Source organism: Camponotus vicinus, unplaced genomic scaffold, assembly GCF_025532165.1.
Source record: "Camponotus vicinus isolate PSW18456_S1 unplaced genomic scaffold, iyCamVici1.0 SCAF_1, whole genome shotgun sequence".
Classification (NCBI taxonomy): Eukaryota; Metazoa; Arthropoda; class Insecta; order Hymenoptera; family Formicidae; genus Camponotus; species Camponotus vicinus.
This window is the reverse complement of record NW_028141945.1, coordinates 10,332,082-10,476,260: the sequence shown is the minus strand read 5'-3', so window position 1 is coordinate 10,476,260 and position 144,179 is coordinate 10,332,082. Positions and strand designations below refer to the sequence as shown.

The 144,179-nt window shown below is 31.7% G+C and overlaps 2 protein-coding genes, 2 long non-coding RNA genes and 1 pseudogene across 7 annotated transcripts in view; 3 read left to right on the top strand and 2 right to left on the bottom strand.

Moving 5' to 3' along the window:
* Positions 1 to 66,656, bottom strand: part of Oamb (Octopamine receptor in mushroom bodies) — a 117,382-nt gene extending 50,726 nt beyond the window's left edge. The window contains exons 1-2 of the mRNA XM_083103016.1: positions 65,365 to 66,656; positions 47,430 to 47,520 (exon numbers count right to left, since the gene is read on the bottom strand). The gene's annotated coding sequence lies outside the window, so the exon portion shown is untranslated. The remainder of the gene's footprint in view (positions 1 to 47,429; positions 47,521 to 65,364) is intronic.
* On the top strand, positions 51,979 to 53,071 carry LOC145959843 (uncharacterized). The gene is made up of 3 exons (XR_014435196.1): positions 51,979 to 52,160; positions 52,520 to 52,912; positions 53,000 to 53,071. It is a non-coding gene; the product is annotated as an uncharacterized LOC145959843 (long non-coding RNA).
* Positions 66,657 to 84,559: 17,903 nt separating the features above from the next.
* On the bottom strand, positions 84,560 to 118,421 carry Dsd (attractin-like protein dsd). 2 transcript variants are annotated; one of them, XM_083102987.1, is made up of 13 exons: positions 118,228 to 118,421; positions 117,494 to 118,150; positions 98,188 to 98,535; positions 96,670 to 96,845; positions 95,764 to 96,158; positions 94,929 to 95,524; positions 94,383 to 94,860; positions 93,726 to 94,146; positions 93,491 to 93,634; positions 93,227 to 93,376; positions 92,751 to 93,138; positions 92,313 to 92,550; positions 84,560 to 92,219 (listed from the first exon to the last, which is right to left on the bottom strand). In XM_083102987.1, exons 2-13 carry the CDS (start codon positions 117,883 to 117,885, stop codon positions 91,974 to 91,976), a joined length of 3,972 nt encoding a protein of 1,323 aa, XP_082959113.1. In that variant the 5' UTR covers positions 117,886 to 118,150; positions 118,228 to 118,421; the 3' UTR covers positions 84,560 to 91,973. The 2 variants fall into 2 exon arrangements, with proteins under 2 accessions (XP_082959113.1, XP_082959118.1); XM_083102992.1 differs by lacking the exon at positions 118,228 to 118,421 and having other exon boundaries at positions 92,313 to 92,529; positions 117,494 to 118,144.
* A 15,712-nt stretch (positions 118,422 to 134,133) lies between these two features.
* LOC145970227 (uncharacterized) lies at positions 134,134 to 136,753 on the top strand (annotated as a pseudogene). Its single transcript, XR_014438356.1, has 4 exons — positions 134,134 to 136,094; positions 136,206 to 136,298; positions 136,409 to 136,496; positions 136,626 to 136,753. The product of XR_014438356.1 is annotated as an uncharacterized LOC145970227 (transcript).
* Positions 136,754 to 138,557: 1,804 nt separating this feature from the next.
* On the top strand, positions 138,558 to 141,414 carry LOC145973497 (uncharacterized). Of its 2 annotated transcripts, none has more exons than XR_014439490.1 (5): positions 138,558 to 138,717; positions 139,561 to 139,608; positions 140,424 to 140,477; positions 140,948 to 140,987; positions 141,146 to 141,414. It is a non-coding gene; the product is annotated as an uncharacterized LOC145973497 (long non-coding RNA). The 2 variants fall into 2 exon arrangements; XR_014439492.1 differs by having other exon boundaries at positions 141,111 to 141,414.
* The last annotated feature ends 2,765 nt before the right edge of the window (positions 141,415 to 144,179 follow it).

Here is a 144,179-nt window from a genome sequence, read left to right as displayed (position 1 = left end):
ATTCGCGAAATAATATTAAATAATATCATATCATATAATAATAATATCATCAAGCAACATATGCACGATGATAAGAATATAATATATTTTATGATAACACTTTACTCGGATAGAAAATATTTCTTTAGCCGTCTGACAGCGTAATTCAATGCTTTCGGCAAGCACTTAAGCTCGATTTTAAAGTCAAAGCAAGATCGGATATTTCTCTACCGGAGGATTTTCATCTTGCGCGATCTTTTCATCCACGTCGTAAAATTTGCGTTTTTACATGTCAACGTCAGTACATAATATTGATATAATTAAAAATTAGATATACATTTTTCCTTCATTAAATTTTGATATTTTTTACAGTACAAAGTATTTAACACTAAGAATGTTTCTTCCATAATATTTGAGCTTTGCGTATTTTCTTATTCATTGCATCATTAGGATTTTATTTCAATAGCTTAAGTTTTAGCTAAAATTTATAAAAAATCTTTAAATTAACATGATTAAATAAAAAAGGAAAATAAATATTGGATAATAAAAAGAAGAAAATAATTAATATATAGACAAATAATAGACTTTTGAAGGTTGCCATAGATTGATCTATTTTAGGGATGAGAAATGTTCTCTAAAAATATTTCTCTAAAAATATCATATGCGTAATAATAATGAAAATATGAAAAACATATTTAAGAAAATATAATTATAGAAATTTAAAGCGCTGTTATTTATAAAATATAACTGTAATAAATATAATAAATAAAAAATCTATATACATAGATATTGAAAAATATTTGTAAATATTTGTATATATTTTTAAATATTTGTAAATATTTTTCAATATCTATGTATATAGATTTTTTATTTATTATATTTATTACAGTTATATTTTATAAATAACAGCGCTTTAAATTTCTATAATTATATTTTCTTAAATATGTTTTTCATATTTTCATTATTATCACGCATATGATATTTTTAGAGAAATATTTTTAGAGAAATATTTTTAGAGAAAATTTCTCATCCCTAAAATAGATCAATCTATGGCAACCTTTAAGTCTATTATTTGTCTATATATTAATTATTTTCTTCTTTTTATTATCCAATATTTATTTTCCTTTTTTATTTAATCATGTTAATTTAAAAATTTTTTATAAATTTTAGCTAAAACTTAAGCTATTGAAATAAAATTCTAATGATGCAATGAATAAAAAAATACGCAAAGCTCAAATATTATGGAAGAAACATTCTTAGTGTTAAATACTTTGTACTGTAAAAAATATCAAAATTTAATGAAGGAAAAATGTATATCTAATTTTTAATTATATCGATGATAAGCGCGTTTCTCCTCATATTTCTTACTCTCTTTTAATTTTTTAAACTAGCAACGGCGTAAAATAACAATACGTATATAACGTAAAACAAGAATAGAATATAAAACTTATGTTTTATTTATACAGAAAATTTATTTATATGCGTCCTCGTATGTCTAGTTTTCATAATGTATAAAAAGTATAATTTTATGCACCCTCATGCAATGTGTGTGTGCGTATGTGTGTATGTGTGCGTGTATCATAATACATACCTAAGGTTGAGTGTAAATAGGATATTCAGGAAGGTGGCAACGCGGAAGAATGCTGAAAGAGACGATTACGACCTGAGACAGTTTACAGAGGCGGTAGTGGCGGTAGAGGTAAAAGGCAATAATGAGATTTGCGGTAAGTCTCATCATCTGCGCATCAAACTTTCAGCAAATATTTGAAGGGTACATAAAATATACTTCCGTTATCCTCTAATATGGCGCTTGAGCCTCATTTTCCTCCATCTAACTTATTTACATTGCAATTTATTTTATTTACGACGTTTGAAGCATTCTGTAAGTAATGCACAATGAAAAATTTAGGAAAATTTATGCAGATATATATTCTTCAAAATTTTATTATATATTTATGTGAAGCATGAAAACAAGGCTTCTATAAAATTATGATAAATTATGCTAAATGTTGGATGCGCGTTCAATACCCTCGATATTTTAATACTCCAAATGTGCATATTTTAATTGATATGTGAGAATAGAAGGGACAGTTATAAATATATTTATCATAAATTTGTACACTTTTTTTCGCGTATAATTGAGTGCTACGAGACGCGAGGTACATTTTGAACGTGATAAATAATAAGGAAAATTTAAGAAAAAAGAAATAATAGATATCTCGACGACATACGCGCGTCGAGTATAAATTGAAACGCTCTTTCATTTCGAAATCGCATATTTGAATAGGTCGGAGAGCTATAATATATTCGTTTATCTTCATGAGAGCGATATGATGGCAGTTTCATGCTTGCCAGGTAAAAAAAATTATTCGTAAGTGGTGCGTAAAATTAATACTGATACGAAGCGCGAGATAATGATATTATTGCGCGATCGCAATTGATTGCAGCTGTATTGTTTTTTCGATTATTGAACAAGGTAAAAGCTAACTCTTGTTCAAGCGCAAACAACTTTCCAGCAAATCGAATCAAGCAATTTGCATTTATATCGCGCGAATGGCGTTTTATCTTGTAAAATAATTTTATTTAACACTTATAAAATAAGAGAAAAATATATGTAATGAGACATTTCTGATGAAAATCCCATGTAGCGTAAAACAAATTCTGCTGTAATCTAATATTATATTTGCAAATGCCAGAGATGTGTAAATACATCATCAAGGTTTATATCATTGGGAATATCGACAAATTATCGAAACTGTCAAAGACTTCGAGCAAACTAAGTTTCGCCCACGTTGAAGCAACGCGTGCGCGACTGTTCGATCTTCTTTCACGTCGGATTAACGGATGAAGAAGGTATATACGCGAAAGTATATCGTACTTTTTTGCAAGAAGAAAACAGAAACTCGAAGTAGCGGAAGGAAAAGTTATCATGGCAGCGTCATCGAGAATCAAAAATAACGAAAACTGCTATCCTTAATTCCCGAATGACACCCGCAGCGAAGATCCCGCGGGAATTAATGTTGTCTCTCGTGGTTGATCTTCGATTTATCCCATCAGAGACTACCATGCTGGACTATTTTGAATGATCACGTTGTGATCGATGGCTCATCCCCCTCCTCCTTCTTTGCCGTCCATGGAGCACGATTTAACGGTTGGTCGAGACGGGATGACATAAACGACTCTGGAGAGGATCGCGAGCTTATCCACCCGCACTAAACGCGAATCTATCCGCGAATGCTTCCCTCGACGACGTAGAAATCTTTCGCTTGGGAGTCTCCATCGATTATGAATTTATCCGGGTTCAGGTCATATTTTATACGCTGCGAATCGCAAATTAAACCTCCAATTATTTTATATTATCGCACACATGATCGGAAATTGTAACATGAATTTTACTATCGATCATCTATCAATCTTTAGGTCTCAAAATCCCAAATAATAGACTGATTAGCCAAATATTTAAATATAATAATTTAAATATATATGATATTAATAGATCTGTAAGTAAAATGCACGGATGATGTACACGTATGTTTGCAGAAAAATACAGAAAGGATGCTTTTCATATTCGGAACCAGCAATTATGATGCTTTTTTGCAATTACATTTTTAATGGAAAATATAATTTAAAAAAGAGAGAATCGTTTCGTACGCACAATTTCATAACCGGAGTAATGTCATTTTCGCCCGTCCTGCTGTCCCTTTTTCTATCATTCTTGCGTTCCAACAAGTCACGCTTTTTCTCGCTCTAACACACTCTTTGTTCTCCAACTTGTAAATCTCTGGGTAGACTGATTTAATTACCTTACACACGCGACACACGTCCCGGAGCAGGTGGAGGTGTGCGCGCGCGCGCATGCACACGCAAATTGCACAAAGGATCGGGATGATAGTGCATTTGCGAAGCGCCAGATGTAGTTTGGTCATTGACGCAAATATTGACATTCCACAGCGTCCGTCTGCGCAATCCGGTTATCTCGAGTGCAATCGGATGAATGAATCGAATTGCGCGATCTCTTCTCTCTCCCTCTCTATTTATTCGCGGTCGTTCGAAACGCGTCCCGCGCAATTCGTCAATTGTTACATGAACGACATGCACGCACGACAGCCGCTTAGGCCCGTCGTCGAGATTGAAAAGTGTCGATTCAATAGTGCCACTGATTGAAAAAAAAGAAAAGGAGAAAGAGGTTTGCACGCGCGAGTCGATAATACACGCATACGAGGGAGAGGCGCGAGCTCCATTTTAAATATACATTCCAGAAATGAAACGCACGTGTTGAAATTGCGTGCGGTGGACGAAAGTATCGCTCACGTTCCCACTTTAATTAATTAAATCGATTTTAACGGGAATCAATGTGCCGTTTTTGTGTCAAAATGTTGCATTAATTAAATACCGGTATGGCTTCAACGGAAATGCCACTGGGATAATCGTTTTCGAATTTAATATTAATAAAAATTTTATATATTATAATAGCACACATAAGATAATATTTAGTATTATCGATTAATCGTTATAGTATGAATACGGTATGGAAATAGATATATGAGAGGGAAAAGATAAATTAAAAAATATTATCGCATATAAAATTCCTTTCATTTATATCAAATATACTTTTCACAGGAAAGTTAATATTTTTTAACGTACTTAACTTTACGAAAAATTATGATATTTCTCATGGATGTTTTATGACTAGTTCAACATTCAGGATATTGCATTAATAAATTCAGACCACCAGTATTGTTCATAATAGAAGATGAGTGCAAGTGCATGGAAGCTGAAAAAATATTTATTTCGTTCCTTCAAAGTAAATGATTTCAAACGGCAAAAATAAAGACGCATAATAAAATTCCGAGAGAGACAATGCAACAAAAAATAAAAATAGCTCTAATATGATGAAAAAAAGGTTATTTTTATTTAAAGAAATCATTCGCGGACGCGCGATGATTGCTTAAATGCACTTGCTCGCGAGATCTGAAACCTCTTTCGGCAGTTGTGACGAGTCGATTATCTTACCTCTTAAAATCCGCTTTGCATCTCATTTTCACATAAAAGGCCAGGCGCGCGCGTACCGACCAAATCTCATTCGCATAATCATCTTACACCGAAATTACGAGTCTTCAAGCTAGTTTCGTGCGTAATATGTTTACCGTGGTCGCGTTAGTCTCATCACGTATTAATGTGGCGTTATTTGCACAGTGGAGTCTTCATCGCGAAGAAAGATCCAGCGCGATGTAACTTTAAGATCGTAATTGTTCATAATTAATCGCAATAAATCCTCCGATGCCCTCTCGATCGAAAAACGCTTTTCAAAGTACTCGTGCTGAATAAAGCGAGCGACAAGTGAAAGATTGAAAAAAATTTGATTCCATCCACGTCGACTGCTGGGAATATATTGCGAGCAAACGAGCTGACGGTTCTCATGAAAAATATGTATCAATAACTGATATGTCGTTGACTTGAAATTCGTATTCGTATGTATCGAATTCTCCTTTTCGATGTGCAGTACTTAAATAAAAATATCAAAATAAAAGTCATCTAAATGTTATATATATGTTATATATATAAATGTTATATATATATTATATATATGTTTTGTAAGAAATATTAGATATAAATTTAAATGGTGTAAAAATTGATAAACATGACGATTTATCATCAGATATTATTCAGTGATAGTATGACATTCCAAAAGCTTTTTTCTCTGATTGGAATACATATTTCGTAGAAAACACACACACAGACACACATACACGATCTGCAAGGATGCATTCATATTGCTGATCCATTCTCTCTTTCTACGTGCTATAGATGTGCTCGCGCGACCGACTCACGCAAAACTCAACACGAGCGGTCGGTGTTGACTCTAATAAGCCCCATTTATATTCAGTAGACGCGTGGCCGCTCTAACCCTGCCTCCTACGCCCTACAATCCTCTTTTTTGTTCGTTTCCATCGCGAGCGAGCAAGAAAATTCATCCTTTGAAGGTCTCTCGACCGACAATCGCTTCTGGTACAAACCGGCTTAATTGCGGACTGTTGCAACTCAGGGACAGGGACTACTACTACGTAACTCGTATAATCTATTTGCCGGCAAAAAGGGGTCATTAAATCGCGAATGGATGATGGATAATCTCCCTGGGCTTTCAAGCGAGATGCATCAATGAGTCTCGAGTGTATTTCAACTTTGTGGTCAAATTAATTCCACGGTCGCGTGTGTGTGTGACATTATTTGAAGTATTAGAATTATGATATATTGGAATTATGATATAAATCTCGAAAGACATATCTTTTTTATAATAAATAGAATATTCTTTTACAAAAAAAGAATTGTATGTAAGACTTGTAATTATTGCTGCAATATGACAATTCTATAAAAATGAAAGAAGGGAAAGAAAAAGAGAAGTTTTAATTTTAGGTATTGTTCAAGTAGTATAACGATTTCTTCGCAGATAGCATTGCAATGAGTAAAGTTAATTTAATGCTATTTGCTTGAATTATAGCGTATTTTCTTGTTGCGCTCCTCTGAGAAATGCACTCCTGCTGCTGCATGTATATATAATTCACGGCACGAAATTTATTACCTTAAAAAAGACGCAGTCCTCAAATTAATCACGTCGCTGGCTCGTTGAAATCTGATTTGGGTGTAAAATTGATCAACCAATTTTTAAAAAGAATAATTAACTAATATTTGGAAATTTAATATATATCATTTGTATTTTCAATTATACTCGATTACAGTAGCTCGCACTTTTAGACCGCTGTGATTACAAATACTTGCGCTAATAATATTCATTTAAATTTATTATCGTTAGTTAAAATAAAACTGATCTTTTACACAGTAAAAAATAAAGTGTTAATTTTAATATTTTTCACATGTCCCAGAAAGTCCACTCTAAATTTTAAGTTAAAATAACTCATTCGTCGTATGTTACTTATTGACAAACTAAAAATGTTAAATAATTGACACAATACTTTATATTTATTCTTGTTATTGTGACTTTAAGTGTAATGTAAAAATAACATACAAATTAATTAAAAATTACATGAAAAAATAGTTACAATAACTCGTAAGAAATGTTGAAGACATTAACATATAATAGTAATTATTTACTTCAATTATTTGTAATAGAAATATTTGATTTTAGTAAATTTGATTATTTTTGTATGTCAAAGTTCAAGATTATTTAAATATTCACTTTAAGTTTTCTTAGAATGTTAAACTGACTTTGAGACATGTTGATTTAAAATGATTATGTTAAATATACTCAAAATAATATTCCATTTCTAACAGACATATACAAAATGTTAAGTTATAAAATTGATATAAATGTAACACATGAAACCGTTATAAAAATAATAACATATAGGTTGTGTGTTAATTTTCCATTGAAGTACTAATCGAAACGTGGTAACAGAAGAAAATTTTAACATATGGACGCACAATTTTTTATTGTGTATGTTACGATATGCATAAAAAAGTCGATAATTAACTCTTTATCATGACTGCCGCTGAATATTAATTATGTATGCGTTGCATAGCATAATAAGCATTTACAAGTCTTCAAACAATTGATTGAAATTGCAAAGGCTAAGAACCATACGCTGGTGTAGAAGCACAAAAAGTATAGTATTATTATTTGCAAATCACATTAGAAATTTAAAAAGAGATATAAAAAAGACAATAAAATAAAATACATAAAAATCAATGTCATTTATTGATATTGATAAGGGCCTAAGCCTAGGTCCAGGCCCTTATCAATGTCAATATCATTTATTGACATTGATAAGGGCCTGGAGTAGGCTGAAACGTTCGTCCATTCTTTTTTTCGCATTTCACAAATTTTTATGTATTTTATTTTATTGTCTTTTTTATATCTCTTTGTAAATTTTTAATGTGATTTGCTAATAATAATACTATACTTTTTGCGCTTCTACACCGGCGTTTGGTTCTTAGCCTTTGTAATTTCAATTGATTTATATCATATGAACCTCTTTTCTTTAATTTCATATTATTTTCAAACAATTGCTTTCGAAAGCTTTTGATAGATCCGCATATCAATAATATGCAATTATCGAATGTGATCTGTATAATTTATTGTGATTTACATATTAATTCAACGATTCATAAAATTTATACGTTGCATGGTAATTTTATTACTATCGTACCCGTTGGACAAAAGCTGCTGACCGCAAAAAAATTATAGTATTTTGATCAGTGCCGAGTCACGTGTTAATCATCAGCTTTGTTTATTAATTGCGGCCGCGAACTTGCTTGTAAATTCAATAACGTTCGTATCAAATTGAAAATGCAAGGTGAATTGATATATTAGTTCGTCGTTCGACATGTAAATTATGTTATTAAAGATTCTATATTTGATCGCAAAAGAGCGTTATGTTAATTTTCCCAAGCGGATAACGATCATAATATATCGAGCACTTTGCTAATTACGCATTAGAGATATGCGGTCCAAGAGCTCGAGGCCAGTCGTTGAATGATAATTATCCCGATATCATTAAACAATAATGCTTCGGGCACAATGCGCGTGTTATGTTCGAATTTTCCGTGATGAAAGCGCTGTTTACTAGTACTAGCGCAAAAATCGCGTGTCCGTGATGAGAAATATCTAATAATCACGGCACAGTGATTGCACGCAGATTTTAACGAATTTTCGAAATCGACGCGCTCCTCTAGTGCCGACTAAATTCGACAGATAATTCGAGGATTAGACTGATCAATTTTTGTATGTTATCGACACTGACAACAATTTAATATCGAGATTAATGCAATGTATCGAATCAATTCTTCTGATTTTGTATTACTCTTATGAAAATAATATCAGTAATATGTGAGAAAATATAAAAATAGCATGTGTAAGAAATATATATAAATATCTAAATTTATTTTACACATGTAGATGTATGTATATAACATTAGGATTGTCAAAATATTGTTGAATATTTTGTCGAAAGCAATAATAAGCATCAAATTGCGTGTCTCTTCAAAGTAGCGTAATCAACTAGTTTAGAACTCTATTATAGAAAAGATCGATGTTTGAATCGATCAATTTCTCTATCTATAAACTACACGACATTATTATATATATATATATATATATATATATATATATATATATAAGCGAACTACATGACTCAAGTTGCTGTTGCCGAGTCATTTTGTAGTTAGCTAGATCGATTATGACATGCGTTCATTCACGACGCGGTTATTACATATAGATGCATGTAGTGCCTTAAAATAACATCTAATATAATTCCTATACATTAAAATAATACCCCATAATTAATACTTTATATATTAAAATAATAATACCTGATGTAAAGATACACGAAAGCAAAACAAATCATTTTTATGCTCAACATATATACAAGTATATGCAAGTATTTTGTAAATTACAAATACTAATTACAAATGCGTCAGCTGTGCGCATTTAATCTGTGTAGGAAATTACATGAGAAAGATAATGAAAATTAACAATGGAAAATATAAATTTCACATGCAATACTTTAGAAATTTATAGTATAATGTTACAGTGGTGGTGTACAAAATTGAATAGAAATGTTTTAATTATATATCGTCAGATAGCATTTATAGAAATGCACACTGTAGCGCAAGCAATAAACATCAGATTAATAATCGAAGCATTTGTTGCTTTAATATCCAAATCACTTTCCTGTATATTAGATTAAATGATTATGTAAAATCAAAGTAATTGATGCATCTCACATCTTTCCGACTATAAAATCCAATATTAATTATATTAAGAAACTCAATTATCCTCAAATTATCCTTATTAAAAAATTATATAAGTATGTTAAAAGCATCTCTAACAACTTTATATTCGAATACAACTACTTAATAATAAGATATTGCATTAGAAACCTTATTAAATTTTAAGAAAACCATAACATTCTTCTTTAAATTCGGAAAACTTGAATTTTTATATGAAAAAGTAAACTAAATAAAAAGCTTAAATGAAAAAATAAACTATAATGTAAAAGAGATCGAGTCTGTCACTGTCAGTTGATTATTTCAATTTTCTCCGATATTATGTGTAAAATCTAAAAATAGTCAAACCTTTGGCGCGACTTATATATAATTTTTCTTCCTTAAATATTTCGATATTTTGTCAATATTCACAATAGATACGCCCTTTTGTCTACTTGAAAATGCGTGGAGACATCAATTTGCGTGCCTGTCACGTCTGTAAAGTACACGTGCAAAGGAACGATCACAAATATCGTGTGCAGCATAAAGAATGATAAATGACTCAGTGAAAGATGAAAATTTTCACGTAAAACACAACTAAATGCGCGACAGTCGATGACGCAAATTCCGCGTTATCGTGACGTTCTTCCGGCAATTATGGTTGTATTGTCATGTAAATCGGATCACGTCGATTACTCGATTATAGATTAATGGCAGTAATGTCGCGTGCAACCACCGCATCACGCGATAATATCGACTTTCCGGCGAAACTTTCTCGCGACGTGACGTAATATGTAAGCCGTGATCTGAAAACAAATTTTTTAAAGTCGTATCTCTTCTGTAAATCGTTAAAACGAGATGACGTTAATGGCGTGGGCGTTACGGCCTTCGAGTCTGTACTCTACGACATTGTTAACTCTTTTTCGAAAAGCAGATAATCAATAATTCAAAAGAAAAATGATTCTCGGTTTAATATTAATATTATGGAAAGTAAGAAATTAAAAAAGAAAAGAAATATTGAAGTATCTTTTTAAAAAATATTTCTTTTTTAAAATGTATGACGGAAATAGAAAATAATAAATACGAAATACTTATCGAAGTTAAATTGACAAAGCACTGATTTTTTTCTAATGCTTTTGGTTACCGCGTTTGTACATTCTTTAGAATTGTATTGCATATTTATATTTTTTATATTTTATATTATATTTATTATATTTTTTTAAATTATAAGGATAAAAATATTAGAGAGATTTTAACAGTCATTGTTAGTCTTATTTTTGTATAAAAACTAGACACTTTATCGGTAACAGTCTGAATTAAGTAACATTCTGATTCATTTCTTATGAAATACGTAATATAGAAGTTCTGAGATCCAAGGAAGCTCCGAATGTCACTTTAATACATTCGTAATCTCCAGAACTCCGATATCTTTCGTGACACGTGCACACGTACTAACCTGCTAACCTTGATTTCAAAGTTAACTTTGATCACAAACTTATAATCGTCAAATACTTTATTGCGGAATATTAAAGTACTTTCTATTCTATAAATGAAATACGTCAAAACATGATATTATTGACATTGTAATCGTCACAATTATTTATCGATTATGTCTTTTTTATTATAACATTTTTTCATACATTATAAAATATTGTTATATTAAGCAACATATACGTGAATATTAACATATATTTATTTTGGTATATCTGTTTATACTAAAAGGAAGAATAATTTAAATTATAAATTCAATTTTTACATAGAAAATGCAAATTAAACTATGTGCTTTGACTAACAATAAAAAAATATTAATTTCAAAACGTAAATGTATTTTTAATAATTTACGAAAGGGTATAAAAAGTAACCGTTATAATAATTTGATAAGTTCATTTTTTATTCGCTATAAAACATTGAAGAGATTAAAGGCAAAGATTTTGAAACATGTAAGGATCTTAAGCAAGATGCTTAGTTTTGCAAATAAATTTTTCACTCACATTTTCGGATGTATTGATCTTTTAATAAACCGGTTCTTGTAATTTATTTGTGATCTTGATTTTTTTATTTTGACATTGATGGGAGAGTGATAAGTTACAGAGAAATACAAACAAATAAATAAGTTACAGAGAAATTTCGACAACTTACACGTTTGCTAAAAAGTTAAGATTCGCAATTAAGGGATGAGATTTACTGAGCGAGAGATCTTTCCAGAGTAGCTGGAATCCTTCAAAATCCATTATTATATTAAAAAATAGTTGTCTAAAAATTATCATAAATTATAATTATTTTTAGCGGCAATTATATTTAAAATTATTATTACTAAACACAAAGTTATTATTATCAAAACATTATAATATTAATTGTAAAATGAAAATCTCAACTATAATTTTTTTACTATATGTATGATTATAGTTGATCCTGTTTCTCACTGAAATACTTTAAAACAGTTTTCTTCCTCAGAATAACACTTCACAAATTTTATAATAAAACATTGCAATGCGTTATAAAAATAAGATATAATAATACCGTTTACAAGAATTTTGACAGCCGATTAGCGTCAGATGGATATATGAGATCGTCAGATAGATTTATGAGATTATGACAATGTGAATTATTAGAAAATATTTCATATATTCTGTAGAGGATAATAAGAGTGCAGAGTCCGTTTAAAGGATAAATATAAACGCAACGTGACTAGATTTCTAAGTGCAAAGATCGCCATGTTCTATTTTAGAATAGCCTATTATGGTAATATAAAGAATTTCGAATATATTCAGATATGATGGTATACAAAAATGTAACCTTTGTTTGAATATAGAAAAAGGGAACTAGAGTAAAACGTTAAAATATCTAGATCTTTAAATTGAACGATACAATAATGGTTTCTCTATATTTTTAGTCACTAAGATTACTTTTATTTAAATAATCTAGTCAAACTTTTGAACAAAAGATCAACAGATCATGTGACTCTCCAATATAAAAGAAGCACAAGTAAAAAAACTAAAGTAATAAAATATTAGCAAAAATATTTGTGTGATTTCATAAAATTTATTGTTCGAATAAATTAAATCATGATTCTATAATATATTCCAAGTTTCTATTGTCACTGTCGTAGATCTCGCGTATCAACTTTAACTACTCGTCAAAAAGCAACGCGAGGATTCCGTCCAGGAAACAATTGGCTTACTGATGTGTGAGTTCAAGGTACGCCCATCAGAATATCGATTTAATTTTATAATGTAGGTACTCCGGAATAATACCTCGATTCAATGATGATGAATCAAAGTTTGCTCTTGAAGGCAACGGTGTCTTTCGAAATTAGCGAACCTACGCAAATGCTCTAATCCGATTAAGCAACTAACTTATCTCTGCTCACCATTCTCGAAGTACTAATATGCGAATAATAGAGTGATTAGAAAGGAATTACAAATATTCGTTGTTCACGTTCATCATTCATTAATTTAAGTATCAAGAGATTTGAAATATTCGCATTTTAGTAAATTTCTTGATAGACATCGATTCTTCACATTCCTGCAAAATTAGCTTTAGAATCTCAAATACTTATATTCCCTCTATTATAATCACTTTATATACGCATCCGTGTGAGAAATCGCAGCGTATTAACTTCCTTTTTTATTTGCTAAAGTTCCCGGGATATAGTGCTTATGTTAGATGGAGATAAACTTGCTGTACGCCTTACATAGCGCGGATCGATGACTTTTACGTGAACTTGTTCCGTCAATATTTTAAGAAGTCATTTGGATATATCGCTTTTATTTGAAATCAATCTCTTTTCCATAAAATATGTACATAACAGCCAACCAAATTGAACAAAATTATACATATATCCCACAGTATAAAAAAGAAACATTATTTGAAGTGTTTTATGTCATCAAAAATAAATACTATATAATGCTATGTAATATTATATAATGTTATATAATAATATATTATACAAAACCTATACACATAATTAAAAAATATGACAAGTTTCCGATTTATGTGACACTTATTTTATATTTATATTGTTAAAAATGTTAGATTCGTTGTAAAGTATTAAAATATACGCGTCCAAGCGCATAAATCGGAGGATAAATATCATTTTATATACGTTGATGAAAATTGATGCTTTCAAAGTTATAATATACTGATATGTTTTATTGGAATGTACATGTATATCAAATACAACTGGCGATTGTATTTTAGGAATTTTATGTACCATTAATGGAATGCAAGTTAAACAAAATAACGCGAAAAATTATATTCATTTACCGCGATATTCGACGTATGACCTTTAATTTGATTTTTGTAATCGGAACGCTAGAGAAATTAAAAAATCGTGCGTGACATTAAACACGTGAAATATCAAAGATTCATGTATTTTCGTTTATTTTGGGCTAGATTTGACACGTGAGATAAAAATCGCACACATTTGCAATACGCAAATTAAATTTCGACGTCCGCATGAACTATTAACGAATTCATCCCGCTCGAGAACTTTTGTCTGTCAAATGCAAATTCCTTGTCACCATACCCGTCGGCCATTTAATTAACGCGACCGTCAATGTTACTTACGTTCGTGCACATTGTGGACTTAACACACCGCAGAATCGTAGCATTAATAATTAACCTAATGACTCTTGTCCCGTCCAAATCGTGGCGCAAACAGTCGGAGAATTCCTCCAGTCAATCCCATTGTTTCCGACAAATTATGGCATTTGATCTTCTACCACCCTTGTATCGTTATTCTGATTGTTCTACTATATGTATATTGAAGAATCTAAACAAGAATTTAATTATGGTATCTAGAATGCTCCGGGAAATGTATAATTTTAAACGAAATTTTGATGAATGCAGACTCGACCTTTATTTAGAGAAAAAAAATATTTTTCATTTTTTAACATTTCATATCTTTGTTATTAAAATTAAAAATAAAATTTTAAAAACTACCCAAAATTATAATTAAAGTTTTGTTATCCACTCAATTCATTGGAATGTGATTAATAGAAAAATTAAATAGATAAATAAATATTAATACGTCGAGTTTTTTTATCGATTCAATCTATTAAAACACATGATCCGCAAAAGATTATTGATGCCTCGAGATTTTCATCAAGAAAAAGTCAATATTAAAAATTGCACAAGCCATCTATTATATAACCCGATCCTGTATATTGCAGAAAATCCATATTCTATCATTGAAAGTCTAGTTTAATGCAAATTTCATTCGATTTCATCGGAATTATCAACAACGCTTCTCGCTTATGACATTTCCTGCATTTAATTCAAGAATAATATTATGTTTTCCTGATATTGACAGCAGAGACCCGTCATACGCAGTATGTCACGACGTAACAAGTACGATTTATAAATTGTAAAGCCCACGTTGCCGCGTTTAATGTCGCGAAAAATCTATTTCCCGGACGGAAACGTGAATTTCATTATTTGCGACACAATGCATGGTTCAAAATATGATAAATCGATCATGGGAAAATCATCAGGTAAAGGTCAAGGCTACGCTCAACGAGCGCTTATGCGGTAAAGGTTGATATTAGGGGACTCACCTTCGATGAGCTTCACCTTGACATATGTTATCAAGATCACTGTCTTGAGTAACATGCAGAAGATTTTAGCCGTCGCTCGTTGTTTATTAAAAAGTTATAAACAAAAGAAATTTTAGGAACTTCACATAATTTTCGGACACCATGTACAATAACAGACCTCTATATGTTATCAAGATCACCGTTCTGAGTAACATGCAAAAGATTTGTATCCCATTAACAATAATAATGCTGAATAAACCGGCAGGGTTGCGCGAGGGGGGGCCGAAGGCCTCCCTTGCACCCCCCGCGCGCGTGTGTGTGTGTACACATACATTTGTGATATTTTTTAATTGTATTAAATTGTATTAAATTCTATATAAATTTAAATTGTTTACCTTTTTTTTATTTATCTTTAATTTACCTTATTTTGCGTTTTTCTTTACGTTTATTCACGTTTATAACTTTCAACGCGACAAGAGGTCTGTTATTGTACATGGTGTCCGAAAATTATGTGAAATTCGTAAAACTTCTTTTGTTTATAACTTTTTAATAAACAACAAGCGACGGCTAAAATCTTTTGTATGTTACTTAAGACAGTGACCTTGATAACATATGTCAAGGTGAAGCTCATCGGAGGTGAGTCCCCTAATATCAACCTTTACCAATCATCACGAGCCAGTTAAAAAAAAATTTCCCTTACGCACGTATTTGATTGAAGCCAAATAAACACGAGCTAGATATCATTAATCTATCACAGGAATTTATCGCGATTGTTCTAATCGCGGATTAAATATTCGTTTGTCATTCCTGTCGGCGCATACGTAATGCATGGACATAATTCATAACGCGCTATTAGAACGTTATCCAGTGTATTAGAAGGGGAGGGAAAAAGGATAAGCGCAAGAGGTGGGAGAGGAGAGGGCGCCGTCGAATGTTCGAAATTATCTCTATATTATCTGAAATCAATCAAATTCGTGACCGATGGCGGACTCGAGGCGGAGAGACGCGAGAAAATTGGCTCTCCAGCATCATCGTAACGTAATATTTATCCGGGCTGTCAAATTTACCGAAAGCAAATTTCGCAAAGTGTCTATTACAAGTTTCGTCGGTAGAATAGATACAGAATCGCATTTTGTATCTATTAAACTAATTTCAGTCTCTTCTCCGGCAGAACGTGGGCTTGATGCGAATGCCAATCTACGCTATAATGTACCGATCAAATTTGCTGTCAAAATGCTCGCGTGCACTATTGACATTTTATTTGAATGGAAATATATATGCGCGACTCTCCGATAATTCAGAACGATTCTAAAATCTATCGAATAATATTTTACCCAACATATATTCGTTTATAGAATTAAACATTTGTATGAAACAGGCCGGGTATAACGTCATCTGGGAGTTAATTATACGAGAAAAAGTGACCAGGAACGTGAATAAATTTCGTTATAGCTCTTTATGAAGCCTAGTACACTGTTTGCGGACGTGTCACCAACAATAACCGGATATGAACGCGACGTATTTATCTAACCGCGTCAATTTATTCGCAGCGGAGGATTAAGCGCGTAATCTGCATATAACGCGATTCGCTCCATATTCGCGCAATTTATTCATCGTGTTTCGACCGAATCGCCCGGTTATAAACGAACACGACGCGCATAAATATTAATCGCCGCATGCGATACTCGATCTCGTCGAATCGGGACGAAGCGATCTACGCTGCCGATCACCGTTTATCGTTGGCCTGTGTGTCGCGGCAAATTAATTGCAGCTCTCAAAGCAGCATTCAATTACCTCGTTTGATACGCTCCGATCCACCCGCTTATCTTCAACAGGTTTCACTGCACCATTTCAATGAGCGTTTTTCGTGCGCGAATTTTTTCCCCCATCCATCCTGTCGCCCTCGTCGCGTTTTCGCAAAATTAAATAACCGTTCGCAGTCCCCCATCAGCAGCGTAGAATGTCGGGATTGATGGCACAAAGCAAAGCGGCATTGCCGACAAATATACTCGCGAAAATTCGCACGCAACTGCTCTCCGCGCGACCGAGTATAAATAACGAGGCATACGGAAATGCAAATAATGAAAAAACGCGGTGGAAACGTGCGGTCTAACTTTTCGTTTACAACACGGTTAGCGTTTTGTTGTGTACTTTTGATTGAAGATCACAATACTTGGGTTTATTAAATCATTCATTACGATTTGTCTTTATATAATTATATACATATAATAAAATGTATCTCTGTGATTATACATGTATAATTGTGCGCATAATTTAAGCTCGTATCCATTTATGTATCATCACTTATGGGTAATGGAGAACGATAAATCGTTTTTGGCACGAATTTATAAAACTTTCGCTATATCTTACCTCTAACTAAATTTTATCACAATGGAGCAAGTTATTTTTAGAACAAAAAGACAATAAGGTCATTTTTTTACATAAAAAATATAAATTATATAAATAATCTTATATTTCTTGAGTCCCTGAATATGATGAAAGTATCCATTTAAAATGATTAAAAAAATGATCAAGAGAGATTCTTGAAAATATCAAAATAAATTTATATATATAAATATATTTTATTGTATACATATATATATATATATATATATATATATATATATATATATATATATTTATGTGAAATAATTTATTATTTATTCTTATAATTATATTTTATTAAAATTTAAAAACACATTTCAAAATTAAATATTTCAGTAATATTAAATCTAACACAGGAGACAAAACCAATATGATAGATATAAAATTAAATGAATAAAATAAAATATAAAATAAAAAAATAGTCAATTTTTTTTATTGAAAGAATTTTAAGTTATCTTCATTTACTTAAAGTATTTATATATATTCTGATGACAATGAGAGAATTTACAAATATACTGTACGGTACTCGTATAATAAAAAATGAATATTATAAGACACTAGGGTAAAGTTTAAAAAACTTTAAAAAGCGTAACGTGCCATTAATAAAACTTCCAGTATGAAAAGTTCACTAGCTATTTTAACATTCTTATAACTAAACTATACATGCAAATGCACATTTTGCAGAAAAATTCTAGTTCTTTTAATAAAATTTATCTTTATCAATTTCTATTTGTCGTATTAGTTTTACCACTTTTGAAGTATTTAATATTGAGATATTTTATTAATTTCCAATACAAAAAATTACAAAAAAATAAACTATGAACAAACAAATAATTTAAACAAAATTAACCGTATTAAATAAACTTATCTTCACTCTTCTAAAATAAATTGCGACTATTTGTCCACTATTTTAAACAAATAAAAATGTTACCATTGTATTCAATAATTCAAAAAACATAAAATTATTTATATAACTTATATTACATTTTTCAAACAGAAATCGGTCCATCATTTTTACCCACCGTTCTTTACGGTACCGGTTTCCGAGATATCTACCAGAAAGTTTGTTATCAACTTTTACCGATAAATTTCTCATTATTAGAATATCTCCCCCTTTAAAGTTTCTTGTCTCTTTTGGGGTTAAACTCGAGGCGTCGAGCGTAAACTTCCGCGATGAGAACATCCGATTTGATATGGCGCGTTCTCTCGCGCGCATGCAACAACGGCGACTAGCATAATGCATTCCACACATGTTTTTATGGTGCAATCTCGACTCCCTAGAGACGAGATATTACCTGATTTATTTCTCGAGGGCACGTCTATACATATATATACATAGAAATAGATAGAGCGACGAGAAGAAGATCGCGTCTGCATTCTGGATTGCAGATACGTGTACAAGAAATTCCCGGGATTCACGCCCTCGGGGATGTCCCCTTTCGATCGATCCTTCATTTTCCTCGACTTACGTTTTTAACCCCAACTGATGCGACACTCCGCGGCGAATACATACATCTTGCGTTCGAAGGGGAGGTTTTCCTTTGGCGCAAAACACGCTTGCGATCGATCAATTCGTGGAACGAAATGTATTCGAGATCGCGAAAAGAAAGTCGACAAGTTGATAGTATCTAAATGGTTTATACGACGAATTTCTCGCAAAAATAAATACAGAGAGAGAAAGACATAGAGAAATTTTATATTATATGTTATATTATATATTATATTATATATTTTATATTATATATATTATATATATTATATATTATATGTTATATGTTATATAAAAGAAAAAAAATTCTTTATTATTTTAAAGAGATTTTTTATTATTTTAGGGAAATATTTTATATATGCGTGAGGTAATTCTCAATGACAATTATATTTATAATAGAATTATTTTGTACCAATTATTATGACAAATTGAAAGTATATATATTCTTTCTCAGTACAAAAAAAATTGATCTAAATTTTTTTTCTGAATTTTTTTACATTTATCATTCTTTATAGATTTTGATATATAAGAATTTCAAGCGCGTTTAACGATGTTTGTATGATAACAATAAGAGTGTGAGAAAAATATTTCTAGCAAGTGAAGGAAATTTGTAATCTAATCCTGAGATTAAATGGACTTAGAATTGATTTTCTTAATACCGTTCTTCTAGCTCTTTTTGCTGTGAGCTGCGACGTTGATTATCTCTGACTGATTTGCATTGCCGAGAGACTTATTCTAAAAGCTTTCGCTTAAAATAACATCCCCGGTATACAACGGTGTGGATAATCCTTCGCCAGTCAAGCGAATGTAAGTGCAATCGGCGATGTTTGATTTTCTCGTATTTATAAGGAACGGAAATGGATTAAGAAAAAGAAGCTTGAGAGGAAAAATTAACGCATTAGAAACTTCTATTACCTTTCGTTTGCAACAGTGCCATTGTTTCTATAAACTCCAAACTGACTTGCATTGAATTTGCCGTCGACAGGCAATTGATTGCTTCGTCGATGCTTCCTAATGCATCGCTACGTAATCACGAAGTTTCGAAAATCAAATTAAATTATAATTTATTTTACAAAAGATGATTTCGCATTTGATTGACACGAGCTCATTCGTCCTTGGCATTATTATGCATTAAAATCTTTTTCAAAATGTGTGTGCGCGTATACATATAACTCACTGTCTAAAAATTAAAAAAATTAATAAAGGATCTTCAAGTAAAAATCATACAAAGAGAGAAAACGAGCGTAAGTTAGGTGTATGTTTAAATGTTTATAATTGAGTTAATTCCCCCGTGTATATAGTACAAAAACAATAGTGACAAAAAGCATACGTTTCACAGTCTTAACTTTAATTAAATCTAAAGTTAATTACATATATTTCTTGTAGAATATCAAAGCAATAATAGCTTTTCTTTCAGTATTTTAAATGCATGAAAGAAAGAGCAAACCAAGTTTTTGAAATGCAATTAAAATCAAATACCGAAATCTCTCTTGTTCTTTACCTGAATTCAAATGGATTTTACTTCAAGTTAAATTTAAAAAATGCACTTCAATGAAAGTTTGAAATTAAGACTAAAAGTTTTAAAATGCAAGCTGATATAAATAAATCTCTATTAATTAAACTCAATTAAAATTCATTGATTATTCGCATTGAGTTACTGAGTATCCTTTCTTTTTTTTTGAACATATATATATATATACAGGGTGAGCCATTTTAATTAACGCACGCAATTATTTCGGAAACAAAGCATTTTAGAGAAAAATGTTTCAGACAAAAGTTTTATGGTTTCGAGGGGGCCATAAGACGGTATCATTGGTTTGACACTGAAGAGTCATTTGAAGGTCACGTGAAGGTCACCTCAATTTTTTTAAATGGAACACCCTATATATTTTTGCACACTCTTGTAGCTTATCTCGAGAACTTTCCAAAACACTATAATTAAGTACCTTTTCGTTAAGTACTTTTTGAGTTATGAGGCTTGAAATAATTTCTTAATTTTACATAAACCGTAAAATATCTTGTAAAATATTCATTTCTCGATTATCTTACCTTAATACTTTTACGTACAAAATAATGAGAGGAATCAATTGGTCTAAAGAAAACACATAGTTGTTTTGAAGAAAAAATATGTAATTTGCAATTAACAATTACATATTTTTTCTTCAAAACAACTATGTGTTTTCTTTAGACCAATTGATTCCTCTCATTATTTTGTACGTAAAAGTATTAAGGTAAGATAATCGAAAAATGAATATTTTACAAGATATTTTATGGTTTATGTAAAATTAAGAAATTATTTCAAGCCTCATAACTCAAAAAGTACTTAACGAAAAGGTACTTAATTATAGTGTTTTGGAGAGCTCTCGAGATAAGCTACAAGAGTGTGCAAAAATATATAGGGTGTTCCATTTAAAAAAATTGAAGTGACCTTCACGTGACCTTCAAATGACTCTTCAGTGTCAAACCAATGATACCATCTTATGGCCCCCTCGAAACCATAAAACTTTTGTCTAAAACATTTTTCTCTAAAATGCTTTGTTTCCGAAATAATTGCGTGCGTTAATTAAAATGGCTCACCCTGTATATATATATATATATATATTTGAACATATTTTAGATATTTTGACTCCCTCAAATAAAGGATAATCCTTCCGTATACAGTTTCTTAAAAAAGAATATTAATCGAATATTAATTGTAAAATAATCTTTGATAGTTTTGATTACTTTTGAATATGTGCTAAATATTATTAATTTTAATGTTTCTCTTTTATGATGTTACAAGTTTAGACACAGTAAATAAACCGATATTATTAAACACCGTAAAAATATATCGAAAAAATTTCATGCATTTCTTGCTTACTATAAAAATAATTAACCGCAATTTTTTAATAATAAAAGAGAAAGTGAAAAATAAAAATTAACACAAAATTTAAAAGAATAAAAGAAAAATAATTTTGTTATTATAGTATCATACAAGTTTATCTATATTATAATATTTGAAGATCAAACATCAAGGTAAACCAAAAGTAACGAAATATCTTATATAAAATTGAAAAATTATTCCTTAAGAATTATTTTTCTTTGTTTTAATGTAATTTGCGACATATATTGGAATAATCTTTTTGTCTTCGATCATACGTTATGAGTTACGAGTCGTAACGCCATTCATCGGGGAATAAATACGCAATAAAATTCTCGAGACTAATCATATAATCCTCGAAAAAGCTCTCAATATTTGCAACTAATAAACGTGGGAATAGAAACTTTATCGCTCACATAACTCCAGAATGCGTCGGCTTGATAGCCGGCGGGGGTGAGTCCACAAATATCATTCGCCTGAATACACAGTGTCAATCAAAACATGAACTGAGTTTTTATGGCATTAAATTGGCACCGTATCTCCCGTATCCTATAGTAATTCAGTCATTGTGCCTAACGTGTTAGAAAATAGTACCGAAGGAAAATAGAACGTGGAAAAATGTTATACATTATTTTTTACGATAAAAACCGGCATATAAAGCAAAAAAACTGTTTCGAAAGGAAAGATACAAAAGTTTCTATCTCATCGTACAGAGAATACTTGGCAGTTATAACGAGTTCACATTTAATAAAACTGTAATTACATCCTTTTCTGTTAAATGACTTACAAGATCAAATAAAAACTTCTTCAAAAGCAGTTTTCTTGCTTATGTTTCTTTCCCATCTCTCTCATCTCAATTAATTTAATATTCTAAATATTGATTTTTTAAATATCTAGAAGTAAGTAGATAAATAATGTTAATATCTTCTTTTAAAGTAAAAGTTTATAATATATCAATATCGCTATATTTTGAATAAATAAGAAACTTTATTGGTTTCAAATTGACAGTGAAGTAACGATATACTTATTAAACTACAACTAATAAGCTTTCTAATTAGGATGCGAATCTGCATAAAGAATTAATCATTTACTTAAAAAGAATGTTATTATTCTTAAAGATTAACGAATTGAAATGCCCGATTTAACATGAATGGTGAAACTATTATATGTATACAACATTACGCAATTGAGCATTTTAAAAAACGCGGAGACGTGTACCTCATCAAAATTGCATACTTATTAGCTCTAATGATACAACGTGGGCGAAAGCAGATTAAAGAATAATTCGAGAAACCGATAAATTTCCCATCTCAGTGAGACAAAGCCCCAATGGCGAGATAATTAATCTGATTAATCCAAAGTTAGAATTCGCTTAATGAGAAAAATTCGATAAAGGAAGAGCTGATAATCGCATTGCGTCAATTTTCACATGCGGTATTTCACGCACACGCGCGAAAATTTATTAGCTTTAGCGCAGAATAAAATTTAACGTTAACGTTTTATGTTAATAATTTTACGATGTACAAGAGTTATATGTAAAACTATATCGTATAAACCATTATTGCCTTGCGAAGCTCAATTATAAACGGTATAATCACGTCATGCCTAGTAATTCCTATTATCGTATTCCATGTGTGAAGCAACATTATGCGAAACAATGCGAATTTAGTTGGATACTATGCCCATGTTCCCATTTCCGATACGAGATATAACTTATCTCTGATAATTATAATAATAATTGGCATCTTTAAAATTGGCGTCAAACTATTATCTGCTAATTATGAAAGCTAATTTTTTAAATCTCGTTCTAAATAAAGTGCTGAGGGTTTAAATTTTTTTTTAGAATTTAGCTCGATTAGTCTACAATCAATTTAATTATGTGGCGGGATTTTCAACAACAATTAGAAAGCAACGCTAATCATGCATAACATGAGAAGATAATTTGACCGATTGCAGTGATGAACGCTAGGATTGCGTTTGTATTATTAATTATCGTACGATTTAGGTTTCATTGCTTACACATACATACACATATGCGTACAATACATATACACACGCATATATTTAATTATTTTTACTTATACATTTTTATAATTATATAATATTTAATTAAATTTAATTCATGATATATTTTTGTAATTATATACACATATATACAGGATGTCCCAAACGATTAGTTCTATACTTTGAAAGCGTACTGAGGGGTTCTAAAACTCTGTAATAAGAACCTATATCCGCAAACATAAAACAGAGAGAGGCACACACTAGGGGGCATTTAAAAATCATGTCATTTAAACTTCCCCAAACTTGACACCCCTAGACTATTTCTTCTGGGACCATATTAAAAGCCTGATTTATGATACGCCTGTGGATAATTCCAGCAGAACTATTAGCCTGAATACTTGCTGCGTCTGACATGGTTTGCGAGATACTTGGGATATTTGAAAGAATGCATCAAAGTTTCATTCGTCGCTAATGCATGCATTGACTAGAGGACGCCATCTCGAACATCTAATCTAAATGAGTTTGTCTTAAGAATATCTCATACTGTGAATAACTGTTAAAAATTATGTTACCAATTAAAACCTCATAATAAACTTTAAATAGTCCCTAGTGCCTCTGTTTCACGTCTGCAGACGTAGATTCCTGCTACAAAGTTTCTGTACTAAGTCCTCTCAATATGAAATATGGCACCAATCTTTTGGGACACTCTGTATATACATAAAGCATACGCAATGGTATAAAGCAAAGCCACAATGTTGCTGCCACAGTTTACAAATACCATTTACTAATGGTAGAGACGGAACACGAGTCGACTAATTCCGCAAGGTTTTCGCACAAACAAGTGTATGTTAGATACATGTATCTCCCTCTCGCCGATTGAAATGTTACATGGTAACTGAGCAAAGACACGCGCACTTTCCACATTCCGTTGAGAGTCTATTTTTCTTTAGCGCGAAAATGGGAAAACTCGTGCTTTCTTTAACTTTTCCTTTTTATTCGCGCGCTCTTTTCACACACACACTTCTTTTTTCCAGTCATAAACCTTTACTTGCATGACGTTGCCTAAACTGTTACAGCTTTTTCCCCAATCGACAGAGTGCATACCGCATACTTGATATTACAGAGTATGTTGGTTTATATTCTTTTTTTACATCCAGCTCTCTGTAAAGTCGACGTATATTATTTTTCTCAATTTCGCACTTCGAGAGATGTTTCATTCAACATATTTTCATTTCGCATGGAATGATCGTACGCAAAAATGCTCGTATGATATCTTAATATAATATAAATTGACAACCGTTTATTTAACTTTAGTTTTCTGCATATTCAAAGAAATGTAAGAAAATATGGAAACATATTCTAATATGGATGTTGATATTTAATACTTCGCAAAGAGCTTATAATTTTAATTTCAATTTTGTGTTTGAAAAATTCAACGCGGAAAAACGTGAGAAAAATCAGTTTGCAGAAATCTCAATGAATCTTTTCCCACTATCTGTAGAACATAACTCGTAATCCTTTCTCGCCTTCCTTTAGTACCTAAGGCGACGCGATCTCAACAGCTGGCGTCTTAAAATTTTCTCGAACGACAAAGCTCGCGACGATGTAACCGCCTTTCGAAAAATCTCGTTAAACTTACATTGCGCGATGACCCATATTCTTTTGACGTCAAGTGAAGAACGTGACGTATTGTTCTATCTGCCCCACGATATTTGTTACATGGGAAAATCCAGGCATTATTTCTCCTTTCTACGCTTAAGCTCAAATCAGACAACAGGCTTACAATTGAGAGATGGAGTTATTTGCGATCAAATTGCAGATCGAATCTTGCAATATTCGAATAACTTGAAACTGAACAGATGTGATGTATGAACAATCGATAAATCAAATACGTTCTTTTGACATATTAAAGAACATAATGAGAACATAATTTCCAAAAAATATAAGTGTAGAAGAATAATTGTTATTATTAATTTTTACTTTTGAATTTACCATCTATATTTTCTCCTCTCTCTCTTTTTCTCTGAAATTTTTATGTAATATATAATATATATAATTATCAGAAAGAGACTTATATATTTTTTATACTTTAATTACATTTAATTAAGTACAATTAATTAATTACATTAATTTAATTTTTATATATATATATATATATATATATAAATTAAATTATAATTAATTTATTATATTTAATTAAATATATATATATATATATATATATATATATATATATATTTAATTAAATATAATAAATTTCTTAATATACTATTATATTTTATGAAAATTTTAAAACGTTATTTTTATTAATAGTCAGTTTCAATTTCCATCGATTTCAACGACACTCTATTTCTTTCTAATGCTTTTTCTAGAATCGTGAATCACACAAGATACCACGGATCGTTAGTCAATCTCAATTAATTTCAGCAATCGCAATTAATTTTCTGTTAAAACACACACCGCGTCCTCTATTGTGTTATCTACAACACAGAACGAAACGAAGCCATAAATCGCTAAGAGAGAAATGAAGCTCCAACTAAAACTATCGAACTGCAATTTATTGCATCGAGCGATTGTGCAATCTTTATAACCGTCGAGATTTGGCGCTATAAAGTTTCTTCAATCGTTCGGTTTTCTTTAATCGACTGATTATCTGTTTTACATTTTTTCTGACATTTATACATAACATGACTTCTATAATTTCAGCAATAAATCATTCAAATGTTTCTTAAGGAAAAAATTATTTACTTATAATAACGTATGAAAAAACGTAATAGTAGATTTTTTAATTTAATTAACAACAAAAAGAACTATTTATATGTATAAATATTGATAACATTTATTTTTTGAATATTTCTACATATTTTTATTATAGAAAAAATGGCATGCTGGAAAGAAAACATCAGGTATATTAGTTAAATATATTTCGCGTAATTTTGAAAAGTAATTCATGCAATACATATTTTTCGAATTTTCTTATTTTTCAAAAACTTTAAAACTTTAGAAGTCCTATAGTTATCCATATTCTTCGCGTTTCATCGTTTCTATTTCGTTCTCGCGTTCTTTGAAGCAAACAGTTCAAAAGAGATAATCTCGAAACACTCCCGGAATTTCCGACAATTTATCTTGAGCTCCATTATCATAGATTCGTTCCCAGTTCCACTTTTCATTGCACAAAACGGTAAATTATATGGTGACAAAGCAAATGTCAATAAGTCGGCAAAATCATGGAGAAAAGTACAGAAAGAGAGAAACTGGCGCTGTGAAATTTACATTAAAACAAAAGAAAATAGAAGAGCATAAAATATGTTTCCAATGAAAAGTAGATGTTAAGAATTATATATATTAAATATATAACATATATAATACATTTGTAGAATATAAGCGTATGAAAAATTGGACATTTATGATAATGTGTCTGTTGATAGAAATCTGCAGATGAGATAGAAATGTCTAAAAGTTACGACATGAAACAGCAATTAAATCGTGTTATCTCATTATCGTGTTCTTGGCGCATTATATATGAATTTTATATTGCTCGTTGAATAATTCTGTCACATTGAATTTAAATTTAGATTCCACAGAAACTAAATATGATTAGTTTGTATATTGTTATGTAAGGTTATAAATAGCACGAATGATAAGTGTATTCGTAATTTTACGAATAAAATTATAATATTTATAACATTTGAAAAATTATTTATGTATAATGTTTATATTTTTACAAACTAAATAGCACGAATGATAAGTGTATTCGTAATTTTACGAATAAAATTATAATATTTATAACATTTGAAAAATTATTTATGTATAATGTTTATATTTTTACAAACTTATGTAATATATTTTGCAAAATATTTATTACTATAAAATTAAAAAAATTGTATTGATTGAAAATAAATTCCTTATATTAAAAAAATTGTGACAAACGTTGTATAATTATTGTTATATTACAAATGATTGAAAATTATAAAAATGCTAATTATTTAAAATATTTTAAAAAGTTAGTCTTCTGGAATATTTTAAAGAGTCTATTGTTTGTTTTCCTATTTCTCGTTTTAGTTTCATGCATGCCAATTCAAGAATTTAAGAAATTTATCGCATTCTTTAATTGTCAAAAAATTATTACTTTCAATTCTATAGCATCATGGAACATCGCGAAGTGATTGAACATCGCTTTTTTCTCGTATTTAATCACACAGTCCAGTTTCAGTGCGTAGTGAGCGAATTCGAGGAAAACGGGGAAGCTCTAAAAGAAAATGAAATGAGAACTTTTGCGACATCAACGCGCAAGAACAACGAGATTCCTGGTAACTTCGATTCATAACTAGACAGTCTTTTCTCAGTCTTTGAAGTCGGGTGCTCTGTTGCAGGCTATTTCCGATTCTCTTGCTTTTTATCATTAGTCTGCACATTATCTTACACGACTGCTTTTATCCGGTCACCCTAGACCCGACCCCAACCCTGTCACTAGAAGAGAATGTTTTTCTTTTCGATATTGTCTTTCTGTTAGCCAACTCGTAGGATATTTTTGTTAGCCAACTCGTAAGATATTTTTGCTGACCAATTCGCAAGATGTTATTGTATCAGAACGTTATATACATCGAAAGTAATTACGTAACACGGCACGATTCGGTGAGAAATAACACACACTTTCTGCTTCTGTATAAATTTATCATTGCGAATTGAATAATAGTGACGCTTTCTTAACTTCGAAAGAAATAAGACGAACGAATCGACAAAAACGAATCTCAAAACTTTTATCCTCAGATAATTTCTTGATTGATATGTGCTGAGAAAAATACATGTAAGCTCACAAAAGCATAGATCATTTATTGCTCCCTTCAAATAATATACTTTTTTATATTAAAACGGTAAGTTTATTTCTTAATTGATTCGAAAAACGATAAGAGAAAAAAATATACTATCAATATAATTTTTTAATTATTTTACTTATTTATATATCTATTATGCGTTAAATATCTTTATTAAGACTTCTCTTACCCACATGACAAATTATAAAAAATGTAATGTTTTACTCATTTCTAGAGAATCCAGAAAATATAACAATATAAGACTTTCTCGGGTGCTTTCGAGATCCTTTGAAGTTATGGTCCTTCTAACCCGGCATGCAACTGTCTTTATTTGCCATCAGCCACTTCATCTTATTTTTCTTTCTCTTCCTCTTATCTAGCTCATTAGCGCGTCCGTCCAAAAGAAGATTTACTTCGTTATATCTCGTCTCCTCGGAAATTACCCAGACCGTTACCTCCAACAACTACTATCATTATTTTTTTTTCGCACCTTTCTCTCTCTCTCTCTTTCTTCCTTTTACTTTCTTTTCGATTTTTCTCAGCAATTCGCTTCGAGTACCATACGTTTCTCGATCCTCTCCGACAACGATGTCAATCGCACCCATTTCTCGTTTTATTTCGATCTTGCGTTTCCTCGTCGTATTCGAGTTTCATCCGTAAATTATCGAAGACGATATATGGCATCTTAAACGTTGGGCTTCACGCACAGTCCCTTAATAGAACTTGGCTCGCATGAAACAAATTAAAGCATCCGAAAAAAAATAAATGATTTGCAAAAATAAATTTGTTCTCGACTCTGCGTACTAAAGATATTAAATAGCAATGCTACATCATCGTAAATTTTATGTCGGGTTCGAATTGATTGAGTGGAAATTTTCGAGCCGGATGCGCTGGTACACAATAAAACGCGACGGCAGCTGCTTCCGCATTTGCTCGATTTGTATTAGCGGATGCACCGGCAGTGTTGGTGGCAGGCAATTGTTTTCTGCGTTAATTAGTTTCCCCGAACTCTCCGGAGAAAATTCGCGCGGAGGTGGAAGAGGATTAATTTCCAGCATTATGGAGTTTAAATCGAAATTATAGCGACCTTTTATTCACAGATAATTATAGTAGCGCGTGACATACGTCCTGAATTTTGAAACTAAACATTGTTACGATTATTATCATAACGGCAATTGTATGCTGATACAACAGTTGATCTCCTATATTTGCATTTTCATGCAATTTTCAAAATCATAATATATAACGTTTTATATGTAACATTTATATGAAGAGTTAATGATATAATTATGACAAATAAATTTTTGTATGATATTTTATTACCATTGTTGATATTTTATTACCATTCAATTTAGAAGAAACAGCGACAAAATTATGATATTAAATAGTATGGAAATTATAGTATAGGATAAAACGATGTAATATGCCCTAACAAAATGGCCCATTCAATGTTCAGATATAATAATAAATGTTATTAAAACGGGAGTCAATAGCTGGCAATACACAATCAATCAGGAGACCGTACAAAACTTCTCTGAACAATTTCACATTTTAAAAAATCACGAAATTAATAATTTAAAAAAAAGGATTGTAAAATTTCTTAATAAATATTTCTTATAATTTTTTATTCCATAAAAGTAACTGTTAATATATTTACATATAGTCTCACTACATTTCTGGTAGTTTATTCGATAAATATAATTGATGATAGCCGTATACAAATGATTTTTTTATTTAATATGTATACAAGGACGTACTTGTTTTAAAAATGCAAAAATGTTCTACGTTAGGAGTAATATGTTCTAACTATAACTCTATAACTCTATAACTCTATAACTCTATTACGACATTATTTTATTATTCTTTTCTGACGAACTGTGAGCAAAACGTATAAAAGAGAAATTAGGGCGGAATAGAGCGAAGAGGCATTGCTAGAAGTAATGACAAAGGTCAAGGCACCATTAATATCTTTTTAGAAATAGAGAAAGATGTAATCTTTATAAATATTAAACCAATTTTTATTAAATATGAATTTTTATGTTTCGTCGAATTTTATAACTTAAAAAAAATTATTTTTATTGATTATATTTAAAACAGTTTTTACCGAAATCCGAGAGAAAACGCCCTTTTTTGTATTTTCAAAAAGTTAACTCCTAATTAGAATATTTCAATTAAAAATAATAATTGATGCACAATTATTAAATATAATATTAGTAAACTTTTTATAAATTTCTACTATCAATCAATCAAATTTATTCATCATAAATATATTTTATATTAATTTAAACAAATGTAAAACGTATGACACCGTTTTATTTTATATTAAATAATTAAATAATGAATAGTAATGACAATAGAAATACCGTCGGGCTGAGTTTACGTATCAACCTGATCATATAAATTAGATAGCAAAGTTTACGGTGGTTAGAGAAACAACCAGAGAACTACTGCTGCGAAAGCGTATACTGATTATATCAGCGCGGAAACACGCTTTCGCGATGCTGTCGATGCAGAATGCGAGAGAGAAAGAAGCATATTTCGACAAAGGAAAACCGTATATATCTAATATACGAAAAACAAAAGTAGTAAACCCCAATGCTGCGCGATCATATAACAAGTAATTTCTATTTTAAAAACTAAGATATAAAAAAACTAGATAAAAATCTATAGCACCTCTTTTTGAAAAAAAAAAAAATTAATAATAATATTTCACTCGAAATATTCTATATATAAAGTCTAATAAGTTAAATATAAGTGTAAAGTTAAATATATGTGTAAAATAAGAGAATATTTACTATATATAAAATTATGCTTTGAATATTCGTGTTTATAGATTAAAAGAGAAGGGAAAAAAAAGAGAAAAAGGGAGACAGAGAAATCACATATATTTAGCAATATTAAGAAAAATTTTTAATTATAATTGCTCAGCGTTTGTGAGGCCCTCGATGCACTAAATTATTAAAGAGAAAACAAATTGAAAATAATATTGATCAATATTTCTCTCTCGTATTCCATTAGGCGCACGAATGAACAGTGATATATAACGAGAAATAATTTTCGTCGCATTAATTGAATACACTAGCAATCTCCGAATACTCGACCGCATTTTTTATCATATTATTTCTCAGCGGAATACCCGTCCGTTCTTTACATCGCTCGATTGAACCAATATTTTTTTCAGCGCCTCGGTTATTTCATTACTTTCGCTCAAACAATATTTCAAGAAATAAAATATCCAAAAATAAATATCATGTTAGACAAGAGCATTCCTCTGTAACATAAAATTACATGTAACGAATTTATTTTTTATCTTAACAAAATATAATATGATTTTACGATAAAAAGACTTTTGGTTATTTTTTTAATATTTCAATTTAAAAAAATATAAATATACATATTATTAATATATATTATGAAGATATATTTAATATTTTGTCTTAAAAAAGTGAAAATATAAAAAAACTGTAAGAATGTGATACTTTCTTACAATTAGCGAATTATGAATACAAATCATTTTCACTTTCTAGCTACATCAAATGTATGCCTCTCTTCGAAGTTTTCGGGATCAAAATTGCGCGATTATTAACGGACTCATGCGAAGCGAAGGAGGCAGTCGCGAAACTTGGTTAATTGGAAAATTTATACGGCACTTGCGGCATCATTATCCGTATAAGAGGACTAAAGTAACAAGAGATATCACTTGAGAAGTTTGAAATTTTGACGGATCCCGCTCTTTCGACCCATCTTCTCTCTCGCCGTGAGCATCGTAATAACGAATATTTTCGGGCGAGGATTCGCCCAGGCGTGTCGAGGGCCTCCTAGATGGTTATAGCCGGTCGACATGTTCCAACGACGGTGGCGGTGGCGGAGTTACCGCGTTAGGATATTTTAAGCGGAAGGAACCAACCCAGGAATTCCGCCGCGTTCAGCCATGATAATTTCGAGCAACTACACCGTGCATAACTGTATCGCGAAATACTGTTGCCTGTTCCTCCTTCCTGTATTCAGAACAGTCGGAATTCCGCCGAGAAAGAAAGAGAGAAAAAGAAAGAGAGAGAGAGAGAGAGAGAGAGAGAGAGAGAGAGAGAGAGATCGACTTATCACGAATATACAGAGTGTTTCTTAATAAGTGCGAAAAATTTTAAGAGAGGATTCTTTGTCGAAAATTAAGGGGGGTTTTTCATATAAACATATACTCCTACATCCCTCTCTGTGGAGTCACACTCCTCCAAAAATGGGAGTAAAAATTAAGTTTTTATTTTTTTCTCAAATTTGGAACAAGTTAAAAAAATGAAATTAGGTGGATATTTTTTACTAGTAAAAAGGTTATTCATTAATATTTTTTTAAGCCTCCCGTATTGCTATAAGAGGATGAAACTAGCAGTCCCCAATCAATTTTTTATTAGAACTTTTTAATGGGCCGGAATATGATTATCTAAAAATATGTCTTAGAAAGTTTTGATTTATTAGATACTTTTTTATTTCTTTTATTTTCTTCATAAAATCAGTAGTTTTCAAGAAAAATAAAATAAAATACGTTATCGTGCACAGCGCGATGCTAAATAGGTTTCGAATTACGAGAAGTTAAATTTTAAAATAAAAATAAAATTAGAGTAAATGTTGAGTAAATTGGAACAAAAACAAAATTATAATAAAAACCTAAAAACCTAATTTTTACCCCCATTTTTGGAGGAGTGTAACTTCACAGGGAGGATGTAGGAGTATATGTTTATATGAAAAACCCCCCTTAATTTTCGACAAAGAATTATCTCCTAAAATTTTTCTCACTTATTAAGAAACACCCTGTATATATATAATCCTTAGCGAGTTTACGGGTATGAGAGCAAGAGTACAATCAATGGAAAACGGAACGCGCATTAACTTCATTCTCGCCTCGAACATAACTAACCGCTACTGTTATAGTTACTTGAACCGAATTCCGCCCTCTCTCGTCTTCCTCCTCCCCAACCACTTCCAAATCTGTTTATCTTACGGAGACCGGAGGATTACGTTAATCCCCGGGGTAGGCGCGCGAAGGTAGCGTGTCGTACTACGAGCGTTAAAGTGGAAATCACCTCCTTCCGGAACGACGCTTGGGGAGCGAGTGGAAAGTAGTCTTTCTCACTTACAACAAAAGTTCAAATTATGCCAGAAACTTTTCCTCCGAGGTTACACCCCGAATATTTAAGATTAATATGGTAGAAAAGAGAAAAGAAAAGAAGATGGTACAAATACATTATAGTTATGATTATACATTTATATTTTTGATAGATTATTTCAACAATAATACGCATCATAATAATTTGAGAAGAAGAGAAAAAAATTATATTAATTTCCTTTTTATTTTTATGAATAAATAACTTGTTACGTGTGACTGCACATATGGAATATTATGCACAATATATATTTTGCAACAAATATTCCGATGATTTATAAACGCGATATTTTTCCGTGAAATTTTAACGGTAACCATTTAAAAAACATTGTTATAAAGCTTGATGGCAAATAACAATCGTTACATTTATTGTACGCACGTGTACATAAAGCATAATAAGTATAATAGGAATAATTGCTTGGGATAATTTGATTCCATACTTTATTCTACGGGCATTTATGTCGACCATAAAGTGCGCCGTAAATGCGCTTTTCACAAGAGACTTGTAGAGTGGATGGAAGAAAATGAATCTCGTTCTCGCGGGCGAGAAGAAACGAAAGAAATAACGATAGATAAATGTTATACAACGCACGACATATATCGTCGAAGGAATCGCTATTACGAGATTAACTCGCGTTTAGTTCCTCAGAGGATATATTCTTCTGGTTTCCCAGTTTCTCTTACGATGTGAAATAACGGAGGGTAGTAGATTATGGGGTACGTTGAAAGCTCGCGCGCGCAGGTTGTATCATATAGCTTTTATCGTGCTTTTATCGCGCCGATACATTCATTCGTCATTGCGCCAGATGCAGTTTCCCGTGAAATTAAAAGGTCTCAATAAAGCGATAGTGGCTTGTACAACACGAGTGTAAATAATATAGAGTCGAAAAAATATTTATATTAAAGAAAATTAACTGCGCCTAATATTTATTCTACAAATTGTATGATTGTAAGAATGAAAAATATGATTGTAATTAATCTTTTTCATCCAAAAAATGCAATGTTTTAACGATATTGAGGATGTATCACGAACTTTTTGTAGCGTGACGATAGAGCAATATATACTCGATTCTCATTGAAAGGATCCATTAATCGCGCAGAGATAGAAAGGTTGATTTCGATAATGGAACGTGCTTTCATGCGCACGAATGCTTACATCGGAGGACACATTTTGTTAATGGAACAGCATTTAAACGCCGATTAATAAGCGATCTAAATTAACTGGAGACTAAAGCGATTTAATGTACATATTTATAAAGGTTGCATTTCTTATTTAGTCTACATAATTGTGAAAAATCAAAATCAGTTATTGTGTAACAAAAAACAGTTATTCTATATCGAATTTCTGATATAAATTAAAGTAAGAATATATAAGATTAAATTAAAATATAAAATTAGATTACTTGATTTTCTCTCTCATATTGTTTAATCAAACGATTCTATATTTTACTAATTTCTAACATGACAATCTCAAAGTCATAAATTAGGGCATATTGATACAAGCTAAATATGACGGAGAAATATGTATGTTGTTGCACATGCTTGCATGCACTTGTGCATGCGTAATAGAGTTTTCGATTTTATGAAGGGCAAAGTAGGCTATTCTCGTCTCTCCGCAAGAATCGAATCAGAATATTCGAAGGTAAACAATTTTTAATCGATTGTAATAATTTGATTTTATACTTGATTTTATATTTGATATTATATTTGATATTTTGTTTTATATTTGATTATATATATATAGCAAACTTGGCAATCGCATGAATTTATGGGAAAGTTAATGTGCATCTGGGAATAAGTGCGAATATCATATGATTTTGTTAATAAAATTTCTAATTACATTATGCATGTATATGAATGTTTTTCGATTGCGATCGTCGAGAAAGGATTATCAAACACCAAGATTTGCAAATGGATGCTTAAAATTTAAAGTATTATAGGATCACACAAGTTTCAATAAGGATATAATCGGATCAGTAATAGTATGCTGGAAATGAAGCAAAATGTCGTCGTATAATGAAAGCATAAAACAGAGGAGAGAACTTATCCGTTTCGATATGTTGACTTCGGAGCAGCGTGGCACAAAGTCCTAGCTTTAAATTACTTTATGTCGCGAACAAGTTGACGGAAGATCGCGATTATGGTAATATCTCTTTGTTTTACAGCAGCCGTCGTAATTCGTTTCGTCACTCTCGACGAAGGAAAAGACACTCGAAATGTTATTATTAAAAACAGCCCAAAACATCCACTTTCTCTCTCGCACTCTCGCCTTTATTATTTAAATTAATAAGCACTCTCTGTGTATTTCCAGTGCATCTTATAAAGCTAACTGCGATTTATTTTATAAATGCGATTTATAATATAAAACTACGTTCGCATTTTTTCGACGTAAAAATTAAACATGGAATGTGTAAAATATCGTATTTTGACATTCCGTGAAAAAAAAATCGAGGGATTATTCCAACGCAATTGCAAATATTAAGTGAATATTGGATCTCGACAGAACGTAAATCTTTCATAGATTGCAGATAAAAGATTTTATTGCAAATGCCAAAAAATTGCTTGCAGGTTAAATGAAAACGTTGCTATAAATGTTACACAAATTGCAAATAATATTTTGTCATATGAAATAGGATTGGAAATGGAAACAAAAACAATCGATGTAAACAAATTTCCGCTTCTGTGCGATATCAAATTGAAACGATTAAAACAGTCGGTTTCAACTGATATTTAAAGAACTGAAGTGAATATTTCATTACTACTACAGTGTTATTATTTGTAATAATCTGATGTAACGTAATATTGTGTTTACGTGACATTCAAAATATTGACATTTATTTATAATATAATTATAAGATATTTGTGTATTTATTAAATAATACTATTCATCTTACATATAAAATGCATATAATAAGTAATAAGATAATCAGATTTGTTTTTTATGATAAATACGGTCGATTAAATGACAATATTGACAAGATGTGAAAAAAATTGGAAGATTCTGCCTTCGTCATATTTAAATGCCTTTGATCGTGAATAAAAGAATGTTTAATTTGAAAACGATATATCATGTTATTTTAACACATTATTTTAGCGAAAAGGGAATATCCTCTTAAAAACATCCCGATATTCATCCGTAAATTTTATGAAGAAAGAGAATTATACCTCTTTAGAAATGCTGCAAATGAGAGGAGGTGAGTCAAATGCTAAGGAATTGCACGTTCCGATAGACTTAATGTCGTAATGAGAAATGACGCGAGCCGAGAAAAGCGATCTCATTTAACACGTCTTAATTCGACGATCTGTCATCGTTGAAATGATCTTTTTCGGGTGAATTTTTCGTCGAGCGTTTTCTTTTCTTTATTTTTTTTTTTTTTTACGGAGAGTACGATTTTTCACGCCTTATTTAATTTCTTAAAAAAGTTCTTTGACAATTTTTCACGTTACTCATTCCGACAAAATGATCGTTACGTATCTACCTCCGCAAAAAGTTTATTATTTATTTTGTTCATTTGTTCTCTAGCAAAGAGCTCTTTGAATGAAATTAAAAATTTCACTATCAAGATTATGCCGGGATTATAAATACAATTTCCTGTATTATATATGTTACTAAATATAAATTATAAATAAACTAAATATAAATTATAAATGATATGTGACGATTTAAGAGAATCGCATCGTAAAATTTCTCAAAAAAATCGCGAGCAAGATAATAATTAACTCATATTCAATTAAGAAAACGTTAGTACCGCGTAAATAAACGATGGACGTTATTTGTACGAAAAAAAAAGAACGCGGGAATATCCGATGACATCCGATAAATTCGAAATCCGTCGAAGCGAGGATTTAGTCCCGTAATGCGCGGCGCTTAAATCGAAACGCAATATACCTCGCAGAGAGCTTGGCTTGTACTAAAACTGTCTTCCATTTGCGATTTTCACAACTCGTTGCAAATTTCGCAAACAATCTGCATATGAATTCTTTGTTTGCTCCTCTTATCCCTTTTCGATCGGAAAAATATCAACAAACATCAAATATCAACAATATCGTCATAAATATGACAGTAATATCCGTTTTACCTCTCTACCGCTTTAGCTCTATGTAAGAGCCATTCTCCATCGAGAAATATGTAACCTTCTTGTCTTACTATCCCTACAACTCCTTCAAATCGATCGTATCGTATCGAACGCTCCAGATCCGCTCGAGTGTACATCGAGTGCGCGCTTCCACATCACCCCTTCACGGCATTATGTCAGATTTTTCGCTGAATCGGAATTTGTTCGTATCTCGAAACGTGCACGGATAAAAGACCGAGCGAACCATCGCGAATTTATCAAGTACCACCGCGTTGTGTATATCGATATTGCGCTTTGCGAAATTCTAGTAGCCATTCGCTGGATTGGACGGTGAAACAATATGAAACAAAATCGTTAATTCGCAACTCGTTGTTTCGACAAAAGTGGAATAACGCACGAAAAAACGTGAATCAAAAAATATTTTGTAAATACAATATGAATGATGCACAAGGCAATTCGAATAGATATAAGTTTCATTAAAAATATAGCACATATATATATATATATATATATATATATATATATATATATAAAGCTATTAAATAACTAAAGCAATTTATTATTAAAAATTTTCAAATTAACTAATTAAAATTTTAAATATATTTAAAATTAATTAATAATATTTCATGAATAATTTTTCGTTAATCTTTAATGTTGTTGTTTCTAATTTTATTGTTGTTGTTTTTAAGTTATTTCGACATAAAAACAAACATCCTTTACAAACAAAAATATAAATTTTATTATAAATTTTGTCTTATATTTATTAAGTAGAAGTAACGATGCTTGTTTGTGTTATTTTATTATGCATATGCATGTAAAAAAGCATCTATCTTGAGCGTTTGGAATCACATTATAAAATGTGTTTTACGATTATAGAGTGAAGCTTGACTAATTGACGTACTAATATATTTAAATATACTTGCCTTATTTTGAAGCAAAAAAGAATCACAATATCTTTACTTAATTTTTATAAATTTGTATGCATAATTAGATAGTGAAAAATATTAATTATATTTGATAATATTGATAATCTTAAAATAAAAGTAGAACTTTTGGATAAATATTTCTTTATAATAAACTTTTTCGAGTCATTTAGTGAAATTATTTTATTTTTAAGTTGTGAAAGTTTAAATTATGTATAATACGGTAAAAAAGTCAGCGAAAATTAGTCTCAGCTACAATATATAACAATAAAAAAGAATTTCTGAATAAAATCGCATCGAGCGATCTTATTAAAAAAAATTTTTCTTTATTCATTTATTTATTTATTTTTTTTTTTTTTTTAGAAGGATGTCGCACACAAATTATCAGTTAAGCTTAGCGATATATCAAGTACACCCTTTCATTATTCAAAGGCATGGAAAATGAGAACACGGACTTAACCTTACAAATCCGAGAACGTGTGAAGAGATTATCGCGTTACATCCTAACAGCGGGTGCGCGACGTGGTGAAGATTAATTTGCGACGACTCGAATTTCTCGAAAGTCTATTCCCGTGAGTTACAAGCCGAAACGCTAAGGGATTAAAATATCCCCTTAATGTATGTGGATATTAATTAAAATGAATAAATGATATAAAAGAGACATGTATATATTATTTCAATATAATATATAAATAACCCACAAAAAACGATCTATTTTATCAAAATGTCATAGGACTTAAAGTTTCGAGATCGATCATCTCTTACATTATCCCATCCAAGACAATTTAATATATTTTTCTAGAAAATTACAGAATTGGGTTCTTTGAGATGCAGATGCAATTCATGAAAAGCACTTTACTTATTGATTGTGGATTAAATATTTTAAAGAAAACGCAGTTAAATATTAATCAGTGCAAACGACAGTGACGAAATAATCTCGCGGATCTTCAGAATGGAATGAAAAAAAACACACGACAGATAAAATTTACCGGCGTTATTTGTGTCGTATAATATCGTGGTGCTTTTTTTTACGAGAAAGAAACGGGTGGAATGCGATACGCGCGGTAAGCAAAGAAAAACGAGCGGTAAAAGTAAGAAAAACTGAAGCTGCGAGATGTAATGAGACAGGTGGCAAATCCTTTTCAGTGAGTGTCGCGTGGCATTCGCGATTTGCAATTTTTGACGTACACACACGCACACACACGCACGTATAACACACACACACACACACACACACACACACACACACACACACACATAATGTCGCACATGAAAAACAGATCCATGTATCGTCATTCGAAAAATGTAAAACTATAAAAAATATAATAATCACAAATGCAAATAGCGAAGAGTCACGTGCTTTTAATAGATACTCATAATATATTACTATAAAATATATAATAATATTTCATCATAAAATAAAATATATCTATAATAATCATATATCATAATATTAAATGCGACAAAAAAATTTAATATGATACATATCGAAATAAAATAATGCTCTAAAATACATTTACCTTGTAATATATTACATAAAATTTTTAAATGTTAAATATATATAATGTTAAACGGAATATAAATATAAAGACAAGAGCACCTGTGAGAATTTGATATGAAAAATACACGAAAATAACGGACACAACACGGCGAAATTTCTGCTGGCATCATGGTAATTCCAATGCTGTGCTTTGCACTCAGAAAAGTTGAGTTTTTCATTGTAACATTAAAGAGAAAGCGGCATTAACCAAATCTCGACCCAAATTCCCTCTAAATGACCATCTATACATTCAACATAAAAATCCTCATACAACAGATAGCAGAGCATTTTTTCAAAATGTCCATATATCCCATACACCTTTTTCGTTGTCATAACCGTTTTTCGTTGTAAATCTGTATTCATCATTACTCTTTTCACAAAATTCAAGCACTGAAAATTATATAAATTTAAATTAGAAAAAATTTTACTTTTTTTCTATCTTTAAATAATTCGCAACACCATTTTGTAAAAATATGTTGAAAATAATTTGATTCTAAATTAATCGAGAAGCGCACTTGAAAAAAAATTTCGTAAAATCATGTTAATCAATTTCTATATCTTTATTATCATAATTCTTATATTATTTTTATATTATAATACTTTATTATAATACTTTAATACTTTAATACTTTAAAAACAATAACAAATAAGTGTTAACGGTCCGTATGATAATAACTCAAATTGATATAAGAAAAAGGCTTAAGACGTAGGGAAACTGTCTTAGAATTATTTTTTTAATTTGTCATTCCGTACTGTTACCCTACGCCACGATCCTAAGCTTTTTTTTATATCAATTTGATTTAATACTTTAATACTTAAAATACTTTAATACTTTAATTATTATAATACTTTATTATATTATAATTCTTGACAGATCGCAAACATGAGAATTTCGATGTGATTCATTTTCGGCTGAAAAATGCTGACTAGTGAATAAGATGATCGCGCAAATGAAATGCGAAAAAATCAAGCGTAGCGTATAAAGTGTATCAGGCCGAGTACGCATTTATTCAACTATGATTTTTTTTTCAATTTTGCTTTAGAGTGCAAAAATTTGGATAGCGTACACCATCTTGCAGAATTACTCAATATCGCAAATTTCGGTAAATACAACTTTAAAATAAAATTAAGCGCACTCGGATCAAGGAATTCTATATAGGTCATAGATGATGCTTCCGTTTGCGGCTCTTGAACTATTTCGTCATAACTTCCTCGGCGCGAGAAGGTTCCTTTAAGACACGGGGAACTGGAAACATCGGCTTATCTCCGTCCCGTCGCCTAAACAGATGAGGATATTGCAGCTCGCGAGCTGCACATTCATCCGATGCGAACTCACGGACGGGGGATGATCCCTCCCGGGTAGAGTTTCTTGGCGAAATTCGAATCGTGAGATGAAAGCACAAAGAATTTACTGCGTTCCCGCGATGCGAAGAGTCAGGGGGGTTCTTATCGCGGGCGAGAAACGCAACGAGAGAAACGCGCTCTAATCCCGTAACACCCATAAATACCCGTTACTACACTATAAGAAGAACGGCGAGGATTTATCGCACGCTTTACCATCAGCGAGAATGGAGATTCGACGAGGAAACGCAACGAAATTACGAGCGCATCGCGGTGAGCTGTCAAAAGGAGCAGAAAGCTCCAAGTTTCTTGTTTCGTCGTCACAATGCAACATCGAATGTTGGCTGGATAAAATTAATGCGCCTCGGGTCTCTGAATAGAGTGTTTCATCGAGCGAAAGAGATAAATGAAACGGTGCTATGTTAAATAAAAAAAAAAAAAAAAAAAAAGAGGAACAGTCGCGAAAATGTCGAAACGTCTCGGTGGGAAACTAGACATGAGCGAAACGGAGGATCTTTATTATATTCGCGTTGAATTCGCAGAGCATGGTATCTCCCTCTCGTGAAAAACTTTCTACGAGCGTAATTCGAGTGTGTACGTGTGTGAGTCTACAACTAGAATGAATATTAAGTCCACGTGAATATCGAGGCACATTTTAGATACACAATCCCATAATTGAAATAAACCTTACAAATTGCGAGCGCGTAATTCGCTCTAGCGCTAAATGTGATTTCATCCGCGATGATGGATTCACAACGAACATTTGTAATATCTCTTTCTCTGTTTCATCGCACGTTGTTTTCTTTTCTCTTCTAGCGATTCGCAAATTTTTTTACTTCGCTCGCGTGCGATCTTCATTCGCGAAAAGGCAAACGGGGCATGTTTATCCTGTCGTCAAGTATTCACGTCTTCGTGTGAAGTTCACGTGTGAAGAGTCGAAAGCCAAGGAACGCAGGAAATCACGTAACGCGGATTGTAGACGAGAAATCGAACAGAATGTCTCGAGTACTGTGGAACTTGTGGCATACGTTCCCAAGGTGCATCCCATGTATAGCTATCGCAGCTCGCACGTACTACGCGACAGGAATGTCAACATACCGGCGTGCGTGGGTAGATACTGAGTAGATGCAGCATCTAGTAGTACACGTGAGACTCGTATATTAAAGGCGATAACACGGAAGGATAATAACCTCGCATAAAATTTAATAACTTAGTTGTCCGCGAACACACCTTCCTATATGAATCAGAGATATAAACAAAACGAGAGACGAATAGAAGGATAGTACGTGTGGTGAAAGAATAATTTCTAAGATGAGAGAATGGAATTGTGCGATCAATAAAATTAAGGAAAAAAATAAAATCTACTTTAAAAACTAAATCTACTAAATCTACTTTGAGTTGTATAATTTATAATTTCAGAGAGGAAATGCATGTTGTGTATTTCGTCTTGTAAATGTGAAGTAAAAGGAAACAAATTACAGTAATAAATTAAAAATTGCGAACAGGAAGAAATTAAAAACAGGAAGAAAAATAAAGATGCTCCAAGCCTGTCAATACCAAGGAAATAATTTACGAAAATAGAACCATTGTTAATTTCTTCTTCCTCTGAACGTTAATAAATTAAAATAAGAGAGTGCAATTATTCTTTAGCTGATTAGCCAATCTTTGAATTATAAAACTCGCTTAAGAGAAAAAAGAATAAAGTTTATCGGTGAGAATCGGTAAGAATTTCTAATTTAAATGTTAACTTTTAACTTTTTAACTTGTTCTCCATTAAAAGAAGAATTACTGGTAATTCGCATCGTGAATCGAAACAAACGGCGATAAAAGCAAATGATTCTTTTGCATTATAACCGGCGGCATAATAATGGGAGAGAGAAAAAGCACGATGTAAAAAAGCAGTTTTGCTTTCTAGCACGCAAAGAACTTGCTCGTTATAAAATAATTGTACGATTCTTCTAAAGCTACGAGCGCGGATATTTTGAATCAGCCATTATGAGCGAACGTTAATGTGTAAAGAAATAAACGGAAAAAGTATGTAAAAAGTTTGCCGGAGAAAATTGCTGGGAAAAATGTTATTCGATCGATCAAACCTCATTTTAATGAGAGAATTGTTATGAGCGGGGCATTCTCATCGGACATTTTTGTGATATCAATAAATGCATGAAATGTAGATGTTTGAAAATGATTTGTAAATAAAAACCGTAATTATAAGAATGAAATAAAAACGGATATACCATGTACATACATCGCATTATACTATGTGCGTCAACCATGTATTGTACTGTGTGCATCGAGCAACCATCACGTCAGATCGATTCTCCTCAATCTTGTAAAATTCATGTTCTCGTTTTCAAAGATCGCGGCTATCTCACGTATCATAAATCTCGATAAATTCATGACCCGCCAAGAATAGTCGATTACTTGTCCATCGACGAATAAAGGCAAGTTGGGTGAAAAGTCCAAATTTGCGATCCAGTTATTATATTTTCGCGAAACTCTATACACAGTAAAAATAAAATGTTAATTGTAACATTTTTCACATGTCCCAGAAAGTCCACTCTAAATTTTAAGTTAAAATAACTCATTCGTCATATATTACTTATTGACAAACTAAAAATGTTAAATAATTGACACAATACTTTATATTTATTTTTGTTATTCTGACTTTAAGTGTAATGTAAAAATAACAAACAAATTAATTAAAAATTACTTGAAAAAATAGTTACAATAACTCGTAAGAAATGTTGAGGACATTAACATATAATAGTAATTATATTTTAACTTAATTTATTTGTAATAGAAACATTTGATTTTAGTAAATTTTTATTATTTTGTATGTTAAAGTTCAAGATTATTTAAAGATTCACTTTAACTTTTCTTAGAATGTTAAACTGACTTTGAGACATGTTGATTGTTTAAAATGATTATGTTAAAAATACTCAAAATAATATTCCATTTCTAAGAGACATATACAAAGTGTTAAGTTACAAAGTTGACATAAATGTAACACATGAAAACGTTATAAAAATAATAACATATAGGTTGTACGTTAATTTTACATTGAAGTACTAATCAAAACGCGCGTGGTAACACAAGAAAATTTTAACATATGGACGCACAATTTTTTACTGTGTACACAATCTATACAAGCATTGCAGAAGACTGCTCATTCTTCGTGCAATTCATCACGAATTTCCATGTTTTACAAGTGAGAATCGCGTAAAGTTCAGATAATTTAATCACTATTTCGGATATCACATCGAGATTTTAATGAATTGGATATTACTGTTTTTTCAGTAACGACGATTTTCATAAATCCATGCGAAATTTTTATTCCTCCTACGCGAAGCTAATCAATTCCCTACGTAAACACGACCAAAATACAAATCGTTTTCTGTGAAAGCTAGCGGTTTTGTACAAATATTATGACTTCTTTTACATGTTCCGGATCCATCATGATCTGGCACAGATCTGGCAATCTCGAAATTATCACGTACACATATCTGTGCGAGAGGACATTGCGGTACGCGTCCTGAATTCTCGGGATTTATGTTTTAATTGCGTTTCGCGATCAATAGAACGAGAATATTCTTTTCAAAGAAATACCATCGAGAGAAAAAAATGTAATTCGTGATCGCATCATTGATTCAACGATATATGAATGATGGGCAAAGAAAGTAATTTATCTCCCCCCACGAATAAACTCTCGAAAAGAACTGACTCTATCTTATAACTTGCTACTCGTGTCAAAGCTTCTCATCCTTCTTTCCGCCTAGTATCAGTTTAGATACACACACACATATATATATAAAATATCCCATTTTCGCCGCGTCAAAGTTTAATAATAGACTCTTCAATAAATTAGAAATGAATTTCTCTGTAATTGGATATTGTATCTGATTAAGAAGACAGTTAACGATGAGAATTGAGGTGCAATTTCAACTTTCAAATTGTACATAAATAATAGAGAAGTTACGGACTTTGAAATACGACCTAATGTTTGCGTTTATAAAAGTAATGGTAATAGTTAATTAATTTAACAAATCAATAAAATTATAAAGAAGCACTAGAAATGCTTCTCTTACATTTTTCGCACACTGTTGGGCAAATCAAATTAGTATTATATAGCTAAATCAAATAAATACTTGTAACACAATATATTGTGTATATACAGTTTGTTCGGAATGTAGCAAATTAAAATACTTTAGAATTCTTTCGCATAAAATACGTTCGTGCGCGTTATGCGATTAAAAAGGATGGTTGAAGAGTTTTATAAAATCGTTGCCAAGGAGAGAGAAAAATTCGAATAAACGTGAAGGAATTAGAATAGAATCTGGTATGTTGCGCGTGCGATACGTTTATGAAAAATTCTGTTAGAAAAAATTACACATTTCACGATTGTCACATTTTCGACCGCATCGTAAATTCTTCCATCAAAATTATAGTTATATAATTCCGCACATACATCACACGCACCAGAGGCTTCCTTAACGTCACATATATTTATGCACAAGGGCTATTATGTAAGTTGGAGAAAGTAACATACGCGAGAAATGCGCCACTTCAACGTCACGCTCTAAATCAAAATTTCAAAGGATCTAATAAGCATTCGCCACCGCAAACTATTCTGTTGCAACGGAACGGACGTGATGCAAACGTACAAAGAAAATCAGAGGGAATTGCAATAAATTACGAGCACCACCCAGACATCCAAGCAATTCATCCGAGCGCACCCTTTATGTTAGTCAGATAATATGCTTTACAGGTTGACTCGAAACTGCTAATTTTCCTTTGTGAGACTTGTAATTAATTTAGACCATCTCAACTTTTCCGTAATAAGACTACAATATGATAATATCGCGTAACATGATTTTACTCTGATTACAACTAAACCTCGTTGAACCGGTAGCATAAATACACAATATTGCATAAATTATAGCAGAAACTTGTGACTCTGTAAACAAAAAAATTTTGATCTTTATTTAATTTTAAATACTTTATTTGACAGAATTGTAATTTAAGACTTGCTTATCGAAACGATTTAATGCTAAAGAAGGAAAAGTGGTGACAGAGGAATGTTCCTTAGCAAATCTCTTAAGAAGGATTTATTGCAGATTTGTTCAAGAGTTGACATGCAAAGATTTGTGTGTGACAGAATTTAAAATTATTCAGTACTTTTAAAATCATCCTGTGTAAATAACACGAGGCGAAACATATTGATGGGGACATTAATATGCATTAAAGCTGGAAATTATCGGATTTAAACAGGACACGCAAAGCATTTATCAAAGCAATGATATATGTAACTGTTATATATATAAATATATATTATAATACTCGCCGGAGCGAAAGTAATTTACAAGTGCGAAAGTAGCAGCGGTGCGGAACCAATCAAATTCGATATTATTATCCACGCGTGTAAAACAAATTGACTACGAAAAACTAATTTGATGTTGCTGCAAGGAAATCAAAGGAAAACAATGGAATGAAAAATATGGAAAAGAAGGGAGCAAAATTGTAAGAATTGTAATAGGAAAAAAAGTATCTTGTCTGTAACAGTTAGTTCGACAACGCGTCTATTCCTTAGATAATTTACTCACGTGATTACGGCGACTCCTTTCTTTATCTCTCTGCCTCTTTTTCTCTTTGGATCTCCCTCGGATTTATGTCCCAGCGTATTTTTCGAGAACTCTACAAAAAGAAGAGTAAAATGTGAAAACGCTCTTTTATTTCATTTTGATCTTTCAGGATTGAATAAAAGCTCTGCACACATATAAATCACATATTTTGAAAAGTTACTATTTTCACAAATTTTCCTCTTCATGAGATGAAAAAATATATGGATTGACACAAAAACAAACTTTTCTCGATTATTATCTCGAATCCACTGACTGATAGCTCGATACGTAGATTTTCATTTTAAAATTTTACGCAGTCAAATACATTTTACATTAAAATTCAACAAAAACAGTGTTTGTTCTTAAATTTTAACACTTATTTAAATTTATTTTAAATTTATTCAGAGAGATTACATATGAAATTTTCGCTGACATACCAATAATTCGATAATATCAGTTCTAGGTGTAAATTCAATAATTCTCCGATAAAGAAGTAATTTGACTTTATTCTTTTATTATTCAATTTGCAACGAAAGATTTAATATTTGTTCTTTCCTCACCACCATACATATATAATATATATACAGGGTGTATCAGACCACCCGTGCCAGCCAAATATCTCGAAAACCAAGAACGACAGACAAAAATATTTCAGACAAAAGTTGTAGGGTTTCAAGTAACGTATTATATAGTAATATTGGTACGACCTTGAATAGTGTTGTCAAGGTCACGTGAAGGTCATCTTAAATTTCTTAAATGGAACCCCCTATTTTTCATTACATATTCTTGTAGCTTATCTCGAAGGCTTTTCAAAACACTATAATAAAGTATTTTTTCATTGAGTACTTTTCGAGTTATGAGGCTTGAAATCATTTCTTAATTTTACATAAACCGTAAAATATCTTGTAAAATGTTCATTTTTGGATTATCTTACCTTAATACTTTTATGTACAAAATAATGAGAGGAATCAATTGGTATAAAGAAAATACAAAATTGTTTCGAAAAAAAAAATGTAATTGTTAATTGCAAATTACATATTTTTTCTTAAAAACAACTATGTGTTTTCTTTACACCAATTGATTCCTCTCATTATTTTGTACATAAAAGTATTAAGGTAAGATAATCGAAAAATGAATATTTTACAAGATATTTTATGGTTTATGTAAAATTAAGATATTATTTCAAGCCTCATAACTCGAAAAGTACTCAATGAAAAAATACTTTATTATAGTGTTTTAAAAAGCCCTCGAGATAAGCTACAAGAATATGTAATGAAAAATAGGGGGTTCCGTTTAAGAAATTTAAGATGACCTTCACGTGACCTTGACAACACTATTCAAGGTAGTACCAATATTACTATATAATACGCTACTTGAAACCCTACAACTTTTGTCTGAAATATTTTTGTCTGTCGTTCTTGGTTTTCGAGATATTTGGCTGGCACGGATGGTCTGATACACCCTGTATATATACACACACACACACACACACACAGAAAAAAAGGATATTCTTGTTTTGAAAATATATTTAGTTTTAACATGGAAATCTTGAAATGAGATTTTATTGCGTTAATTAAAGAAAAATATAATTGCTTGAATAATTGCTTACTTGAATGAAGCCATTTTATATAGTTCAATCAAGAAAAATATATTCTTATGGTTTAAGATTTAATTTTCTTGAATGGGAAAGAAACAATGTTAGATAGAAAATAACATTTTTAAATCAAAGATTATAATTTTCTTAAAGTAGAATTAAATAATTATATATTCTTGAAGTAACAATTACAATATTAAAATAAGACTATAAAATTGTTGAAATTTAAAATTATTAAATTCTTCTAAGAAGATTATAAATTGTCGCGTATATACGAAACAATGAACGCGTTACTTTAAGTATATAAGTTTTGATTTGACACTTTTTTTTTTCTGTGCACACACATACAATCTACATCATTGACAAGTTGATCGAGTATATAACAAAAATGTCTCCATTAGAAGGCGATGACAGTTGAGGAATAGAAGGCAGGAGAGAAAGAGAGAGGGAGAGGGAGAGAGAGTTTGTCGGATTTCAGAGAGGGTGGTGCAATGAAATCGGCGCGCACCCGAAAGTGACATATCCGGCTGGTTGTGGTAGGTCAGGCACGTTCGTAACCAATATTCAGGGTGTTCATGTGGCATACCAAGGACTTTCTACTACTACTCAGTCAGCCAGGCAGCTGTGAGCTCTTGTCCCACGGGTCGTCGTGCGTACAACTCCTCAACATCCGGATTCGAGAAACCAGAATTTCGTGCTGGCATACCCGTCAGTCCACTCCCATATCCTGCGTTGACCATCGCGCGCTCAACCACCCTTCAACCTACGACCGACTTAACTAGCCAGACTAACCGACGAAGCAATGTCCACCGCCGCGGTATTTGAACTATTTAAGCCCGGCGCAGGTTTAAATAATGAACGTTTGCGTTGTTTCGCCGAGAAAATTAGCCAACTAACTTAACTGGATAATTTATCGTCTCTCGCGTTCCTTCTCTTTTATTTGTTACCCCCGTACATACCACACATACCGAGTGTATCATTATTTGCGGAGCTAACTGTGAGATTTTGGGGCCATTTTGTACAAAGTTAATGCAAATGCATCGTGAATTGCATTATTCAACCGTCGAGATTTTCTCCTTTAGTCCAGAACGCACGTTATTTTTGAATTTTTCATTCGTTTCGAAGAAATCATTGTAGCTAGGAAACTGATTTCTCAATTTAAGAAACTAGATAAAATTTTATTTGTAAGCTTTATTGTAAATAATGGCAGAATTCAAATTGACAAATTTCAATCTGCGCTGGCTTAATTATGAGAGACTTAAAGTATTGAATTTTTTCGTATTTTTTATACTAGAACGGAAAAAATAAATTACAAATAATATCTGATTTGAAAAATATAAAGATAAAAGATGTTTTTTATCCGCGCATGGACAGTAATAACGAACGCAATCAGCGTTAAGCTTCTTTCTTGTTCCAAGCTTCGCCCTACAGCGATATTGGTTCTTTCAATTTGTAACTCCGCAAAACGAAAGTGGGTTGCATTAGCTGGCGAAATTGACTATCCGCCTTCCGTCTTGAACAAGAAAGTTTTAATTGGATCTAGTGTCAAATGCGATCGTTCGACAAAACCGCTGTATCAGCGCGTAAATACAATTATTATAAATTAGCGATAAATGTGTAGAAAGAAGGAGGACAGAATAAAGAAGAACATTGAAATTCATTATCTTGAACTTGGAATTCATTCCTTAAAAAATACATGAAATACATTATTTATAAAAAAACACAACTTTGAAAACTCAGAAAAAATAAGATAATCGAAAAACGACATTGAAGAAAAAGCGAATTAAAATAAGAAGATGATAAGAAAATGATAAAAATATAAAATGACAAAGTATAAAAAAGAAAAAATGAATTTTAAATATTTAAAAAGAAGAATTAGAGTCACAAATATCAGTCGATGCAATCTGGCGATCAAAGAGACTGAAGGAAAAAGATCACGTCCCTAAAAAGTACAAGCTTCTATCGTGCTTTCCACTTTTCCACGCGCATCGATGAAAAATACGCAGTAACGAAACGAGACGTATGTGCAATGAAAGAAGATCGTCTGTATCCGCCCCACTGTCGTCGAGATGACCTATTCTTCGGAGAAGGATTAAAAGAATTCTTACGTCATCCTTGCTCGAACGGGCAAGGGCTGAAACTTCTCTTCTCTCGTTCAATGCGAACTCGCGCGTATGAGTAATCACGCTTGTGCACATATACAAAAGCTCGGCTGAGCTTTTGTTCTCTTTTTGCTTTTAAGTTCGCCGATGAAGTTCAAGAATACAGATGAAACCGAAGCTCCGCTAGCTATGTACGCGTGACATTTCGAGAAACGAGAGAGAGAAAGAAAAGGAATGAGAGAGAAAGACAGAGAAAGGAAGAGAAACATACTGAAAGAAGATGAATGCGCGGAGTCGCACGGTCGGGACAACCGAAAGAGAGAGGTAAGGAGTTGAAGAGCGGAAAGGCGAGCAGAAGGGAGGAAGAGAGAAATCGGAGCTGACGGAACGGACGGGGGCGGTCGTGCCATGAATGAAATGAGACTTGGACGACGAAAGCCGAGTGCATCCACTGTAGCCGAGCTGGCTCCGCAGACGATGTGGAGGAAAACCCCAGGACGTGCCTGTGGAAAGCATAAATCCCAGATGCTCGTATCAGCGATTTACATCGATCTCTAAAGAGATCGACAGTAATATCGTTACCTGTATCGATATCTTATATGGAGAAGAGCCAATGTAACTTAAAAATGATAGCAAAAAAAAGCGCGCATGTGCAATATTTAAATAATCTTCGTTATTTAAGCTCTGAGAATTATACACACGGAACGATATTAATTTTTAATTGCGTAATTACATAATACAGCAAAAAAAATTTTCAGATGTTCTCGTATAAATGCATCAAAGTAACGAAGTGTCAAAGTGTCAACGTTCACAATAAGTGAATGACGAGGTGAGCCGAGAGTGACATTTCGAATAATTGACGGCCTGAGCTTTAAATAAGCGGTTATGTATAGCTATTACGCAAAGACATGCCGAAAATAGTATCGTAATCGTGCTTGCGTAAAATATCAACGAAACTTTGCAACGACACGATATCGGAAATCGATGAAATAACCAATCATTAGATAAGCAGCATATGTAAGAGCAAATATGAATAGACTCGTAATCAATGTGTATTGATAATATCCGGAGTATCGTAATTATTTTATATTTTCGAATAAAACCATCTCTTCGAGAAAAGATAAATAATTTTAAAGGTGAAGAAAATGTGACCCGACGATAGTAATTAAAAGCGATATAGAACAGTAGCCATTATACGATTTTAATCGAATTGTATAATTTTTATCGTACTTTTTGTCGGAAACATCTGATAAAATTTCCACGAATAATTCAAAAATTAAACTTATCTAATTCGTCAAATCATCGTTCACCCCGATAAGAATCGGATCGGACATTTTCGTGCGAAAACTCAGACGCAAATTTTTTTTCAAGTATAGATCACGTGATTCGACGATAACAAAGTTCGCGGCGGCAAATTCAGATTATCAACATAATCTACCCTTCGTCCTTCACATTTTTAAAATAACGCCGAACTCGACCATCAACGACGCCGATCGTGTCGCTGGCTGTAGGCAAGCCGTTATTAAACAAGAGACTTTACTCCTGCGAGTGAATTGAGCGGTTGATTTCATGGTCGTGATATTATAGTCCTCGCGTGCATTTAAAAACACCTCGAGAACCGCCTTCAACACCCGCTGACAAAATAGATTTGCACGCATTCACCACGAAGAGATGCTCGATGGCACGAACATGTTTCATGTTTAATTACATGTTTCACCATGTAATTAAATTTTATTTTACGCCTGCTAGCACCTCGTGCTTTAAATTATGTAAGTTTAATCATTTTTGCACATGATATTCTAGAACTATTATTACTATATCTATCTATAACTATTATTATAATTATTATTATACAGGAGTATAATTTTATAGAATTTTTATTTCATGATACTATGAAAATTAAAGAGAGCAAAATTCTACATCAAGAATTACAATAATGAACAATTGTTAATAATAATAAATTAAATAAATTATTACAGAAATAAACAATTATTAAGAATTTATAAAGATATACGAAAGCTTTTATCTTGTTAGACTTTTTCTTGAGAGACGATAAAAATGACAACTATTAAAAACGTCAATTAGTCAAATATTTATTTTATACTTTGTCGTGCATAATATAGTTGTTAAATTGACTCCAAATGACTGATTATAAATTTATATGAGCGTGGAAAGATTAAATTCAGCTATATATCGATTTTTATTTGTAAACAGTCACATTCTTTACATAATAAATATTACACAGCTTTAATAATTAATGTGTATATAACTTGTAAAAAGTCAGCCATGGAAAGCTAGCGATATATTAATTAATAACGTATCTATTTTCTCGTATTGTATATAGATTACAAATCGATGATACGATTAATATATTATCTTTCTTTGTCCAACGTATCGCTTACATTCCAAAGTATATCTCTCAGCACATATAGTGAAGAAAAAAATTTGACATCTAACTTTTTATTAAATTAATATAATAGTTCTATCTTTCAATATTTCATTATTGGTAATTTATTTTAGTTATTTATTTAATCGGTTAATTAATCGATAAATCATATTTCCTTGCTTGGTTGAAAAATTTATCGTGCGGAAATAAGTAATATTGCTTATTAAATCGAACGAACCTGTCATATTATTTACTAAACCATAAGAGTTTATGTATTGACTTGCATATTTACGTTTGCGTATTTATTTCTATGACGGCAAATCATAAATAATATCATCGAAAATTATGAATATAAATGTCTGAAAAATTTTCGACATTGCTTTTCGTCGAAGCTCCAGAAGCCAAAAGTACCTTCAGAAATCACACACTCGGATATCGCGCGGCATCCCTTATCTGTACGGAAATTCTTGCTTTGCAATCATTTCCGCACGCTCGAGCAGACTCCCACGAATACCGCGATACGTTTCAGTATTCTTCGCGAGTTACGTTCGGCCTATCTTGGCAGCTTTCGCTTTGTTCTCCCGCGATAGTCATGCCGCAGTATCACGCGATTCAGTGGTTTTCGTGAGAGGTCGAGTCTGCTGCTGATCACAATCACGAGACATGCTCGGTGGCATTTTTCTCGCATTTTCGAATAAATTATTCCGCCATAAATTCATTCACGTTTAATAATCGCAGTTTTTTGCGCCAAATAACGAGCGAATCTCAATCTCTTATGATAAAATTGAATCAATAATGAATCGGAATATCACATAACAATATGATTATTAAAGAATTAATAAACGGGATAACGGAAAAGCGATTAAATTACCTGAAAGTTACGTTATGAGATGTTAAAACCAGTGAAAGAATTTGCAACAAAGAAAAGTACAGACAAGTGATTGAAGAATTAAGATTAAGTGATTGTCTAGGATTAAACGTAGAGTTCACGAAGTCGCGGACGAGGAAGAATTACACATTAAAACGCGCGATCGTTGCAGCGAATGCCAACGGCATACTCAATTAATGTTTCACGAACTAATTTAACGCGAGGAAAATATTCTTGCACGTCGGAAGACAAATCGAGACCTTTAAACTTTTGTTCCCGGCAATTTGCCGGTACTTACTTCTCTGTAAGAATTTCATTTTTCCGATGTGAGAGGAAAAAGTTTGAGATCTCAAGCGCCGTCGAGCGTAGGAGCGCAGCCGCAAAATTAAGGAAACGTTAGGAGCGAGTTTAAACTCCTGCTGCTCTTAACGATCCCTAAAGAATTAAATTTAACGAGGGTCGAATCGTTTAGCCATCGCGGATTCGTTCGGAGCGAGAGTTCGACGAAATATCATGAAATTTCAAGCGCGTTGTTCCAAATCGAATTGCGTCCTATGACAAATGCGAATTGAATTATTCATGGCAGAACTAACACAATATTTCTTCGCGCGATATTGGCTTTATAATTTAATACATCATTGATTCCCGACCAATTTATTAATTATATGTACTTTAACTTACAGATATTTTAATCGATTAAATTTAACGAGGAAAAGAATAATTGATTTGTCAATATTTGAATAATTTATCAGTGAGTACTTCCTTCGATGTAAAATTTTAACGTCAGACTTTTTCATCTTATGACAAAATATGCAAAAATTTATCGAGATAATTATTTCAAAAAACTCGTCACAAAAATCGCGGATTATTCTTGAGTCGTCTTAGAACAGATTCTTTTCGCGGGATGTCGCCGATGCCTGAAAATGACTGGCACGTGTACATACGCGGGGCCAAAAGCGATTCTATTGTTGGATTGAACGTTGGCGTGCTCTGCTCGAGGCAGATGCTTAAATCGAGATTAAATCCAATTAAGTTCGTCATCGGTGCCCGCGTAACTCTCGTCGTACGAGAGCGATTCCCGATCTCGTCCCGGCGATGAAAGAAAATCGATTACTCGCCTAGAGATGCTCCCCGATATCTATAGATTTTTTCTTCCATAACATCAGGGATAAATAAACAAAAAAATACTGTCACGACCAGATGATCGATTATCTGTGTTATTTTCTCAGTAAATTAGTTTACTCTCAAAGGTGATATTTCGCGTAATAATGTGTTTCAATTTATTTACCTAAATTAATATATCTCCCGGAATATTATTCTCTTGTTAAGTCTTCTTGTAAAAATTATAATATTTTATTTAAAAAAATTTTTTTTAATGTTTAAAAAAATATATAAAATTGAATTTCCTCTAAAAATCAGTTTTAAATTTGTTGCACATTCGATATAGAATATTTCATGATATATTTTTGTTACAAAATCGTCGATATAAATCGTCATTATAATCGTTTATAATCATTTTATAATTATCATTAAGTTTATAAAAAAGATCACGAAAAAGCCAATTTTAAGTTTAAAAAAAAATTTTTATTTACGGGGGGAGGACGATATTCAAAGACACGTATCGGTCGTAAACTTCATTCGCGATTTATCGTCCGGTGTAAATTCGCGAGAGTAAAATAGAACCGGTATATATACATGCGGTTGTTCGGAGATTAGCGTGGCACGTGTTCTTAGTGTTTTCATGTTCGTGTGAAAATGGATGTATGTAATCCACGGTAGTTGTTTGGATGCTATGGGCTAAAGCGGGAGAGAGCACCGAAAGAGCAAATAAAAGTAAGTGTGTAATTCTTTCTTTTTCTCGTTCCGTGTACATACAACATCCGAGAACAAAACGATCTACATCATATGCATAACCTGAAACTCAGAGGAAAGGTACAAACAAAAATTACAACAAAAGTTTAAATGTTGAAAGAAGCCAACTAAATGTTACTTTAAATTTAGAACGAAACTAAATAACTGTTAAATTATTTTGTTCATTATTTTTGTGTCTTATGCTTATCCTCTTTCTAGAAGATAATCTTGAACAAAATCACTCAACATTAAAGAATGTAATAAAAGCAACGGTTTTTTCTAGTAAGTTCAGGAATCCGCTTATTCGTAAATAAGAATAAATAATCTTTATATATATGTACATGTGGATTTTATATTTTAAAGCTGTAATTAGGAGTGGTTACAATTTAATTATAAAACTTACTTTATAGCTGTTACGTGACAAATTCATTAGAAGAGATCAAATAACATTGTCTTTTCATTAAATATTATTATTAATCGTATGCAATGTGCGGGTGTATTTGCATGTTGCTTAATTGGATCGTACTGTGATATATAACGACAAGCAAATTTTCTGTTGTTAGTTATTATAGAATGAAGTTGATTTTATTTTCAGTTATAATGAAGCACAAAGCAAAGAGCAATTATATTTGACGACAAAAATGTAGCATTCCTTTCTTTGTTCATGTGATCTAACAAAGTATTTCAGACATAAAAAGCACATAATACTGTAAATAATGGAAGTGATGACAAAGCCAATACAAGTCTTTGAACATTTATTGCACTGTAAGTATTTATATTGTATTTTTATTTTATTATACTTCTTTGTTAGGATGTCTCTTTTGTTCTTGATAAGCTACTTGACTAACGAAATATAATCCTTCTCCTCTTTTTAAATGAGAATCTTCTCTAAGATTTAAATTTGATTTTTAAGTTTAAAATATAAATTTCTATTTTAAACTTAAAATAACAATTAAACACACACGATTATTACGATGACGATTAAAAATTGATTGTTATGTGACTCATATCAGCTACATTATATACAAAATTTATTAAATGTGTAATTGATTTAAAACCGATTTTAAAAGAAAATACAATTTTATATTTTCTTTTAAATGCTTGCTATTAAATCCTAGTAATAAAAATATTTATTTTTATTCGACGAGAATCCGAATAAAGATCGAAACTAATATTTACTATGAGGATACACTATGATATATAAGTATATTGTATGCATGCCCAGAAGCTCGTATTGACCTCGTCATCATTAAATTTATTCTAAATTAATACGAGTCAAAGATTGCTTTTTGTATTTTTATTATTTTAATTAATAATTAATATGCATACATACATCATAGCAGTTCAGCTTTATCAATTTCGCGGTAAGACATATTATACCATAAGACTATCGAATTTTAGAACCCGCTCGAGTGACGTGTGTTGTTCTCAAAAGCTTCGTTCCACACCGATAATTAATGTGAGCAACGCTATCCTCAAATTTAATTAACTCCAAACTCTCGCAAAAGGGTTTATTTATGGTTATTTTCGCGACTGCGAACGCACGGAATAATACTTAATTTTGTGAAATTTTTTTGACAAAGAGAGCATCCAATTATGCGGTGCTTTCACATTATTGCTTCGATGCAAAAAGTGTAATTCTACAGTATGCACATGTTTAATCTAAATGAGCAGATAATTGTTTGAAATAGTAATATTTTTAATTCACTTTTTACATTTAAATGGAATTTAAATGTAGATAAAAAATTTTTTAACTTTATCAATTTTAATCCGTAGAATATTAATGTAAAATAATATAAATGTACTACGTATATATTTGCAAATATTCCGCACTGAAATCGCAATATAAATGTATGCGAATGTAAAATAACAATATAAAAAAAATATATAAAAAAATACACATAAAAAATATTTAAAAAATACACAAATTATTATCTATTTCAGTTGATATCTATTCATGTTTTATGTTGTTTTTTTCTATTTTCATTATCATTATTATTTTCTTGGAGTCTATTTTTAAAATAAACTTTTGCTTAATGAAATTAAGCTGATTAGAACATTAAAGTTGTATTATTCCCGATGCGCAACCATGGACGAAACATTATTCCCGATGCAATCTTAATCAAGCTAAATGCGACAAACTGAATACGAGATGCACGTTAATTGGAATTTATTTTTGCAAAGTCTATTTAAGAATTGTGTAGTAAGCGATACGTAAGCGGGCTTATCTCTTAACGACTGACCAGGTAAATCAATACTTCTGGCCTCTCTACAAAAAAACGCACCGCTACTGTATATCAGCGCGTTCCACTTGGTTGGATTACGCTAGTTATCTAGTGAATTGGCTGACGTGTCCATTGAATTCGGCCAAATTATGGTGCCTTTCGCTTACGTAACGTTTATCCTCCCCCTTTCTCTCCTTGATCGATACAATTCTAGAAAACTTTCTTGCAAGATGGAGCGATCACTCGACTTTTGCAAATAAACAGGAGAAACACGGCTTTCTTTCCTGTTGTGATATTTTAAATGACCAAAATAAGCGTGTTAGAAGAATTCCGCTAGAAAAATAAAGTTTTAATCTCACATGCTTATTTTGTAAGTATGTGAATCTAAAAAAATCGCAGTAAAGTTGTTTCTCCGAGAAAAAATACTTCTCGAAGCCCTATCTCATGAAAACGTTTTCTGTCTCGCATTTTAAAGACGAACGGTAAATGAGAGTCGGCTTGAAAGAAACCGTGAGTGTAATTCGGATTGCTACTACGTGCAGTAATTACACTCACATTCATTTTCACGAAAAGGAAACGACTGCATCAGATGATTAAAAATCACGAGACTTTGTAATGCAGCTTGCAAGTAATATGGGTCACTTCGTTATAAATTCCATGTTATCTTCTTTACGCATATTTCCTGTCTACAAAGCAGCAAAAATATGCTACAACATAATTAGTTAATAATTAATAGAACTTGCGGATCCAGTTTTAGTCCAGCGTAATTATCATTTATTCAACAATAACGAAGATATGCATGGGATATATATAGGATATTGCGAGTATCTTATTATTAGCAAGGCACTTTCTCCGATCAATTAATAAAATTAGTTTCATTTAGTAAAAGTTCCTTATTTCCATGATGTTTTAACATTTGCGTAATTTTAAATGTCTCGATAGATAATCGGCAATTTAAGATTCCATTTGAAAAATGTGTATTTACATACATATTCGAAATTAAATAAAGGATAAAATTTTATTTGATGAACGGTGATTCGCGCGCCATATCTAAATTTTAATAAATCTTCCACAAAATGTCAAACACTCGATTCATAAGTTATGCACTACGCATCTCCGATGTGTCTCGTATCTTTTTTTCCGCGAGCATGTAAGTTATCGACGTCGCACGTGCCATGATAAAAATAATCGACACGCTACATCCGTCATTCATGACAAGCGCATAGCCGTGGATTTCGCACGCAATAAAGCCTTCGCGTTCGCCTCGCCATCGTGACATGATTTATTGAGTAAAACCTCGAGTGCGTCTTTTCGTAAAACGAGCGAAATGTATCGTCCGCGAATAATTTATTGCGAGCACGTTTTTTCGCTTAAATTATCTTCATTCTCATACGCACTTTACCCAATAATTGCAATACTGCAATTTCATTGTTGGAACTACACTGTTGCAGCTACATTATTGGGCAGAGAGAAAAGGTATCGCAATGCGGATATTGGATTCTCGATATATTAATAGCGTTAATTATTAAATTGTACAAATTGTATGTCGAAAATTGACCAATTCAATATTATTACTATTGAACGGATTATCTTTGAAAAAAAAATGATAAGCTATTTATTACTACTTTACAACATAAATAATAAATAGTTTTGATACAAACTAATATTGCAAATTACTAGCAGAACCAACAGATAAATATCGAAAATGTTTGATGATCTGAATCTGTATATTTACAATTTGCAGGATATACAGACTCACGTAATTAAAAATGGCCTTAAATTTATGTTTTCAAAGTTAATAGATGCAATTAATAAATTGCATATTTAGTTATATTTTCACAATAATTCTTATTAAGAAATTAATTTAATCTTGATGTTAATTATCATTTAATCTTGATATTAATTATCTATATAAACTAAATTAGTTATATCTATAAGAAACTATTCTGAATTATGAGTCGTTGAAAAACATGACTTGAATACTTTTCACTCGTTCTCCTATTTGAAGATTCTTATTTTAAACTCACTTCTAATATGCTTTGTTTAATTATTAGTGAAGGAGATCAAATATCAGTGAAATATCGTGCAGGTAATATGAAGATATTCACGTATGCTTATGAAAGTAAAATCAAACTTCTTTTACATACATGATTTTACAAATGAATTTGTTAAAATGGCGAACATAAAACTATCAATGAAAAATATCTAAATTAATTAATCAAATTAATATCTCGTTTCTTGCAAATGGCTTCCAAAAATATCTTTTCAGGTTGATAGATATATATGCGAATATTTTACCATTGCGAAAATTTGCGGAGCATTGAAATTCTCGGTTAAAATTCTTGGTTAAAATATAAAAGAAGCGTGCAAAATGCACGTTTCCCAAAGAAATCCGCTATTATTTTTTTTTATTGCGAGCACAGAAAAATCCGCTTCGCTATTTAGTATAAAGGTACGAAATGGGAAAGAAGACCAATGAAATTACCCAACGATCGATTTAATGATATCACCGGGCTTTGTGAGATCTACTGCGACAGAAGATACAGTAGATCCTTTTATTAACGAAGCTTTGTCGCTGCTTTGCCGATTCTCCATTCAGCCATCTCTAATACCGACTTAATAATAGCCTACGATTCTGTATAGTGTGCATTGAACATTTCTCTCCCTCAATTTCATAGATTTCAAAAAATTTAAAAAATGATTCTAAATATCAAACATTTAATAAGATAGATAAAAAATCGCAATAAATAGTGCATGTATTAAAATTTCAAAATCAAATATCAAAATTTTATATCTGTATGTCTAATCTCGCTGTGAAAAAGTTTAAAATAATTACAAATAATCAATATGAATATTTTTGCATATTTGTCGCTATTTCGTTTTCGTTCTCAAACATAAATCTACAAATAAATTTGATACTACAAAACTTTTTATAATTTTTTATTTTATATGAACTTTTACATTTTGTATGACTTATTTTATATAAAAACCCAAACTGTATTTCTTTTTTTATTAATAATTATAAATAATTTCTATGAATAATTCTATGAATAATTTTTATGAATAATTTCTTTTTTTATTCTCATGTAAAATGTGATCTTTTTTTAAAATACTCGCCGAAATTGATTTTAAAAATGATTTGAAATGTTAAACGTTAAAAGATTTTTAACGATATTCAATGATGGCGTTTTAATAAAATACTTCTCGCGTGGGTTATTCCGTTCATTAGATCGTCGCGTTGTCGCGGGCGAGTAGGTTCGGAAAGGATGGTTTCCAGACGAGCGATCTTTTAGATATCGTGCCAGGTACCCAGAGGAAAATACAGAACTGACGTAAGAGAGAAACGAAAGAGAGAGAAAGAGAGAGAGAGAGCGAAAATGTCGTCTATTGTCTTCCCTAGGACAATGACATGCAAAACGGAGATGCAGGCGGCATTCGTTGCGCTTTAAGATCCTAATCATTAACCCTTTCGATATCACAAAAGTGTGAAACAATCATTTACGGCTGAATGCATCGAATTCGCGAATGTGTCTCTTACGAGGCACACTTGGACTTCGCGCTATAACATTATTATGTAATTAAAATGTATTAAATATCGACATGTTAGAATAAATAAAAAAAAATGAATAAATAAAGAAGTGTGAGTCAATTCTTATTAGAAATCTGTAGCGATGCTTCTTTTTCATACAATATATAAATATACATAAGTATTTTTCAGTCGTAAACAAGTACCGGTTAAGACGGATATATATTTTGTAATGAATATTTTCAGGTGACATATTTATACGTCTCGCGAATGCTTTTCAAACGACGTATATAAATGTCTCTCGTATAAAACGAAAGGGTTTTTTAAATTAGGCGGCATGCAGAAATCAAGATCTCGCAAATTTCGCGCGCACGCTCACCCGATTCGCAAAAGAATGATAGCGATCCTAAAATAGTCCGACAATGTTTTGATCTCAATCAGATATCTTTCTGTTTCTTGTTGTTTTCGGATAAATTGTTGAAGAAATGCGCCGTCTTTCTCAGCGCCAAGATAAAATCATATTTCCGCCTGTGCTGAGAGTCGAACACGCGGCTGGTTACAAATACTTTAGGTCAGGGATACTGCGACATTTACTAAATATTTCAATTTATCGTCACATAAATTAATATAATATATTTATTAGTATGCTCAAGTCGATTTCCAAAAAATAATAACGTATACTCATAAAAAACGCAATACGAAATTGCCTGAATAGCATAAACGATATCTTTTCCTATTGTCCACTTTTCTCTTTCGATCTTTTTGATAAAAAACTGTTGACACAAAACGTGGCGTAATCGCTGTTACAGCCGGAGAGAGAGAAAGAGAGAGAGAGAGAGATGTGATAGAATATCTTACAATTCTTATGCAAACTAATCATACATAAAAGTTAAATTAGTTTAACATAAATTCAAGAAAATGAGCGTCATTCTTACATACATATTAATAATTATCTTACAATACTATAAATTATACATCTGTATGTGTTTATGAAATTCAAGATAATAATTTACGTTTTAAATCCAAACATATAGACATTCATATTAAATAAAGAACAAACGATAATTCCATAAACATACATATGTCTGTGAATAATTCAGTAAAAGATACTGTGCACATGTGGGGATGTGTGCGCAAAAGAGGTAAAAATAAAATTTGGAATTCTGCAGTTTCACAGCTGTTCGACGCTTTAACGCTTTGCAACAGTTTCTAAATCGGTTGATATTGGGATAAAGAGGTGATCGACCCCCTTCCCCCCTTAAGCACTGCAGGCAGTAATTTTGTTGCGATGCATCGAGAGAGAGGCTGTCGGAATTGCCGTCGATCCTGAACGATGATTCAGAGGCAAATTATGATTTCGAAAATAAAAAATTATTAAAGCGAAACTGAAGAATCATCTATTTTTATCCATAAATATAATCACAAACTAAAATAAACATCGTATTTATTATGTTCAATATATAAATTAGATATAGACTATAAATTCTTTTAAAAAATAATAAATTAATAAGATAATAAATTAAAAAGGTAAGATAGATTAATAATTTAGCCCAACACGCGGATATAAAGTGTTTTAATTTACAACTTTCAGTGACAGATTTTTGACTAATTTTTCGTATATTATTTTTTTACATGATAGATTATTATGTTATTTACGATAAATAATTAATATACTGTATAACAAATGGTAACACACTTGAAAGTTTCTGAGTTTTTAAATAACCTCAAATTAATAATTTTCTTACAAGGGAAGTTCGGCAAGTCGAAAATTCAAAAAAATCTGAAATTTGGCATAAGTTTAGAGTAATATATCCTAATAACGAAACCATTTTTTGTTGGTGCTAAAAAACGGGTTTAGGGGTATAACCAACCGCTAGAAAATCGATTTTTGCGTTCCGAAGCGAATATCATCGAAACGAATAGAAATATAAAAGATTTCTATGTTCAAACAAATGTTTTATGGCTTTAAATGTACTTTACAATTGCGTACTTGGATTTTTTAAAAATGATAAAATTTTTAAAAATACCCCCACCACTCAAAGTATAAAAAATATTGAGTGGTGGGGGTATTTAAAAAAATTTTATCATTTAAAAAAAAATCCAAGTACGCAATTGTAAAGTACATTTAAAGCCATAAAACATTTGTTTGAACATAGAAATCTTTTATATTTCTATTCGTTTCGATGATATTCGCTTCGGAACGCAAAAATCGATTTTTTAGCGATTGATTATACTCCTAAACTCGTTTTTTAGCACCAAAAAAAAATGGTTTTGTTATTAGGATATATTACTCTAAAATTATGCCAAGTTTCAGATTTTTTGAATTTTCGACTTGCCGAACTTCCCTTGTTAGTCAAATTTTAAAGAAACATAATTATTATTAACTTTATAATATTTGATTACTACTTATTATTCTCTCTCTCTTTCTCTCTCTCTCTCTCTCTCTCTCTCTCTCGTTCTCATTATAATTTTGTAATTTAATTCTCTCAGTGATTTCTCGATGAATAATTCTCTCGTGATTTCTCAATGAATAATTTCGTTGGGAAAAGATATCGAGTTACGTTAATGGCACCAAAGTTGTGGAAATCAATATATTGTACTGCTGCAAATGGTAACCCACGATGATCGCGTAATTCATTCGATTATGTCATCAATAAAGGGACTAATCAAGCTCGAGAAGACTTTATGAACATCCGGCAATCACTTCCCGAGCGGCTTAATTACTACCTTTTGTGTTTATCATAAGTTTAAATATATTCTGAAATAATTTTTCTCGAAATTATATCTTTCTTTTAATATAAATATAAAAAATAAATACAAAACACGTTCATCATATTGAGACAATTTATGACAGAGACACAAAGAGAAACAAAGACTTTTAGAAACAATTAGAAGCAATTTTCACGGTATTATATATACAGAAAAATATCATATGGTGTTTATATTTGACGTTTATTATAATCTTTTAATTAATCTTTTAATTAAGTCGCTTTATTAAGTAACTAATATTAATAATCCATCTACAAATATTGTAAACAAAATATTCTTATTACTATTTACGAGCACAGTGTCTAAAATTTCATAATACAAAAAGAACAAATAGATAATTCCAAATTATACTCATTTTTTTTATAAATTCAGATTGCAAAGATACAAGTACATAACTAAATTTTTTTAAAAAAAATTCTTCTACAGCGTCGTATCTGTCTTGCGATAAGAAATGCATCCCGATCAACTAGGCTAGCTCCTTCCATTTCCATGCACTCTCGAGAAAACGATTTCCCGTTACACCGTTTTCCTCTCAGATGCAGCCGCATATTACTTCAAAACGCACTCTAACGAAACCAATGGAAATTCGAATTTACCTCTCGGCGATGTTGGCTGGTCTGCGATCTCTACGAGATGACTGGACCAAGATCACAATTAATTAGTGCAGCTTCTTTTAACTCCTCCTCGTTTCGAGGTTTCTCAATGGCCGACGACGATAGCCCGTTACCGTCAATTCTTTGCCAATAATGTCGCTAAATTGATTTTCTCAGACGCACTTTCCAAACGAATTTCAGGTCCACCTAGCCAGCAGTCTTCACCCGCGACATTTTTCGACGATGAGAGAATCATCGATGAATTTAAATCGTTCGTAAAATCGCTACGTTACAATGCGCAATACTATCGGCAGTCATCGTCGAATAAGTGGACACCGCTATTTTTCGCGAGCACCCACAGTGTAATTCTGCTCTCTTGGAGAATTAGCGTAAAGTTTTAGAGTTTGGTTTTACAGCATCTGCACGTATCTTTATGGAAATTCAACATGAGTAGACGCTCAATCTAATCCAGGCTGGCTACGCGATCCGACAAGGTCGATCGCGGCGATCGATGTATGCATATCGATCATTATCTTTTCCCGTGCGTTACGACTGTCACCGCAAACGTTGTGTAACGTGCTACGCGAAATACATTAACGCACTCGAGATAAACGACCGTCGTGTTAATTGCGTGCATACATATTCAGTGAAATACGCAAGTCAGTCAAAAGCCTTCAGATTATCGCTCACAAAGCTGCGATAAACGATGGAAAAATAAATAATAATAAAATACAATAGGGATCACGAACTGTCTCGAGAATGTGCGTATTATGACGACGCTTCTGATTGTTATTTATTTGACTTTTATCAGAATCGCAGTCGTTCAACAGATAAGGATGGAGTTCCCGTCAAATTATATCTCGCGCTGTCGATCTCGATCGTTATCGATCTTTTCAATCGCGCGTTTGGAGAATCGTCAGTAGTTCGAAATCAGATATTCGCAGACAAGCAGAAAGAAACGTTCGCACACGGTAGCTGTCAAATTACACGTGAATCGTACGCGCGTAGCACGTCAGATTGAAAGTCGTCTTTTCGAAACATCATACTTTAAATTTAACGATAGATCATTGAAAATCACGCTCACTGTCGATCGTCATTAACACCGTTCTCACGTTATGATTAATGTCATTATCGCGTTAAAGAGACGCGTCGAGTAAACGCTGTCAAGCGATCGTTGGGAAAATTTACGTTCGCGACGATCGCGCGATTGCTCGCGATTCGAGCGTTTGTCTTCGTGGTGAACGGAAGACGATGACGGAGAACAACGGCGACGACATATCCGTTCGCAACGACGGCCGGCGTCGGACTGCTTTCGGCCGCCACTGTCAAGGGGTTTTATCGGCGGCGGGATAGGTCGTGTTCTATACGCGAGCATCTCTCCCATTGACGGAATTTACTGTCAATGAATCTCTCGCTTCTCTATGATAATAAATTGCCAATATGTTACTACGATAGAGCCATCCCCCGTGCCGGGATAAGTTCATTTGATATATATGATGGATTAACCGATATTTCCGCCCAATATAATTCACGATCGTTTAATACGGGCTGTGTTTTTAAAAGAAAATTTCAGAAAATCTCCCCTGTGATATGTAAAAAGATTTTTTCGGGGTAAACTTACAGGAGCGGAATTAAGAATGTAATGAAATCAAAAATGCATTCAATGCTTTTGAGATTAATTAACATAATTTTAAACAGATAGATTCGTTTTTTATATTGTAAAAATATATTTTTTTTATAAGAATATGAAAATTAACAAAATTTTTAATCCTTATTAGCATAACCTGTAAATATGTCGCATATTTGAAGAATATATATTGAATGGATCACTAAAACTAATTGAAAACTACCCTTAAGAAAAAAATAAAAAAAATAAAGGAATAAGAAGAAAGAAGGAATAAAGAAAAAAAATAAAGAAAAAAGAATAAAGGAATAAGAATAAAGAAAGAATAAAGAAAAAAGAATAAAGAAAAAGAATAAAGAAAAAGAATAAAGAAAAAGAATAAAGAATAGAACAGAATAAATTTATTTTTGAAAATTCAATCGATCTGTTTTCATTGTTATTTCGTTGTATACAATTGCATGTAACTCAATAACACCTTGTTCGAAAAGAGAAAGAAAGAGAACATTGTTTACGTTGTAAATAAAAAAGAGAGGGTGGAAGGCCACATAAAACAGATAGAAAAAGTTGCTATTAAAGATGCAAATCTGATATACATATATTTAGATATCGTTATAAGAATGCAAAACATATCGGCTAATTAAGCTCCAGAGTTGTAAATAGATAAATATATCTTCCCCTTCAGTAACTATTAAGAGAGAGCTTATCCACTTTAAAAATTTAATTTAAAGTATGAAGTAGAGTTACTTAATTAGTAAGATGTTTTATCTCGTAAATCTAAAAGTTACATAAAAACATGATGTATAAAAAAATTTTCTTCGGTTTAAAGTTGCCTCTAAATTTGCGAGAGAATACTGTTTTTAAAAATTCATGTCTTATATAATCCTAATAAGACATAGTCTTAAAAATTCAAGATTTACATAATCGAGAGAGAATCTCTGTATAAAATTTAAATATCAGAATAACATAATGTTATAATACATATTATACGACATAAATATGTGTAAATAAATATAATACAAATTTAAAAACATCATTATATTTTTAAAAATAATATTTTTGGAGTTTAAATAATACTGCTTTTGATATGTCATGTTTTCTTAATTTTTAAATAGCAGTATTAAGTTATTAATACTAGATTGCAAATAATTTTAAATGCAAAAAATTAATAATAACATGTACGTAATCAATGATATTTGTTGGAATATCAATATTCATCGCTTAGTATTTATATCTTACATATCATTAAAACATATTACTATGTTATGCAGTACGTCAATAGTAACACGTGTGCAAATAAGTGATCATTGACGTTTCTATTAATTAATTATTGAACGCATATCAGTCGTTCATCAGTATTGACGCTTTTATATATCAATTAAATATTATTTGATTTGTTTAAACTGATGCTTGTCACGAGTACAACTTTGATAAATAATATAATATAATCGATAATCGATGAAATCGATGAAAGTGCGTTATGTTTCAATTAAATTTCATAACATTGGAGAAATATGTTCGTAATGATAATATCACAGATTACGAAAATTCGTGGTTTTGTGCCACAATGCATATTAGTGTTAATTAACTTTGAGAATGTGTATTTCTAAGCTATATTAATATAGATGCGTATTTTAATATAGATGCGTATTCCATTTTTGGTATAAAAAGCAACAACGACAAAATTTAAAATGTGCTTTTAAATATTATATGCTTTTATATATTTTTTAAATATGCAAAGTCTCGCAAATATGATATGGAACAGATCGAATTGTAAATTTAAATTAAACAACAGTTGCGTCCATGTGTTATCTTTGTAGTCAACCAAAGATATATATGTATGTCTCCATTGGTAGTACGACTACCACGACAGAATTGATTGCTACAGTTTAACAAGCAGGATTATCCCAAAATGCAAGGTAGCCGAGTGCTTCCCTGATTCACGATGATCTCACAGGACCATTATTTCGGCTTACGGTGACTTGTTCTAAGCGGACCGCAATGGAACCCGTACATGTCCAGGTCGACATCGTTCTTGCGTTATAGGTCACAGTTTGCGTGATATTGAAAACGGCACGTTTCGATGCGCATAAAGTGAGATCAATTTGAAAATCGGGCGTATCAGGAAATTGGTCTTTTGTTTGAACTACTAGTCTGCCGTATTGACGTCAATGGGAATCACCATTAATTCTGAACAATATAAAACTCGACAAATACTTATCAATTTGGAGAGAACTATCCTTTTTATTCATAAAATCTAATAAAAATCAATTTCCCATACTCATCTTATAACTTTTAATTTTATCTGTACTATATTACTATTTATATAATTATTAGAAAAATTTATTGTTTTAAATATTTGAGAATCTATTTTAAACTTATAAAAATAAGATATATTTTGTATGTGTTATATTATAGATGGAAATATTAAATATTAATAATTAATATGAAATATTAATTAAAATAAAAATATACATAGAACTGTAAATAAAATTTTTTATATAATCGCGATATTTAATTAGTGATATAATGAAGTAAAACTATTACTTATGATTATTACGAAAAAGCAAAGAAAGCATTGAGAGAGAGAGAGAGAGAGAGAAATAACCGATAATATTGGCTCATTCCTCAAGTGTAATTTCTACGAAATAATTAAAGCGTGCTAACCGCTAAAATGACATATATGTATATGTATATATATATATATATATATATATATATATGTGATTGTTATAAAAATTTATTTTATTTGTAGCACCTTTCTGTCAGAAACAATGAGTTTATTCCAACTCGGAAAGCACAAGCGATGCGTGTATAGGTACGTACTGGTATATCGGATTTTACCGATTTTTGCGATGGAAATGCTTTCAGTGTATACATAAAGTTTGCGCAGTTTGGGCATATTGTTCGGTTTTAAACAAAAGAACGTATACGAAACATTCATGCGATATTCGCACAATTTAATATCACGGTGCCAGGTTTAGGAATACAACAGTTTTTCGAATTATTAGAATTATTTACTACTGATACTAAATTTTGAAGATGTTTATCAGTTCAATTTCAATATAAAATTTATAATTTCTTAATTAATTTAAAATTTAATTTTTTAAGACGTGACATCTATTTATTTATTTATAATTTATTTCATTGCTTAAATTAATAAAAATATTTTTTGAATTCATTAATTCGAATAATATATAGTACATACAAATTAAAAATCACCGATATAAATAATAAGACATTCAAAATTAATTAAAATAAAATTTTGTTTACATAGGAGAGTTTAATGCAACATTATATCATCATAAAAGATCATTAAAGATCTTTGACAGAATTTCCTGTGACGAATATAAAGTTAACGATGTTTATCAGTTTTATCTTTCCAGCATTATTTCACAATGTAGACATGCGAATAATGAAGTTGTAAAATTTTACGATCCGAAGAAATCGATACGCGTGCGTTAAACACATCGCGAAATGCACTATCATAATACATGTGTATTTACTTGCGCAGGCATCCTTTTTCTTGTTTCCCACCTGCCTCTTCGCCTCTTTGACTTTTTGCAACACGACATCAAAAGTTACATCGTTCCATCCGTTTTCCAAACGAGCGAGCTGCTCATAGTACAGTTTTTATCAATTTTGCGGTCGAGTTTAACTTAGCTATTTTTTCACATTTTAAAAATATTTTCTTCTCTTGTGATGTAAAAATGTTGACTTTGATTTCGATCAATTTATTTTCTTTATACTCTATTGATATAAAGATATTTTAATTGCAAATATTTAAATTAGAGAAAATATTTTTGTCGATAAAAATCATTAAAATAGAATATAAATTATAAAGGGATCCATTCATTCTCTTAAGCTAACAATCGAGACTTCTGTATTTTATCATAATATTTCATTAACACTAGAATAATCGTGAATAATTATCATATTTTTTATATCACCATTGATCATAATATAATCTTTCAATCAAAAACAAACAATATTTTTTTTCGATATACATTATTATCACAAACTCTTCTATCTATTAAGAAAATAATAATAAAATTATTCCACTATTTTCAAGGAACTTTCTCTCTATCATCTAATTTAAATTAAAAATAATATTTAAATTTCAAGAATATTAAAATATAATTTATATCTGAAAATAAAATCTGCCTGGTGAAAAATTTAGAGATTCGTGCCTATTAAAAGAAAAATAAAATCATATCTTAACTATCAGCAATAACAATGAGTTTAATTGATACAAACGGACTGTTAGCTTAATATCGACCATTTCTCTCGTATTTCTGGTTTTACACGAAATTATTTTACGATCAATGTCGCAAGCGACGCTTTGCACGGCAGTTAACGAACGTGCGTTTTCATTTCGTTGATTTTCTCACTTTTTCCTTTTCGATCTTACAGGCGCGACGATCGTATCGAATTCTGACAAACGATTCGAGTTTAACGCGAGGAGACGAAACGAGCGCAATTTGCGCTCTTTTTATTTCCTCCTTCGCATTCGTTTCTCTGCGTTTACCATGGAAAATATCGCGAATGAGAATTCCGCGGCCAACCGTAATGGTCACCCGCATCGATTAATGCGGTCTATTTCTACCTTTCGTCGACCAAAATTATATTCACGTGCACGTCCAATTGACTACGTCGTCGGAGTTTTGCCTAAAGAATTCTTACAATGAATGAGAAGTAAAACTCAATATAAATTCTTTATGAGTTACGATGAAAAAAATCCAATATAATCATGTAGCATAAAAATTCTGCATAAAGTTTCTATTACTCCTTTTTATATAACAATTTTTTCTTTAAAAAAAATATAAAATTCGTAGGTAAAATTTCTAAAATGGCATATATGAGTGAGAAACATATTGGACTAAGTGACTGGAGCGGGAATCAAATTCTTGTGCTTTCAACAATGCTTAATAGTTTAACGATTTTTAATTGTAAAAATCATACTTGTGCTGTTCTGTAATTTTTATAATGTGCGATATACGATATGCTTTTCGCACGCATTTTTCTGCATTTTTAAAACGATAATGTGAAGGAAAAATTCTTGGAATCTAGTAATTTTATTATCTTATATAATAAATAATTCTTTTTGCACATGAAAGAGTTCATTTATGCTGATTAATAATACCATATTGATGTAGAGATTTTCCTTTTCCTTTCTCAGCATGTTGATAAAGGATTGACGGATCTCATTTTTCTTTGTGCCGGCCGAGCAAAAGCACTTCTTTCTTATAGAAGTATGAACGTAAATTTCTCGTAGAAGATTTGATTTATCCATTTATCGCGCGCGTGTATGTTAGACAAAAATTTTCAATTTATCTCTCACGTTTCTATAGTCTTCAATATGAGAAATCAGCAGATCTAATATATACATGAATATATTTTTTCAGTTAAATATTTTGTCTAAAAGTTTTACCATCCAAAGAATATATTACAGTTTAAATATATTTCTAGTTTAAGCTGTATTCGAAAGAAATGAAGGACTCATTTCGAGAAAGCCAATATTTCTTTCTATATATATTATTTTTAAATATATATATAAATATGTGCATAGATAAATATCGTTATTATATGTCTTATACATAACTAAATACATATATATAATTTAACTTGCATTTTTTAAGTGCATTAGGCATATAATAACATATTTTACATAGTTAGTTAATGCTACATATGTCATCTATTTTCAAAGTGCTGTAAATTCACTTTTGAAACTGTCGCTAAAATTGATATTCTGCAACAGTCTAAATTCACATCTCATTGAAATTTATGATATTCAAAAATTGTCTTTCAAAAAAGCCATTTATTTCTTTTTAATAATAACTTAAATTGGGACTAACTATATTTAAACTATAATATACTTTCTGAGTGTGATAAAGATTTTTAATTTACAAAATCTTTAAAATATCACAGAATCCCAGTAAGAAAAAGATTAAATAATCTTATTTCAGTAAAAAATGTCTATTTAAATGTTCTTTAAATCGTGCAATTAATTTTTAATATATAAAAAATTGATGTATGTAAAGAGAGTTAAAATGTAAAAATTAAAATAGAAAATATTCAGCGATATCCTAACGAGAATTTTACGCTTCTATGCTCGAGAATTTATGATTAACAAGAAGTGAGCAGAATCATTACTCATTTAATTAACATTTCTAATTAAGTAGCGAACATTAGTAACGCGAAAATCGTATGTTGCTAGATATATTTCGTAAGTTTACGCGTGCGTGTGGCACTCGTCTGTTTACTGCAACGAAAATGATAGCATATTACGTAAACACATAGTAGCATGCAATATTGTGCTCGAGGACGAGTTTGGCAGATATTAAAGTTGCCCGATATTATCATATAACATTGCCACTCGGCTGTCGTCGGCCGTGAAGATACGCTATTAAATGCGAATGCAACTGAATAACTTTGGCAATTAAAATCTAGGTCGCCGAACGCCACCGTACCCTTCGTACTGGCTACTCTACTTGTCGGTCCAATTAACCTTTAACTGACAAAGTATGAATATGTCATATGTGGTAGAATAATCTCGATAATTCAATTTTCATGTTTTCCTGGTAATGTGAATTCAAATTCAATTGAAGACAATTGAGTCATATTCCACACATCATTAATAATACAAATATATGTATATGTATACTTTATCATATTCTATTCATTGTTGTTAATATTTCATATTATTTAAAATATACACTGTACTAATCATTTAGCAATATTCGAAAGAATCTCTTAATTACTATGGAAATATACATGTAATATATATATATATATATATATATATATATATATATATAACGTACTAATTAAGAAATTTTAGTTGCTTCGATTAATGCAGCATACAGTGTTATATTTTATGAGTTACACAATAAGAGACATGAACAACAAAGAATAAGACAGATATATTTCATACGAGATAGAATTTACAGAGAACGCATTGTAAGGATGTTCTGAGACATTTGTATGAAATTGCGCAACAATTACGTCGAACAATTACTACGAATCCGTTTGTCAAGTCCTGAGAACTAGCAGATGCCAGCGATCTTGAATCAAAACGCTTCGTTAAAACGTCGTCTTCACAGTTCAACATCGTTCACTTTCTCGTAATTAATTTCCTGGATTATTTACACAAGCTCTCATTAATCATTCATTAAAAATCTGGTATTTTATTATAAAATTTTCTAGCTGCAAGCTTTACTCTTCACGATAAAAACGAGACAAATAAAAACATTGTTTATAGACTTAATAATTAAATAATGATTTTATAATGTTTGATAGAATTTTCTGATTAAATACTAATTATCGTTAATTACTATTGGTGTAAAGTTAAATGACTAATTTTATGCTGAAAAGTAGAACAAAAGTTAGAAAACGGATTACTCAATTTATGATCAAGCGCGAATCAATGGGATAAAATAAAATTGAACAAACCCCTGCCATTTTTTGTGATTGGCGTTGCTTTTGTTATTATCTGATTTATTTATTTCGTTACTCGATTATTTTTGGCGTTCTTGAGAATATATACAGGGTGTCCCAGGTATCTTCCGTCCAAAAAGAAAGGCAGATTCTCTGGCCAATTTAAAAACGATATTTCCTCAGCGAAAATGTCGCGGCACTAATAGTTTTCGAGTTATAAATGATTGAAAATAAAGGGTTTTTCGCAAAGTAAGGCTTATGGGAATAAAATATTAATAAAGTCGCATTCTTTAGTTAATTTTAGGTAGAGTTTACTTTAATAGAATTTTAATTTAAGGCTTAGTTAGAAAGATACATGATGACAAAAATTGGGAATATGCAAAAAATAATGATCTCCCTCGACATTTTCGCTGAGGAAAAATCGTTTTTAAATTGGCCAGAGAATCTGCCTTTAAAATATCAAGTGGTAGTTTCGGGACACCCTGTATATTTAGAATCTTTCTTTAAACAACTGGAATTATATAAAGAGCTGTATATATTATATGAATTATATATTTGGATGAATAATATAATTATAAATATATAATTATAAATATATATAAATATATAATTTCTAATAGTTTTTTTTAATTTTAAGGAGATCGTGATATTTAATTTTTTTTTAGATATGTTTCGAGTAAAATAAAAATTGATAAATATCAATTTTAATAAGGACTTTTAAAATTAGTTTTAATTGGATTTGATCAAATAAATATATATATATGTATATATATGTATATATATATATATATATATATACATATATATATATTTATATATATATATATATATATTTATATAAAGACTTTTAAAATTAATTTTAATTGGATTCGATGATATATATATATATATATATATATATATATATATATATATATATATATACACTCACCCGCAAAAAAAGCGGTACACCTAAAATTTGAGAAAATTTCATCAAATTTTAAATGATCATAACTTGGTAAATAATGATGATAAAAATATGTTTAAAAAAACAAAATGAAGGCTGTAATGTCCACTTTAAGAATATTTAAGTGGCAATTATGCTCAGCCATTGTTTTCAAAACGGCGGATAAGGAAGTGAAAGGATGTAAAATTGATTATTAAAGGATCGAGTTTGGGACGGTGCACGGCGTAAATCAGGTAACGCAGCCCAATGAGACCAAATGCTCGTGAAAGTGTGGAGTGTTATCTTTAAAATGTTTTTTTACCGAGCTCGATACGATGATTTTTCGCTGAGTTATTCCGAATTTAATTAAAAACGCTCTTTTTTCTTCTTCAATTTGCAGCTCAGCGAATAATTATCGTATCGAGCTCGGTAAAAAAGCATTGTAAAGGTGATACTCCACACTTTCACATGCATTTCGTCCCATTGGGCTGCGATACCTGATTCACGCCACGCACTGGAGCAAAGCGGGAACCTTTATTTATCGGTATCATTTTGTATGCTTTCATTTATCCGCTATTTTGAAAAAAAATGGTTGCACATAATTTCAATTTAATTTAGGTGTGTGTGTGTGTGTGCTCGTTTGTATACCACAAGGATAAGGACCCCGTGGTTCGTCAGCTCCACAGTATTTAAAGACTCCAAACCCTCCTTGTGGCGTGTGTGTGTGTGTGTGTGTGTGTGTGTGTGTGTGTGCTCGTTTGTATACCACAAGGATAAGGACCCCGTGGTTCGTCAGCTCCACAGTATTTAAAGACTCCAAACCCTCCTTGTGGCGTGTGTGTGTGTGTGTGTGTGTGTGCTCGTTTGTATACCACAAGGATAAGGACCCCGTGGTTCGTCAGCTCCACAGTATTTAAAGACTCCAAACCCTCCTTGTGGCGTGTGTGTGTGTGTGTGTGTGTGTGTGTGTGTGTGTGTGTGTGTGCTCGTTTGTATACCACAAGGATAAGGACCCCGTGGTTCGTCAGCTCCACAGTATTTAAAGACTCCAAACCCTCCTTGTGGCGTGTGTGTGTGTGTGTGTGTGTGTACGGGCGCACGCATGTGTGTATTAATAGTGGGTATGACCTCCTCGTGCGCGTATTACCTCATTCATACGATCAGGCATACTCTGTATTAGTCTTTTTATTTCATCCTGCGTAATTGCATCCCATGCATTTTGAAGAACTCTTTGAAGTTCTTGCAGTGACTGAGGTGCAGGTACGTGATTTCGTACTTTCTTGCCGAGATTGTCCCACAAATGCTCAATGGGATTTAAATCCGGACTACTTGCTGGCCAAACAAGTCGATTTATGCCAACTTCATCGAGGAAATCAAACACTCTTCTCGCAGTGTGTGGTCGAGCATTGTCTTGCATAAACAAGAAGTTCTCTCCGATAAAGGGTGCATACGGAACAACATACGGAAGGAGTATGTCTTCCACGTATACATCTGCGTTCATGTTCCTGTCAAAAAAGTGCAAATCTGTATGAGCGTCCGCTGAAATACCTGCCCAAACCATCACAGAGCCTCCATTGTAGCTGTACCTTTCACTTACAGTACAATCTGCAAATCGTTCTCCACGACGACGATAAACTCGTTCTCGTCCATCTGGAGAATAGAGACAAAAACGAGATTCATCGCTAAAGAGTACTTTGCCCCAGTCTGCGTAATTCCAGTCTCTATGCGCAACTGCAAAATTGAGTCGAGCTACGCGATGACGACCTGTAAGAAAAGGTACAGCCGCTGGCCTGCGCGAAAACAGATTTTGTTCCGCTAATCTTCTCCGAACGGTGTCAACGGATACATTGCAATTGTGGACATCCCTTAAATTGTTTCGAATTTGAACAGCTGTTCGATGTCTGTCTCTTAATGAATTTAAAACAATAAATCGGTCATCGTTTTCATTGGTACGTCGAGGGCGCCCAGAACCAGGCCTCCTCTTGAAAGAATTGGTGTCTAAGTACCTGGCATAAGCACGTTGCACAGTTGACACTGACAGATCAAGTGCCTCAGCAACGTATCTTCGACTTCTGCCATCTTCAATTAAAGCAACAACTTGAGCAGCTTTTTCTGGAGTTATCGTTGCCATAATCGAGAAGTAATTTCGAGAAGAAGTAATAAATTATGGTTTCAATAGATGAAGTCGCAAGGAGCAACGCGTCTAGAGAGCTAGCAAATCAATCGCATAACTTGTACTATAGTCTTTCAATGTTTTTTCCGTTTGAGACGTGCTTATGCCAGGTACATTGAAAGACTATAGTACAAGTTATGCGATTGATTTGCTAGCTCTCTAGACGCGTTGCTCCTTGCGACTTCATCTATTGAAACCATAATTAATTACTTCTTCTCGAAATTACTTCTCGATTATGGCAACGATAACTCCAGAAAAAGCTGCTCAAGTTGTTGCTTTAATTGAAGATGGCAGAAGTCGAAGATACGTTGCTGAGGCACTTGATCTGTCAGTGTCAACTGTGCAACGTGCTTATGCCAGGTACTTAGACACCAATTCTTTCAAGAGGAGGCCTGGTTCTGGGCGCCCTCGACGTACCAATGAAAACGATGACCGATTTATTGTTTTAAATTCATTAAGAGACAGACATCGAACAGCTGTTCAAATTCGAAACAATTTAAGGGATGTCCACAATTGCAATGTATCCGTTGACACCGTTCGGAGAAGATTAGCGGAACAAAATCTGTTTTCGCGCAGGCCAGCGGCTGTACCTTTTCTTACAGGTCGTCATCGCGTAGCTCGACTCAATTTTGCAGTTGCGCATAGAGACTGGAATTACGCAGACTGGGGCAAAGTACTCTTTAGCGATGAATCTCGTTTTTGTCTCTATTCTCCAGATGGACGAGAACGAGTTTATCGTCGTCGTGGAGAACGATTTGCAGATTGTACTGTAAGTGAAAGGTACAGCTACAATGGAGGCTCTGTGATGGTTTGGGCAGGTATTTCAGCGGACGCTCATACAGATTTGCACTTTTTTGACAGGAACATGAACGCAGATGTATACGTGGAAGACATACTCCTTCCGTATGTTGTTCCGTATGCACCCTTTATCGGAGAGAACTTCTTGTTTATGCAAGACAATGCTCGACCACACACTGCGAGAAGAGTGTTTGATTTCCTCGATGAAGTTGGCATAAATCGACTTGTTTGGCCAGCAAGTAGTCCGGATTTAAATCCCATTGAGCATTTGTGGGACAATCTCGGCAAGAAAGTACGAAATCACGTACCTGCACCTCAGTCACTGCAAGAACTTCAAAGAGTTCTTCAAAATGCATGGGATGCAATTACGCAGGATAAAATAAAAAGACTAATACAGAGTATGCCTGATCGTATGAATGAGGTAATACGCGCACGAGGAGGTCATACCCACTATTAATACACACATGCGTGCGCCCGTACACACACACACACACACACACACACGCCACAAGGAGGGTTTGGAGTCTTTAAATACTGTGGAGCTGACGAACCACGGGATCCTTATCCTTGTGGTATACAAACGAGCACACACACACACACACACACACACACACACACGCCACAAGGAGGGTTTGGAGTCTTTAAATACTGTGGAGCTGACGAACCACGGGGTCCTTATCCTTGTGGTATACAAACGAGCACACACACACACACACACACACACACACGCCACAAGGAGGGTTTGGAGTCTTTAAATACTGTGGAGCTGACGAACCACGGGGTCCTTATCCTTGTGGTATACAAACGAGCACACACACACACACACACACACACACACACACACGCCACAAGGAGGGTTTGGAGTCTTTAAATACTGTGGAGCTGACGAACCACGGGGTCCTTATCCTTGTGGTATACAAACGAGCACACACACACACACACACACACACACACACACGCCACAAGGAGGGTTTGGAGTCTTTAAATACTGTGGAGCTGACGAACCACGGGGTCCTTATCCTTGTGGTATACAAACGAGCACACACACACACACACCTAAATTAAATTGAAATTATGTGCAACCATTTTTTTTCAAAATAGCGGATAAATGAAAGCATACAAAATGATACCGATAAATAAAGGTTCCCGCTTTGCTCCAGTGCGTGGCGTGAATCAGGTATCGCAGCCCAATGGGACGAAATGCATGTGAAAGTGTGGAGTATCACCTTTACAATGCTTTTTTACCGAGCTCGATACGATAATTATTCGCTGAGCTGCAAATTGAAGAAGAAAAAAGAGCGTTTTTAATTAAATTCGGAATAACTCAGCGAAAAATCATCGTATCGAGCTCGGTAAAAAAACATTTTAAAGATAACACTCCACACTTTCACGAGCATTTGGTCTCATTGGGCTGCGTTACCTGATTTACGCCGTGCACCGTCCCAAACTCGATCCTTTAATAATCAATTTTACATCCTTTCACTTCCTTATCCGCCATTTTGAAAACAATGGCTGAGCATAATTGCCACTTAAATATTCTTAAAGTGGACATTACAGCCTTCATTTTGTTTTTTTAAACATATTTTTATCATCATTATTTACCAAGTTATGATCATTTAAAATTTGATGAAATTTTCTCAAATTTTAGGTGTACCGCTTTTTTTGCGGGTGAGTGTATATATCATCGAATCCAATTAAAATTAATTTTAAAAGTCTTTACTTTATGTAAGTAAATAAAATATTATTAAAATTGATATTTATACATTTTTATCTTACTCGAAACATATCTATTTTTACATTTTTCATAATAAAAATTTGATTAAAAAAATACATATTATATATTTTTTTTTAAATTCGAATTCATATATCATGATCAAAAATAAAAGAGATAAAGTTATGATGTCGAATTAATCTGTAATTAATTTTCCCTGCCTTTATCGTAAATCTGTTATTGTATGTCTCGTTAACATCCTGGCATCTTTTACCTCGATGGTGAGCTCGACTTACCTCTATTAGAGCTTCTGCGGTTTTAATGATGCCTATCCGTAATCTAATCGATACGGTAACACGAGAGATTGTCGGAGGATAAGGTATATTTATACCAGCGATTAGACAAGATCGCTCGGCGTTTCGCAAAGGGTGGCATAGCACGCGATATCGCGTAAGGATTCGTCGGAAATTATCGAACACAGGGGATTATGTTTCGGTCCTTCGATAACCTGACGGTTGACATGTCACGTATTTGCTTGAGAAACAGGCATATCTCAGAACAAATCACGCTCTTAAGCAGCTTGTGCTCGCAAAGGAGGCGAATTTAATAGCTGTCAGCGATGAAGCATTCTGCGGCTAATCCCGATAACAATACATCTCGAGACTAGGTCTAGATCTCGTTGCCTCGGAAACGCAGGTGTTGTGTGGAAGGACGCAGCTTCATCTTTCATTAAAGATAAAATAAAGTTGTGGAATATTGATTTTCAGTTTAAATTACGTACAGTACCGGCCAAAAATATACTCACTTTTATATTTTTTGAGGATAACTTAATTCAAAGTGTATATATTTAATTAATTTTTCTTAAGTTTCTTAAGTTGCTGTCCATTATTGAATGAAAAGTCTATTGTCCAGTAATCCATATACTTAAAAAATTTATACACTTTAAATTAAGTTATTCACTTTGAGATAATAAGTTATTCTCAAAAAACATAAAGGTGATATTATATTTGTGATAGTACATTTGGCCGGTACTGTAAGTTTCGCTTAAATATATCTAATAATATTTATTATCATGATTATGCGTATGCCTCGAAAAATTAAATTTAAGAAAATTAAAATTTTTATAAATTTGCTTTTTTAATTTTTGCGATATTAATTAATATTTTATATAGCATTATTATAGTATAATATATAAAATAATGATAAAGCTTTTTAATAATTAATGCACTCTCTTCAAATTATAAATATTAATAAAATCAAATATATAATTATAATAAAATAAAAAAACAGATTTTTTCTAATACTTCTCTAGAGAAAAGTTCAATCCAATATATTGCAAATTATATAACAATCAGAGAAAGCGAAAAATATTAAATATATTAGAAAATATTAAATATTACTACAATAAAAACATATAGACAAATTAATCGTCGTAAATAAATAAAAATCTTCAATAAATAAACATTCATACGAAAACAGTAAGTAAAAATAACAAATTAATAATAAATAAAATATTGATTAATATTTCAAATTATACTATATTCTGTCTAAATATATTTAATAATATTTATTATCGTAATTATACGTGAAATAATTATAATTAATTATTGTTATATAATAATTATTGTTTCAAATAAATAAATTTGAAGAACAATTAAAATTTTGTAAATATATTATCTTTGTTCCATTATGCTAATTAATATTTATAGCATTAATATATACACATGTGAATATATATATATATATATATGTATATCCAAATTTTAATTATTGCAATGCAAGGTTTTTAGACTATGAATAAAATACATAAAATAAATACATAATAAAAATATATAAAATAAAAGAAATAAAATAAATAACTATAATACTTAATAAAAAAATAAAATTCGAATAACTCTTTAAAAAAAATTCCGTTCAATACATGTTAATTATATAATAGTCATAGAAAATCAGAATATAATTAATGAAAGTAATGAATTGAATATTTTAAGAAATATTAAATATGTTAGGTTAGGTGAGTGTTACTAAATAAAAGAACCGCATAACACACACATACACACACACACATACGTACGCACACACGTACACACACAGACACATACCATATAAATAGATATTCTAAATATGCTCATACGAAAATAATAAATGAATACACTTACCAAATTATATCACCTCGTCATATAACCACCCTCAAGTCGACCGTCATCAAGTTCAAGTTGTGTCGCTTCGATCACACGAAAAGTGTATATTAAAAGCACAAGGAATAACTGCACTCGATAATTGATACTTTTCTACGATCGTCCAACACTTTATCCGGCACTCCCGATTATCGTTTACGCACACAATGGCAATTTTAAATATTAAATAACGCGAAAACTGCGAGGACGCCACTCTCTTGGACTTGGAACGTGGACCGCGAAGTTCTGAGAAGGCCGCGCGAAAAATGGCGTCGCGCATGCGCATTGTCACCCGCCTCGCGACTTGATCACCAAGTCAAATTCAAGTTACTTTGATCGCGCGAACAATGATTGCACTCGATAATTGATACCTTCCTGTGATCGCTCGACGCTCTTTCCAACATTTCCAATTATCTTTTACACACACAACGCGATCTTAAACGTTAGATAATGCGAAAACTACGGAGACGATGCGCTTCGATTCGCGGCGAGCTGCGCGAGGAGCGCGGTGAAAATGGCGACACGCATGCGCACTGCTATGCGCTCGCGACGCTACTGTCAGGCGTCAGGTCCAAGTTGTTTTGATCGCACGAAACGGGAATATCAAAAACGCACGGCAAATAACTATCGCACCCGATAATCGATACCTTCTAATAAACGCCTGATCTTTTTTTCCACGTTTCCGATTATTGTTTGCACACATGATGCGAGTTTAAACGTTAAATAATGTGAAAACTACGGAGACGACGCGGTTCGATTTGCGATGCTGCGCGAAAGCTGCGTCGAAAATGGCAACGCGCATGCGCGTTTCTTTATCTTAAGGAAAATGTATCCGGAATTATTATATTGTTGAATCCACAGATAATTCATATATGTCGTTTAAGGAAAGTTCAATAAGTAAATGTAATCTTAAATTTAAAAAACTATCAATGATAATGTGATTTTACTGATCAGATAACGCGAAAACTGAGAAGAGACTATGATTCGAAACTGACAGCGTCAAGATTGACAGAACGCATGCGTGTTTCTTTTTTGTAAAAGATAATTATTCGTAGTTAAATTATTATATATATGTATATATTATTAGAGATCTGTAGAAAAATTTATATGTACATATATATATCCCTGGCGAAAATAAGAAACTTTATAAAGCGTTAACAACCGTTGAGTAAGGGTTTTCTGAGAGTTTATATGCTTTTCAAACTTTGTAAGAGCACTTACATAACGCTGTTGGGTTTTGAATGCTTATCAAACGCTGCAGTGTTGCAATTTTGGTTCTACAAACTCTTTATATAATGTTACATGAAAGTTTTGCAATGGTGAGGTAACATTTTTCAGAGTACGTTCAGTAAACGTTGATACATCTTCGTGTACAGAGTTTACTCAGACTTTTCAAACGTTTACGTTTACGCTATAACGTACAAACGTCTTTTAAACGCTGCAGTGTTGCAATTTTTGTTCTACAAACTCTTTACTAATCGTTTTTAAACTCTCGACGAACTTCCACAAACTTTCATGTAAACGCCAAACAAACGTCTCATTTTTGCCAGGGATCCCAGCAAACACCAAGTAACAGTTATATAATTGTTAGTTATAATTTCCTACTCAACAATATAATTGTTATCTGACACATAACAGTTATATAACATGTAACAGTTATATTGTTGAGTAGGAAATTATAACTAACAGTTATATAACTGTTACTTATGTGTTTGCCGGGATATATATATATATATATATCCCGGCAATACATGTATATATATATATATATATATATATATATATATATATATATATATACATGTATTATTTAATAAAAGTTTATGAATCACATATCACACACACAAAGAAATTCGAAAAGTTGACATGGCACAATGACATAAACATGTAAAATATATAGTTTCTTTGTCTTAAGATAAATATTGGATCTATAAATAAATTCATAGATATTATTTAAAGTTTATATAAATGCATTATTTTAAATTAAATTATTAATTAACGACAACAGTATGTTCTAGCCATAAAAATAAAAGAAAAATATGTTAACGTATAAAGGGTAATTTCGCTACATTAAAAAAATATTAGCTTCTGTCTGGAAAATTAGTAATATTCAAGGCTCTATTACTGCATATGAAAGAAAGAATATTGCATTATAATAAATTTATATGATTAAAAAGGAATGTAAAAATAGATTGATATTGGATTTTATAAAATACAGATAAAAATAATAATGAGACGTATAAATTAATATCGTATTTGATATAAGACTCAGACAAATTAAATTGTCACAATATTGCATTTACAATTTTGAAGATGATGTAAATGACGAATGAATAATAAAGAATACATAGTCGAATTTATGTATATCAATTTTATTTAAACAATATCTGTTTTATTTAATATAATACAATATGTACCATTCTCTTCCGCTCACTCTCACGGCAACATTCATAGTAATTCTCTATGCATTTTAACTTCTAGCACAAAAATACGGGCATAATTTGAAGTCTCTTGCTCACGATATTACATACATATACGCACATGCATACATATTTGTTCTCTCTTTTTTCTATTCACACACCATCTTTGCTTTAAATATTTTTCTCCTCATGCTTCAGTCAAAATAAATCTTCTAGAAAAAAAAATGTTATTCGCCCCAAAGCTCCCTTTGACACTTCGCGTTATTTCTAATTTTCTGACTACTATGACTTTTTAATAGCGTGACTGTCCTTTACATATTACACAATCGATTTTTAGATATCATAATCATTCACGAGCGAATCGATGGCGTAATAAATTAGATTTAATTTGTATGTTCACAATAAAATCATACTTGATACGCATAACGTTATGTAAAAGTATAAAAATAGATTTATAATTAAAAAATACCAGACATCCTGCAAAATATAGAGAATATCAATTTTATTTATCATATTTTTATTCACTTATGGATTGTCGATGAAAAATTATTCTCGCAATTATATGATAAAAAAATTAAACTATATAATTGGCTGTTAATTATACAATTCGAGAGCAAATAATTTCTTTTATATAGGCTATATGCACTCGAATATTTTTTTCATATAGAGAGTATCTCTCGGAGAATAAAAATCTTTTACTTTTAGTACTTACTGTCTACTTAGGGATATAAGTATCTTCAAAGCAATAGATTTTTTCTTGATCTTAATAAAAAATTAATTCTAAATCTCTTTTACGGAATTCTATAAGACTAAAGATTTTGAATACACATTCACTCAGGATAATTCTATATATTTAAAAGAAGAAATTCTATTATCGTGAATTAATAAAGAGAAAGTAAAATCGTTGAATGAACATATTCATTATGAACATATTCATTATGAATAGTTCGTACCTGAAGAACTATCGACAGTCGCTCTTATTGTTGAAATCTTGGAATTTATATCCACAATTCTCTCGTTTCTCTATGCTCATTAAAAGATTTTACTATCAAGAATCGCTTCCAAAAAATCAAAAATTGCATATTCGTCGTATTCAAAATATATTCCAAGTCACATTTCGCAAAAACTCACCAATGTTACCTGTTCATAGGCAGTCAAATCAGTTCTTTTACAGACTAGATAAAGCGAAATATATGATCAAATAATTAAGAGAGTATATGCATATGCACAGCTGCGATCATTTGTGCTTTTCTTGTTCGATGCACGATTTCTAAAAATACATTCACGATGTTTCCAATATTTCGTTTTCTTGGCTTAATTTCTAATAATACAGAAATTTAATTCAAATATTAAATTCTCTCTATTTTAAATATCGACAGCATACATATATTAAGTATTTTTCGGAATATTTAAATTCAAAGAACTCTTTCTCTGACATACAATTTTGCTTTGCAATATATATTTTAAAACATTTTGTAAAATTATCTTGTAAAATTTGGATATAAATTTTTTTCGTTCTTTTAATATAATTTAAATTATATTAAATAATTAAATAATAACAAATAATATTGCCGTTTAATTCACTGATTGTGAGACAATTAATAAAAAAATCTAAAGCTCTCTATAATCCATGATTGATTACAATTTAATAGAGTGCTGCACACAAATTATTTGTGTGACGAGTCTTAAGCATCTATGTTCGTGCTACATCTCTCTCAATTAAAAAATAGCGGTACTCCGTTTCTCGGTATGTTACATGCTGATTTTAAAGAAAATAAAGAAACAAAAATGAAAGCTAATCTTTCTTCGAGGATTCCTCGAAAAAAGAGATACGATTCACACCATTTAAAATCTAAAAATAGCCTAACATTTTAAGAACTTTGTTGAAGAAATCCAGTTCTTGAGGGATTGCTCTCGTTCTAAAAATGTTTTACATCGAAAACAGTAAATTCAATGACACAAAAATACAATACAAACGAAAGCGATATTTTATTCTCTATAAAAATATAATGATTCAATTAGAAAATTACAATGACTTGATCAAAAAGAAAACTAAAGAGTATCTTCAACTTCTCGTACATTTTAAAACGAAAAAAATGTAATGCTTTTGCTCTACGTTGTTTTTTGAATTAAACAATATTTCTCTCATATGTCGTTATATAAAAATAATGAACTTGTATTAACATGAAAAGGGCCATTGTTAAGTTTAAACAATTTTATCGGACAAAAAATCAAGTTTTTAAAATAAAATTTAAGAAAGCTTAGATGTTATAATAGAAAATTTAATTTTTTTCTGACAATAAATGAGAAAAATGCTGTTATCTATTAAAAATGGAAATAAAAGAGAAATCATTAAGTGTCACGAGAGAAATTTTTGAAAATAATTCGAGATCGTTTTGACACTTGAAACAATTTGCTCTTTTTAACGACAATATTAGTGACAATTATGATAGTAATATCATGCGCAAATAGATTATCTGAAACTTTGCACTGCATAATATCTACGTGTTACATAAATACGCACTCATCCTTGTATTATATTTATATTTTATTTCTCAAAAATGCTCGTAAGATTTGTGTCAAGAAATTTAAATCGTTCTATCTCATTTATTCCTTTACACAGACTTTTATCAAATAGTATTATCTTACGCTCTTACACTCGAATAAAAATAAATATTTCCGATTGTATTCCTAGAAAAATTGTTGCAAGCTATATGTATAATATACAATCGTATTCATCTAATTAGATTATTAAGTATTCTTATTATAAGCCAATCTGTGTTTCTGGTCTATACCGAGAAACCGAGAGATGATAGTTTCTCTCTTATTCTGTAAAGTCAAACTTCAGTCATACCCTAAAACGCACTGCATCTCTTCACTTAATGCACACTCGCATCTAGTATCATCATTCTTTGTCCAAGTCTTACATACCGGCGCTTAAGAATCGTAAACGATTATGATCGTATGACTCGATTACTCATCGAAACGGATATATTTTACATCATCACATGCCTTTCAATTCTATGTCTTACGATTAAAGGACTTCTAAAGACCTCGTCTATTAGAAAGGCTATAAATGTTCTTGGTTGAGTTCTTTACGGGGAAGGAGATCTCTCCGGCTACTTTTTTCCTCTTTCGAATCGAAATTCGGAGAAACTCAATGGATCGCGATGGGACCTCTTCATTAATTTGCTTCATTAATTTTAGCAGATTATTAATTAGTGCAGAATTGGATCGATTCTTCGACCAATTCGCATCAAATTTTTATAAATTTATGTTTTTTCAATTTAATTGTAATAGTGTTATTATATATTTTTTTGTGTTCTTCTCTTCTCTCTTCTATAAATATGGTCTATAAAGAAATATGGAATTTATTTAACATATCTTCATTTTTTGTAACTAATGAGAAAAGTATATCTCATTCCTTACATATATGTATGTATATGTGTCATAGACATATGTATATGTTTATATGTATTATTATTATATATATGTATACGTATATGTATATATATAATACATATATAATAATACATATATTACATATAATACATATATTATTATATATTAAATCTAAATAACAAATTTTTCATCAAATTGTAATAAGTAAATTTTACTCTCAGCAAAAGACGATAAAGAAATGATAAAGAAATTCTATTAATTTCTCTAAATGTGCCAAATAAATGAAAGATCAGAAAAATGAACATATGTGACCTATATTGTTCTACTTTTATAGTCATTTAAGCCTTTTGAGAGAAAGAGAGATTTTTTCTTGATGAATAACATTGGCCCCATTGCGATCGCGAACAACAGTGGTGCGCAATTTTCGTTGGAAAGAAAGAGATAAGAGATTGCGGAATATCGATGGTTCGCATGTATTATCAGTCGCAGACATCGATCGGCGTGGGAAACAGCCCCGATCGTCGTCTCGGGGGAATAGAAGACGAAGCAAATTGTAAAAGATTAACCAAATGGAGGAATATTACATTGGCAGTGTTACAGTGTACGATACACGCGACGAACATAAAATCAAAACTAAAAATGTACGCTTGAGAGTTTTATCCTCCGAGAGTGACTGTCGATAGTGACAATTCTTTTAGTTGGTATAGAATTGAAAGAGTGGTGTTAGCTAATAATAATGTTCGTTTGAGAGCTTTACTCTCCGAGAGATATTGATTGACATTGAATTGATTGATTGATATTGATTGAATTAAAAGAGTGAATCTTAATTACAAAGTGTTCATTGGACAATTTGACTTTCTAAGAATAATCTTTCGATAGTAAAACTCTCAAGTGTAATCTAATAACGGACAAAAACTATGAGCGCCGGTGGAACATCGTCCTTACAAATCAATACGAAAACATTCGATTGGATGCACTTGATGTGCACTGGTTTACATTAATGCATTTGTTATAAGAATGTATAACGTTGAAAGTTTCGCGAATTGAAATAATATTCCTAATGACAATGTATTTTTTTCCGATGCAAAAATTTATTCTAGACGAATGATATCTTAAAACTTTTACATTTTGATCTCAATCCTTCCATTGCCAAAATTCCTGATTAGTGACACATGGATATATAAAGATTTCTTATAGATCAAAATTTATCAGATTATCAAAAAATTTTATAATGAAGACAGCTGATTGCATATATGTATTTATGGCAACGAAAGGATTAAAAGCGCTCACTCGTTTGTACAAATCATACGGTAAAAAATATGTTCGCAATATAATATATACAATAAAATATACTTTAATAAAATATGTTTAACATTTGGCGCTCATAAGAGAAGAGTTACGAATCTCTTAAGTGAGACTATTCTTTCGCTAATCCAGTACAAAAACTGATCGTATCAAAAAGTAAATTCGGCAACAAATAATAATCAGATATATATGTATATATATTACCGTTGACGAAAGACCATTTTTTTTTACTTTAGACGCGGCCAGTAATGTACGATTTTATTTCTAATTGTTACATAATAATTGATTATGTCGAGTGCTATCTAGTCTTCTACGTGCGCAATAACGATTTATTCACATCTATAGAGCTTTCTTTGGTACGAAAAATATATTTGAGATAGAATGCGCATTATCGCTTAAAAGGGAGGGATTCTAATTTATAATATATATATGTCTCTTTGACCATAACACGCCTTTACATAAATTAATATTTTAAACAATATAAAAACCAGGAAATTATATGAGTATTAATGTCAAAACAAAATGCATTACATTATGCCAATCCCAGTAATAATAAATCACATCATTTATTATTTATCCGCTCAATGTACTAATATAGATATAAATACGTACATCACATCCACAAAAAAAGAAACTTAACTATCGTAACACGTTAACGTATTTATAGGAAAAATATCTAATATGTATATATTTATAAGTCCGACGGCAATAACTCCCTTTTTCATGTTACTACGAAAGTTTCAAAAAGAAAAAGACTGTACCGGCTTCTGAATATAATTTCAGATAATGAATAGGAGATGAATTTGGAATTTTCTCTAAGTATTGTACGACGATTACTATCATTATGTTCTCGCTAATAATATATACAAAATTTATGAAATTTTGTAAATCTTGGTAAATTATATTTTCGTATTTGAAAACAAGTGAAAGGAAAAGCGCGAATTTAATGTAAATATGGAAGTACGCGATATATATTCATATAATTATACTCATTCTTATATATAATTATAGATAATTATAGATAAATGTACGAAAGAATAAAAATAACGTAACACAAGCAGCAGTCTGTAAATTATTAAAAACTGTAAAAACGTGCAATTATTTTAAACGCATTAATTAAATGCTCAGAAAGACAGTCACGCATCCAACGTGCGAGATAACTAGCACCCGTTACTTGCCTCATGAATTAGAACCGAATCTTCTAACGAAATGATTATACTTAACGGCTATAAATTTTGTTTTCGTTAGATTAAAACTTCGAGCATAATCGACAAAATATTCATAATTTAATTAAATTATCATTAATTGGCGTTTTAACTGATATCTTAATCCTGCACATTTGCAATCATGGGATAAAGTTTAGTAACAGTAATGGTGAACAGAAATAATGAAATAAGTAGAAATATTCATTCTTCTCGTTCGATCGATTCTAGCTAATCAAAGCTTACCTCGACAAATTATTTGTATTTATATAAAAAAAAGAAATTGATGATTTGGCACAATATTATGCAAAATACACACAGGATCAAATATGCGGTTTGTACCTTCTATAAATCTGCATCAGTTACAATTACCTCTGCTCACCTCGATCGATTTAGAATATGAATCTTATACACATTACAAACGGATGCATTAATTCTTTGATGTACAGATTCGGTTTTTCCATTTACCTCAGTATCGTACATGTTTGGATCTTCATTATTAACAATCTGAATCTTCATTTGCGAAGTCGACAAAAATACAGCCTATTTACAGCTTACGTCGAGGCGTTGTACTTCTTCAAATTCAATCATTTCAGTAATATTAATGGATTCTTTTAATATTTCTTATGGCATTATAAGCTTTTATCCACTGCATTGTGAAAATTATGAGACGATAGGAAAATAAAAATTTACGGGATATGTTATATTTAATTCTTCCAAATTTTTAAGCAATTCTTTATTATTGTTAAATCTTAATTTGTAAAAGATAGTTATTTTCAAAAATTTCTTATATTTAGAAGGATTAAATTTGCACATTCTCTTTTGATTATGAATGAATAAATTCGTAAAAAAAAAGCAGCGGATAAAAGTTTTTCAAATGTGCACGAGGCCAGTTTATCCACACGAGCAAACACATTATTTAAGAAAAATGTAGATCGCCTAATTATCTATATATACAACTGTACATTGTTAAGCGAGATTCATAGAGAGAACTCGTATTTCAGCCGAATAATCAATGCGGGCATCTCCTCTTGGGAAGATATCAATACAATACACCTCAATTCTAAACAAAACGTATTACTTACTGTGATTAACGGACGTAGACGATTGGAGCAGTCCATTCACTCCTCTACCAAAGGCGTTTCCTTCTACTCGATAAGGAAATACGCGCGTTTATATTTAATATTAAACGTTCAACCAACTCTTTAGACAAGATAACTGAATCGTTTGATTCACCAATCAGTTGCACGTGTAAGATCGACGAATAAAATTCTCACGTATTTTATCGCCTCAATCTCAGCGCGATCATTGTTCGCACTTCTTCACTGTGTCAGAGTTCAAAGATAAAAGTTCTGCCGTATTAAGCGCGAGCAAGATCACAGAAACAACTCTAAGGCTCATGTTACATCTCATTATCTCTGATACCTCTGCTATTTTATCGTTAAATACAAGTGGAATCCGGATGTTGACTGGCGGACTTCCTCGTCTTTTTCGGCTCCTTCGTCGTTAGCTCTTGAGACGGTCTACGTTGGCTGCCCAATGTCACCAAAGCGGACGCGACGGCTAAACCGGCGCTCTGTCCGGCTGGTGTATAAGGCTCACCACCAGTCGGCATTCTGACTAGTAGAGACAAGACTGCCGCTCTGTTGCCACAACAAGGCTCCAGTGCAATCGGACTAGGAGCATCCTGTAATGGGAAGACAAATCTCATAAATCAAAATGTTCTATTTTATTAAGAAAATAAAATGAAATATCTAAAAATAAAACGAATCATATTTACCTTCTTCTTTTTACGGCAATTGCTAAAATCGGTATCACCGTGTTCTAGATCTGTGCTATCAATGTCGCGTCTCTCAATCTCTACTACAACTTGACTGAAAGCCCTGCTGGCCATCTGTTCCATTTCTAGAAAGAGCCGTTGTCTTCGTCGATACATATCGACTTTCTGTTTAATCTTCCACAGAACGGCGGCTACCAATAGCAGAGCGAGAAAGCACCTGTGTAATGGCATGTAATCTCTAGTTTACAAGTAAATACTGCCTGATGTTCAATATAATGGAAAGAATATTAGAAAATTTAGAAAATAAAATATTGGGCCAATAGATGTGTCATCTCTCAAGATCAGTCTTCGCATAGTGTTTAAAGAGGATTTAACATAACTTTAATTCATTTTATTTCAAACTGAAAACTACTTCAAAGTCCAACTTATGATACTCACGTGCAGAATGTAATGAAAAATTGTTGCAAATTCAATTTGGAGTACTGAGAGAATGAGATCTGAATCCACACTGGCGGTTGAAAGTCATAAACGTATACATAGAATGTGGTGAAAGTATTATTATCTTCACTGCCAAAATTGTAATCCGCCTTGTTGAAACGGTGTTTGTACATGCTCGTCGTGCAATTTGCGCCGAGCAACAGCGGTTTTTCCGGACTGTTTACTTTTTTGATGGTAATATTCATCTTAGCAAGTACGGAACACGTGATGGAGAATTCGGCATCGATATCGGCTTTCGGTGGTGAGTTTTTGAAGTTAATGGCCCGATAGTGACGATCTTCTTTCTTGCTTAAGTTAAATGTAAATTGATAATCAATAGCCAAGTCATCTGAAACATAAATACATATATAATGATATATGAGTTAGATATATGTACAAAAGTTAATAAAATGTAGAAGCAGATTTTATCGACTCACAAAAACAAGATCCTTTATTCGTAGGATCTCCGTTATAAAGACCGGACACGTCACAACGTTCGCAGTGATCGCCAATAATGCCTTTGGTCGTGCAAAAACATTTGCCGGTTTCGCTTGTGCATTGCGTGCCTTGATTGTTGCAGGAGCAAGCTGTAATAATCACGCGCAAGTGTCACATTCAATTGGTTTTTTCTCTCTCTTTCTCTCTCACTCGGTCGTGACAGGACAAGAAATATCGTGGCATGTGAAAAGAAAATTACATACGTTGACACGTTGCTCCGTTGAGTGGACTGCCATAATAACCAGAGATACATTTATCACAATGTGGTCCATAAGTCAAGTTCCCACACGGTTGAATGCAGACGCTGCTATTTGGAAGACACTTACTATGCCCGTTGCATTGACAGGCTGCGAGGATAAAGAAAACCACATGAATGATACAATGTTTGATTATAGGTATACAAAAAATGTATACGATCAATAAAAAAGACTCGCTTACTCGGACATTTCGTGAAGTACCAGTGTTCAAACGGACACGTTTCCAAGCTCTTGCTGCTTGGACCACTGGCTCCGCCTGGTAAACACACGCCTTTTCCAGTGCCCGATCCATCGTCGCACCAGCCGCATCCAGGATCCGAACGACAAGCTGCGCACGATGAATAGAAATTGCACCAATCCTTGCCAGTCTCTGTGGGACGACACCTAGCTTCTATAGTAGTCCATTCGCGACATTGCCCGTAGGGAAAACTGGCCGGATATGCATTCTTGTCTACACATCTTGCCTCATTTTGACACCAGATGCAATCGCCTTCCGTGCAGTTGCGACATGTTGTGTACTCTATGCATGGATTATAGCGACACATATCCATCGTGCTTTGTGGTGTGACTGGTGGTAAAATGTATGTGCCGTTGGGAAACATCTATTTTTTAGAAATTAATAAGATTAATCGATATATCTATTTTTTTGCAAGTTCAAATTGTTGCATGAACAAATTAGATCAATATATTACAAATTTCATTTTTATCAAAATATAGTTTTTAAATTACATATATTAGCTATTTCTGAAATGTTTAGAAAAATATTGTATTTGAATATCTCATTTATCTTTTTACATCCATTATACAGCCAGCAAAATATTAAAATATATTCACATACCACGTGAATCTTGTTTTCTCGTTGCGGCTTACACCGGTCAGGCCCGTTGGACCAAGACCAATAACAACGCGAATTAGTTTCGCAAGCATGGCATGTATGGAGTAGATGGCATTCGCTGCTGCCACTCGACTCGCACTGCTGTGGGTCCATAATAGGCTTCATATTCGGCGAATTAGGATGATCCCGACATTTCTCATGTAAGCAACCCTTGCCACACCAAACGCAATTATACGAAGTATGCATGCAAGATGTGCAGTCGTTGAAGAGCTTACAGAGCTCCTCGTGCGACGTCATACCGCGCGGTGGCGCGTCGTCCAAACATTTCATGTAAGTATCATCATCTTGATATTTCTTAAGCATATGCCTCGTGGTCGGCTGGCATTGGCCGTCTTTTTTATGCCACACGCATTTCACGCCTATCCTGGCGTTCAGGCACTGATTCTGATTCGTCAGATGTTCGCAATTGCCCGGAGTATATCTACGCAATAAATATATTTCAACATATACATAAATATATACAATTCTTTTTCCCTTATAAGACCGTACCTCAACATGTCAGAGAGCATTTCACCATCAAAACCGCCGTAGATGTATATCGACTTCTCGAAAACCGTTGCACTATGACCGAATCGTGGAAGATCGCTCATGTCCTTAGGCATAATATATTGATGCCAGGTGTCGCACACAACGTCGTAGCCAAGCGTGTCGGCCGAATAACATTGCGCACCGTGCGACTGCTGCGTATCATTATGCATATTACCGCCGAACACTAACATCAATCCACCGTGAATAAAGGTGGCCGTGTGAAAGAAACGTGCCGACGGTGCCGATGTTAGCAGACGCCACTCCGAATTATGGGAATTATACGAATACATTCGGCTGGTCAACACTTGCGTACTGTGCGACTCTGACACGTAACCGCCGTACACATAGATGAGATTCGTGAGAGGATCGTAGGCGGAACTGTGACCGTAACCACCCTTCACCGGGTAACCCTTCGCTTTGACAATCTGCCACTCGCGCGTACCTAAATAGTACTCCTGGACGGTGTTTAAGTAACCATATTGTGGCGAAAAACCGAATATCACAACCATCTTCTCTTTCTTGTTGTGACTCACCAAAGTCGCAGTGTGTCCAGCTACCTGTAAAGATATTAGACTATATAAAATATCACACTATAAGATCCAACTGAAAGTTAAAGAATAAAACTTAGCATCGATTGATATTATCGTTACAGAAAATTAAAAAATTTCACTGAACTTTCAGCAATAAACAAGTCAAAATTGATTGAAATAAATATGAAATAAACACTACTTATCATTTTAAATACAAAGAATATTTCTTAAAGTAAGATTACGTTTTTTAGAGAAACTAAACGTACCTTCAGCGGTCCACACATCGTTCTATTGTGACAGCTATCGTACACGGTGACATTCTCCCAGACCTTGGCGGATACGTCGAATGCCCAGATCTCGTTGGTCATGGTGGAGTTTTGCAAGGCACCGCCATACATGAATATCTTGTCGCCAAAGAGTACGCACGAGTGAGCGTAACGAGGCAACGGTGCACGACCCTCGACATGAGGCGTCTCCCAGACATTGCCGTTATAATCATACACGTATATCATCTTGGCACGGTGGAAACTCTCGCCGCCAACCACGTATAAAGAATCTTTCCAGACGATAGAACAGTGACTGGCTGACCCATCTGGTGGTAAATCCTTGTATGTAACACTCTCCCAAAATCCATGATCACTCTTTTGACTGCAGTCTGCGCCTAAGTCCCGGAAATCATGCGTATATATAAATAAAGATTTATTCTATTTTATTTTATTTCTTAAATAGAAATAGTTTGTGAGAAATTATATAATAAATTATTTCAGATTTATTCTAGCTCGCCTATAAATATATTTTATTTTTTTCAGAAAAATATTAAATGAATTTATGCCACATTATTATAATTATAATGGTTATAAATATAGACTTGAATATTGGATATCACGATCTCCATTTCAGTGGCATGATATTATTATACACGGATAATGCTATTATGCTAAATTAAATTTGTAAAATAATCGGAAATTTTTATGAATTTATTTAGGTCTCTTAATTTTGAATAGTTATCGAGAATAAAAATATTATAATAAATTTTATCTTTAGATGAATATTATATTTATTATATATGGATTACAATTATAATTTTATTATATAATTTAAAGAGAGATCAGTCGTCAATTATATAACTAAGTCACACGGTCAAATCATGATTTTTCTCATCATTTCCTTACCTTTGTAGTCGTTAGAGCAGCGGCAGTGATGACTCTCGCGATCACAATTACCCTGAGGATGCGAGCAATTGTTCGGGCATACCTGCACATCGCAGGCTTCACCAGTCCACGTGGCATCACAGGTACACGTGCCTTCGATGCACACTCCATGGTCGGAACAGTCAATGTGGGAATATCTGGAAACAATGATACATGTACACCATGATGGGATATCATTCTTAACTTCAAAGTGTCACCGTTTTCAATTATATCAGTAAGCAAATATACATATTCTCGTGCGCTATTTACTCGATCAAACAATAAGTGTTTACAAGTGTATCAATGTTTCTCTGAAAAGCAATTGTTGGCGACAATCATACGTTCTGATTAGATTCAATATTTGGAGATAACATGTTAGAAATGCAAACAGTTCTGTAAAGCATGTATCGTAACGTGCGAAATCTACTTGAATAATGAATTTGGAGTCAATTTTTTACGATATTCGTTAAAAGATTTTAAAAATAGCAAAAAAAAAAGAGGGAGAGAGAGATTTCGAGGTCGAAAGAAATTATCTAGTTTCTCATATGTCATGAAATATCAAAATGTGTCAAAGCACCAGTTTGACAAGGTACTAACTGTAATCTCGAAAAATGTTCTTGTTCCTCCTAGATTGATTTTTGGCATCTATCCGCTGATCGTCTTCTGACCACAGGTAACGTTAGCAAACGTGACATAGATACGGTTACGCGTATTTCCGGCTCTCAGAGGAAGCTCGATAAAGTTTCTAAGCCAGGGGCGACCCAATTACGAGTTATCGGTAGTTGTCATCCTGTGTAACCTCGGCAGTTTCTCTCTCTCTCTCTCTCTCTCTCTCTCTCTCCCTCTCCCCCTTTCTCTACGCATGTCTTTCGCATTGAATGCTATCTTTATCGAACACCGCATATTTCGCATATTTCAAAGCTGCTCTTTCTTTTTTTATAGACAGATACAACTGTCTTTCTTCCTCTACCGAAGATTATGCACACATAAATTATGTATCGGACTCTGGTCAGATATGGCTTTAAAACCTCATACGCGGATAACGTGAGTCACTCATGCATGTGTGACTCAAATTATGTCTTTGCTCGCTAAGAGCCATCGTGCAATAACCGTTTGCTTTTTAAGGTCGACCGATATTACAATCTCAACCGATATCAACTTGCACCGTAAATATTGAGGAGAACTCCATAAAATGTCCCGCTCCACTTTTCCCCCGTCTCGCCAAAAAACCACTTTTTCGCAAACAAAGCAATCAACCGCGCGTAACGTATTGTTATTTATATCTTCATCCAGAACGGAATGTTGCTCGAAACCATCAATTTAATTTAATGAAAATCATATCCCATTTTTTCTTAATACATCTCTTAATCTCTTAATAAGCGAAATGTAGATGAAAAATATATTTGATTTTTGCCGAGGCAAAATAAACGAAGAAGATGAAGGCGAAGTAACGAGGACTTGATCGTTAAGTAGACCGCAGCCGGCGACGCTCGGACTCACCTGCTCGGACAAGCGTTGATTTTATATGTGATATTGAAGCCGCTCATGTTGTACGCGACATCGGAATAAAAGTGCAGCAACACGCTGCCGGATCGCGCTATTACTTCCGGCACGCGGCGTATGTGATAGCCGTCCTTGTGCATCAGGCCGGAGAAGACGGCCAGAAGCGGCGCCTCGACGCTGTCACCGTCGTAGATGTACAGATGGTCCCAGCCGCATTCTGTCGCGAATTGCTCCACGTGCATACGTATCTTGGTATTCGGGCTGCTCTCGATCAGCCAGGAGCACTTCACGTCCGCCGTATAATTACCGAAACCGTCGTGGATGATGCCACTTCTCTCTGATAGTCTGCCAAAAGAACAAAACAGAGGGCGGTTAATCGACGCGAATAAATTTGTTAAATTATACGACATGTATTTTAATTACATAGCGTGGGGATAATAATGTGGTAAATTAGAATCTTATCAGTACATGAAAATAACGGGTAGGAAGAAGGAGAGAGAGAGAGAGAGATAAGATATCCATTTGAAAAAATTGAAAAAAATGCTACAAAAAATAGCCATAGTAGCTACAGTTTGCACAATATTAAGTAAGATAGATTTTAATGAGAAACATTAATAATAGATCGAGAAGGAAATCTGCATAAAATTGTATTTACGTTGCGGGTAAATATAATTTATACACAGACCTTAACGTAAAGATACGTTTCGATGTTAATTGTTAAAAATAGCCTTTGTTGTAAACAAGTGGAGGTACAAGTGTGGGCAGTAAAAGAGGCAGACACATATATCTTATGAAATACGTAGAGTACAAAGTTCAGCAGTAGAAGTATGCGATTAATAGGTCTCTTCTCGATTTTCCACACGTGTTTTTATAATCTTCATCCCATTCTCATCGACAACTAGTTGTCTAATAGTCTAATTCAATAAGAATTCAATAAGTTCAATAAGAATCCCATGAATTCGATCAATGTCGCGTTCGTAAACGCGAACGAATAATCGAACTTAATCAATAATTCAAGCAATCGCTCGCGTATAATATTAGATTGCATTATACGTATTGTATTATATCGCACAGATACGTATATCGGACGGATGCAACAAGCGTGACGCGGAAGAGCGAGATCAACGGGCACATCATCGTCAACGATAGAACAGTCTAGCACGCCACCAACTTCATTAATTGCTCCCCATTTTGTTCCAGCGACCGTTGGCAATACTATAATAAGGGAGATGCGCGTGAGGCAGGCCGAAAGCCAGCGGAATGAAAAACGACGTTTGACGTCCTTGACAGATCCAGACGAGAGAAAGTGCGGTGCATCTTAACGCTGCGCAACACCTGCATTTCTGCGCTCGAATGCGAAGGATGGTATGGAAACGAACGTAGCGTGATTAAATAAGCGTGCACACGGAAATAGAATAAGTGTCAAATCAAAACTTATATACTTAAATTAGCGCATTTATTGTTTCGTATATACGCAACAATTTATAATGTTCTTAGAAGAATTTAATAATTTTAAATGTCAACAATGTTACAGTCTTATTTCAATATTGTAATTGTCATCTCAAGAATATACAGGGTCCTGAAACTAACGCTTGATATTTTAAAAGCAGATTCTCTGGCCAATTTAAAAATGATTTTTCAGGGAGATCATTATTTTTTGCATATTCCCAATTTTTGTCATCATGTATCTTTCTAACTAAGCCTTAAATTAAACTTCTATTAAAGTAAACTCTACCTAAAATTAACTAAAGAATGTGACTTTATTAATATTTTATTCCCATAAGCCTTAGTTTGCGAAAAACCCTTTATTTTCAATCGTTTATAACTCGAAAACTATTAGTGCCGCGACATTTTCGCTAAGGAAAAATCGTTTTTAAACTGGCCAGAGAATCTGCCTTTAAAATATCAAGCGTTAGTTTCGGGACACCCTGTATAATTATTTAATTCTACTTTAAGAAAATTATAATCTTTGATTTAAAAATGTTATTTTCTGTTTAACATTGTTTTCTCTTTCCATTCAAGAAAATTAAATCTTAAATCATAAGAATATATTTTTCTTGATTGAACTATACAAAATGCTTCATTCAAGCAAGCAATTATATTTTTCTTTAATTAACGCAATATAATCTCATTTCAAGATTTCATGTTAAAACTAAAGATATTTTCAAAACAAGAATGTCCTTTTTTTCTGTACATGAAGAAGTATTAAGCTTGAAATTTAAATCTGAAGAAGAAAGGAGAAGGAATTTAATTTTAAATATATAAGCGAGATACTTGACTCGTCAATATCTAGTTTTTTTACATTTTCTTTTAAATAATTAAAAATTAAGTTATATCTTATAACGGTGCTCAATTTTTATAACAAGAGAGATTATTTTCTATTTTATTATACGCTTCTTTTTCATTGAGTAGCCGTGTATATAAAGGTTAATATTAATTCTGATTTTTCCCGACTTCAATTGCCAATTGATCCCGGAATAGGATATAAACGAGATTTTATGTACAATGAGCTCGTGAAAATGTCAGTGCTGTACTAAAATAAGATCGTTTTCAATGTTCATTCAATCGCGATTTTATTAACTAATAAATAAGTAATAAATAATAAAAGAAATAATAAATAAAGTAATGCTCAATATTATTAATCTCGAACACTAAAAAGAAATGTTGATAAAAGTAAATTAAGAAAAATACAATACACTAATTAAATAATATAAAAAAATATGTATGTAATATCTAATTTAATTAAAAAAAATAAAACAAAATTTAATAGAGCGAAAACTTGTTACGTGGAATAACAAGTTCGTGAAACACCTGCGCTTTAAGTAACACGTTTACGACCACATACAACACGTGACAAGAGAGGATGTGCGACGATGACGGAGGAATAATAATGTGTTGTGTAAAAAGAATGCAGCTTTCGTGAAGACGTATCCGGTATCAATGAAATATCGACAACGGATATCATGTCGATACTTATGCCACGCATATTTATACATGTCTATTGCAGTATAATATACGTGCGTGATAACATTACACGATTAATCGCGATCTTATCTTTTGATTATTTAATCCCGCGGACAATTTTGCGTTACATAAATATACAGGATATTTCAGAAGTGATCAGTTCTTCTTGCGCACAGATGAATCGAGAACAATGGCCACATTGTTGAGGCATCGATAATCCTCAAACTGCTGGCAATTAAAAGCACAGGTGGTTTTAAAAAATAGTTTCAATGAGATAGCACAGACTATCGAGTACGCTCTTATCTGTCAATAACCATTTCCGCGACAGATGAGCTCGTCTTCTTCGTCCAAGACTTTATCGTGAAACAAGAATGCTGTTTATTTGCATCGAGGAAGAGGTTTATAGTAATGATAATTACAAAAAACGTGCTACATAGATATAAAAAATGACATGATTTTTGCATTTTTAAAATGTGTGTCGTTACTATTACATATTTTTTCAATACATAATAATAAAAAATTGTTATTAAAATAGATAATCTATTTTTTTATCTCATTAACTTGCAACGAAAAAATTATTTACATCCAATTCTTATAAAAATATAGCTAATTCTTATAAAAATAATTAAGTTTGAAATAAAATAAACACACACGCATATATATTAATTTTTCCATAATTAGAAATAAAATTCTGTATTTGTATATCCTCCTTTTGTTTTATATTAGAATATAATGTAATGAATTTAGACAGAAAATAGATAAATCACTTCGTCAATATCCGCAAAAAATTTCGAAAGAAAAATAAAGACGATATAAATGAAATCGTAGATTACACCTTCCTCGAGGATTGCGCGGTACGCTGTCGTAATTGTCGAAGTTACAACACAGCTGTGTAGTGTATCTGAAGAAATTCTAAGAGTCAGAATAAGAAAAAATTAGTATGTTATGTATATCGTGTAGGACTGAACACGCGATTGTAAACGCGGAATGAAAGAACCTAATCACGATTCTTCTATAAATAACATCTGATTAATCATTGGGAAGAGGGTCAAGAACCTTTAAAACCTACAAAGCTCTCTGTCTTCCACGGTGTAATAATAATAATAAGATAATTGATATTTTAGCATTTAAAAAAAATTATGAAGATTATAAAAAAATAAAATTATAAAAAAGTTGTTCACGATAGAAGTAGATGAAAGAAATGTTACGATATCTTGAAGATATTATGCATAAAATATATGACTACAAAATTTATTATGAATATGAATAAATAATGATAAAAAATTAAAATGATAAGATATAATGTAATAAGGTAGATTTTGTCGCACAAGAGCAAGATAATGTTCTGATTTTAATCCTTTTACGATATGCAATTATACAATACAGATATACATGTAATCTACACAATGGACCTTTAAAATTATCTACGATAAGAATTATAAATGGATTAATGTGTAAAATGAGATATTTTAGATTCTTGCTGAGAATATTAACCGTTATCTGTGCGAACCACACACACAAAATTCTTCATCTTATTAAGAGCGCCTTATAAATAGCACGGTTAGAATTAACGAATGCAGAATCTTTGTCGTTTCTTTGTGATAACAACAAGTCGAATCATTTGACATTTGACATTCAAGTTCGACGACCGACCGATTTATTCTTTATTCTTCGAAATCGAATAATACAAGCAGCGTAAAATTCGTGCAAGTTAAAAGACATAAACATCAACGATGAACGATGCAAATAAATTCGCTCGTTATCGTAGAAATTTACACTTAATTAATGACAAGCATGTTAATAACAAGCAACTTTTTAATTCGAAAAAATTGAGCTTAAAGCGATTTCAAAATCACTTTTTTTCAGCTTGTTAATGTGTTAATAAAATGATGTATATAAAATAAAATTTTAAACGATATAAATAAGTCGCAGAGAACTTTTTTGTTTTTAATGATATCGATTAGTTTATGGAAAACATGATTATTCATCGTAATATTACGAATGAAGGAGAATAGCGAGTTAGTGTAGAAAGTATATAATGATAGAAAATTATTATTATCAGTGACATCAGTAATGACCAACATATTATCATAATAATTCTGAATAATTTAGTAAAAATATAACTTTAAATAGGCATTGTGTAACTCACATCAGTGAAATAAAAATAGTTACATGGGTCATTTATCATTTTGCTATAGTTAAGAATTATCAATAATTATTATTATTATATAAGATCTGGATGATCGGATTTGAATTCAGATGAACGCGATACCGCATTCAATGCATATAATTTCGCGAGGAGAAGATTAAAATAAAGCATTTAAATCTGGAACAAAAACTGGAATAAATGTGTTGCCATGAGACATACTTTAGATAACTTCTGTGAAAGTTCTCCCGAATCTCTATTTACGTAACTATGTAGTTAATGAAGATATGTCAAACAGAACCAAAAATAAGAGTTGAGGAATAAATAAATTAGAGGATGAAACAAAGCTTGTCATCGAGTTGTTAAAAAAAAATATACTTATTTTAACAAAAGAGAAATATATTTAGTGCGTGCACGTGATTGTAATGAGGTTTTCTGGTGATTTATCGAGAAATATTTGTTTCCTATTCGAGACTTTGGAATCGACGAGAGACTTTACGGCGATGTCACGGCTGTTAAATTGCATCCACTTGTACTTAATGCGCCGTAATGACTCGGAGAATTTATCAAAGGTGTGTAAACAAGAGAAATTATTGGAGAAAAGCGTCTTTTCTAGTAGCGTAAAAATAAAATGCATTTAAAAATGTAAAATAAAGTAAACAAAACAAATAAAAATGCATACATTATGCATACTAGGACTTCGTATCTGTTATACAAACAGAGCATTGTAAACAATTAAGTTTCATCGTATTCCACTTTACAAATATGAGAAAAGTGATAATTTTCAAGCGTTTTCTTATAATTCCGTTCCGGAATTAAAACGCCGAGATTTTTAAAAAGCACACCGAGGAAAAAGTAAAACTTTAAAAGTAAAGCTTCGCTCTTTTCTCAACTTTGTGACGTTTTACTTGAAATGAAACGAGCTTTCACTTGCTCGTTCAAAGAGAATAAAGAGAAAGGCAACAAGAATTTAACAAAAAAATCCAGCTAAAAAGGATATAAACTTAATGAGATGTTCTCCGACAAAATTGTAAGAAGAACTTTTCAGCATGCCAACGTGTTGTGAATTTAGTAAAGTCGTTGTAACATTATAAAATGGTTATTTTGAAAAACAATTTCAAATTACAATCGTTTGTTCACTTTTCAATTTCAAAAGTTAATTAAAAATTTCATGCGTTTTATTTTACATCGAATCTACCCTAAATAAAGTTTTATTGGAGAATATATATTATTTCTATTTTTATATTCTACGTATCTTAAACTCTCTCTCTTTATGGAACAATAAAATAACAAAATAATAAAAAACAAAACAATAAAATAATCTTTGTAAATTCGAAAAAATGATTGATAAGGTTAATAGTAGGTTGAATAATATTTTTATTAAAATTTTATATATATATCACGTTTTCTAATTATTCCAATAATACGAATTAAATTATAATTATGCGAATTTTTTATTACTGTAATGGTTTTAGTTACAGTTTGTTTGTTTTCTAATCTTTTCCAAGAAATGATTCAGTAGATTTCACGCTTCGACACAATAGAAAGTTGACGCAATATCTAAAAATAAATTCATACATATTTTTATTTACTCAAATCTTATTTTATATGATCGTATTTTATACACTTTAATCGGAACGAAAATCGGAACGAAAATCATTTTTTAGATTAAAGACTTAATATAAATAATATAAAACTTGAATTCTATGTACATGTATATGCATATTGTGCACATATTGATATTCACACAATTTGATTTATCTCATCAATTTTATTTATCACATGATCGAAAACTATTGATAGAATTTTTATTTTTCACGTAAAAAAAAATAATTCACACTCAATATTTAAATTTCCATCAAAGGTTTCATTAGCAAGTTACTCATCACTTCTATCTCTCTTCTTTTAATGAATCTTAAGTGAATCACTTTAGAACGCAGATTAAAAGGCTGCGGGATGGCGCAGAAATTACTTGTTAAATTTTCATAGAGAGATACTATCGACTTGAAACTTTTTTGAAGACAGACATTCCCAATTTGCCGATTCTCATTTTTAATTCCCGTAATAAGTTCTTGCAAAAGTTCCGTCACGGAGATCACGAAGTCACGATATAACATCGCTCGCCAGACGCCAAGAGACATAGAGTTCATAAAAATCGCGAATTCTACCGGTTTCTCAATCCGGTTTTTATTAGCACCGACCGGCATTCGCGTAATTAAAACTAATATACCGGGGCAGGATAAAGTTTTTCCGAGGAGGAAATTTTTATTTTCCCGTCAAAATTAGCAAGCGCCAAGGAAGCCAATCTTCTATTTATAACATCAAAATATTCATATCTTAAAAAGTGAAAAATCGTAACAATTCTTCGATAACAATTCTTAGAATTTTCCGCTATTTTTATTCGCGAACAAATGGAACGCAATAATTGACATAATCTAATTTTTCCTTGCGCATACACGGAGAAAATTTTATATTAAAGATTACTATAATGTGGTAGTAGCTGCGGACCATCGAGAATTTATAAGCTTAAATGCTATAGTCATTATTTTAAAAACAAGAAAGCAACGTAATTTTTACACTTTCTCATAGTAGAAATTATTATGTTTTAAAGCAAAACTTGCTGGATAAAAGTTAGTATTGAAAAGAAAAATAAAAAATATATACAAAGTCAATTTTTACTGTATACCATAGTAAAAATTAACTCTTCCCACCTTAGAATATGGCTTGAGTGTCGGTTTAACAAAAATTACTTTACTTATGTGATAAAAAACAATGTTGCCATAGTAAAAGTTACGTCAAAATCATGTACTAGTTGTTAAGAAATCGGAGAGAAGAGGAAAGCGATAGGTGTCGCCTGCAAGAATAAGCCGAAACACGCAGAAGCTTGTTTTATCATACAGTGTACACTTCTGTCGCATTCAATCGTTAACTCGATAACGTATGCGTTTTGTTGAGCTTTGTTTAACGCTTATTTTATTGTCTTTCTTATTCGTTATAAAAGAATAAAAGAAAGTGTTGTGAATGAAAATGCTGTGAAGATAAACGAAAAAGAAAGCGTAAGTATCTCTTCGATAAGTCGATTTGCAATCTTTATTATTATATTACATATTTATTTATGGTTTTCTATCTATTATTTTTCTGTTAATGTATCTCATCTATTTATAATTAATATCTCTGAATGCTGTTAAATTAATTAATAAAGTGTATGGGAAAAATAGCTTTACAGCACATGTAATAGTTTGATCATATTTAAGAGATCTTAGATATAAGATTCAATTATAAATACTTACAGATACATTTTGTATCTGTCTTTAATAAATTTTTATTAGATTAAATAAAATTGTATATTATTTATTGTGTCCGTTCAATAATGAATGAAATATTATTAATTATAAGTAAAATTAATAAGAAAAGCAAAAAAGAAGAATCCGGAAAAAAGTAATAAAAGAAAGAATAAAAAATACATTTATCGAAGTTGAGATTTAGTATTATAATGTTTTACAATAATACATAATAAAGATTACAATTTAGCACCTATGAATTTTTACTATGGCAAATAATGAAATATGTTATGTAAGTGTTAGTTTAAAATTTTACTATGTTGTACTGTAATTTATTCTATAAAGTCATGATGGTCCACCGATCATACAAAAAATAGTAAAATGTGATATAAAATTGTATTACATATTAATATAAAATTTTCTCCGTGTAGCATCGGAAATTGGACTCACATTTCGATTTTAATCCTCGCTTCACATCGCTACGAACTGGTTCGCTGTATTGCACCCGCGAGCGAAATAAACGGCGCCTCGGATAAAATGAGGAACCCACGCAAAGGTTCCTCTCTCGAGAAGCAATAAAAGTTGCTCGGCGTCAGCGGAATGTGCGTTCATTTAATTGTCGCATATATATTGCGAGGCCAATATTGAGAAATTTAACTCCCGGCTATTCCAACAACATGCAACATGTGGGCGCCATGATCACATTGCTGGAAAATAAATTCGGAGTGATGAGATGGATTAGTTTGAGAGGGCTCTTGACGTTGCATAATATATCCACTAGATTTCTACAGCAAATATACAGCCCATTAAAGCAAGATTTCAAACATCATCTCCCTCTCCTCCTTTCTTTTTATTTAATGTATCATGCAAATATATAAGAAATTATATTTTATATATTTTAAATTAAAATATACTTTTTCTTATTACAAATTATGTCTTAATTATATTTATAGTATTATAAGATTTATAATATTATAATATTTATTTCGTATAATATTATAATTTTATAATATAATTTTATAATTTTATAGTTTTTATAATTTTATAATATTATAATATTTATTTATAATGTTTATAATATTTATAATATTTATTCATTAAATTAGTTTCGTCATCATAGTTGCAAGACTCGAGAGAAATAGAAACCGAGAAACAGTGCGGAAAAACTTTTTGAAGGATCACTTGCATTCGAACAATAAAAAAAAATAATTTTTTGTTTAAACTGAAAACACAGCTTAACGGCAAGTCGGTTCGTTGTACGAGCAAGTGTAACAAACCTGTCAATAGATGTGTATTGACATACACTTCGAATGCATCGATAAACGCATTGAAATGCAAGTACATAACTTTTCCGTACGGCCTGGCGTGCTCGATGAAAAAGGAAACAAAAAATATGAATGACAACATGTGCTCGCGGAGATAATTCAATTTAACGCGTTGTGGCCACGAGAATAACGAGTCTACGTTTCTCGATCGATGGAAAGAGTACCATTGTTATGCGTTCCATTCTATTTTTATATCAATTCCTCTGATTCTGTTTTAGCACAGAAATTTCAGGGGAAAAATTGACAGACTCCGAAAAATCCACATAAATGTCGAAATTTATTACAGGTTTGTTGGAAATATCCTCTCTCTTTTATTATAACGTTTCCTCAAAAATAAATTAGGAACTTTATTTTTGTCTATAAATAGTAAATTATAATATAGATCCATATAAAAAAACCTTTAACTATAAGCTAGAAATCCGGAAATAAAATTTTCTGTGTTATAAATAAATTCTGTTCAACAATAATAGTTTTCGAGATATAACGTTCCTCAGTTACATCGATTTCTGTTCTCGAGAGAAAATCCTGAGATTTCCTTCTGTGCTATTCGCAGAGCTCGTTTCGGGACTTGCTCGATTTCGTTATGGACGAAGAGGAGGAATCAGATACAACGGATCAGCGGACGAAAGACTCTCGTCCGGATTGGAAGATGAGGCTTTATGGCCGAGGTGACATTTGGAACGCTTTCCAATTTCGCCGGAGTCTCTTCACTTCGTGAGAGACGTAACAGTTTTGCGGACGCAAATGGCTACGGTTGACGAAACTCGGGTTGCAAACGCGATTAACCCCAGACTCAGGGTGGAATCAGGTTTGTCCAGGGTGGAATCTTTTACGAATGAGAAAAAATATGGATAAACCAAGAAACTTCTACTGAAAGCTCTGCAGTAAAGAATGAGACCGACATTAATTTCAAGTCCGTCGAGACACCACGTATATCTCATGGCATAGAATTTAATGACACAGCACATACGCACTATAATTATGCGTTTTAATCATCACTTTCCCTACATGTCTGTCGTCTTAAAATATTCTATGTGCGTTCTCATATATTTCAACATATATTTTTTATTTAAAACATGGATTAAATTTTAAGATAAATAAATAACTTTGCAATAAACTGAGTTGACAGAAAGGCTTCAAACAAAGATAAGTGATAATAAATAATACTCGTAGATAACAAAATAATAAACAAGACTCGATTACACTTGCCAAAGTATCATTGAACACGCGACTACATTTATCAAAGTATTTTAATATGTTAAAGTATGCAATATTGCATTATAACTTTCATCAAATTATATGTAAAATACCATCGCAAAGTTTCCTCTTCTTTCGCGTTTGATAGGCAGAAAGTGCATTACGTATATACTATAAAGTAGTTATCTTATCAAGCTTTATATCGATCTACGCTACACTTATTTGATCTTCCTACTTTCCGAATAGATGCCTTATCTATTTAAAATATCTTTCAGATAAGATACATCATGCACATCTGTGTAAAGTATCAAATAATTGAAAGTAAAATCGACGCTAAAATTTTATAAAAATATCTATTCTGAAAATATCATAGATAAATGAAGCGTTTTTCTGTTACTTTATTAGATAACTGTTAGACAATATATGAAATAACGTTATAAAATGTTTCACCATTTTTCTTAACTATTAACTCGTCAAGACAGATTAGTTGATTTAACTCATTGGTGTGTATAATAATAATAAAATTATTGAATTTATTATTATTACTTCATTTATTTTAATTTAAATTTATTATTATTATTTCATTTATAAACAATTGTAAAGTTCGATAAGATTTATAAATAAGGTTTTTAGCAGAAAGAGTCAATATAGAAAACTCTCTAAAAGTAATTGACATTTCCATATTGTTATTACAAATTATTTCCACCTATTATTAGATTGACAGATTATTGAAGGATTATTAAAAATTATTAAAGATTTATACTTGCACTGAATTTAATAAAAGTTAATCAAATAATTACTTTTGCGCGAACGGCGAAGCAATGTTTGAATATTAATGCCAATATCGATCTGTATTTTAGTATGCAGACAAGAACGATGGTTTCTCGAATATATCGCAGTGTTTATTGTTAAAGAAAAGTATTAAGTATGCGTGATGTATCAGACTGAATCGTATCGTACATAGACGGCAAAACATGTGGAACGTGACATATCAATTTCTCTTATTGATTTTAGAAGATGTTTTAAGCGAAAGATATAGAAACGTTATAGCATTGAATCTTTTTTCATTCAACTTATTAAAAAAAAATAAAATAAAATAATTTTATTTCAAATCAAATCCTTGATCTTGATCTTCCTTTCTTCAAAATAACGGAATTTGTGACAGAAGTATGATTGCAAAAAAATAGCTTCGAAATTGTACACATAACTTTTGCTTTGTGCACTTTTTTCTAAACAATTTAGTATTTTTTGAGACTACTAATCGCACTTGGAGCACGTCTCGCTCTGTACGTGCATCGCTACTATATTTGTACATAAGCCATCACACGTGCTCGGACAAGAGTCCCGTATAGAAGATAGTGCATGAGTGGGTAGAGAGTTATGCATAATGTAACACATGGTATATGAAACAAAACGCCTTTTCCACGATAACAATATCGATTCGGAGAGAGAAAGGATACGGTTAGAAATTTAGACAGGGCAAGCTGCAAAATTGTGTTTAACAAAATTATAAACTATGAAAGAAACTTATCAATGCATCAATGAATGAATATTATTTTATATGACAGAAAGAATAGTCTTGTCACAATAATAGTATTGTTGAGCAAAAATATCGTTGTATAATAAATAATAATATTCTAAATATAAAATTAAATTAAGTTAAAAAATATAAAAATTTAATAATAAATAATAAATATTCTAATATAAATAATATTCTAATATCTAATATTAATATCTAATATTAATAATAAATAATAAATATTCTAATATAAATAATAATAATACATAAATAATAATATTAAATAATAATATTCTTCCAGTATCTAACAGAAAGAGAAACAAGAGAAATAGAAAGAGAGACAGAAAATATAATATATTCGCCACACACACAACAATATATAAACCTGTTCATGTAATAATCTTGTAATAGTGCATAGTTAGAATGAAAAGTTCGCTACTGACATAGTATATTTGTTACTAGCAATTTTTCACGATAGTAAATATGTAATAAGAAGTATGCGATCTTATATATATGACGAGAAAGTAAAAGGCGCACAGATTGCTTAAACATGTAAAATGCATTTTTACAAACTTCCTACTGATTCAGTAAAATCCTATAGCGATCCACATATCCATAGAAAAAAAAAATGGAAAAAAATTGCTTATTAAATATTTCTAAATTTATACGAAGATGTTATATATTTAAGATTATGTATATGTTATATATCTCACCAGCTACAAAAAGTTTCTTGGATTTTTTCACTTTAATATTATGTAATCCGGAAGAAAAAATCAAGACAAAGTGGCGAAGTCGATAAAATTCAAGAGGAAAAATTTACATCTAGCTTTGAATGGCAGAAAATCTGAAAACAGCTTTGATATTCCATGCACGTCAGTAAGATTCTGTATTTTGCACACGGTTGAAAATGTAACGCGGCTCGCTAGGTACACAAAAATCTCGAAATCTAGCGCATATTTTTGCGATACATAAATAAAATAATATGAAGAAAAATCCCCGATTAGTCGAGTTTAATGAATCTTCCACCATTCACATTATAAATAAATTATAAATGAATCTTTTGGATAGTCTGGCCTCAAGAGATACAATATTTATAGGTCGATGATTAAAACGATTCGGGCCACTGTTGATTCGCGAACACGCGCGAGTCTAATTAAATTCACAGTTTAATGTCGCATTACTAATGAATAATTTAACGATATTATCGTGTCAGCACCGACCACGAAATAGCTGTTTACGTCGGAAATCAAACGATATAGCTTTATAGGATAGGATTATGCAATACTTTATACGGGAAGTTAATTGCAAATAATAGAGATATGAAGTTTGTTCCCTCGATTGTATATTTGTCGATAATAAATAACACCATTCGCGTTATTTAATAAATATTAATTTTTTACGTCAAATTACGAACAAAATTGCGATGGCACATCTAAATTTGTTGAAAGCTAAACAATTTTCGAAATGTAGGATTTTTTAAAATTACCAAATGAAAGAGAATTATTTCTAAATATATATCATTTCAAAGATAATAGTGCGCAATAATTATCTGAATAGAGAACTTTGGTGCCGATGGTACCAGATGAACGACGTTCATTACACTGAAAGAAGAATTCAAATTAAGCGTAATTAGCGAATGTAATTTATAATCTGTGTGACGGAATTGTAAAAGCGAACGAGACACGTACACATGGACGACGAAAAATCACGGAGTAATTATTATCGCGTGGCTATTATCGATCAATTACCTCGCGAACGATTACGTTATAAGCGCTGCGCTCGAGTAAAGAGTCGTTTTTCTTTTGCACCAATAATTATAAAAATTATCCTCGTAAATCACTATCTATGTCCATCACCAGTCCATTAGAATACTCAAACAGAATCAATCCTTTCGTTTCGAATCAATCATATTTGTCGATCAATGATAAGTCGATAATTGATAGTCGATAAACGGATTGTTGGAAATCATACGTTGTAAGCTAATGAATCGCGAGTTAATTATACATTCGCTCTTTTTTCGAAACAAAGCAGCCTTTTCGATACAATGTGGCACGAATTAAACGAGATAATGCGACACGTTTGGAGAGGCTGCGCTTTTTCGGAGCAACTTCATCGATCTCTTCGAGGGAAGGAGCGAAGGGATGCGCAGGGATGCGCCACAGCATTTGTAACGGGAAATAAACGGGAATGGAGGGACATAATTAATACGGCTGTACGGGAGACGAAGCTTGGCCTAACCAACTAACGAGCTTTTGCATTCACGTGTCTCCCGTCGACGGTGATGCAGTTTACATTGCCGGTGCAGACGAGCGCATTACACGAACACAATGAAAGACATGCTCCGAAAACCTCATCTCTATCTGTTCATCTCCCTCTTTCTCTCTCTCTCTCGCACGCTTTTGTCACGTGTATCGCTACGCAAAACAGATAAAGAGTCGCACGCAGCGCGCGAGTGCATATAAAGGAAATGTATCGGCAAGTCGTGTAAATTTATGATGTGCTGCCTGCAGTCATTTCGAAACTGCGAATATAGATTACAAATTATGTAGAACGTTCTTGGCTAAATAAATAATAAATAATAAATTGTCCAAAATAAATTGTCTTTAGTGCGAATTTTATTTGAAATTAATTTAACAATATACAGTAAAAAATAAAATGTTAATTATAACATTTTTCACATGTCCCAGAAAGTCCACTCTAAATTTTAAGTTAAAATTCATTCGTCGTGTATTACTTATTGACAAACTAAAAATGTTAAATAATTGACACGATACTTTATATTTATTTTTGTTGTTGTGATTTTAAGTGTAATGTAAAAATAACATACAAATTAATTAAAAATTACATGAAAAAATAGTTACAATAACTCGTAAGAAATGTTGAGGACATTAACATGTAATAGTAATTATTTTAACTTAAATTATTTGTAATAGAAACATTTGATTTTAATAAATTTGATTATTTTTGTATGTCAAAGTTCAAGATTATTTGAAGATTCACTTTAACTTTTCTTAGAATGTTAAGCTGACTTTGAGACATGTTGATTGTTTAAAATGATTTAAATGTTAAAAATACTCAAAATAATATTCCACTTCTAAGAGACATATACAAAATGTTAAGTATGAAGTTGACATAAATGTTACACATGAAAAAGTTATAAAAATAATAACATATAGGTTGTATGTTAATTTTACATTGAAGTATTAATCAAAACGTGGTAACACAAGAAAATTTTAACATATGGACGCACAATTTTTTACTGTGTAAAATCGAAATATTGACATGAATTTATAAATCTTACATTTTTTAACTCGCAAGTAAAAGATATCCAAATCATAGTGTTTTGAGATACTTTAATATACAATTTCCGCTCGTTCAATGACTTGACAGACGATTTATTTAGGCTAAAGTCAAGTATACGTAACGATTTAACTGTTCAGATTTTCGACTAGTCAACTTTTGTATACAAAAATTATACATGTATAGTGGTAAAGAAGGGAGAAAAAAAGAATGAGAGAGACTGCATCGTAATAGTGTTATATAAAGTGCAAGTGAAGCAAAAAAGAAGATAAAGCTCGCGCCCTATTCGCGATCTATTCACGCTCGCGATGTCTATCAATCATTGTCACTGACACTGCGATGCCCCCGAACCGGGATTAACTTTTTAGAGAAAGGCAGAAAATTTCATGCGAAAGTTCGATATTTCTCGAATGTGGGTGACTATTCGACTTTGCTCGGTGGAAACTTTTTCGAAAAATATCGTGAAATTTGAGAACCGCGAGGAAATATTCGATATTTCTGAGCTGTAGAAAAAAGAGGGAACATTCGTTCTTTTCTTCTTTGGAGAAAAAAACTTCCTTGCAATTTCCGGAACGTCCAAAACACGATATTGAAATCAAAATCGAAATATTTTATTTTATATAACTATATAAGAAATTAGGCTCTGTGTATAAAACATAAACTTAAATTTAAAGGCCATAAGAGCTAAACGCGGATGATAGTGCGTAAGTTCAACGAGAAAATAAGTTTTTCGTTGAAACTTATTTGTGTGCACAGGGCACAAATTTTCTTGGTACGATACCAAGCAAATTTAAATAATTCTCAATTCGAGAATTTATTTAATTATTATCCCTCTTTCCCCCCTGTAATGTTGTAGGCGAGAAAAATTGTGCCCTGTGCACACAAATAAGTTTCAACGAAAAACTTATTTTCTCGTTGAACTTACGCACTATCATCCGCGTTTAGCTCTTATGGCCTTTAAATTTAAGTTTATATTTTATTTTATATTTGTAACAATTTATAAAAAAAAAAATCTCAAAATATTAAAGACAAAATATATAAACCAATGCCCTTATTATAAAATAAAATTTTTAATTTATATATCACAATATTTAATTCATAATATATTTATAATTTGAGGAAAAAATATTATGTTTGTAATTTAAGAAAGATTCTTATATTTATATATATTTTATTTTACTTTTTATATATATTATATTTTATATTTTATATTTATATTTAAAAATAAATGCTATTGAAGATTTTTATCATTAACGGTATTCAGAAATCTGGATGTTGCGAAATATAGGAATATCCAAAAGGATTTTCTCCGAGAGGAGAATATTGACGGAATACTCGTGGTGAATGTCTTCAGATATTCGCTAAATATTTAAAAGGGAGCAAGAATAGTTAGCAAGAATGTCAAATCTATAGCGGAATAGTACTTTCGGAATATACTTTCTCGATATCCATTGAATATCCATTAAATATCTAAGAAAATATTCAAGAATATCCTCTGAACATCTCCATCGACTCCGATCGTACGTTCCAATGTTCTCATGACGAAAACATGATGACTGATCAAGTAAAGTGCATATATACCTTTGACATTTTCTATCTCAGAAACTTCAAACGTGAACATCCGGCTACGAATGGGAATTGACTGCGTGGTGATAAAATATAAACCAGGACGAAATATGAATTCTGTTTCTATTCTATTAATATTTCATGATTATTATATGCACTGATTACACGGATTCCGAATACTTTTTCCAAATTCTTAAAAAAAAAAAAAACTTGCTCTACTTGGAACGCAGTCATGATCAAAATTTTGTTCTATGTAAAAAGTCATGGTCAATTTTAAAATTCCAATTTTGAGATTCCAATTTAAAAAGAGAATTTCGTAAGAGCATCTACGTGATTTAACTTGATGCTAAAATGTATTATATGTATTAAAACAATATGTAAATATTTCTCGCTTATGCAAAAAGTAATTATTTATTTATTGAAGATTATATTTATATATATATATGTATGTGTGATGTGTAATTGATGACTTAAAATTTTCCAGGGTGACAAAATTTTACATTTTTTGGATAAAATTCAGTGATAAAAATCAATATTTTTTCGAAAAATGGTCAAAATTAGTTTTCTCTATTAAAAATATTAAAATAAATAGAAAACCTTTTTTTTATATTTTTCAATTGAAAAAGTGTCAAATTAAAATCCTTAATACATAGATTAGAAATCGACGTAGCAAATAAATTAATTTTTTATTAGAAGACATTGTATATGGTGTAAACGCAAATCATATCTGTATTGATGATAATTGTTAATTCGGTTATTATTATATTTTTCTTATTAAACTAAAAAACTTGATATAAAATTTAATAACATTTATATCTCTAAAATTTTTTTTTATTTCAAAAATTTCACATATTAATTTGAATTAAAAAAAGACTTTATTATTATGATTTCATTTTTTAATCTATAATAACTAGTATGATTTATTAATTAAAGTAAAAAATATCTTTCGCACTATATATTTTAGTGTTACATATTAATTATCTTTATACTTTTTGCCAATATTTATTCCATTAGATAAAATCCGGGACCGTAAAAAAACCGGAATTTATCATTCATTTTTTCTATTCACTGGACTTTTCTAGTTAACTTATATTTCAGGTTGATAATCTAAACTTTTCAAACAACTACATCTTAAAACGAAAAGCAATGTTTCATATGTACAAATGGACAAATTATTTGTGCTTTATTCCTAAATTGAACAAGTTTAGTCAATATCCAGGACAGAGAGCACATTTCCCGTCGCTTTTAACGGCGACAATCCATCGATTGATCAGGCAAATCTAATCTCTGATCCTCCCCAGAGGCTGTCAAAGCTCTTATAGTGGTCAGTGTTATCACAAGATATGAGCTCTGCTTCGTTTATTGTTAGATACCTATACATCTCGAGACAACAATACGTTGATCTTGCTAGCCCTGTACTTTTTCTTCTCATTTTTTTTTTCTTTGTCCTTCGAACAAAACGCGATTAAACAACCATCGCTCCTTTTATAACGAATAATTGCCTAGATGAAAGGAAAGTAGAACAAAGAAGCTAAGGTGCAGCCACACGAGGAAGAAGAACGAGCTTGAGAGATTCTCTTTCGAAGAGACGCATGCACGCACGCACGCACGCAGACGTTTATTTACGTCACGCGCCCGAGCAGGGGGAGGAGAGGGGGTGGCTGAATCTCTCTCCGTCACCCGTCACCCGGAACACGCCGATCGAAGCGACAAGAACGACCTAGAAAGTGGCGAGATACCGTTGCACTTGACACGGACCGTGCGCCCGTACGTCCGTACGTGTATGGGATACCAGGCGCTACATACGCACTCTACGGGAACATGTCACACCCGCACGTCGTCCTCTGGCCGAACGATAGACGGAGAGATACAATAAATATACCTGAAAAAGAAAAAAAGGGGGACGGAGAAAATTTCTCGCGAAGCGAGATCCGGAGACCTGCTGTCACTCTCCTGCCCGTGACAGCTGATCCGAGAGAGAGAGAGAGAGAGAAAGAGCGCTCACCTGACCTTCCCGCCGCAGAACTGACAGTGCGTGCCCTGCCAACCCTCGCGACACACGCAGCTGCCATTGACGCAATCACCGTTGACGCAGGTGTCCAGGTCGCAGCCCACCTCCGCTATCGGCGACGAGGAGGAGGACGAAGCGGCGTCGCTCACGCGCATCACCCAGCAGCAGACGAGCACCGCCCACGGTAGGAACGTCGCCCACGGCACCGCGATCGCGGCGTCGCTGCCATGGCCGCGTCCCCGTCGCGGGTCCCGCACCGCGGCGACCTCGTCGTCGTCGTCGTCATCGTCGCCGTTGCCGCCGCCACGACGAGATCGCCGCCACTGAGCTTTCCGACGATACTTGGACTTATATAGGAACAAAAACATGTGCGCGATCTCTGCCATTTTGATAGGCTTCCATGTCAGGGACAATGGCCGCAACGGACGCACCGACGAGGGACGCGCATACGGGACGACAACGACGGACAAAATCGGACAGCCTTCGCCTACCCTTCCCGTAATCTTCGACACGACAACTCCCGAGTCGACCTCGATACCGTCTCGCCCGACGTACTCGCGCGACTCGCTGCTACTGGTCTGCGCGCTGGCGAGCTCGGGGAGGGAGCGCGCAGCCGCCACCGCCGTCCACCTGTCATCGAGCACGTGTCACCTAGATGGAACGCGCGGATGTGGATAATCTGCTCCGAAAGCCGGAGCCGGATGAGAGAGACGGCGATATTTACATACGTGTCTTTCTCCTTTCTACTGTCGAAAATAGAGGACAATCCTTAGAAAAAGATCGGTCAAGTTTTATCCTTTTTATTCGGATATTTTCCGACGAACAGTCTATGTATTTGATGTCTATGTATTTGATGTCTATGACTGGTGGGATTGAGAAGTCGTCACCGTCCACTCGCCAATTTGCACAATTTTGATAAAGATTTGCTCATTCTATTCTAATTTATTTTTAAATCTCTTTAGTTGTCAAATAGGTCCATATAATATTTAAAGGAATCTCTAGGTGTTCCACTACATTTTTATCAAATTTGATTTTAAGTATCTACAATAGGTAATTTAAGCCCTAAGCTTTAAGAAATTGATCAATCACAGTAGAGTATTCTCTTCATAACTGACTGTGATTGGTCAATCTCTTAAGGCTTAAGAAATTGACCAATCACAGTCGAGTATTCTCTTCATACTTGACTGTCATTGGTCAATCTCTTAAGGCATAAGACCTCCGCTACAATGGCCTGGTTTACACCGACCGTTTGATATGCGTATCAAATGTTATGTTCGTATTAAATGTATAGTGTAAACAATGGCTGCGTTCAGCAGAAAAAGCTGCTTTGCAACTGTTGTAAAATTCGTGAGCTTGATTGGTGTATGCTCTTAATTTTGACTGAATCTAAGAGCATACACCAATCAGATTCACGAATTTTACAACAGTTGCAAAGCAGCTTTTCCTGCTGAACGCAGCCAATAGGTGCATCTAGAAGCACAACCGCTCACTGAGCGGCTAAGTAGCACTCGAATGTGATTGGTGAATTCAAAGATAGAAACCAATCACATTCAATTGCTACTTAGCCGCTCAGTGAGCGGTTGTGCTTCTGGATGCACTCATTGCCGTTTAAAGCCTACGGCACACGGTACAATTTTTCGTACTGGATTTGATAAGATTTAGTAAAATATTAGAAATGCTGCATTCTGATTGGTGCATTTTTAGTATTTTACTAAATCTTATCAAATCCAGTACGAAAAATCGTACCGTGTGCCGTCGGCTTAAGTTGGTACAATACGCATCGAGAAGGCGTATCGTATCAAAATGTTACGATCACGGTCTTAAGGCCCATCTACATCTATCGTAACATTTCATCGTAAGCGATCGTAATCGTAAAGAAAAAAGTTGTCGTAAGCATTGTCTGTCTACATAAAATCGTAAGAATGTAACAGATAACCGTTTTATATCATGAATAGGAATAAATTAATTATTTTATGTGCTGCAGTATTAATAATACAATTATGTTTATTAATACAAATTCGACAAAAACGAAAACGAAGATGGTCCATGGAATTCGGCCCATTAATCGACCTCGTAATATTCGTGGATTCCATCTAACCTTATGACAGACAAGCGACAAGCGTCGCAATCATCGTCGCAATCATCATCGCAATCGTAAGAGTTCAAGTTGAGTCAACTCTTAAGGCCATCACACACGAAATTGCATAGCTGCATATGCATAACATGAGACCATATGGACCAATGAGCATCGAATATTATGTTATGTAAGTCAATATGGCGATTTAATACTCGATGCTCATTGGTTCATATGGTCTTATGCTATGCATATGCAGCTATGCAATTTTGTGTGTGATGGCCCTTACGATAAGCTTACGACAACTGTTACGACGAGCGTTACGATCGCCGTAAGAAGCTTACGATAGACGTTACGATAGATGTAGATGGGCCTTTACATACAGGTCAGGAAACTCCGGTGGTGGGAGGTGTCCTGCTTTTTGTCCTCGGTTTGTGTAGTTTGAATATTGTCCGCGTGGTTCGCAACATGCATGGGATGTTAGTTAAACAAGATGGTGGTATTTGATGTCCACAGCACGGCCGTCCACAAGTTCCACTGACGCGGTCTTATTATTATTTTATATTGTTTTTTTTATGTTTTATTAATAAGTTTACATAATAAGCAATATAAGTGGTAATCGGAAAGGATAAACAAATGTATCTTTGTCAAAAGAGAATTGCGCATGCGCGCCTCGAACATCCCTCGATCGCAACGACTCGTGCGGACATACAGGAAACTATCAATTTCGAGCCACTAAGCGGGATATCCCCACCACCGAAAAAGTAGACCAGTTTCCAGACCTGTATGCATAGACCTTATAAAGGTGAAAGCACATAAAATTGCATAGGCGCATAACCATAAGCATAAGGAAATTGATTGGTTCACAAATATATGCATAAGAAAATGAACCAATCAATTTTCTTATGCTTATGGTTATGTGCTCCTGCAATTTTATGTGCTTCCACCTTAAGTATGGACTGGCAATTGCCTATAGTTTCTGTAGAGAAGCAGTGTCCGGAGGAGGTTAGAGAGAGAAACATACTTTTTAGTACTTCTCTTTCTACAAGTGTCCGGACACTTGTAGAAAGAGAAGTACCAAAAAGTATGTTTCTCTCTCTAACCTCCTCCGGACACAGTCTGATACGTATTGCCAGTCCATATCTAACATAGACATAGTAAGTATAGACCGAGCATCCATTGTATAAGCGTTAAGTATACGAAAAGAAAGACAAAAGATGTAAGATGAGTTTCTTTCTCTTTTCAATGTCGGAGAAGTGGGGAGCACTTCTCTTCATCTCCTCGCGCCGGTTCGTTGTTTCCCCTATTGAGATGAGGAGAAGTGCTCCCCACTCCTCCGGCATTGAAAAGAGAAAGAAACTCATCTTACATCTTTTGTCTTTCTTTTCGTATACTTAACGCTTATACAATGGATGCTCGGTCTATAGTTACTATGTCTATGATATCTAAGGTCTATGCCTGTATGTAAGACCGTGGTTACGATAGATGTAGATGGGCCTTAACACTACTGTGTATCACTTGTCGACTCTTCGTACTTTATTGCGTACTTTAGCTGGATTCCTTAAAGCGCGCGCATGTATTTATACATTTGATGTAAACGCAGTCGAATTAAACGTTTGGTGCGCATTACTTTTGATTCGCGTATCAAAAGACGTACGGTGTAAAGAACATAGGCCGGTATTCATAGTCCGGTCTTATATTTAAGATCGTCTTTAGTTCATCTTCAGATAATCCATAGCCAATGAAATGATACATACAATATCTAAAGATGAACTTAAGACGATCTTAAATATAAGAACGGACTATGAATACCGGCCATAGACTTATATAATAGACCGCGCCATCTTATGGGCGCACGCACGCCGACATAGAAGGACAGAGATAGTGATGGAGTCGTCCGCTCTCTCTCATATTTGAGAGAGAGTGGGAGAAGACGGAGAAGGCGGAGAAGGCACTATATCTTATTCTATCTTATTCTCTCCTTTATCCCCACCTTATCACATTTAGACAGAGAGAGCACAACTCCAGCTATTGCTCTCTCACTTTTGTGCCAGCGTGGGTTGCTCTCACGGTTGGCTTGGTCTATTATATAAGTCTATGGTAAAGAAAGCACAGGTAGAAATAAATGTCACACGATTGGCTATCGAGTAGGATTCTTCAAGTCTCCAAAATTTCTCTAGATCCTGACAGTCAATCGTGTGACAGTGCGTTTCTCTCCCTTGCAATCAGAGGGTCTGTTCTTTTTAGCTGCACTGCTACACTAGTACAATAAGTTAGAAAGAGACAAACAACTTTCTTTCACTCTAACTAATTGCACTAGTGTAGCAGTGCAGCTAAAAAGAACAGGCCCAAAGAGAAGACTGAGAGGTGTCATGGCCTGCTTTTAGGTGATCCCTGAAAGCGATACTCCCTCTATGAACATTGAAAACGTGGATATGAACTACAAAGCCAATGTCCATGAATATTCTCAGAGGGTAATATATAATGTGCAGAATTTCTGGTTTTCTTCCGTGCTATGTGCACGAAATGCCGGTAGCACCAGTGCTATATAACAAGATACTTATTTATGTAAATTGATAGTAAATAAATTATTCAATCGCGAAAGATACTGTAATATTCAAAGATGAAATAAATATTTTTCTATATTCATTGTCATATTTATATCTTTTTATTTACAAAACACAAAATGCCTGCTGTGGGATAAAAACATTTTTAACCGTATTTCTATAAATCTTCTTAATTAGCAGTAAACTGATCTTTCATATTTATCAATCATTTTTTTAATTATTTAAAAATTTAATTATTAATACATGTATAGAATTTGTCAAATTAATCACTGATTCTTCTGAAGTTTTTATAATTAAGACTCGAAAAATATAGATGTTGCAAAATATTTTAAGTCTCTTCCTTTATATAAAATATAAAGAATTCATATGTTCCATTTTAATATAGCTAACATTATTTTTATATATTTTTATTATAATTTCTATTATAATTTTCATACCAACATAATATTTTTATGCTTAATATAATATTTTTATGCATAATATTTTTATGCCAAATACATATTACAAAATATATGACAAAATATAATACAAATTTAATATAAAATATAATTCGAAATTAATACAAAATAATTTATTACATGGAATAATTTATTACACGAAAATGTCCAAAATATACGTATAATATAAAATTTACTAAAAATTTTTACATAGTCCAGACGAGAAGCTGATCAGCGAAGATTAATTACGCAACATTTATTATTAATAATAGATATGCAATAACAGAATTTAATGTTTTATATAACGTAAATAATCGTGATCAAAAGAGTCATTAATAATAAAATTATTGATCGTTTCTTCGATTGTAAAAGAAAGTATTTGCATTACTGGCGCATTTTGTATAGATTATCAAAGGAAATATTCAAAATGAAAAGATAGAATAAACTTCTAAATCAACAATTAAATTACTAAATAAATAGCGATTTAAAATTCGCGAGAAAACGCGACGAATAAATAAATCGACAATAATCGGAATATTCGATTGCGAGATACGCATAATTTTTATAATATGATAATCGAAACCATCAATAGACACGCGTGCGATATAATTATTATCACACAAATGATGACAGACGAAGATATTTTGGCAAACATTTGTGATCCGTATTGTTTATGAACATAAAATGCATTGTCCGATTTATTTGCGATTAATACGCGAATTTATACGAATTTCACGATTGAGAATAAAATACATATCCTATTTCGCGCATGATTAGCTGAATTAGATTAAATGAGCTCTATAAGCTTTAAAATATAATTAAAAATCGCGTTGTGGCCACGTATAATAGAAAATAACAGAACGAATGATTTTCAAAGTCCCTCTAATAATCGATGTAATTGTAGAGTTTAATAAGATTTAAATAATGTAAATAATCAAGTTTAAAACAGTCATTAATAAAGTTATCGATCGTCTTTTAAATTATAGAAGAAAATATTTGCGCTACCAGCATTTTGCACGAACTATTAAAAACAATATTCAAAGACGTGGAAAGATAAATAAAACTTCAATGTATAAGTCAACGATTAAATTATAAGATAAATCGCGATATAAAATTCGCGATAAAACGCGACGAATAAATAAATCGATAATATTCAAAATATTCAATTGCAGATAAGCGAATGATACATCAGTAATATCCGATAAAAAGAGGAGCGATTTTAAAAATGGAGAACGATTAACATCTTGTGTCTACATCAGATTTCGCAAGATCAATCTGCGAAGAAAAGTTAAGTGATCCATTGAACGTCGGGAACTTCACTGTAGGAGGAAACGAATCCTGGATCTTCCGGACCATTCCCGATAGCAATGATTTCAGTAATAAATCAACGACAATTATCCCTCGTCCATTATCTTCAATTCACGAAATTGATATGCACATCAAAAAACATGTTCTTCCATTATTAAGAAATATATTTCTTTATTGAAAATTAAATGGATATAACGACCTTTTTTATTGAAATGTGATTACGAACGATTATATTTATAAATAATAAAATACATGCATTATTGGAGTTTGTGTTAAATGTGCGAACACATATAATTTGGGGTACTGTTCGCGCGCGCGAGACGAATCGAATCCGATATCAGCAAGATTTAAAAAATTTCAATTCGAGCAGTGTGCAAAATAAAATAAATAAAATAATTTTGAACAATTAATTCTGGATTAATTCTCTAGATTCTTATTTTTATAACATTTAAATTAATAATTTCTTTTCTTTTAATCAATATCTTACTGATATAGGGGTACCCATTCGATTTGTCTCGAAATTTTTAAGTATTCGCACATTTTATGTAACATTCATGTATAATTTCGCTTATATATAATATATAACATTATTAAAAATTATAAAAATATTTTGGAGACGTAAATTTGTGCATGTATTTTATTATACATATATATAAAATGGTATATACCTAAAAACTAATATTTCAAAATGGCGATGGATGTCCAATAACTGCAAATAGTTTCTTAAAAGAAACTAAAAATTAATGTTAATATCCCCAGCACCTAGAAATAATTTTTCAAAAGAGACAAATTATATTAATTAAAAATATATTCGTTCGTAATCATTTTTATCAAAAGATTTATACAAATCAATTACAATATGAAATTACTTGAAAAACTAAAATTTATACACAACGCTATATCCATATTTAATCTACTATTAAATCTTTCTGGCATTATATATATATAGACAATAATAATACCAATCCTAGTAATGATAGAACATTTTTAACGAAGAAAAGAAGAGATACATTTCCCTCATCTAAATGTATATTATTTAAATTAATTCGACGTTAAAGAAGCGTATCGTTGTTGAATTACTACTGAAATCATTGCTTTCGGAAATTGCCAGGAAAACCTGAGATTAGTTCCTTCAATCTCACAATAAAAATTCCCAATTTTCAACAGGGCACCGAACTAGACAACGCGAATGGATCTCACAAGAACTGGTGAGAAATAATTCTCCATGATGAAAATCGTTTTGACTGCTCGGCGGTACAAGCCACGCAACTTTCATTAAAGTTTATTTAACGGAAGGAACAATGATAACTCTTTTATTAAAACGACAATCTCGTCTAAGAACGCGAAAAAGAACGCGAGAAAAACACGGTGTTTTCGCAACGGTAATTTATTAATTTATTTATGAATATTTTCCGATACGAAAAAAAAAATTCGTAAATACAAATATAACTGAAAAAATAAATTATTAAATTCATAATAATTAACTCGCGATTCTATAATATCGAAGGTGATCGTTAAATTTTGTGAAGTTAATATTTAATCGTTGACTTATCACGAATTTTATCGAATCTTCACTCTCTTATTCGACATTTCTTTATATTTAATTAGCAATATTTAGGAATATTATCTGACGAGAGGGACAGCGATAAAATTCTTCTGTTAAAATGATAATCTTGTATAAGGACGCGAAGAGAACGCGGAAAGAACATGGTATTTTCGCAATCATAATTTAATAATTTATTTTAAGAATATTCAGTTCCGCGCGGTATGGAATTCATAAATAAAATAAAGTTAACGGAAAGCATATCATTAAATTTATAATAATTGACTCGCGATTCTGTAACGAAGGCGTCCGTCAAATTTTATAATGCTTATATTTAATCATTAATTTAGCATCGAATTTTTACATTTTATATAAAAATTTTCCGAATTTATTAATGACTCTTTGACATGAAAATACAAACAGTTACTCTTTTATGAATATTCCAAAAATATATACTACAGAAACAAATACTTTAATTTAATGAATTACTATTATGTTAATTACTATTATGTAATTATTATACGTATACTTTCGATAATTTTTCGTGTAATTTACATAAGAATTTATAATCGTAAATACAATTTCATATAATATAATTATAGTTATAATTGTATTGTATTTTACAATATCATTGTAATTTATATTGTAATTTAAAATATCAATGTTAGATTATAATTAAAATACAATTATAACTATTTATAATTTACAATTTACAATTTACAAATTTATGATGCTATCAATATCAAATAACAATATTCCATTTATTCAAATATTTAATAACATCGATATAATAATTTGATATTGATAGCATTAACATTTGGATTTAATATTATATTTGATTTAATACACATATATTTTTAAGTTTTAAAATAAACTATAACATGTTAAGATTTCTTAAACGTTAATAATTATGCAATTTCTTTAATATTTCTCAAGATAATTTTGATAATTTAAATTTCACTTTTAAAACATTTTTATTTTTAAAACATGTTATATTTATTTTTACAACGTTTTTAAAAATAAATTCAACTTAATTAAAATAATTTTAATTTACCCCTAGGATTATTGGAATATTAAAAGAAAGGATGAATCTTACTTAATAACCCTAACAACCCTATTATTAAAGGATTCTAATAATTTTAATAGCTCTAACAATCCTACTATTACAGAATTCGAATGATCTTAAGAGCCCTAACAACCCTAATATTAATATTAATAAAATTCTAATGATTTTACTTAATAGCATTAACAACCCTACTTCCTGATTAACTAAAATTATTCGAGATTTGAGGAACCTATCTCTAATCATCACCTCACCTAATCATGTATATATTTTAGTCACGTGCCCTAACCGCGTGCCCTAACCGTATTCTTCAGGCCAGTTGAACCTACCTTTCGTTGATCCTGGCCACTTTCTTTCTCGATCTCTAATCAGAGATCGAAGAAGGAGATAATTACTCCTTCTTTTGCCGGATAATTACCGGCAAAAAAGCGTGAAATATTTACGCTCATTTAGTAACGATCGTTCGTTTTCACAATCGTTCGTTAAATATTGAATATAACTTTATTTTAACTGAAATAAAGCCAAATTACTATAATTTTTACAAATTTCTATAAATTATATTTTATAATAAAATATAAAATTAATGTGTGTATTTATTATATTACAAATTATGTAATTAATTAATCATTTGGCTTTATATTAAGTTAAAATAAAGTTTAAAAACAATATCTACAAACAAATTCTACGATGGATGAGTTATGAGCAATTAGAAGATAAGTGCGTATTATAAGAATAAATTAGCATAAAAAATTGATAAAATTGATAATTGTTAATGCGTTCCTTTATTTAATAAATTAGACAAAATCTCTACAAAAAAATCTTTTCTTGATCTCTTTTTTTTTAAATTAATATTTCAATATATTTTCGCGATAGATGCAAAGCATAAGTTCGAAAAAACTTATTAAAATTATTTAATTAAATTAAATTAATTTAATTTAATTATTTAATTTAATTAATTTAATTTAATCCATCATAGCTCATCCATTTTAAGGTAACGGATCAATCTACAATCTACATCTACATCTACATCTGCAATCTCTACGAATCCGTTACCTTAAAGTTAAATAAAAGTTATTTTCACTCACCGGCACTGATGCGCAACAGCGGAGTTGTTGTTATCGAAGCTAGTTGTCTGTAACATACAAATATAAAATTCATTTATAATAATGCTCACAAAATGCAATTAATATTTAAAAAAATTTTTATCGCGCGGAATTTTATATCCGATGTGTAAAATAATAAGCAGATAAACACGTATGGAAAAATTTTATAAATTTTTGAAACTGTATTTTAAATAGAAAATTTTATATGACTTTTATAAAAATCTTTCTCTTTAATTCATTTAAATAATAAGATCGAATTATTGTTCGTTTATAACAAGTTAACGATTTATAACAATTAATATATAAATAATAGATATTCACCATCAGGTTGCTCCGCCGATGCAAGATGCTTCTCCCAGGCCTCCTCCTCCTCTCATGTTGTTGACGCGCGATACTTTTAATGGCACTCCTGCACTCACGAGCGATATTTTTATATCGCTATTTCCGCTATTTTACGCGCGATACTAAACGGCACTCCCGCACTAATTCGGTACGGTTAAAAATTTGGTCGCGCGATGTATATATTTAATATATATATACTTTGTACGACACTCCCGGTTTTGGTACGAGCGAAAATCCCATTTCATTTCATGAGAATCAACTTCGAGCCAACAGGTCGGGAATGCAACGATACAACGAGCAAAGATTAGGCCCGAACCGGAAAGAAGACGGAACGATTGACGGAAATAGAGGAAAATGAAGTTCATCAACTCTTTTTCGCGCATAATTATCCTATCTCGTATCGAACCTGGACCCGCTAAGCACGATTTCAGGTGCTCCGCCCGGACATATTATGCCTCCCGCGGTTGCTATATGCTACATCAGGCTGGTAGACGACAAAAGAAGAGGATACCCACATTTTTTAAATGCTAACATTCAGCAATTTAGAAAATGGGGAGGCAATCCCTTTTACCCAGCGAAAATCGTGCCTAGGGGAATCCACTCGACGGAGTCTCGACAGGGTTAACACACGCAGTGCGTGTGGCTGTAGACGAGCAAAGAGAAGGGACCCATTAACGACCATTCCGAGCAGTCGGTCGAATTCTAACTAATTCGGGCCGAATCACTTGACGAAGCACGAAGCACGAGTGTACGTTGCATAGCAACGTATGCAAACTCGAAATCCTAGTTAGTTGGCATCGGAAGTAGAGACTCATGACAATAATGAAATTGGGATTTTTATACGAAAAGTCCAAAGCGGAAGCGCGAAAACGCGACGACGCGAGAATACTACAACGCGAAAACGCGGTAACGAAACGCCGCCGTCCGCGACACGTTGATGACACCGACGCCGCGAAAGGGTACTTAGCTTCCTCTTCAGGCTCCTTAAGATTTATCCTAAATAGAAAAATTTAAGATAAATCTCAAGGCACCATCCAAGTACTAAGCCCTCCCACCCCGACAAGGTGTACCCAATGGGAGGGTTATATTATATATAATTTTATATATAATATATTTTGTAGAATTTATTTTGTAATATACTATATAATATACTATATAATATACTATATAAATTTAAATTCGCAAATATAAACGATAAGAGAAAATATATTATATAAAGCAATGTTCAAAATAATTGATTTTAAAACTAATTATTGCGCGCAATTAATTTTTACATTTTTACTTTTAAATAAATATATTTTAATATTATAAATTGCGTAATTACAAAATAATTTATATTTCTTAGATATAAAATTTTAGTAATACGATAAATAAAAAAATTTCTATTTTTTATATGTGAAATATTTAAATAAATATATTAATATGAAATATTTTATAAAACATAAGAAGTATCTGAAAATATTAATAAAAAATTTTATAAATGTTTTAATCATTTTAAAATAAAATGGAATGTTTTTTATAAGTATATATATTATATATGTTACAATTTAAAATCACTCTTAAATCACTCTTACTAAAGAAATAAAACGAAACGTGAAATATGTATATTTTGAATATATACTAATGATAAATAATTTATATATTTTTACGTCCGCGGAACGATATACATCGAACGCACACAACACAATCGGCATACGCTGACGCTCGTGCACTCGTAACTAATAACGCGATTTAAGGTGCACAAGAATTTTAATAAACCGCCAGTAACATATAAGATTTCAGAATAATCGTAAAATAGATCACAAATAGACGCGCATCCGCACAGCTTGACAGCTGGACTCAGACTCTTTGACAGTCGTTGTTTATAACAATATCTTGACATCGCGCGCGGAAACGATCTTCTTCGAAAGAATTCAACGGGTGACGAATACAGCGGGACGGGACGCGGGGACGCAACAATATAATAAATAATGAATGTGATAAATAATTTATATTAATGACTTACATCACATTTTTTTCATTGGCCCATCCATTTCCAAAACCTCCTTTTTTCTTTTGCTTTCTTCGCTTTTTCCTCGTGGCACTTCAATCCTCGTTGCACTCATTTGAATTCCTCGTTGCACTTACATTCATTCACGAAAAGTTCCTCGTTGCACTTGCAATTGTGTTCAGAGAAAGAATTTGATAATATATGATACGTCTCACATCACTACTTCACTGCTCAAGAGCCACTGAGCGAATGATCGTAAGTCAGAAACATTACCGCGGTACTGTTTATATCGCCAAGGTTGACTATGTAAAGAAAGAATTTGATAATATGTGAAACGTCTCACGTCACTACTCGAGGTCACTGTGCGAATGATAATAAAGCCATGTAACATATTAACAATAGCGCTATACTGTTTATCAAGGTGTTATTGATAATTCTCTCGTTACCGAAATATTTTCCGTAATATAAAATATTTGCGCGAGGAATATTAAATTATAGAATTTTAATTTATTGATTGAGATTAATTGATTATTTATTAAACTATTCATCATGAAGTCTTTCGTTATGCTAATTATTTGCATCTATATTCGATTGTTTTACTTCGTGTTCTCTCACAATCCACCTCCGCCCAAATTATATTTAGATTGTCAAGTAGAGTGATAAAGTAACACGGATGGAATATATTTGTGACTCTAAGTATTAAAATAATAATTATTGTCCATAAAGATTGCAAACATCGATGTGATTATTTAATATGTTGGATTCTTATCACATTAAATCGATTCTCGATTAAATTGTATATTGTTTAATTAACCAGGATTGAGAAAATTTAAAGCATTGGTCGAAATATTTAATTCTAATATTGTTAAAGAAATATTATAATAAGCATCGATGATCAAAAGATCATAATATATTTAATTCTCTTGTCCCCTTTCATGTATCCCCTGTTTCAATTTTTATTCGCAGTAATGAATGATTACGATTCGATAAATATTTATCGTTGCGATACAGTTTCATGTCGTTTATCAAAAGTTAATTAATTTTTAATTATTAACATTTATAGCAAATTATGTTTCGATACTAATTGTAATCGTATTTAGTACAAAAATTACAATATACAAAGCGTTTCTCACCACTACTTTATTACTCGAGAGTCATCGTGCGAATGATGACAAAGCCGTAACGTATAGTGTGCTACTGTTTATATTTTATATTGCCAAAGTCGAACACCGTATTATCGACAATTCGTTGAAATATTTTATATATTATAAAATATACACTAACACGAAATATTAAATAACAGAAATTACTTTAATTTATTGATTATTAATTAAACAATTTATCACGGAGCATTTCGTTACGTTAATTATTTGCATCTGTAATTCGATTGTTTTACTTCGTGTTTTCTCAGAATCCCCCCCCCCCCCAAATTATATTTAGATTGTCAAGTAGAGTGATAAAGTAACACGGATGGAATATATTTGTGACTAAGTATTAAAATAATAATTATTATCCGTAAAGATCACAATGATCGAAATGATTATTTAATATTTTGTATTCCTATCATTTTATCGATTCTTGATTAAATTTTATATTGTTTAATTAACAAGGATTGAGAATATTTAAAGCATTCGAAATATATTTAATTCTAATATTGTTAAGGAAATATCATTATAATAAACATCAATATGATTGAAAGGTCATAACATAATTAATTCTCTTATGCCCTTTTGTATCCCCTGTTTCAATTTTTATTCGCAGTAATGAATGAATGCGATTCGATAAAGATTTATCGTTGCGATACAGTTTTATGTCGTTAATTAATTTTTAATTAATTAATACTTATTAATATTTATAGCAAATTATGTTTCGATACTAATCGTAATCGTGTTTAGTACAAAAATTACAATGTACGAAGCGTTTCTCACTACTTTATTACTCGAGAGTCACCGTGCGAATGATGACAAAGCCGTGATATGTATATAGCGGGCTTGCTATACGTCGCCAAGGCCAAACATGATATTATTGATAATTCTCTGCCGAAATATTTTACGTACTACATATACACGCGGAATTTTAAAATATAGAGGTATATTTTATTTTAAATTAATTATTAAACGATTGATGTATCACGGAACCTTTTGTTATACTAATGATTTGAATTTATTCGATTGTTTTACCGCGTTTTCCAGAAGTCAAATTTTATAATATTTAGTTTTGCATTTTAAAAGACTGACTTAGAGCGACCTAAATAAATAAATAAATAAATAAATAAATGATGTTGAGAAAAAGAAAAAGAAGACACATAAATAAATAAATAAATAATAGCGTGAAAAGAGAGAACATACTAATATTTTTATATAATAAATTATTATTAATTAAATTATTTATATTATTTATATTATCAGAGGGACATATGTGTTACCCTCCGAGAACATTCGTGGACATTGGTTTTGTAGTTCATGTCCACATTTTTAATGTCCACAGAGTGAGTATCGCTTCCAGGGATCACCTAAAAGCGGGCCATGACATCTCTCAGTCTTCTCTCTGTTACTACAAACTGTTTTTATCAAAATACAGTCAGAGAGTCAAAATAAATTTCAAATTATGTATTATATTATATATAAAATTATATATAATATAACCTTCCCATGGGGTACATCTTGTCGGGGTGGGAGGGCTTAGTACTTGGATGGTGCCTTGAGATTTATCTTAAATTTTTCTATTAAGGTAAATCTTAAGGAGCCTGAAGGGGAAGCTAAGTACCCTTTCGCGTCGTCGGTGCCGTCAACGTGCCGCGGACGGCGAGCGCTTCGTTACCGCGTTTTCGCGTTGTAGTATTCTCGCGTCGTCGCGTTTTCGCGAAACTTTTGGACTTTTTCATATAAAATCCCAATTTCATTTATTGTAACGAGTTTCTACTTCCGATGCCAACTAACTGGGATGTTTCGAGTTTGCACACGTTGTTATGCAACGTACACTCGCGCTTCGTGCTTCGTGCTTTATCAAGTGATTCGGCCCGAATTAGTTAGAATTCGATCGATTGCTCCGACTGGTCGTCAATGGGTCCCTTCTCTTTGCTCGTCTACAGCCACACGCACTGCGTGTGTTAACCCTATCGAGGAGTCGAGTGGACTCCTCTAAGCACGATTTTCGCACGGTAAAAGGGGTTGCCTCCCCATTTTCTAAATTGCTGAATGTTAGCATTTAAAAAATGTGAGTATCCTCTTCTTTTGCCGTCTACCAGCCTGGTGTAGCATATAGCAACCGCGGGAGGCATAATATGTCCGGGCGGAGCACCTGAAATCGTGCTTAGCGGGTCCAGGTTCGATACGAGATAGGATAATTATGCGCGAAAAAGAGTTGGTGAACTTCATTTTCCTCTATTTCCGTCAATCGTTCCGTCTTCTTTCCGGTTCGGGCCTAATCTTTGCTCGTTGTATCGTTGCATTCTCGACCTGTTGGCTCGAAGCTGATTCTCGTAAGTGAAATGGGATTTTCGCTCGTACCGAAATCGCGAGTGCCGTTCAAAGTATATACATATTAAGTATATACATCGCGCGATCAAATAGAAAATTTTTTATCGTACCGAAATAGTGCGGACACCGTTAAGTATCATGCGTAAAATAACGGAAATAGCGATATAAAAATATCGCTCGCGAATGCGAGAGTGTCGTTAAAAGTATGGCGCGCCAACAACATGAGAGGAGGAGGAGGCCTGGGAGAGGCATCTTACATCGGCGGAGCAACCTGATGGTGAATATCTATTATTTATATATTAATTGTTATAAATCGTTAACATGTTATAAACAAACAATAATTCGATCTTATTATTTAAATGAATTAAAGAGAACGATTTTTATAAAAGTTATATAAAATTTTCTATTTAAAAAACAGTTTTAAAAATTTATAAAATTTTTCCATACGTGTTTATCTGCTTATTATTTTACACATCGGATATAAAATTCCGCGCGATAAAAATTTTTTTAAATATTAATTGCATTTTGTGAGCATTATTATAAATGAATTTTATATTTGTATGTTACAGACAACTAGCTTCGATAACAACAACTCCGCTGTTGCGCATCAGTGCCGGTGAGTGAAAAAAACTTTTATTTAACTTTAAGGTAACGGATTCGTAGAGATTGCAGATGTAGATGTAGGTTGTAGATTGTAGATAAATCCGTTGCCTTAAAATGGATGTAATTTAATTACAGATCGTGTATATGCTATGTCATTAAATTCACTGGAAGATGCAATCATAGCAACAAAAGATCAAGATGTAATTAACAACAGACTTCAAAGGTCTAAAAGCTGCAGTATACTTAATAGTAATTTGAAGAGAGATAAAAATCATAATATTAAAACCAATTACTTTTGTGTAAAACCTATAAATACTATTACAAGGAAAAATAGGCATGAAAAAATTGATACAGTTACTCTATTTGATGCATTATCATTGTCAAAGCCTTCTATTTTATCAAATAAGAATTCTCATCTTCTTGAGAAAGATCAGAATTGCAATTCAACAAGCAGCGAGACTAGTTCAAAAGAGCAATTTAATTCTTTTGAATTAAAAACATTTTTACAATCATTGGAACATCAAAAGCCATTGAAAGAGGCAGCTGTGCAAGAACCTTTGCTGAGGCGTTTGTCTGCAAATTTTTATAATTCACCTCAAACTTTTACAGAAAGGTTACTAACGATTATTGAAGAATCAGTTATAAATGATGATTCTTGTGCACAATTAGAATATCCAGATGTTAGCTTATGTAGATTAACTGAAGAACTTCGAAAAATGTGTAAATTTATAGAGGATGAGACTATTCCAGATTGGCCTCAGTCTCCTCAAAGAATGTCAACAATTTGTACGAGACAAAGAAGTCAAGGACTTAAATCTCTTTTTCAAAAATCTCTTGATACTTTTATATCTCGAGATAAAGGCTTAACCACGCCAACTCGACGTAATATTAAAAGTTCGAAGAAAACTTGTCAGTATATGCCCAAAAATATTTCATATAACGCAAAAGGTCCATTGCATGATAGCACAATTGATAGTACATTGAATCTTTAGAGGCATTTTGCGAAAAATTTTATGCTGACGAATGCAAAACTGTCCCAATAAAGGAAAAAAATCCATCACAGCCTCCCTTACAAAATCTAGATAGCATTTTACATGAATGTGAAAATCAAATGGCTTCTTTGGAAAGCTCATTCGACATTCGTGAACAACTCAAAAAAGCTGCAATGTTTACCTTGGATTTAACAAGCCAATATAAACCTGAAGCACAAAATCTTCAATCTAGATTGTTTACACACGAAAAACACAATAAAGATTCAAAGAAAGTACCTGATACATTTAAGCAATTGAGTCGATATAATAAATCTTATGAAATGATTGAACCAGATGATTTAGAAAATACGCTCATGCATGAAATCGCAAAAAAGAGACAAAAATGTCTCGATACGGCGAAGGTAATGATGGAAATCGATAAGAATTCAGAGCCGGCGAAACAAATATGCCCAGAGATCATCATCAATGAATCCTCATCGACTAGTGACATTAAATTCATAGAAACATTAATGTCTGTTAAGAGATATCAAGAGTATTTGGAAAAACATAAATCTGTACTGAATTTATTTCGAACTGGATCGAGCAATTCTCATATTCCTGACAAAAAAGATGTCCGAACAAAGGAGATGTCCAGAGAAGATTTCGATTTTCGTCATTTAGGAGGTAAAATCGAGAATGCGACATTAGGAGTATCAAAGTTTTCAAGAATAAAAAAGAAAAGAAGTCCTTCATCGATGAAATGTTCTACTAATAAATGGTTTCAAAGCCAAAATTATTTGTGACTCCTGAAAAAACGCCTATTAAGAGTTGTAAGCCAAAGCGCACATACTTTACTTCACCTAATCTAGTAATGGGAATGAATAAAAAAAAGAATGTTAGTCCACACCCAAAAAGTATTTATCAACAAATAGAAAATTATGATCATGTATTATCACCAGTTGGAATGTATATAAAAGGTACGGATCCTCAGCTGATGAAAAATTTACGACCTAAAACGAACAAAAACCTATTAACACCTAAAAAAAAAACAAATGCGGTCTCCTAGCCCAAAACCGAAAGTGAAATTTCGACTATCTCCAAAACAGCCAAAAGAGGTAAGCAAATATTAATAAAAGTATAAATACAATTTAGATTATTATAAATACAAGTTATTGTTTGTAAGATGTATTGAAATCATACATCTGTCATATTTTACATTATTTCAGACAATGACAAAAACAGTAGTAGGAGATGAAAATACACCTGATAATTTTTTACATCCAAAAGTGTGTTATAAGCTCTCATCACACGTACGCACGGTATGTAATTTGTACATCAAAAATCTCATTTGTATATCAAAAATCTGAAATATTTAAATTTAAACATTTAAAATACAATATAACTGTAACGATATAATAATTTTATTTAGATAAAAGAAACAAAAAATCAAAAAGTGGGAAACCGCATAAACGAATTGTTGCGCTCGACAAAAGATAAAGTTGTGAATCGACACGAAGGTAATATTATATTTATAAACCACGAATTAATTATTTTTGCATACATGAATATGAACATAGTTTTTTTTAAAGAGTTCATGATTTCAGGAACAATATTTACAATTTAATTTTTGTATCACATTATTTCAGGTCGAATAAAATCAGTTCAAACAGATTATTTAAAGCAACCTGAAATTTATTACGATTCCGCAGAAGAATCCGTGCATATCAAGCAAACAGCTCGTAAAACATGCTTTTCTCGTATACAAAAAAATTAATAGCTAATATTCTAATATTATTTACTCTAAATCTATTTTTTGTTGATTGAAGATCGATGATACATTATAAAGAATGAAATATAATACATGTTAATTCATATTTTCATAAAAGTTTTATATCTTTTAATTTTAAAAGTTGTATATCTTGTAATTTTTTTATATATGAGATGTAAGATGTTTCATTAAATGTGCAATTTAAATTATTTTCTTCTCATCAATTATTTTGCGTTTTCTTATTTTACTATAAGCTATCTTGTCAAGTAATTGAATAGTCTTTTTCTTAAGAATTTAATTACAGTTATAATTATATTGCACAATTAAAATTCTTACTTTTGCTATATTGACACACAAGAATAAATACATTTTTCATAGTTTATTTTTTGAAAAGTAAAATAGATATGAAAAAGAGAAAAATACTCATTCAAAAATTATCTACAGCAATCTATTCTATTCTCATTTTTGTCTAACAGTAAGTATATTGACCTAATTTTTAAATTTATTTTATTATTTAAATTTTTAAATTTTATTATATATAAATATTATATTTTTATATTGCAGAGATCTGTTGAGAGTGCTCAGAATGTTGCAAAAGATGCATTACAGACGAAGTAATATAAATCTCGAGTAAAAAATAATAAAAGTGAACACAAATCATTTTAATGAGAATAACGAATTTCGAAGAGAACATCCTAAGATTCGTCATGAAAAACGATGTGACTAATAAGACCAAATGGAAATATTTCGTAGGATGAATCAATGCATGGAAATTTACAACCACATATTCTAGAACGTAGGAGAAGTTTCTCTCGTTATCGATGTTGCGTAAAACGGGACAATACTGCGTTCTCTGCAATCCTCGTGATTGGTTTAATCCGCTAGTGACATGACAGAACCGTCATATCGCAGATCATTAATATTTTCGAGATCTGTGTCAATAGCGCGGTCATTTAATTTTTAATTATATGAACAGGAAGCAGATTGTGTTGCACGAGGATATATTACTACGTGATTTGCATGTCCTTGATATAGCGCATATGATCTAAATTTTTTTTTTTATTTTAGACAACGTTTCATTTCCTTATGTATACAATAGAGACACGTTAAAGCTCTATGAAAAATGTATATACAAATATTTATAATTCTCTAAATAGTTTGTTTATGATAAAATAAGATTGTTATAATTAGATAATGGATGAAAATTATTTTCTATACAAGTAACTTTTATTCTATGCAAGTATCTTTTATATTAAATATTTAATTTGGATGAAATAAAAATTAATGATTATATTATAGATTAAATTCTTTACAGACAAAATATAAAAGATATATATATATATATATATATATATATATCAGAATAAATTGGAGAATTAAATAGATAGAAAAGAAGAAACGCGAATATATTAAAATTATATTAAAAAAATATAGACTTTTATATCTTTTAATCTAGATATGATATTTTATTTCTTATATTGTTTTTAACAAGTTGTCTTATAACGAGTCATAAATTAAATGTTATTTTATATTGACAAATAATCATTTAATACAATACTAATTATAAAAATTATTCATATATAAGATAGCTTTCACATATTATCTACTACATGCTCTAGTAATTGAATCATTTAGAGAATTATATAGATATGTGTATATATGTGTGTTTTTTTCATTTACGTTAGCTTGTTCAACAAGTTTTCTTAGAAAAACCCGTGCCTACAGAGTTGCCCACGGCCCCAGAGTTGCACATGGCACGTATGTTGACGATTGCACACGCCGCGCGTTACGCTTGTCAATCCGTTCGGAACTAAGCCCAGCCGTGGTGGGGAACGATCGATAAATTCGAAGCCGCGACGTCGTATTGGCAAAGTGAGCATTCTGCTACGTACCACGAGAGTTTGAACTTCAACGAGCGAAGCGATAAAAGCTGATCAAGATGCCGGGACCAGAATGCGACAAATGCAAGGGTGAGTGTACTCATAAATTCTTAATGGATATTATGAGATAATTTGATGTGACATGAGATATGACATGACATTTCCTCAATTGTTGCTGATAACTTATAAAGGAATTTCTCATTGATATATAATGAAAAATATAAAAAAAGATCTGTTTTTTTTTATAAAGACGTAATTTTTTTTATCGATTTGTAATTACCGTTGATTTAAGGGGATCCCTCAACCTATCTTTTTTATCGACAAAACACTATAATTTTTGGGCATGTGCCATTTTTTATTGTCTACATAGAATTAAAAATCCTTTTCTACGGTTGATGTATAGATGCAAACGGACACGGGAAAGCTGATTATATACTGAGAAAGAAAAAAAAAGTATAAAATTATATATTTATTTATCGACTTCTTAAATCACCTCATAAAGACATTAGCCTTATATAAATGTTTTGTAACTTTTATGCATAAAACAATAGCATACCCAATAGCGGACTGCATAATAAAAACTTGTGGAACTGTGAAAATTGAGTTTAGTAGTCCAATTAATAAATAGCATGTGCCCAAAAATTTCGGTCCGTATGTACCTGAAATATCGATACAGTAGAGTGGAAAAAGCAGTGCATCTTCTTTATAAATAATGTGATAGAGAGAGATACGGAATGAGGATTAGATGAGGGCGCTGTAATTGTGTAAGAGTTCACCATTCAATGAGGAATCCTCTTAACAGTGCTTTGTCAATACACTATTACACAATTTTTGAAATTTATACACGGTGTTTAAATATTTTTTCTCGAATTGTATGTACAGCGTTTAATTTCACACATTGTAATATTTATACAATATTTAAATTTGTTACAGACTGTAAATGCGGTGACAACTGCTCATGTTGCAAACTCGAATGCACAGGTAATAATAGAAATTAGTTTAGTCGCAATTCATTATTTACTCGTTGTGTCTCTATTATGAGAAATCATATTTTTAACGATTACGATTAGTTGTCTAGCTCATTTTTCGTTTTTATTATGTCAAAGAAATCTTTAATATAGTCTCTCTAATATATCAAGAATGACTCTGATAAATAACTGTACTATTTTTGTTTTTCATCCCGGACAATAACTGGCTAATAACGGTCGATGCCAGTTCATCTTACAGCTTAGTACCGTACATCGTAATTTTGCAGACTTGTGATACGATTTTGCTGCGGCGTAATTGCATATAACATGTAATGTTACTCGCGCGACGTTTCGACGTCTCGGTTATTTCGATCTTTATACGTAATAAAATGAGTAATGGAAGATTTCTCGGAATATTACGTATTCAATATTTTCTTGCTTACATATATTTTGTCTTTTTTGTTCATCAACTTTATTTTTCACAATTTTATGATTTGTACATTTATGTTACGTAAAATTTAAATTATACAAAATAAACACGCATTAAAAATGGAAATTATATTGGCCAAAATAATTTTAGAATATTGTAGGAGTTTTATTTTAATAGTAATAGTATTAATTTTTAATAATGATAATTTTTAATAGCAATAATTTCAGAATATTGTAGGAGTTTTATTTTAATAGTAATTTAATAGTTTATTTTAATAATAATTATATTTAAAAATTATTAATTTTATAAATTTTATAAATGATTTTTTCTTTTTTAATAACAATGTATATTTTATAATAAAAAATTATGCAGGTAACTTATATTCTTTTTTTTTTCAGTTGAATGTGATTGCAAGCCGGGCGAAAAATGCAAGTGTAATTGTAAATGCGCTTGTAAGTGTAAAGAGTAAATGCGCTTGTAATTAACATAAAAAAATATTTATATATATGGAATCTGCATTAAAAATGATAAACTTCTAACGAGTTAAAATAATCCAATATGTAGATCAATGTACATATAGCAATCCAATATGTAGACAAAATTTTAAGCACTTTAATATCAAGAAAGATTTTATGCTTTATAAAATTTATATGTAATGCGAACTTTCCACTTTTTTTGCTGGATGAACAATTAATAAGTTAATAAAATTTATAAAATTTAAATAATTTTGTTTTATTGTTGCAAATATATTTCCCATCTTTATATTATAATAATGATAAAAAAGAGATTTATATAATTCACTAAAATAATATTATAAAGTTAATGTTTAAAGTTAATTTTTTCCTATACTAACTTAAATTCTACTTTAAACAAACTACGTACATTTTTTTTCTTTTTCAAAATCATCGGCTGTTTCCTTTAGTATATTGTCTACGAAATCTGGATACTGTTGATCGTATATGGTAGGTGGTGAAAAGCCGACGTTTTCTTGTAGATACATTAGAATATTAAAGCGAATGAAAGTTTTGAATCTAAAGATCTAAATTTCCTCTGAACTAAAAAATGCACTGTTTTCTTACTACCAGAGAGAAGACTGAGAGGTGTCATGACCTGCTTTTAGGTGATCCCTGAAAGCGATACTCCCTCTATGGACATTGAAAACGTGGACATGAACTACAAAGCCAATGTCCATGAATATTCTCAGAGGGTAATATATAATGTGCACAATTTCTGGTTTTGTTCCGTGCTATGTGCACGAAATGCCGGTAGCGCACCAGTGCTGTATAACAAGATACTTATGTATGTAAATTGATGTAAATAAATTATTTAATCGCGAAAGATACTGTAATATTCAAAGATGAAATAAATATTTTTCTATATTCATTGTCATATTTATATCTTTTTATTTACAAAACACAAAATGCCTGCTGTGGGATAAAAACATTTTTAACCGTATTTCTATAAATCTTCTTAATTAGCAGTAAACTGATCTTTGATATTTATCAATCATTTTTTTAATTATTTAAAAATTTAATTATTAATACATGTATAGAATTTGTCAAATTAATCACTGATTCTTCTGAAGTTTTTATAATTAAGACTCGAAAAATATAGATGTTGCAAAATATTTTAAGTCTCTTCCTTTATATAAAATATAAAGAATTTTCATATGTTCCATTTTAATATAGCTAACATTATTTTTATATATTTTTATTATAATTTTTATTATAATTTTCATACTAACATAATATTTTTATGCTTAATATAATATTTTTATGCATAATATTTTTATGCTAAATACATATTACAAAATATATGACAAAATATAATACAAATTTAATATAAAATATAATTCGAAATTAATACAAAATAATTTATTACATGGAATAATTTATTACACGAAAATGTCCAAAATATACGTATAATATAAAATTTACTAAAAATTTTTACATAGTCCAGACGAGAAGCTGATCAGCGAAGATTAATTACGCAACATTTATTATTAATAATAGATATGCAATAACAGAATTTAATGTTTTATATAACGTAAATAATCGTGATCAAAAGAGTCATTAATAATAAAATTATTGATCGTTTCTTCGATTATAAAAGAAAGTATTTGCATTACTGGCGCATTTTGTATAGATTATCAAAGGAAATATTCAAAATGAAAAGATAGAATAAACTTCGAAATCAACAATTAAATTACTAAATAAATCGCGATTTAAAATTCGCGAGAAAACGCGACGAATAAATAAATCGACAATAATCGGAATATTCGATTGCGAGATACGCATAATTTTTATAATATGATAATCGAAACCATCAATAGACACACGTGCGATATAATTATTATCACACAAATGATGACAGACGAAGATATTTTGACAAACATTTGTGATCCGTATTGTTTATGAACATAAAATGCATTGTCCGATTTATTTGCGATTAATACGCGAATTTATACGAATTTCACGATTGAGAATAAAATACATATCCTATTTCGCGCATGATTAGCTGAATAAGATGAAATGAGCTCTATAAGTTTTAAAATATAATTAAAAATCGCGTTGTGGCCACGTATAATAGAAAATAACAGAACGAATGATTTTCAAAGTCCCTCTAATAATCGATGTAATTGTAGAGTTTAATAAGATTTAAATAATGTAAAGAATCAAGTTTAAAACAGTCATTAATAAAGTTATCGATCGTTTTTTAAATTATAGAAGAAAATATTTACACTACCCATACAGCACCGAAAGATTGCAAAAACGTTGCATAGACCTAACTTTGAAACATTGTAATATTGCATAGAAGTTGCGAAATGTTTCTGCAACATTACTGCAAGCTTGCAGCAACGTTGAAATGTCCGCCCTCAGAAATATTACAATGTAAGATTGTAGTAATGTTACGGTACAACGTATTTGCAATATTAAAACGCGTTTTGCTATTGCAAATGCAGCCGTTTTAAATTTAATAAATAAACTTTAAAAATATAAAGAAATGTTTAAGAAAGATAGGAAAAAAAACATTTACCGCCTTCGAAAAAAAATATCTATTAGTGTTTTTTATCAAATGTGTCTTATTAAATATTTATCTCAATAATATACATACAATTATTTTACATACACTCGGTACCAGAATATTTTAATACGTGCAATAAATGAATTATTTCCCATTTACCGATTCAATGAAGAAAAATCTGTTTAATATTCTGAATCCCAACGAGGGATCTAGATTATTAAACAAATTATTTGTTTAATAATCTAGATCCCTTATTAGGATTCAGAATATTAAATAAATCAAGTCAGTTTATCAGAAATTTAACTGACACAAGACAAGAAATATAATTACTACATTAGTCCTTTGTAGGCCTTATATTCACTTTAGATGAAAATTCGAATACGAGTTAGTTAAGTTTGGTGTCGCCACATAGCGGCAAGTAAAGAAACACATGTTATACATTTTCGCTATGTTAAAATATTGCTGCAACATTGCCAAAGTAATATTACAAAATAATGTATCTGCAATATTTCTGCAGCATTACACTGCTATGTGCAATGTTGTAACATTGCAGCAATGTTGATGCAAGCTTCTGTGCTGTATGGGTACCAGCATTTTGCACGAACTATTAAAAACAATATTCAAAGACGTGGAAAGATAAATAAAGCTTCAATGTTAAGTCAACGATTAAATTATAAGATAAATCGCGATTTAAAATTCCCGAGAAAACGCGACGAATAAATAAATCGATAATATTCGGAATATCCGATTGTGATATATATACCTTTTATAATATAATAATCGAAGCGCCTCAATAGACATAATCGCGCGCGATATAGTTATCACATAAATGCGAAGATATTTTGACAGACAATTTGATGTCTGTAATATTAACGAGTACTCACTGTCCGAGTCAATTGCGAATCTTTATAAGATAAATCGCGACTCGAATTCACGGGAAAACGCGACGAATAAATAAGTCCATAATATGCGGAATATTTGATCGCGATACGTATAATTTTTATAATATATAATAATCGAAGCTCTCAATAGACACAAGCGCGATATAATTATTATCACGTAAGTATAGAAAATCAAAAATATTTCGACAATCATTTGAGGTCTGTAATGTTTGCGAATATACAATTCAC

Bases quoted from the DNA above. Each gene is read 5' to 3' on its own strand.
- Dsd (XM_083102987.1), bottom strand. From the start codon at position 117,885: ATGGCAGAGATCGCGCACATGTTTTTGTTCCTATATAAGTCCAAGTAT. The intron at 95,525-95,763 runs GTACGTTTAGTT...ATATCTTTACAG, and splicing joins CGATGTGTGGACCGCTGAAG to GTAGCTGGACACACTGCGAC. The intron at 93,139-93,226 runs GTGAGTCGATAA...TTTATGTTTCAG, and splicing joins GAATAAAGGATCTTGTTTTT to ATGACTTGGCTATTGATTAT.